The 144179-nt window shown below is 37.3% G+C and overlaps 6 protein-coding genes and 1 long non-coding RNA gene across 10 annotated transcripts in view; 4 read left to right on the top strand and 3 right to left on the bottom strand.

Annotated features, from left to right (window-relative positions):
• The window catches only part of LOC106073079 (leucine-rich repeat-containing protein 40-like), a 10346-nt gene extending 9640 nt beyond the window's left edge, over positions 1 to 706 (bottom strand). Inside the window, exon 1 of one of the 3 annotated variants that reach the window (XM_056022063.1) lies at positions 646 to 706. In XM_056022063.1, coding sequence (XP_055878038.1) covers positions 646 to 691 — 46 coding nt within the window. In that variant the 5' untranslated portion in view covers positions 692 to 706. Of the gene's footprint in view, positions 1 to 316; positions 403 to 645 lie in introns of those variants that run through there. The other 2 variants (XM_056022061.1, XM_056022062.1) reach the window with 2 other exon arrangements.
• A 6403-nt stretch (positions 707 to 7109) lies between these two features.
• On the top strand, positions 7110 to 37718 carry LOC106050646 (guanine nucleotide-binding protein G(o) subunit alpha-like). Of its 2 annotated transcripts, none has more exons than XM_056022047.1 (10): positions 7110 to 7371; positions 8627 to 8927; positions 22726 to 22817; positions 23333 to 23425; positions 26187 to 26347; positions 29476 to 29604; positions 30308 to 30437; positions 33853 to 33924; positions 34550 to 34637; positions 35260 to 37718. In XM_056022047.1, exons 2-10 carry the CDS (start codon positions 8804 to 8806, stop codon positions 35448 to 35450), a joined length of 1080 nt encoding a protein of 359 aa, XP_055878022.1. In that variant the 5' UTR covers positions 7110 to 7371; positions 8627 to 8803; the 3' UTR covers positions 35451 to 37718. The 2 variants fall into 2 exon arrangements, with proteins under 2 accessions (XP_055878022.1, XP_055878023.1); XM_056022048.1 differs by lacking the exon at positions 7110 to 7371 and adding an exon at positions 7487 to 7728.
• A 9287-nt stretch (positions 37719 to 47005) lies between these two features.
• LOC129924653 (uncharacterized) lies at positions 47006 to 48867 on the top strand. Its single transcript, XM_056021122.1, has 2 exons — positions 47006 to 48379; positions 48589 to 48867. The coding sequence occupies exons 1-2, from the start codon at positions 47006 to 47008 to the stop codon at positions 48865 to 48867; spliced, it is 1653 nt and encodes a 550-aa protein (XP_055877097.1).
• A 23147-nt stretch (positions 48868 to 72014) lies between these two features.
• On the top strand, positions 72015 to 73934 carry LOC106051088 (uncharacterized). The gene is made up of 3 exons (XR_001214802.2): positions 72015 to 72101; positions 72968 to 73081; positions 73731 to 73934. It is a non-coding gene; the product is annotated as an uncharacterized LOC106051088 (long non-coding RNA).
• Positions 73935 to 82949: 9015 nt separating this feature from the next.
• Positions 82950 to 92333, bottom strand: LOC129924652 (uncharacterized; the record flags this gene model as incomplete). The annotated part of the gene is given in 6 exon segments (XM_056021121.1): positions 82950 to 83001; positions 88396 to 88530; positions 89468 to 89603; positions 89997 to 90080; positions 91842 to 92091; positions 92232 to 92333. Coding segments are annotated over 6 exon segments (759 nt in total), but the record flags the coding sequence as incomplete, so codon positions are not given.
• LOC106058896 (mucin-2-like) lies at positions 85955 to 136676 on the top strand. Its single transcript, XM_056022022.1, has 8 exons — positions 85955 to 86124; positions 92490 to 92605; positions 96229 to 96308; positions 99998 to 100139; positions 100633 to 101772; positions 102802 to 103020; positions 132981 to 133193; positions 136510 to 136676. The coding sequence occupies exons 2-8, from the start codon at positions 92542 to 92544 to the stop codon at positions 136557 to 136559; spliced, it is 1908 nt and encodes a 635-aa protein (XP_055877997.1). The 5' UTR covers positions 85955 to 86124; positions 92490 to 92541; the 3' UTR covers positions 136560 to 136676.
• LOC129924809 (uncharacterized) lies at positions 114661 to 126788 on the bottom strand. Its single transcript, XM_056022024.1, has 2 exons — positions 125661 to 126788; positions 114661 to 125375 (listed from the first exon to the last, which is right to left on the bottom strand). The coding sequence occupies exons 1-2, from the start codon at positions 126229 to 126231 to the stop codon at positions 124108 to 124110; spliced, it is 1839 nt and encodes a 612-aa protein (XP_055877999.1). The 5' UTR covers positions 126232 to 126788; the 3' UTR covers positions 114661 to 124107.
• Positions 136677 to 144179: the final 7503 nt, after the last annotated feature.

Genomic DNA, 144179 nt, shown 5'->3' with positions numbered 1-144179 from the left:
ACTAGATAGATCTAGATTATTCTAGATTAAATTCTAGACTCTAGATGTCTAGATCTAATAATATGAAAAATAAATTTAAATAAATATAGATTCTAGATCTAGATCAGATGTAGATCTAGATCTTAGAGACTTAGATTCTAACTAGATGACTAGATGTATTCTTGAAGTAGAAGGCTTAGGCGCCTTAGACTTAGTCTTAGTTAGAAGCTTTTTTAGTAAGTTGTTAGAGGCCTAGCCCTTAGCCTTAGTCACTTAAAAATAAAGTTTAATTAAAAGTTTAGTTAAGTTACTAGTCTAGTTAGTCTATGGACCTGACCTAGTCAAGTTAAATAGAAAGTCTACTATCTAGAATTCTAGATGATAGTAGATCTAGGACCTAGGATCTAGAATCTAGATATCTAAAGTAGTCTATATAAAACTAAAGCTAATGCCAAATATCACAGACCTATATATATATATATATATATATATATATATATATATATATATATTAGTTTATTTAATTCGGACATTACATGAATTCGGACACCTATAGGCCCAAATTTGAAAGTTTGACTTTAACAGCGCATTATTTTACAATGGTGTCCGAATAGCATAAACTACTCTATATAAATCTGTACGTTATTTTTTGATTTCGAAAACAACCGTTCGCCGCTAGGCTCTGACATAGGTCATAATAGGTAGCATGCATTAACAGCTTGCATTACAATTAGGCTACTAAATAGGAATAACTTTATGATGTATTGTTTCTTTTCTACAAATATATTCTAGCACTTTAATGAGTGAACAATTCCAATTTTCACTTAAGTTTCTTTGCTCTTAATTCTTCGTGCAACAGTTCCGTTCCCTTTATATCTGATTCAACTGATTCAAGTGATTGGTTTTCTAATTAGTTTCGTCTGTGAATTGGAACGATGTTTCTTCAAATCTTCACATCTCTTATTTTTACGTCATTTATTTTGTACACTATTTCCAAAATGCCTGTAAGTCTATGTTACTGCAACATCTCAAACCTGTCATTTATTGTTGAATCAAGAAGCATATATAAGCATATAAGGTTACTATAGATATGTACAAAGTAGAACAGATAGGAGGAAAATCTTTACGAAGATAGACAAGACAACTTCTCCAACATTTGAATGTGATTAACCTATTCGCAGCTGCTAAATGCACTTTTGCCTATAACACAATTTTTCATAATAACAGTTTTAATCAATGGATTACAATTTGAAACTATTTAAGAATGAATGACCCAAAATACACATGAGCAAGAATCAAATGTGAAGCAAGCGTTATTAAAGGTTTGGCACCTATATAATGAACAAATAAAAAAAGCAGGTTAGTGATGCTCAGTTTTTGAAAGTGTTCACGGATGCTTCGAGCCAACAATAAAGTGAAATTGCTTCCCCTGACGATACAATTCTTAGGGCCATCCTTCGCGGAGAATCTTAAAAGGAGAGGCTACTTAGATTATATACTGCTTTGAAATCACATTCTTTACACAAGAGAAGTGTGCTATAATAATCAAAAGCTTCTTTGAAAACCCGTGTGCTGAATTGTGGCTGCATTTTGTACAAAAAAATTGCGTCAATATTCCATGCAGAAGTTCTGTTTATTTAGGGACAGAATGTCAGTGCTCTTGAAGTAGTTTCTGCCATTGACGAATAGGTTCAGAAATGCACGAAAAGAAGCATGAAAACTCAAAATGGTTCCTCCTCAAAGAAGTACGCAAGCTAGTTGGTTGGATGACGCTAGTTAATTAGAAATGGTTCCTCCTCAAAGAAGTACGCAAGCTAGTTGGTTGATGACGCTAGTTAATTAGAAATGGTTCCTCCTCAAAGAAGTAGGCTACCAAAGCTAGTTGGTTAGATAACGCTAGTTAATTAGGAAAAGTGATGGAGCATCGACAGTTGTTAACATTTACGAAAATTGTGTCGAGTACGGGGTATTTCAGAAAGAGAAGCGGCATATTCGACAGGCTAGCGCTTTCAGATGGATCGCACAGAAAGATGATCTATCTTGGAAAACGTTTCAGAAAGCTTGCAATTATTAAGACATCATTGTGTGTGTAGCCGTATTTGATGTGCGTGTACATTCTAATGTATTAGAGCAGCGGTTCTCAACCTTTTAAGCTCGGCGACCCCTTTTTACAATCTCCCACTCTGCGTGACCCCTCCCCCAACACACACATACAGCAATAGAAGAGTAGACGATAAGAATCCATATTTTCGATAGTCTTAGGCGACCCCTGGCAAATCGTCAAACCAGGGGCGGACTGGCTATATGGGCATTTGGGCAAATGCCCGGTGGGCCGGTACCCAAATGGGCCGGTAGGGCCACCGAAATGGCCTGATCGAAGTCACTATGGCACATATCAAGATGTTAAAGGTTTTATAATATTCTTATTATGTTATTATTTTTATAAAAGGCCCTCTGAGCGTCGTGTTAAAAAAAAATCTTTCAGACATTGCAGTGTAATACTATTTTAATGTAACACATTTTCCGAAAATAAAATGTAGAATGTAGACAGTGCTACTAGTAGGCTTTAACTTTTTAGGGCCTACATAATTGCTGATTTAAAAAGACGCTATATTGCTTATTAAGATATAAAGTTCACTGTATGCATGCATATCGATACATTATCAAACTTAACAATGATTTTTAAAAACCGATACACCTAGAAATGGATACCCATCACATGATAGAGAACTTGTGGGCCGAATTTTATAGAAATGCCCGGGCCGATTTTGACACCCAGTCCGCCCCTGCGTCAAACCACACCCAAGGGGGTCGCGACCCACAGGTTGAGAACCCCTGTATTAGAGTAACGTCTACACTGTTAAAAGCAATATAGCTCGAACAAATCTGAGCCTGTTCCTTTTAGGTCCCATGATCGACATGTATCCCACTTTCGCTCCCCAGATATCTGGTCACCTTATTTATAACTGAGTTGGTGTGTTTAAACAAGAATATATAAAGGACTGAACTTCACTGCTCCATAATATGCCATTAGTGTAAACAACAGAGTAAACGGGCGGATATTGTGACATTTTATGTTAATAATACCTGGAGGACGGAGGACACGACCTCAAAAAGGAGGACAAAAAAAATATTGCTCTTAAGTAGCTTTGCAATTTGTTCCATACTGATTCACCAAGTAGGTTGTCAAAAAAAAAAAAAAAACAACAACAAAAAAAACTTATCTTTCTGTCAAATGACTTCAAGTTGCAATATGGCTTACCAATACTAAAACTGAACATCTTTCACGCCCTCCCTCTCTTCTACAACCAATTCTAAACGTAGGCCTGACAATACATCATATAAGAAGGAGCGTAAAAATAAGTAGATATTAAGAACTGAATTCAGTTGATGGTTAATAGTTACCCGGCCTAAGACATCATCCCCTTTTCTGTTCATATCCATCGTTCTCTTTACATTTCAAAGCCTATATCAACTCACTTTGTCTGTCTGTCTGGTAAAAAGTTTGTTCATGTTATTTTTCAAACACCAAATCTCAGATCAAGCTGAAAATTTGCACAATTATTTCTTTTATCTGACAACACAAGAATTAATTTTAAAAAAATCAATTAGTGAATTACACTATTTTAAACTAATTATTTTGTTTGGTAGGCCTATCTCGAACAAGGGAAATAATTTGTAATTGACTGAGTGGTTAGTATGTCGGGTTGAGAAGGCGTGAACCATGAGTTTGAAATAAGGTCTTTCCCCCTTTTTTTTTTTTTTTGTAAATGCTTTATAAACTGATTACTGTAAAATTCACCCAGCTATCCATTTCTTTCTCCCCGCCCCCATTTTCCCAACTGGTCCACATAAATAACAGGATCATAACGTATTGAGAAACCTAAAAGCATGTAACAGCGCTAAACAAAAACAATTTGTAAAAATATTTCTAATCGCACAGATTTATTGCTGTTGGTCTAAATCAGTGTTTCCCAAACTGTGGTCGTCGGAACCTTAGTGTTCCACGAGGCCTGACTAGGTGTTCCACGAACCACTGGAATAATCAACTACACGTGAATGCTCTAAGACTGTAAGTATATCTTTATTAGGCGTATTTATCCGAATTTATCGCAATATTATCTTCATGTTAATCGAGACCTCTTGTAGAAGGCCATTTGAATCAGCGTGAGACCTCAACAGAACGATGGTTAAACGTTCAAATATATCTAATTTTCAAGAACCTTTTAGGCCCCTAAATAATGTTTTACTTGAAAAATATTCTAATAGGAATTTATAGGCCCTTACTACATCTGCGGGCTTCTTCAGTCCACGGACCAAAGGTTTGGAACTCACTCCCCATTGATCTCAAACAGACAACATGCTACACTACATATAAGAACATTAAGACCTACCTGTTTAAAATTTTTTTTGATTGGTTTGTCAATTTAGCTCTTGTGTTTATGTTTGTACTGTTATCAAACCGCTTTGAGCCTACATTTTGTTTGTTAAAAGCGCTTTATAAATAAAATTATTATTATTATTATACAACCAATATGTTACCCCACACATTTAGATTAAGGCTTTGAGGATCGCCGCCAAAAAATAAATATATTTTAAAAATAATATTTTATAAAATCGTAAGTGATAAATTTGGTTCAAAAGGCTTTTTTTTTTGTTGTAACTTCGTTTTGTAACAGAACTTTAATTCAAAGCTCTAAAAACAAACACATTTTGGAAATTGTAGGGGAAATTAAGTGCACCAAATAGATTCTACGCTAATTTTTTTTTTGCATTTTTAGGATTCAAGCATAAATTGTGAGTTATAGTCCCAAAAATATCGAATTGATTAAAGGTTGGAAAAAGGCGACTAGGAAAAATTATTTGGGTTCAGAACTCATTTCAGTTGTTACTCTTATACTGAAAAATTTCTTATGAATTCTAAATTTTCCAAAACAAAGTCCTTCTTATAATAATTATGATAAATTCATGTGCAATTACATAAACTCTGTCGCCATATTTGACTATTCTGTTTTAAAACGTCATGTTTTCCTCTGAAAAGAGAAGGGGCGATAGAGTGAAAACGATTAATCCTCGATGCCCGATGGGTGGAGGGCAATTGCATGTTTCGCTCCTCCCACCTGGAACAACCCTTTTTTCATTTTATTTTTACTAATGATAAAATGTGAAATTAGAATGTGGTGCGACATAATATACAAATGGGTTCAAATATTAATAAGTACCTTGTATTATATAGATATTCAACTAGTTTTGTTCACAAACTATGATTTCTTTATCAAAATAGGACCGCCCCCCCCACTCAGATGGCTAAAGTGGAGAGAACAGTAGATGCAATCGCCCCCTCCCCACCGTATAGGCCAAGATACCAGAAGGGGAACGACATAATATAAAAATTATATGGTAATTCAACTAATTTTGTTCACAAACTATGATTTCTCAAAAAAAACAACAACAAACAAACAAAAAAACAACAACAAAAAAAAAAACAACCCGCCCCCACCACTCAAGGGCAATAGATGTATTTGCCCCCCCCCCAATCGGCCATCAGGAGAACTACATAATATTGTTACGTATTTCTGAATCTTCTGGCTGAATGTAGGCCTATTAGTAGGTATACAAATAAAAACACTGCAAAGAACTTGACGACTAAACTTTCAGTTTCATATAACTTTAATGACTATTAACTCTAACATTTCGTTACTGTAACATGTAGCGTAGAAGACTGTACAATATCTGTCAGTTTACAGTTAGCTATACTTCGTTGCAATTCATCTCTTCACTTCTTTGCAATTCATCTCTTCTCAACTTGCATCGAGCGGTATTCCACAGAACAGACCAACGACACACTTCCCAGTGTCGCTCCAGGTCTCCCAAAACTGAACCAAGTCGTACTCAAGTCTATCGAATCAGAGCCGCACACGTCTTACATCGACTGTATCGACTGTAACAGCTCAAGTCCACTGTAGTTCGCTGTATAGACTTTAACGACAGTAGTCCACTCCAGTTAACTCTACCCTAGTTAACTTGCATCGAGTCGTACACATTTCTCTTCCACTAGAACCGCACACGTCTTACATCGTCTGTATCGACTGTAGCGGCTCACTCACGACTGACTTTCACATTAACTCTCTGGCTTATATAGAGTCCCTAATCGATACTCCAAAGTTGCACAAACACTGCTAGTATCCTCTGGAATAACACGTGAGGAAACGTCACATCCTGTCTTTGTTTTTACATGTAGATTCCAGAGAACACATGCTGCAGTGTCATCAAGCCGTGGTCACACATACTGACCTCTATCTGTCACTGTTCATTAGTAACTGCCCCCTTCTTAGATCTGTTTGTCCCCTGGAACAACACGTGAGGACACGTCACATTCTGTCTTTGTTTATACGCGTAGATTCCAGAGAACACTGGCTGCTGTGTCATCTCGCTGGGGTCACACGCTGACCTCTACTTGTCACTGTTCATTTGTAACAATATAAAGATCGGTTAAAATATCAATAACAAGTTTTAATCATATAGATATTTAATTGATTCTGTTAACAAGCTGTGATTTCTACAAATAAATTGGACCGCCCCCCCCCATTCGATAGTTTAGATGGGTGCGTGATTGATGCCTATTTGCCCCCTCCTCATCCCACCAAATCGGCCAACATACTAGAAGGGGGGAGAAATAATCTAAAAATAGGTTCAAATATAAATAATTAGTATATATTATTTACAAAAGTTATAAATTCGTTTGCAAATTTTGTGATTTCTTTACTAAAATTCTTTGGGGGGAGGTCGCCCCTATGGCCCCTTTCCGGATCCGCCAGTGAAATGGAGTGTTATTGTGGTATGCTTTGATAACCTGTGAACCAAGGCAACCACGCCACTGCACAACAATATCCATGTAATAGTCCCAAATGGAGTGTTATTGTGGTATGCTTTGATAATGTTATCTAAACTAAAATGCATTTTCTTGTGTACCTAGCGCCCGGTTCATAAATTATAGCCCAAAGAATGAAAGATCTCTTTCATACGCGTAAAGCCATTTATTAGGCCTACTCCAAATATTACAGACAGAAGGGGGAAAATGTCACTCCATTGATTGTTGACTGTATAGGTTTAGAAAGTAGGGGGTTGACAGAAAACATCGCTTAACTTGACCCGGGAGTATTCGAGCGAAGAGAGGTGCGCGTGGACAGCAGACGACAGTAGTGCTGGTTGCTGATGTAAACAACACTCCAACGCAATCTTCGACAAGTCAGTCATGTTTCTCCCCCCATATTATTTATTGTCGAATTTTGATCTAGAACACACTAAGGAATACTTTTAATTGAAATATTCCTAGATCTAAGAGAAGGCCTGGATCTACCTGGTTAGGATACTTAGGCGACGTCATACAAGGTAAGGAAAGAAAGTTATCATGTGTGTTGTGATTACACATTAGTCAGAGAAAATTTCACAATGTGTTGTCTATAGTCTAGCCTACATTTACCGCTAGCACGGCCCACGCCTCATCAGTTTGGAATGTTACAAACGTTTGGCTTGGCGTCTTTCGGTATTTTTAGTGGTGATCAAACGTCCATATCTAACAGTCGATCTCCACTCAACGGTGTTACTGCGGGTCAACATGTCACCTGTAAGACCAGAGGCTCCTTGATCACACAGTGCAATTAAGTTGTAGGTTGTATCCACAGGTGGTCCATTATTTGGGGCCTTTACAGACTCCTAGCTAAGCATTATGGGATTTCTTTGTGTTAGGTAACAATGTTAGTGTGTTTGTTTAATTTGTTCAAAGATCTATCTATCTATCTATCTATCTATCTATCTATCTATCTATCTATCTATCTATCTATCTATCTATCTATCTATCTATCTATCTATCTATCTATCTATCTGTCTGTCTGTCTGTCTGTCTGCCCTATCTATCTATCTATCTATCTATCTATCTATCTATCTATCTATCTATCTATCTATCTATCTATCTATCTATCTATCTATCTATCTATCTATCTATCTATCTATATATATATATATCTATCTGTCTTTCTGTCTGTCTATCTGTCTGTCTGCCTGCCTGCCTGCCTGCCTGCCCTATCTATCTATCTATCTATCTATCTATCTATCTATCTATCTATCTATCTATCTATCTATCTATCTATCTATCTATCTATCTATCTGTCTGTCTGTCTGTCTGTCTGTCATCCGTCCGTCCATCTGTCTGTCTATCGGACCATTTCATTTATCTAATAGTCTGTTAGATATCTATCTATTTGTCTGTCTGTCTGCTTTTCTATCTAAATTAATATAGAAAATCTACAAAAGTGTATTTTATATGTCTAAGTCTACACCATTTATTAGCCCTGCTACTGAAATTGCAGAAAACTATTACTATTATTGAACTTTAGGGAAGTTTAGTGTCAATTCAAAAGATTTCTATAGTATATTTCTTATTATAGAAGTAGGGCCTATTTGATAAAAAACAATAGAGAAATTAATTAAATGTTTAATACTCACTACATTCATTGGTTGTTAAAATGTACTATTATAATTGTGTTTAGTAGGCCTACTACCTATATTGTACACACACAAAAATTACTCATGTAAGTTAGGAAGTTAAGATACAAATTTAACCCTCATTTACATATATTTTCATCAGAAGTGTTCCATAAAGGGAGAAAAGTCAAAGACTTTCAAGCCACTTTGCGTTCCCCGTTCAACGAAATCTTTTACTATGGGGTGAACACAGAGATGTAGACATACAACTTGAATACGGACACTTCTGTTTCTGGGAAAGCCATTTGGAAATAACTTTTGGAGTCTGTGTGTATGCGAGATGGGTTTATGTTTTAGCTTGGACCAAGAAGAAGAGAAAGCAAGAGCCAGAAGTGAAGCTATTGATCAGAAACTGAGAAAATGGGCGAAAGAGGAGGAGAATATCATGAACATACTTCTGCTTGGTAAGTACCAAGCTTGACTTTGTTTACCAAACATTGCCTAGTCGTAGTACTAACATAGCAGTCACTGAATGGTATAAGTTTGGAAATGTGTTTATAGCTCTAAAAATTCATAAGGAAAAAACTATTAAGTTTAATATTTGAGGAAAAGATTTAGGCTATGCATGTTACAATGTTCACACTTTTCATATAGGAACATTTTCATAGTCCCATTGTTTATTTATATTTTGGAAAGGGATATGGATTATCATATTGTTTATGTAGCCTTTCAGAAGTAGAGTTCTTGTAAATTTAATCTAGATTTCCTTTAAAAAAATAATTTGATTTGCATATTTAAGTTAAAAAATTTGTATATGTTTATGTGGACGGTAAAGCCCTTGGTAAACTCACTGTCGTAAGTAGGCCTATTTGCTGTATTCAGAGCATGCTACAGGCGTGCAAATCTTCACATTTTTGACTGCCGTAAAAAAAAGTAAATTATATTCTTTAAATTCTGATACATTTTTTTTAATCTCTTTTTATTGAGGCTCCTTTCTCGTGGATATCTGGGGTTGTAGCCCCGTCCGATGCCCTCCATTAAATCCTGCCCTGATAATATGATTTACTTTCCAACTTGACTTTTACCTAATCTAAGTCAGTAGGACCGTTGAGAGTTTGATGGAGTGTCGTGAGTTGGGGCACTACACATGATCGGTAGACCGTCTCTCTAAATCCTTTTTCGCCTTGACTTAGAACTCTTTCAATGACAGACCCGTCCATCAGACCCGTCCATCAGACCCGTCCATTCTTTGTCGCCTTTCTATCAATGACAGACCCGTCCATTCTTTGGACCCGTCCATTCTTTGGACCCGTCCATTCTTTGTCGCCTTTCTATCAATGACAGACCCGTCCATTCTTTGGACCCGTCCATTCTTTGGACCCGTCCATTCTTTGTCGCCTTTCTATCAATGACAGACCCGTCCATTCTTTGGACCCGTCCATTCTTTGTTGCCTTTCTATCAATGACAGACCCGTCCATTCTTTGTCGCCTTTCTATCAATGACAGACCCGTCCATTCTTTGTCGCCTTTCTATCAATGACAGACCCGTCCATTCTTTGTCGCCTTTCTATCAATGACAGACCCGTCCATTCTTTGTCGCCTTTCTATCAATGACAGACCCGTCCATTCTTTGTCGCCTTTCTTTCAATGACAGACCCGTCCATTCTTTGGACCCGTCCATTCTTTGTCGCCTTTCTTTCAATGACAGACCCGTCCATTCTTTGGACCCGTCCATTCTTTGTCGCCTTTCTATCAATGACAGACCCGTCCATTCTTTGTCGCCTTTCTATCAATGACAGACCCGTCCATTCTTTGTCGCCTTTCTTTCAATGACAGACCCGTCCATTCTTTGTCGCCTTTCTATCAATGACAGACCCGTCCATTCTTTGTCGCCTTTCTATCAATGACAGACCCGTCCATTCTTTGTCGCCTTTCTATCAATGACAGACCCGTCCATTCTTTGTCGCCTTTCTATCAATGACAGACCCGTCCATTCTTTGGACCCGTCCATTCTTTGTCGCCTTTCTTTCAATGACAGACCCGTCCATTCTTTGGACCCGTCCATTCTTTGTCGCCTTTCTTTCAATGACAGACCCGTCCATTCTTTGTCGCCTTTCTATCAATGACAGACCCGTCCATTCTTTGTCGCCTTTCTATCAATGACAGACCCGTCCATTCTTTGTCGCCTTTCTATCAATGACAGACCCGTCCATTCTTTGTCGCCTTTCTATCAATGACAGACCCGTCCATTCTTTGTCGCCTTTCTATCAATGACAGACCCGTCCATTCTTTGTCGCCTTTCTATCAATGACAGACCCGTCCATTCTTTGTCGCCTTTCTTTCAATGACAGACCCGTCCATTCTTTGTCGCCTTTCTATCAATGACAGACCCGTCCATTCTTTGTCGCCTTTCTATCAATGACAGACCCGTCCATTCTTTGTCGCCTTTCTATCAATGACAGACCCGTCCATTCTTTGGACCCGTCCATTCTTTGTCGCCTTTCTTTCAATGACAGACCCGTCCATTCTTTGGACCCGTCCATTCTTTGTCGCCTTTCTTTCAATGACAGACCCGTCCATTCTTTGTCGCCTTTCTATCAATGACAGACCCGTCCATTCTTTGTCGCCTTTCTATCAATGACAGACCCGTCCATTCTTTGTCGCCTTTCTATCAATGACAGACCCGTCCATTCTTTGTCGCCTTTCTATCAATGACAGACCCGTCCATTCTTTGTCGCCTTTCTATCAATGACAGACCCGTCCATTCTTTGTCGCCTTTCTATCAATGACAGACCCGTCCATTCTTTGTCGCCTTTCTATCAATGACAGACCCGTCCATTCTTTGTCGCCTTTCTATCAATGACAGACCCGTCCATTCTTTGTCGCCTTTCTATCAATGACAGACCCGTCCATTCTTTGTCGCCTTTCTATCAATGACAGACCCGTCCATTCTTTGTCGCCTTTCTATCAATGACAGACCCGTCCATTCTTTGTCGCCTTTCTATCAATGACAGACCCGTCCATTCTTTGTCGCCTTTCTATCAATGACAGACCCGTCCATTCTTTGTCGCCTTTCTATCAATGACAGACCCGTCCATTCTTTGTCGCCTTTCTATCAATGACAGACCCGTCCATTCTTTGTCACCTTTCTATCAATGACAGACCCGTCCATTCTTTGTCGCCTTTCTTTCAATGACAGACCCGTCCATTCTTTGTCGCCTTTCTATCAATGACAGACCCGTCCATTCTTTGTCGCCTTTCTATCAATGACAGACCCGTCCATTCTTTGTCGCCTTTCTTTCAATGACAGACCCGTCCATTCTTTGTCGCCTTTCTATCAATGACAGACCCGTCCATTCTTTGTCGCCTTTCTATCAATGACAGACCCGTCCATTCTTTGTCGCCTTTCTATCAATGACAGACCCGTCCATTCTTTGTCGCCTTTCTTTCAATGACAGACCCGTCCATTCTTTGTCGCCTTTCTATCAATGACAGACCCGTCCATTCTTTGTCGCCTTTCTTTCAATGACAGACCCGTCCATTCTTTGTCGCCTTTCTTTCAATGACAGACCCGTCCATTCTTTGTCGCCTTTCTATCAATGACAGACCCGTCCATTCTTTGTCGCCTTTCTATCAATGACAGACCCGTCCATTCTTTGTCGCCTTTCTTTCAATGACAGACCCGTCCATTCTTTGTCACCTTTCTATCAATGACAGACCCGTCCATTCTTTGTCACCTTTCTATCAATGACAGACCCGTCCATTCTTTGTCGCCTTTCTATCAATGACAGACCCGTCCATTCTTTGTCACCTTTCTATCAATGACAGACCCGTCCATTCTTTGTCGCCTTTCTTTCAATGACAGACCCGTCCATTCTTTGTCACCTTTCTATCAATGACAGACCCGTCCATTCTTTGTCACCTTTCTATCAATGACAGACCCGTCCATTCTTTGTCGCCTTTCTATCAATGACAGACCCGTCCATTCTTTGTCGCCTTTCTATCAATGACAGACCCGTCCATTCTTTGTCACCTTTCTATCAATGACAGACCCGTCCATTCTTTGTCATCTTTCTATCAATGACAGACCCGTCCATTCTTTGTCGCCTTTCTATCAATGACAGACCCGTCCATTCTTTGTCGCCTTTCTATCAATGACAGACCCGTCCATTCTTTGTCGCCTTTCTATCAATGACAGACCCGTCCATTCTTTGTCGCCTTTCTTTCAATGACAGACCCGTCCATTCTTTGTCGCCTTTCTATCAATGACAGACCCGTCCATTCTTTGTCGCCTTTCTTTCAATGACAGACCCGTCCATTCTTTGTCGCCTTTCTATCAATGACAGACCCGTCCATTCTTTGTCGCCTTTCTTTCAATGACAGACCCGTCCATTCTTTGTCGCCTTTCTATCAATGACAGACCCGTCCATTCTTTGTCGCCTTTCTATCAATGACAGACCCGTCCATTCTTTGTCGCCTTTCTATCAATGACAGACCCGTCCATTCTTTGTCGCCTTTCTATCAATGACAGACCCGTCCATTCTTTGGACCCGTCCATTCTTTGTTGCCTTTCTATCAATGACAGACCCGTCCATTCTTTGTCGCCTTTCTATCAATGACAGACCCGTCCATTCTTTGTCGCCTTTCTATCAATGACAGACCCGTCCATTCTTTGGACCCGTCCATTCTTTGTTGCCTTTCTATCAATGATAGACCCGTCCATTCTTTGTCGCCTTTCTATCAATGACAGACCCGTCCATTCTTTGTCGCCTTTCTATCAATGACAGACCCGTCCATTCTTTGTCACCTTTCTATCAATGACAGACCCGTCCATTCTTTGTCGCCTTTTTTTCAATGACAGACCCGTCCATTCTTTGTCGCCTTTCTATCAATGACAGACCCGTCCATTCTTTGTCGCCTTTCTATCAATGACAGACCCGTCCATTCTTTGTCACCTTTCTATCAATGACAGACCCGTCCATTCTTTGTCGCCTTTCTATCAATGACAGACCCGTCCATTCTTTGTCGCCTTTCTTTCAATGACAGACCCGTCCATTCTTTGTCGCCTTTCTATCAATGACAGACCCGTCCATTCTTTGTCACCTTTCTATCAATGACAGACCCGTCCATTCTTTGTCGCCTTTCTATCAATGACAGACCCGTCCATTCTTTGTCGCCTTTCTATCAATGACAGACCCGTCCATTCTTTGTCACCTTTCTATCAATGACAGACCCGTCCATTTTTTGTCGCCTTTCTATCAATGACAGACCCGTCCATTCTTTGTCGCCTTTCTATCAATGACAGACCCGTCCATTCTTTGTCGCCTTTCTATCAATGACAGACCCGTCCATTCTTTGTCGCCTTTCTTTCAATGACAGACCCGTCCATTCTTTGTCGCCTTTCTATCTATGACAGACCCGTCCATTCTTTGTCGCCTTTCTTTCAATGACAGACCCGTCCATTCTTTGTCGCCTTTCTATCAATGACAGACCCGTCCATTCTTTGTCGCCTTTCTTTCAATGACAGACCCGTCCATTCTTTGTCGCCTTTCTATCAATGACAGACCCGTCCATTCTTTGTCGCCTTTCTATCAATGACAGACCCGTCCATTCTTTGTCGCCTTTCTTTCAATGACAGACCCGTCCATTCTTTGTCGCCTTTCTATCAATGACAGACCCGTCCATTCTTTGTCGCCTTTCTATCAATGACAGACCCGTCCATTCTTTGTTGCCTTTCTATCAATGACAGACCCGTCCATTCTTTGTCGCCTTTCTATCAATGACAGACCCGTCCAGTCTTTGTCGCCTTTCTATCAATGACAGACCCGTCCATTCTTTGTCGCCTTTCTATCAATGACAGACCCGTCCATTCTTTGTCGCCTTTCTATCAATGACAGACCCGTCCATTCTTTGTCGCCTTTCTATCAATGACAGACCCGTCCATTCTTTGTCGCCTTTCTATCAATGACAGACCCGTCCATTCTTTGTCGCCTTTCTATCAATGACAGACCCGTCCATTCTTTGTCGCCTTTCTATCAATGACAGACCCGTCCATTCTTTGTCGCCTTTCTATCAATGACAGACCCGTCCATTCTTTGTCGCCTTTCTATCAATGACAGACCCGTCCATTCTTTGTCGCCTTTCTATCAATGACAGACCCGTCCATTCTTTGTCGCCTTTCTATCAATGACAGACCCGTCCATTCTTTGTCGCCTTTCTATCAATGACAGACCCGTCCATTCTTTGTCGCCTTTCTATCAATGACAGACCCGTCCATTCTTTGTCGCCTTTCTATCAATGACAGACCCGTCCATTCTTTGTCGCCTTTCTATCAATGACAGACCCGTCCATTCTTTGTCGCCTTTCTATCAATGACAGAAAGGACAGACCCGTCCATTCTTTGTCGCCTTTCTATCAATGACAGACCCGTCCATTCTTTGTCGCCTTTCTATCAATGTCTCTTTCTGTTTCTTCGTCTTTTTCTGTTAGCTTCTGTTCCCTACGGTGAACCAAGAAAGCCATGGATAGCGAGAAAACATGGGCCTCAGCTCTTGAAGAAAAGCTTGCCACACGGAAAATGGCCAGCTCCTATACCACCAAAGCAAAAGCCACCTTGACCTGCACACTGCAATATATGTGGCGGGAGTGTCTCTCCAAAATTGGGCTCCACAGCCATATGAAAAAGTGTTCGAGATGAACAATAGTCGTTCTACGACTGAAGGAGGCCAATATACTGTTCCCCAAAGTAAGGTATTTGCGAGTCACGAGGACCTCATATGGCAATATTGTTTTAGTTGCGTATTTTGACAGTGGTCATTGGGGCCCGAAGGCCATTGTGATCCTATGTCGGATTTCCTCATTGGTGGTGCTGTTTTTGTAGGTGATACCTAAGATCCTTCTATAGCACCCCGAATCCTTGGCTAATTTTAACTTGTTACAAAAGAAATGTGGAAGTCCTTGATTCTATGTTTAACTTGTTCCAAAAGATTAGTGGAAGTCCTTGATTCTACTTTTCATCAAAAACATGATAAACTAATAGTTTAACTACTTTATTTTAGTTGAAAACTAGTTTTAGTTTAACTTTTAAAAGTTAGTTTAGTTCCCATCACTACAAACAATCTTAACATCGTGTAGGGTTGAGAGTTGGACAGGGTTGAGAGTTGGACAGGGTTGAGAGTTGGACAGGGTTGAGAGTTGGACATAGGTGTCAGGTTAAAAGAAAAAAAAAAAGCTTATGTTCATGACTTTTAGTCTCGAGAAACTCAACAAACATACCAAAGTGAAACAACGAACTCAAAGTAGTTTGTGATCCGTTATTGTTGAGAAATGAAAGTATTGAATGAATTGATTTGTACATATCTGTTGGATAAAATACAACACTAATGTAATTAGATTGAGTTTTATGTTCCTTAAACCAATTATTGTAACCCAGCCTCTTTTTTTTTCAAAACTTACATCAGCTCTGTCTGTCTGTCTGGTAAAAAGTATTAACTCTGTCTGGTAAAAAGTATGTACACATCATTTCTCCCACACCCAATCTCGGATTGAAATTTTTCACAATTATTTCTTTTACCTGACAACACAATATTACCAATTATTTAATTAACTATTGATGATTAATTATTTTGTTAGGTATCGAACAAGAGCATGAAATTGTACTTGACTGATGTATTGGTATAAGCTGAATTAGTCCCCTTTATACACTGTAGGTCGCCGCTTTACAGTTTGAAACTAACAATAGATAACTATAAAACCTTCTATTTTCATATTTTCTATTTTTCGCGTGGTCAGTGTGTTGGCTTGTGAAGCTAGAGCCCTCTAGTTTGAATACAACTACGCTTAATATAAGCTTTGTTTTTTTTAAAGTATTTTTTTTTATTTTACTTTTTTTTTCACATTGTGAAGTTAAAAAATAAACAATAGCTGTCGTGTAGTCACAAAGGTTACGAACTTTTAGCTTTCAATCTTTCATATTTAAATCTTTTTGTTGAAAAGAAATGGGGGTGGGCGAGAAAGTGCTGAGATGGTTATATTTTTTTTAAAGGTTTCTTTTATATGTTTTCGGTATTTGTGGAATACTCCTGCAATGTACAATGAAAATGAAACTTAAATCAAGTATTCACTTGTAATTGCTCATTTCGCTAGCCTTTGTGGTTTCTTGGACGTGTTTTAAATCCTTATTCCATCTAGTGGTAGAGTAACTTTCATGTTTCGAACCATTTTTCTGCTTGATAATTGTTTCACTGTTCAATATAGGCCTATATATATATAGCTTTCGATGCTTTTTTACGTAACTACGGGTTTTTGCAGTGAACTTTGCTCAATTTAGATGCATCAATAGACATAAATAAATATAGACTGGCCGATTAAAGAGTTTTATGAAACGAAAATTTGTGACTTGCAATTTTATGTACTTTATTATACAGCATTTATGAGCAGTATAAACGTTGAGTATTCATATCTATTTCAGCCACACACCTATCTATATTGTAAATAAGGAGGCAGTGTAGTTTTGTTTAATCTCTAAGAATGAAGATATATATTTATAGCCTAGCTTTATGCCAATCTCACTTCTTTTTTATTTCCATATTCTCTCTCTCTCTCTCTTTCTCTCTCTAACTATGATGAACTATATCCTGTACTCTAAATGTAACATGAGAAAAATCCCATTTTAAAAATATGACATTAAAACCTTTATTTGATTTCTGACTTCCAATACATTAATTTTAAGCAATATCCTCCACCCTTTCCAATTATAGAGAAAGCCCTCTATTATTTTGTGATGTATGTCTGTCTTTTTATCTGTCAGATTTAAATTTTATAGAATACATGTGCTAAAGAGAATCCGATTTTAACGATTTTACCATCGCCTTATCGTGGTCTTCTATTTTTTTATTTATATCTTCCCTTCACGTCGAATATGTTCATGTGATCGATAAGAAAAGATGAGTGGTTTCCCTTCCGTTTCCCTTCGGGGACCAAATATATATTTTTGATCGTAGTATACCAAAAGCCTGCTCTTAATTTTTAAAATTAAATTTAAGTATGTTTATTTAATAATATACGTATAAACCATTTTTAAAACAAGAATTGAAAAGTTAGTTCTTGTTATATAACTTCTTATCTTTATATGACAATCATAATGCAAAAGTAACAATTACAATATTACGGCTACTCACACATATATTTTATAAGCTTGAGTATGCGGTGATATGCGAATACAACTGACCACTAGGGGCCGCCTCTAAGTTTATGCCTTCATTTGAAACCTTCTTTTTCTTCAAATATATTTTTGTTAGCGTAAGATGTTTTTAGTACAGCACACAGATGGTCATTATATAAGTGTGTACACGTTACGTTAAGTATGGTTGAACTATTCGAGAATGTAGTTAGTTTAGATTTATTCTAGAAGGCGACCAAAACAGAATACATAAAATTAAGGATAACACATATTTCTATGAAGTTTAGAAACTATGTATATAGTCCAATAAAACAAATGTTTATCAATGTAATAGTTGAATAACATTAATGTTTCGTTAATCCATATTGACACAGTTAAAACCGCTTTAAACCCACACCAAAGGATCAATTTCTAGATAGCGCCAGTTTTCTGTTGTTTATGCATCGATTGAGGATCAAGATAGACCAATGAAAACACGGCCTCTAAGTCTTCTGTATTGTTTGATTTCTGCTCAATTTCATCAGGGTCAGGGGTTTGCATTTAAAGAGGACTGTGAAAACTTTATGATGCGGACTCTCTTTTATCTCTCTCTCTCTCTCTCTCTCTCCCTCTCCGTTACTCTTAGCATGTACTCTGTGACCGTGTGTCTCTGTCTTATATTTAACACCCCCCCCCTTCACTTTCTGCTCTGCTTTTATTTCTCCTTCATACCGTTCTTGATTTAGGGGCATGGGGTGGAGTGGGGTGGGGGGGGGGCATTATCAGCATCAGCTTTCCAGTTGAGCTTTAGTAAATACTTCCTTATTCACTTTCATCCATATAGCTCGCTCTCTTTCTCTCTGTCTCCCTCTCTCTATCTCCCTCCGTCTCTCCTCCCCCCCCTCTCTCTCTTTCTATATATGGATATTTCTATGGTCATCTGTAATAGTGCCAATTAGATAGTCTACACAACTATTTCACATGGAATTTCATTTGTTAAAAAAATACTGAGAAGTTTGTATGAGGTCATTTTATTTCCATTATTATAACCGATTTTCGATCATGCTTATGTGTAAATATTCGTTTTATTTATCATAGTTAGGTCCATTATACTGACATAGGGGAATTGAAAGGGAAAAAATGTAACTGATAGAATTAGAACATAGAAATGTTGAAAATGAAAACAAAGAATTAGACCAAGCAATGTTGCTTCACTACTGTGAACCCCACAGACGAGCTTCCCTCCTGATATTAATACAGTTTGATTTATAATATCCACACATCTATGGGTTTTTTTTATTCACAACTCGTTAATTTTTCATATTCATTCCTCTCAATACATCGGCCCTATAACTTGACCATCTGAACATATTTAGATCTATATGTGCCAACTATAAAACTATCGAATGCGTCAAATCTACATGAGGTAATTGATCATTAAGACCCAGATGAAATGTTAAAAATCAGCTAATAAAATGTGGACACAATTTGGAATGAAAAAAAATAATGTCAATCTATATATATATCTATCATCATCATCTTTCCTTTGCGTTCCTCATGGAACATAGGGCCTCAGTAAAAACCTCCACCCTCCACGGTCTCTTGCTAGTTTTTTTAATAGCTTCCCAGCTCTTTCCTGTCCTCTCGGCTTTATCTAGTACACTGCGTCGCCACGTTCTTTTTGGTCTCCTCTGCGCCTTGCGCCATGGGGGTTCCTCTCTAAGGTCTGTCTAGCTCTGTTGTTGGTATCTTTTCTAAAGGTGTGACCAATCCTTCTCCACTTTCTCTCTGCACCTCTGTGCACCCATCTCCCATAATATGCTGTTTTCTATTTTGTAATACCACTGTAAATCTATAGGTATAGTTTCACAATTTTCCAACAGAAATAAATAAACTGTTGACTAAATTAATATATAAGTGTATCGGCCTGTCTCATTAAGCGTATAGATATGTTGGTAAACGCAGTAAACGAGTGGTGTAATAAGCACGTAATTACGTTCCATTCAAAAAAACGAATAAAATCTGGGTAATTACTGGGGCGCGTTTGTGAGCCAGAATGCTAATAAGAAATTTTCATTGGTGCCCCCCCCCCCCCTTTCCGGCTGTTAATGTCAATACTAGTGATTCAAATGCTGAAGAGATTGTTATTAGAGCAAATCAAGGACACCTTAGTAGGCTATTTAACCTCTTTCGAATACTTAAACAAGGTTACAAAAGACAGTTTGTGTGGAAACACAAACTCAAAATCGGCCCCCGAAGTAAAATGTTTTACATAATTCGGATAATCCTTCAGAGTTGAAGATAGTTTACTTCCTAGTCCAAACCTCCCGCAGGACGACGGGGGATGGGAGCAGGCAGGGTTTGAACCTTCGATCGTCGATAAATCCAAATGACAGTCCAGCGCGCAAACCGCACGACCAGTGGTCCACCCAGGTAGGCTTTAATATTTTCAGAAAGAAAATCCGAATGAAATTATATCAAAGACAAATGAGAGATAAGAATGGAGAAAGAAGGTTAACAGATCTTGTGTAGTGCCCCAACCGTCCCGCAGATCAAAGGATACGTGAAAGTGAATGTAAAGTTAGATGTGAACCTGGCCTAACTAGTTTGTGGTCTATAGGGCAGATGATTTAAAGTGCATCTGTTTTTGTGGCCTACGGTTAACGAGGGTGTCATGTAGCATGCACAACGACCAACCGCCTTTGCTTTTCCCCAACTAATGTCAGGTACCCATTAGAGCTGGGTAGACTCAGAAGTTGAAAATCCCAGTCTTCACCAGGATTCGAACCCGGGACACTCGGTTCGAACTAAATAAGTTAATTGTTTTGAAAAGGCTCAATCTCATATTCGAATCCTAAAAAAAAAAAATAAAAAAAAAAAAAAATTTCCTCTATATAGAAAAATTTTTCACGAAAATGATGTTTATAAGATTACTATTCGTCTTAAATTAGGTCTAACATATAATGCATACTAATTAGCTTTTTCTTATAAAAAACTGCTTGCATAATTAATTTTATAAATTAGAATTTTCGCTTTCAGGAAAAAAAAAAGTAGCCGTTGCATCAGAACTTTGAATGGTCTAAAATATTGTGAAGTCGGATTTTCAATATCTCTTCTAGTTTACGAGATCTAAACGGGACGGACTGACAGACGGACAGACATTTCGCACAAAACTATTAGCGTCTTTTCTAAAAATGAACTTTATTATACTAAGAATAGTTACATTTAACATTATTTTCATTTTTTCCCTTCATATGTTCATTGCACATTTGATTGATTTTAAATAACCCCCTCCCTTTTTTTTTGAGGGCGAGACCGTGGTAGGCTGCACTGTCGGCACTGCTGTAAATGTGGCCCTGTTTTAATCGCTTCTGTTGGTAGCACAAAAAAACTTTAATACGGAGGTAGCATTAGACTTTCACTCTATGACTTGAGACATTGAAAAACAATTGAGCTGTAACTGCTATGCATTGAGATACTTGCTGTAATGAGGATAAACTGATATGCATTGAGATACTTGCTGTAATGAAGATAAACTGATATGCATTGAGAGACTTGCTGTAATGAGGATAAACTGATATGCATTGAGATACTTGCTGTAATGAAGATAAACTGATATGCATTGAGATACTTGCTGTAATGAAGATAAACTGATATGCATTGAGATACTAAAAACTATAGCTCAGCTCCTTTTATTTATTTGTTATTAACAGTGACATTTATTGACATTGTTTAGTTTGTTGCGAAAATCTGAAATTAAAATGATTCATCTATTACGTTTGTTTTGGCTAAAACTCATCGGGGACTCAAACTCCACCCTACTAGCTCAACTAGGCTGTCATAGTGTCTTTTTTTCCCCTCTCACTATAAATTTAAAGTATCCGATTACGAAAAACAGAAAATGTTCTTTTCCGCTTGTTTTGAGATTTCAACCAATGAGAACACAGTGTTACATTTCCTGGGAAGTGAATTGATGATAATATTCCGGTAGCTGTGGTATGAAAATAAAGTGGAAACTCAATCAGGTTTCAATCAGTCCTCAAGTACATCACCTCTTGCTCTCCACCTCCCCTCCCCCAAGGGAAAAAAAAAGAAATTTTAAGTCAGAGACAAAATTTCAATCAACAGGTAAAAATGCGAAATGGGAATATGTAGATGTTTCAATATTACAGTTCTGAATGAAAATCTGTCTGGTGCAAAACAGGGAGTATAACAACGTTTATGATTGGTTGTAGCAAGATTGAGAAATCAGTTTAAGAATGTAGATCAGACTAATATCAATCTTGTCCCTACATCAGTTGCACAATACAACCAAATGAAACTGGTTTCAGCATGCTTATAGATAAGCTTGGTGGTCTATTAGGGTTTAAGGGCCCACTATTCCTTTGACCACCGTGAAGGATTTCTCTCAGCTGTGAGCCGTGAACCATGAGCTCTTTCCCCGTAGCCCTGTCTTTCACTGTAACATCGACTATTATCGTGTTGGGTCGCGTGTCATTTTGTGGGTGTTTTTATTCACTTAACTTGTAATGTTGCAGTGGATCCTTCTGGGATGGCGGCGGGCAGGATTTGAATCCGGAATCACCGTGGAGCGCATACCACACGACCAGGCAAACATCCATTTCAATATCTCTGTCTTATAGGCGGTATCTTCACTATTGTACCCGTTTAGATTGCGCTCTAAGAAAAGCACTAACACTGAACTTATGTTTATGTTGAAAGACATCAAGAAAATATATGTGTCAGTGGCACTCAGTGGCAGTCATTTCCTCTGTACTCTTGGCTTCTAATTTTCCTTGAGTTAAACCGTTAGCCCAGTAAACACTCCCCCCAGAGTCAACGTAGACACGGAGCTTGACTTGACCTCTTTCTGGATGCCTGGAACATTTCCCCTACACCTTGTGTCAATACTGCAATGTGTCGCCAGGCCTATAGGGTCCTCTACAATACCGTCTCACTGACATGTTTTCAGTTCAAATTTAACTTTCCCAAATTAACATACAAAAGGGGGATTAAAGAATCTTTAAAAAAAAATAATGCACACAATGAATGCCCGGAGTTTAGTCAGTAAATATTGAATGTTTTGTTTGATTATATTTTAGGTGCAGCAGAAGGCGGTAAAAGTACTCTAGTCAAACAGATGAAAATAATACACCATGACGGATTTTCACACGAAGAACTCATGTCATTTAGGGTAATAACAAAAAAAAAAAAAAAGATGTTATCAATTTTGTAAATACATTATTTCAGAAGTAGTAAACATAAGAAACAAAACTTACAAAAAACAGCAACATTAAACATTGTGAATGTTAAAGATCAACCTTGTGGTCGGAAGAATCAGGCTGACATATTTGACCAAATACTGCAATATTTTTTTGTGGCATCTTATATTGCTTCCTTTGTTGAACTTGAACCCCCCAGAAAATTTATATTACGTATAGTATAATATAGTTATAAAATACACCCTAGTAAAAGTTCTATAAGATTTCAATGTAAAATAATTGAAATGCACTACAAAAAAAAACACACCAAAAAACAATACGTACACTAGAAAGGTAAATTATTTAAAATAAATGTGAAAAGGAAACAATTTAAATACACTTTAAAAAAAAGTACACCAAAATAGGAACAACGAAATGAATGAAAATATTTCTAGCTTGTACATTTTGTTCTCATTGAACTGTATTTTCTGTGTGTTTGTGTGTGCAGCCTGCTGTGTTGGAGAACCTAGTCAACTCTATGCAATTTGTCCTTGGTGGCATGGGATTGCTTCGAATTAACTTAGAAAAATCTAACAATAAGGTGAGTTTACAACACAGGTTCTTCATCGGAAGTTTTGTCACACTTTACTCCATACTGTTCATACTGCAATTCTTTGCAACCATTTTGTGCTACTACTCTGAACAACCATTCTATGCTACTACTCTGAATAACCATTTTGTGCTACTACTCTGAACAACCATTCTATGCTACTACTCTGAATAACCATTTTGTGCTACTATTCTGAACAACCATTATTTGCTACCATTTGCTGAGATAAACAAAAACTGCATAATATTAAAGTAATAATCTTTTATGTAAAAGAATGTGATTAATATTATTTGTGTTGTTATATTTGTGTAATGCTTAAAGCTAAATTGTAATTAAGTGTGACACTGAGATAAATATTGGGTTCAATGCCAGGGTTGGAAATTAGGTTAATCCCTCACTTTACCAGAAATGCTCTCAAGAGTTGTAACACTAGCCTTCACATGTGATTTTAAGTAAAAATGAGAGATCATGCTTTTGACAGGAAGAAAGTCATTCCTCTGGCACCCTAAAACTAATTTGGCTCATGCTTTTGGTGTACAGGATTTACCATATACAACTGATTAGAGAGTGGATCCATTCCCTATTATGGCTATATTCTTTCATATATGTATCAGAGGTCTTGGCAGTGGTGTAGTGGACCCCCCGCCCCCATTATGGCTATATTCTTACATATAGGTATCACAGGTCTTGGCAGTGGTGAAGTGGACCCCCCGCCTCCATTATGGCTATATTCTTTCATATAGGTATCACAGGTCTTGGCAGTGGTGTAGTGGACCCCCCGCCTCCATTATGGCTATATTCTTTCATATAGGTATCACAGGTCTTGGCAGTGGTTTAGTGGACCCCCCGCCTCCATTATGGCTATATTCTTACATATAGGTATCACAGGTCTTGGCAGTGGTGAAGTGGACCCCCCACCCCCATTATGGCTATATTCTTACATATAGGTATCACATGTCTTGGCAGTAGTGTAGTGGACCCCCCGCCTCCATTATGGCTGTATTCTTACATATAGGTATCACATGTCTTGGCAGTGGTGTAGTGGACCCCCCGCCTCCATTATGGCTATATTCATACATATAGGTATCAGAAGTCTTGGCAGTGGTTTAGTGGACCCCCCGCCTCCATTATGGCTATATTCTTACATATAGGTATCAGAGGTCTTGGCAGTGGTGTAGTGGACCCCCGCCCCCATTATGGCTATATTCTTACATATAGGTATCACAGGTCTTGGCAGTGGTGTAGTGGACCCCCCGCCCCCATTATGGCTATATTCTTACATATAGGTATCACAGGTCTTGGCAGTGGTGTAGTGGACCCCCCGCCTTCATTATGGCTATATTCTTACATATAGGTATCACAGGTCTTGGCAGTGTTGTAGTTGACCCCCCGCCCCCATTATGGCTGTATTCTTACATATAGGTATCACAGGTCTTGGCAGTGGTGTAGTGGACCCCCCGCCCCCATTATGGCTATATTCTTACATATAGGTATCACAGGTCTTGGCAGTAGTGTAGTGGACCCCCCCCCCATTATGGCTATATTCTTACATATAGGTATCAGAGGTCTTGGCAGTGGTGTAGTTGACCCCCCGCACCCATTATGGCTGTATTCTTACATATAGGTATCACAGGTCTTGGCAGTGTTGTAGTTGACCCCCCGCCCCCATTATGGCTGTATTCTTACATATAGGTATCACAGGTCTTGGCAGTGGTGTAGTGGACTCCCCGCCCCCATTATGGCTATATTCTTACATATAGGTATCACAGGTCTTGGCAGTAGTGTAGTGGACCCCCCCCCCCATTATGGCTATATTCTTACATATAGGTATCAGAGGTCTTGGCAGTGGTGTAGTTGACCCCCCGCCCCCATTATGGCTGTATTCTTACATATAGGTATCACAGGTCTTGGCAGTGGTGTAGTGGACCCCCCGCCCCCATTATAGCTATATTCTTACATATAGGTATCACAGGTCTTGGCAGTGGTGTAGTGGACCCCCCGCCTCCATTATGGCTATATTCTTACATATAGGTATCACAGGTCTTGGCAGTGTTGTAGTTGACCCCCCGCCCCCATTATGGCTGTATTCTTACATATAGGTATCACAGGTCTTGGCAGTGGTGTAGTGGACCCCCCGCCCCCATTATGGCTATATTCTTACATATAGGTATCACAGGTCTTGGCAGTGGTGAAGGTAAAAAGATTGCTAACTTCCACTTGCATTTGGTAAAAGTGAATTGCAAGTTATTACTTTAGTCGCATTCTTGACTATCCTAGACTGAGGTTTTTGCCACTAGTCTTCTACCCTAAGAAAAGAAACTTATCTTCAACTTCTAACATTTAGACTAAAACTCCTTAAAAATGTTAGGATCAATTAAAGCCTCTAGAAAACTTCACTTTATACAAAATGCCATTTAAATGAAAGGGCATTATGTAATTTCCCTCTGCAAAGAAGCCTACTGCTTAGCAGAAAAATGTTCGTTAGAAAAAAAAATAGAATACTAATCAGCTAATTATTACATTACATTAAGCATTGAAAAAAACTTAGAAAAAGGTCAATAATTTTCTAATATGCTAGACATGGAACAAATTTTGGCTTATCTACGATGGAAACCATTGCATGATCTAATTGAACAACTAGTCTAACTGACCCATGTGTGTCTAATGAATATGTCTCTTTTGTTTGAGTGAAATGTAAGACTTTATAAGTTATAATGAAATGATCACCTCTTCTTTCTCCTACCACTTCCAGGCGTATGTCCATACAATCTTGAGTTGCCGCTGCTGTTATGATGAAGAGAATCAAATGTATGCAAATATTTATGAAGCTTTGAGAAATCTCTGGAGGGATAGAGGTGTAAGGGCAGCAGTAGCCAGAGGCTATGAATATGAATTGAATGATTCGGCAATATAGTGAGTGACCACAATTTCAAACTTACCTCAAACTTATTCTTTAAAGAGAAATATATAACATGTAGCAACGTACAAAGTAGTGTGAGAGCATTTATTTCTATAGGTCAGTGAGGCTCAAACTAAATAAGCTTGCGAGTCAATTTAATTTCCGACAATTTAATTTCCGACACATTATTTGCGGGCCACATCATCGAAAAGGTAAAAAAAAATATTAAAAGAACTGAAATTGACCAGAAACGTTTTTTTGTTAGTAACCCGTAAATGTAGTACTTAATTAATGCGCTGTTTGAAGTTTATCCGAAACGAAATTCTGAATATTCGGCTGCTTAAATGAGACAGCAAGTTGGAGCACTGAATCTAGATGTTCATTTGTCAGGCGAATAAGCATCATGGGATTGACAGACAGAAAACGTGGACAAAAAATGTTGATCTCTAATGCTTGTTTTGGGAGTTTTCGAAGCTTTGCTAGCAGTTTGGATCATGGGGAAGACGTATTTAGCTGCTGATCATGTTGCCCAGTGGAAACAGGTTGAGGTATAAGGTGCATCCCTTCAGCCTGCTGAATAAATAGTTGCAATTTCTTTTGGGAAGCATTTTTTTCGGCCTACACATGCAAACTCAACGTGTGTCTTCCCGTGTTGTTTCTGTGTTGAGCTCATTGAGATGTGATTTCGCATAAAATCCCTGAAACCATGAGGGATCGTTGAATTGAGACACTTGCAATGAGGTTTGGTTCCGTTTAACTCGTTGATCTTTCTAAATACTCTAGCTGTCTGTCCGCTGTGATACCCAACCAACTTCTGGCGCTATCACTAGTCACTGGCACTATTTTTTTTTACCTAAATAAAAAGAACGATCCTTTATGATGATTGGAATTTCTTTGAATAAGTCTCTTCCAGTGGTGGTCGTATGCGTGCTTCTCATAGCCGCTAACTTTTCTGCGATTTCAGAATTACTGTTTGTAGCCTACTGCGAATAAATGAGTTTGAGTGGTATTACATATCTCGTCAGCAGCCATAGAAAATAATTCGAAATCTGCAGCTTTTTCTCTTAGTTTTGAATGGACATTTTTGCCTATTGTTTCCGCTCATTAGAGAATGACTGACGGCTTCAACTGCATTCTTCTTTTAAGGATACTGTACCGAGACGCCTGGAGGAGGCTGGTTGGTGGCCTATGCCCCAGACGGGACCACAGGCATGGATGAGATTTAGACTTCAATTATGAATCTTTGCGTCTTGATTTACGGGCTTTGTTTCATAATACCGTTTAATGTTATGTAAAAGCAGTCGCAGTTTATAAGTTAAATATGTAGGCTTACCAACAAACAAAGCTAACATGTGTCCACTTTTTTCTGTCTACGTCTCTACATACACTTTTCGCTACTTCGGCACACACATTTCATTGAAATACAAATACACATTTCATTGAAATACAAATACACATTTCATTTAAATACAAATATTTAATGGCACGGTGCCACTCACGTTGATACCAACAGAACACGATACAAAATGCAGAAACAATGCCATGGGTTTAAAGTTTCAAGTTTCTAAAAACATGAAACGCCGAAAAAACATAACGTTTTTTTTTCTTACAAAGAAACCATCAAAGAAAGGTATTGAATCCTAATGTAGGCAAAGACAATTTTTCACCTTTTTTTTTTTTTATTTTCCACACTTTGTGCCGACGTTTTGGTTGGCCGGATAGCACCGGATGTGGCCCACGAGCCATAGTTTGGGCATCCCTTCATGATAACCTATTGATTACATACATTTATCACTCATACTATTAGTCTTTATTTCGCGGTCTTTTAAAAAGTATTTAAACTAAATGGAAGATGTAAAAAGAAAACTTTCAAGGGCAGTAATTAACTTTTAAAAAATCTATAATAGCATGTACCAGTGGTCTACCTTTGTAACTATTTTCAATTTTCTTTTAGTTTTTAAATTCTTTTACTATGAATACTGTGCGAAATCGTTTCTGACTGACGTATTTAATCATAATTTCACACTGAGATTCTATCATATAAGATTTTTTACCTCTTCCATGCCATATCGTTAAGATTACTAAGCACTTATACAAGTTCTTTGATGCACTGGAACTTCCCTTACCATATATTTTTGCAAACAGATCTTTTTGTTGTTTCAATCAGTCTGATTTTTTAAATGTTGAATTATTTTTTTTTAAGGTTAGGGTTAGGGTTAAACATGAACAAAATTCAACAACAAACTAACCAGTAACACTTTATGAAAGAAACAACTTCCATTTTTGAAAGCACTTGTGCCAGATTGTTTGTGGACTGCATTGTGAAAGTGTCTATTCCATTGGAGAAGGCTGAAAATATTTTGTATCATCAAAGGCAAAGAATTGCCATATTGTGTATATGTGTTTGTTGACATGGGAAGACTCTTGCCTTTGTGTACAAGAAAAAGGGGGGGGGGGTAGGAAATAAAAAAAAAGTATTTTATCATTTTGGGCTACAACAGATTGGAAAAGAAGTTTGAGTGTGTATGAGAAGCTGGTACAGATTGAAGAAGAAGTTTGAGTGTGTATGAGAAGCTGGTACAGATTGAAGAAGAAGTTTGAGTGTGTAGAAGAGGCTGGTACAGAAGGATTCCAGCTCCCATAGCCTCAACATGTGGCTTGGTGTAAACATTTGTTAGTGGAAACTGGTTAGGCAAATAACAGGCAGTGAAACACAGGCTCAGTGGGGTTATCCTGGGTGAGTTTTTTTTAAATCTGACTCGGGGTACGGATGGAACAGACTCTATAATCTAATTTAACAAGTTTGCCTCACCATACCACTAAGGTTTTTTACCTTGATGTTCTACACCTGATGGGCCAAAAAGAAGAATAAGTGTCAGCTGTCAATTGCGGAAGAAGGATTTCATATGAGACAGTTGTTAAGAAGAGTGTATGTCTATGGGAGAGGACTATGAAAGGGGCATTGGACTATTCCATAGTAGGAGCAAAGTGAAAGTATTTATTCTTAAGGGCACCAGAATTCCAGGGGTAAAACAATGTGTAGCAGAGTGGTTTCACTCAATCAATCCTCATTTTCATCACCTTTTTATTAATCTTACCATTGCTATGTTCTAATCTATTGTTTTGTGTTTCTCTTCTACAGCTACTTTGAAAACATGGAGAGAATTTGTTCTCTTAAGTACATTCCTTCATCTACTGATGTGTTGCGAGCTCGAGTCAGAACTACAGGAGTGATAGAAACTTGGTTTAAAGTGGGTGACATAATGATAAGGCAAGGAAAGCATGTAGAAAGCAGTTTTAAACTCTATATGTCTGTTGCTTTTTGATCATATTATTCTTGTATTCTGAACATACACTTAAACATTATCATTATGAAGTAGAATCTTGCTACTCTGGAAATATATTTTTTTAATTATATATAAAATTTTTATAATTATAAATGAGTTATTGTCTCTTGGTCTAGATTTTTTCCACAAGTCTATTTCTATTAATGAATCAACAAGGTTTTGCCTTATTTTGTGAACCTGCATTCCTCTTTCTCTTAAATGTCAAGATAGCATGTAAAAGATAAGACAAATAAAGAGTGTACATTTTCAAATATCATTTTACCATTTTATCTTACCACTTCATCACTAAATGTTTGGTTGTTAAAAGTAGTGGTCTCTTGGTAGATTGCTTTTGATGGCTGTATGGCTTATACTTTAGACTGACATCATAATAGTCCAGAGTTTGTAGCTGACCTGCCGCCATTCCTTGCTGTCCAGTAGGAGGTTTGGACTAGAACATAATAATCCTGAAGGAATGTTGGAGTCTAAAAGTCAGTCTTGGTTTCTTTAAAAAGCAAGAAATAAGTTTCCTTTTCTCAAACTCTCTCTCACTACATCTTCATTGTAGTTATTCTGTTGACGTGTCAACTACTGTCTGTTTTGTGTGCTTTAGAAAAAATTGAAATAACTGTTGTTGTTTTTTTTCAGGATGTACGATGTTGGTGGTCAGAGGTCAGAAAGGAGAAAATGGACACAGTGTTTTGATAATGTTCGATGTGTTTTGTTTGTAGTAGCCATTAGCGCCTATGACATGTGTCTTATTGATGAGCCGAGCTTGGTTAGTCTCATTTTGTTGTACATGTCATTGGTATATGTTAACTTTAATTTTATTGTTTAATAAAGTGTATTTAAGAAAAGATTATTTTATTGGTCCAAACCAATGGAAATTCAGTTTGACTACAATTGTCCACCTCAGCATTATAGCTATAACAATAACAATATAGATGCAAACACAAACAAAACATACACACACACACACATCTAATGCTTTATGATTTAGGCTTCTATATACTTCGCAGTGACAATAAATGAGAATGAAACATCCAGACTGAAAATGGAACAAAGTGACATTGATTTCATTAGTTTAGGGTGTCAGTAAAAAAAAAAATTAACACGACCCATATATTTAGCTTTTCTATTTTGTTGAACATTTTGTGAATATTTCATAGATATGGTTGTCTATTAAGTTCTGTATTTTGTAAAGGTGGCTATAGATTTAGTATATATAATGCACTGTAAATAACAGTTGTATTCAGAAAATATTTTGTGATGGGAAGGACAATAGGATAATTTTTACCTTTCTAGGTTTCTTATATTTTAAAAGTACTTTCATTATCTTTTTCTACATTTCTTAAAATATTGTCATTTTATCTTATCTTATAAAATACAGACATTACTTCAAAAAAGAAGATGCTACACATCATGCATCTAGTCATGCATGTTAACCAATGACTTAAATTCTGCAACACATTCCATACTCTAATAGCACTAGGGAAGAAGGAGCATTTGTACAAGCTAATCACCATCTCTCACTAAGTAGCACTAGACAATATCATACACTTTTGGACTCACAGGACTCACTCATTTCTTAAGTCTTTTTGAAAAACAAAAAATAAATTTGGCACTGAATCTCTCTCTCTCTGACATAAGCAAGTAGGCACAATGTCCTGACCTAAGTTGGAACCTTTTCTATTACATAAAACTGCAAAGAGCATGCCTAGTGCATTTTTTAGTGTGCTGAGAAAGAAAAATAAATTAGCTTGTTACATCACAGCATTATTGTAGCGGCTCTGATGTGAACTTGACATTAGTTTGATAAAGTAAAAGTGGTTAGTTGTTATCATGGGCGTAGCCAGGGGGGGAAATTTGGGGTTCAACCCCCCCCCCCCCCGGAAATGACCCCCCCCCCCTTGGGGGGGGCGGGGGAGACGGACTTTAGTGACTGATTTTTTGCTTTGATTTTCTTTATTTTAGGTAAGATTTTAATACTAAACCATCACTTGCCCCAGCACAGCCAAAGGGGTTTTGAGTTTAAAACCCCTACTATGGGGTTTTGAGTTTGAAACCCTCTACCACCGGGGGGGGGGGGGGGGGGGGGGGGGGAAGACTGACTTTAGTGACATGTTTTTTTGCTTTGATTTTGTTAATTTTAGGTGAGATTTTAATACTAAACCATCACTTGCCCCAGCACAGCTAAAGGGGTTTTGAGTTTAAAACCACTACCAGGGGTTTAGAGTTTAAAACCCCTACCAGGGGGTTTTGAGTTTAAAACCCCTAGCAGGGGGTTTTGAGTTTAAAACCCCCTACCAGGGGGTTTTGAGTTTGAAACCCCCCTACCAGGGGTTTTTGCAGTTAAATCCCCCTCTTCTATAAAACAAAACACACAAAAAATGCAAACGATAATCCCCAAATTCCAAGTGCACAGTTAAGGAAGATTTTGATTTTAAAACCCCTCCAAAATTTACCATAGACCCCCTCTTCAATATGGAAAAAAAAGCAAATTATGCACTCAAAATGTTATGAGCGTAGCTAAATGGATTTTGACTCAGTTTTAAGTTTAAACTCCCCTCCAGTGGAGTTTGAAGCTAAAAATACATCTTCAATAAAAAAAAAAAAGCAAATTACACACTCTAAAATCTAAGAGCGTAGCCATATGGGTTTTGAGTTTAAAACCCCCGCCAGCGGGGTTTGAAGTTAAAATTACATCATCAATGTAAAAAAAAAAAGAAAATTACGCACTCAAAATGCTATGAGCGTTGCCAAAAGGGGTTTTGAGTTCATATCCCCCTTCACAAGGGTTTGATGCTAAAAAATACCTCTTCAATATAAAAAAAAGCAAATTACACACTAAAATTATTTGAGCGTAGCCAAGCGAATTGGGGGTTTTGAGTTTAAACTCCTTTCCTCCAGATGGTTTTGAGTTTAAAATCCCCCTACAGAGCGTTTTGAGGTGGAAAACCTCTATCTTCAATATTACTCTAAAGCAAACTACAGTTACCAAATTCTATAATCGTAGCTAAATTGGGGTTTTGAATTTAAAAAACTACAACGAAGTCCTGAGATTTTTAGTTTAAAACCTCTAACAGATAATTTTGACGATAAGACTTCGCTTTTCGATATAAAATCTAATGCAAACCACATTCACCCAATTCCAAGAGCGTATCCAAGAGAGGTTACATTTCTACCAGTTGCGGGGCTCCATTAATAAAGTGCAGTGAATAGTCATCTGCCGAAATTGAAAAACACTAAATGTGGCTCAACAAAGATGGCTAAGACAGATTTTAGGAGTTAGTTATTGAGATCTGGTCTAAATCAAGGAAATCCTATGCCGAACTGGGAGTCGACCCCTTAGTAAAATTGTGACAGAGCGTTGCATAAGGTTTGCGGGACATGTTCTCCGACAAAATAAGAGTTGCGATGACATCCTAGTACAACTTGGCGCCACACATTCATGGAGGTCCTGAGAGCAGGTGGGAAGAGGCTTCAGAAATTACCAGTGACAGATTTTTGTGGAAACAGCTTGACGGCAAATGCGCCGAACGGCGCGGCAGGGTCTTAGTCAGTAAAAATAGCACATAAAGTTTTGAAATAAGACTTTTTAATAGCAGGAAAATGCACTGTAGATACCTCAGAATATGCATTTTGTTGACAATCTATGCCAGAAATAGTGCTTGGCGGCGGGGCACCCTGAAAAAAAATCCTGGCTACGCCCATGGATGTTATGCTTTGCACTTGACAGTCGGCCATAGAAACAAATAATCTTGACATCATATGTCTTATAGGTCACAAGGTCTGAAAAGGTTCCTTACTTCTTTTTTTGTTTACTTACATCACAGCAGTACTTGTATAGATTGATGCTTCCTACTATGTTATAATGTACCCTGGGATGTATCTAGTTCTCATAGAAATAGTATTAAGGAAAGCAAGCAGTCTGACAAAGTTTATTGGTTTAATTGATTCAGTTGGTACATTCAATTCATATTACTACATTGACTTGAAAAATCTATTTTATGTGATTTCAATATTGTGTCTCAAACTCAAATTATGTTATAATAAACAAAAACTCCAATAGAATATATCATTGCAATAGAAAATACACTCATTTAGCTAAGCATATCTTGATGTTCTCAAAGAACATACAAAATAGATATTGATATCATTTGGAATTTTTTTTTTTTTTTAAATATTTCTAGAATCGCTTAGAAGAAAGTTTAAAAATGTTTAGCCAGATTAGCAACAACAGATTTTTTATCAAGAGTACTATGGTCAGTATAAATTTTTTTTTGCTATTATATTTTATCTAAATGAAAATTATAGATACTCATTGCTGCTAAATATCTGATTTTTCTTTAATGTAAATATGTACATATTTCTGTTGCTAAAATAGAAAAATAGACAATAATCTACATGCATTAAAGAGTCTTATTTCTACTTTTCTGAACCACTAATCACTAACCACTACATCTAATACAGATGTTACTTCAAAAAAGAAGATGATTATGCCCTACGGGTCATGCATCTAATGCATGTTAACCAATGACTTAAATTCTGCAAATTCATTGGTTTTCCTGACTGGCTCAGGCAACCCATTCCATGCTCCTAATAGCACTGGGGAAGTAGGAAAGAAGGAGCATTTGTTCAAATTTGTCCTAGCATATGAAAAGAACCTTTGGTAATTAGCTTAGCAAGAAGTGAAAACCATCTTCAATGTGTGTCTAGTAGAAAGTTATTGGAGTAGTACTTTCCAAAAAAGGAGGTAGATTTTATTGAGATGCATATTAGTGTGGATAGCTTTGAAAGTCAATCATTTCAAATAGATTCTTAATTATGTTTGTCTTATTTTTGCAGATTTTTAATATATTTTTTAATATATTAATCTTTTTTTTACAGATTTTATTTCTTAATAAGTTAGATTTGTTTCAAGACAAAATAAAATATTCAAAGAGACACTTGCGCTACTTCTTTCCAGATTTTACAGGTGACTAAGTGTTGTTTGTTTTGTATCATTAATATCATAAAATGAAGTTCTTTTGAACTGAGAGTTCATTTATTTTTTGTTAATCTTTAATATGAGCATTATTCTTTTCATTTCATATTTCTGGAATTTATTGTAAAACTAATTATCTAAATTATTTTTTGTTTTTTTAATAAAGATTTTTATTATAAAATTTTATATTTTTCCAAATTATAAAATTTTGGTTAATTACATTTGATATGTAAATTTTTTAAAAAGGTATAAGTCTTTGTATTTTACCATATTACAAATATTTAAAAAATCTCATCTAAAATGTTTGAAATGTCATACTGTGATTGCAAGCTAAAAATATTAGTGTCTTACTTTATAAAAATGTTTTTCACATAAAAGAACTGGAATGAAATTATATTTTCTCCTTTCTTTAATAATCAGATTAAAAAATATTTTAACCTCAAATATTTTAAACTCAAATGTTGAGATGTTAAAAAAAATATTTTGTTACTAATTGCATCTATTAAGCACAATATTTAAATTTGCTAAATATAACTTCCATTAAAACTCATTCCTTTGCACTACATTTAATTTCGTTTGTCTTACAATGTTCTCGTGGTTTCCTTTCATGCAGGTCCTGATAAAGATGTTGATTCTGCTGCCAGATATATCCAGCACTTGTTCCTAATGCAAGTTACCAATCCCTCCAAGGTTGTGTATCCTCACTTCACAACAGCCACAGATACCACTAATGTTCAGGTTGTTTTTCAAGTTCTCATGGACTCGATACTCAGAGACAATTTAAAGTCAGCATCACTTTTATAGCTATGCAGCAGATTGCAGCAATAACTTGTCACTCATTGTCATATAGCAACATTGACTGAACATTTGAGAATCATTTACCTGTGAGACAATAGCAAATACAAGATTTCTGGTCACAGACAATATGCCAGTCAAACAATCATCAACCACTAAGAAATCAATGTCTCGAAAATGATCCCTCTGTTAGTCTTTAACCTAGGTTTTATCAACCTCTGAATGCCATGCTACTGATATGTTAGATATTATGCAGCACTCTTACTGCAAGTGGTTATATTTCATATTTAACTTGCCATGCAAAGCCAGTAGACAAAATGCAGCATTGTTTTTTGTTTCTTGTAGTTGACATTTTACAGCATTGAATGGACACTGCTGATGTTGAAAATGAGATGTTGAAGCTAATATCAAGAGATATTATGAGAAACTGCTGATAATATTTACAAAGCAAGCACATCTTTTTTTGACCACTGAAAATAAGAACAAAATGTACAGGCTGTGTGGCTGCTGTAGACATTCTTTTCTTTTAATTAAATTAAAACTTTGTATAATTTAGAAGCTGATATTTGTCAACATGAGTTAATTAAATACTATTGAAAATTATGTTGGATTTTTACAATTTATTATGAAGATGAAAAAGAAAAAAAAAAGACTAAATTCATTTAAAGATGATAATTAACTTTATGTGTTTTGAAAATAGATGTTGCCAGGGATTGTTACATTTAGATGATATGGTTTCAGAGAAAAGTAATTTGTAAAACGTTTGTTGTAATACTTATGTTTTCTTTGAAATTCTCTTTCTGATTTTGTTAGCTTGAAATTCACAGAAATTGGCTTTTGGTGTTAATACTTGATAATGCTTAGTACATTACTGAAATGTCATGTTTATTGTTCATTCTTTCTTGTTCCAAATGCTAGTACTTCCCAAACTTAAAATACTTTGATTCATCAGCACTGTCAAATGTCAGGTGTTTGGAAATATCTAAATTAAAAAAAACATGTAACCCCCACCATCCATTAATGACAGTAAACATTTTTATAATATTGTACTACCTATGGAGAAAACATACATACTTTACTATATATGTTTGAATATTACTTTTATTTATAATGTAGATGGAGGTAGGACACTTTCAAATAAAATCAGAATCTCAAACCTTTATAATATTCCACTGTCTTAAATCTTGTTACAACCCATATGTTGCTATATTCTCTTTGCAATTGTTTTATAGTACAAACATAGTTGTATCTTAAAACAAAGTTCCTTCCAGAAAGAGGAATTTTGTTGTTAAAATGTTTATTTATTAACTAGTTTTGAACATGTAGATCTGGAAACACTAATATTTGAAAAAAAAAATGTCTGTATTGTACAAAATAAAGTAATTTTTGATGGGTTATGTGGAGTGCAAGACAAAATAAAGTAATTTGTGATGGGTTATGTGGAGTGCAAGACAAAATAAAGTAATTTGTGATGGGTTATGTGGAGTGCAAGACAAAATAAAATAATTTTTGATGGGTTATGTGAAGTGCAAGACCAAATAAAGTAACATTTGATGGGTTATGTGGCGTGCAAGACCAAATAAAGTAATATTTGATGGGTTATGTGGAGTGCAAGACCAAATAACGTAATTTTTGATGGGTTATGTGGAGTGCAAGACCAAACAAAGTAATATTTGATGGGTTATGTGAAGTGCTTGTCCTTACTTCTCCATACAGATACATTATTGCCATATTGTTCAATATTAAATGTTTATTATATTTATTTATTATTGTCAAATAATGCCTTGTAGAAGTGGCATTATGGACATTTTTAGTTTTCGAATTGTGGTACTTTTGAAAATAAAATGTATTTTTAATTCAAGTTGTGTACATTTAATACCAGAGAATTATGTCTCTAAAAGTAAAAAAAAAAATAAAATGAATATTTAATGTTTACTATTTAGTATAAAGAACAATTTACTCTTGGTAATAGAACTATACAAGTCAGTAATATGACTATACAAGTCAGTAACAGGACTATACAAGTAAGATACATTTGTTTATAATGAAGTATGTTATATTATTTTTATTGTTATTGAATGTTAAGGCTGTTACTTATCAAGGTCTCATTATATCATCCAAACATCAATCATGTTCTCAATCATTTATTGATAACAGCAGCACTTTAATGCATGCATAAATCGAAAATGACAATAATTTATTAACTCTCAGATACAAGAACTTCTAGGTAGATTGATTTTATATTTGCAAAAAAAGAATATTTTTTTTTTTGTGATGCTCAAGATACATAAAACATTTGTCTCAATAAATTTTTGTTTTAATTTTTGTTTTATTATCAGCCACTAGTAAGCTAGTTCCACTGTTCCGGAACATTATGCATGTTAAATATTTTACACCAAGTAGACTTTTGCACATTAGTTGTGGATCTAGTGACTCCAGCCTCGTTCAGTTGAATGACTGAAGAAGTAAAGTTGATATTGACCGGAACTTATTTTTAATGAAGAAAGTGAGCGATGGGGAAACCACTTCCAATCCAATAAATAGCTAATGTGTTCTGTTAGTTTTAAATGTCACTGGACTTGGCAATTTTAATTTTTAAGTCTCCTAGTGCCCCTACTGTTTTGAAAAGCCGGTTGCTCGCGTCCAGTCGTTATAAATCGCAGTTTTAGCATAAAAAATGACCTTTTATTGGATTTGAAGAGAAAAGTCTTTGCAGTGTTACTTCTAAAATGGTTATTTTCAGACATTTAATATATTGCAGTTAGTGCAAGAAATCTAAGAATATTTAAGCAAAACTTTTGGTATCTTGAACAAAGGAAAGAAATCCTATTTGATAGATGTGGTGGTATAAGTTGAGGACTCGAGCCCTAAGTAGGATTTTGTTTTTATGTATTAAAAAAAAAACGACCATGTAAACCAGTGATTCCCAAAGTAGTCTATATAGACCCCGAGGGGTCTACGAAAGTGAAAAAAATAAATTGGTGGTCTATGATAATGGATTTCATTTCATTTCATTTGAGACTTTAATTTTCACTCCCATTAATGTTATTATTTCCTACACTAATATATAATTTGTACCTTAGTTAATCCTTTAAATATTTATACTGCTATTGAAACGAAAAATGTTGGTATTTAATGTCAATACTTATTTAAATATCTTAATTTTGTCTACATGTAAGTTATGTTTAACAAAAAGAAATGTAGAGCGTTGATTATTTAAAATTGGGATTCATTTCTTCCTTGTCAAACAAGCGATTGCCTAAGTGCCTTTTTATGACGATATGAAACTAATTACGCTGGAGAATAATTTGAGACTATGCCACCCTGATAAAAAGATAAAAGTTTGAACAATTAAGTTCACAATGGACCCACAACATATCTCTTCGATATCATATAAAGAAGATGATGGTTTGTGAACGTCTTGCAATATCTCTTTACTTATAGCCGAATACGGAAAACACTCTAGTGTTACGATCTTCTCAATCAGGCCTTCTGCAAACACTACTTGACAACACAACACAGCACATCTAACACAAGAGCTTGACAACAAGAGCTTCGAGTAACAATGTGGCGATTTAATTACAAATACATCGACGGCCAATTCAACACAATTGGCTACATCAAATGCTTTCTTGAACTTAACAGAACTGCCTAACTAAACGTTACTAGTCTCTCTAGCTCGTACAGCTACATTTTCGAGGACCTAAAGGTACCAAAAGTCCTTACTGCTTTGCTGTCCTGGACTCAACTGTCCTTTTAAACACACTTTCTCTCGACCGTGAAGGCTCTTGATCACATGACCACAACACAGGTCATACTTGCGGTTATTAGCAGTACTGTCCCTTGTCTATCGACAGCCGTTGACCCGTGTTATTGGCCTGAGTCGTGTGTATCAGTAGGCCGCACACACATTAACCCTTTCAGTCCGCAACTGGAGTTACAACAATAGGTAAAACATTGATTTTACCTGCCGTTGAAGTAGTTTTAAAAACTGTTTTACACAAACCTACTTCTGATATTATTAAACGAATTTCTTGAAGCAACAATACAATTGAAGGGAACATTGGTGGTATAACATTTAAAGCTTCTTATGTAATTCTTTTCAAACGACATATACAGTTTGGGATCAGCGGTCTATCCGGCCCTGACAGGATGTAACGCTGTTTGCTGCAAACTGCATAAGGGTTGCTGGCTCCTTATTTTTTCTCAGGGTTGACTCACAAAACCTTTCCCATGTTTAGGCCTAGCTGCAAGGCAGCAGAGGTTTGAATTCAGTTATCCTTCTGCTAGGTGGGCAGCAAGCCAAGGCTAATGAGTCCCTCCTGTCCAAAGCTTACTGGTTTTGACGCCAGTTACTCGCCTTCGATGCTTCTCCTGTTAGTGAAAACAGTTCTGCGGACCCAATATTTGAGCCACACATGAAAGATCAAGAAATACACGAGAAACTGGTCTTTGTGTAAACGTGCTCAATAATACCTAAAGCAAATTAATTAATTATTATTATTTTAACAATTACTGAACACTCAAATAAGATCTTTATGCCGAAGATTTAAATGCAAACTATTAATTGAAACAATGAAGATCCTTCAAAAATAAATACAAAGCTTTAATCTTGAAACTAGGAATCACTTGAATAAAATACACTCTTCATTCAAGCTCATAACTACAACTAGATCTAAAAATAGTTCTGGTTCTACAACTCAAACTACAACTGACTTTTCTTTTTTCTTTACAAAACTTTGTATTCCTTAATCTCTCTCTGCATTTGCAAACAAACCACGCATTTCATTCCGCTAAATCTTCGCTGCTTCTTTTATGGTGATTAAATCACTTATTTTCAAAGAAAGCTTGCTTGCCGCAAGAGTCCGTCCACAATCAACCTTGACCTCGCTATGGAGGTGATTACAGACAATTAAAACTAAACTGAGCTTCTATATGCTACATCATAAAACCATCTTGAATAGTCATTCCAATGATTAAACAACAGCGAGCACGCAACGTTGATTGGTTGATGATATGTTTTATTGGTCACTATTAAGTACATATAATAGGCCAGGGGCGGACTGGGTATCAAAATCGGCCCGGGCATTACCATATAAACCGGCCCACAAATGGCATGTCATATATTTTCGGTGTGTGTGTGTGGGGGGGGGGGGTTAAACCCCCTCCGCAATATATAAATATAAATATATAAATATATAAACATATATATATATATATATATATATATATATATATATATATATATATATATATATATATATATATATCATGGGCGTAGCCAGGGGGGGGGGGGGTTGGGGTTCAACCCCCCCCCCCGAAATGAAATCCCCCCCCCCCGAGGGACTTTAGTGACTGATTTTTTGCTTTGATTTTCTTTATTTTAGGTAAGATTTTAATACTAAACCATCACTTGCCCCAGCGCAGCCAAAGGGGTTTTGAGTTTAAAACCCCTACTATGGGGTTTTGAGTTTGAAACCCTCTACCACAGACAATGAGATCTGAGGCCAGTGATGGTTTGAATTCCTCCCCTCTTGGCTACGCCCATGTGTTTTATCATAGGTGTAAGCCTAATTCTATTCAATATATATAAAGTTTGATAACGCATCGAAAACTGGATGTATTCTATTTATAGAACTACACGTATGTAGTCTGAAAACTATAAGCAGACGTTTCTTAAAAAAAAAAAAATTAGGTCCTACGCATTTCACGTGTCAATCTAGTCATGCTTGTTGATCTGTGACTTAAAATATGCTAAATCATTGGTTTTCCTGCCTGACAACCCATTCCTTTAAAGTGGTATCACCACAAATACAAAACTAGGGGCGATCGAGCCGTCATCCTCCTCTACATTGCTCTAGGCCTCAGAAACATGGATAGTGTACAGTTAACATGCTGTGACAAGTCAAAAACTCGCTGTCAGAGTCACTCAAATTTATCACAGCATTAATTATTATTTTTCATTATTTATTTATTTTATTTTAGTCATTTCCCCGTCCTATCCCCAATTTCTCCACCCGCACCACCTTTTCCTCTCCAGGCTAGACTTAGTTGACCACATTGGAGATAGCTAGGCCACGTCTTTTGATTTATCTTCCCTTGACCGGGGCAAAGATACACACAGACTCTTTGATCTTATCGGCAGGATATCTGACAGCCGCAGTGGACACCACCTTGTGTAGAAAGCAAGTTAATCCCCCCCCCCTTCCCCACGTCTCTCTTTGATCTAGGAGACCACGAGGACGAACACGCCCATTGACCTTCCCAATGTGCGACTCTCATCTCAAGTCTAATTCACCCACGTGTAAGATAATTCTAAGCCTAGGACATTTCCTGTTTCCGCTCACATTCTCCAGGCCTGTATATAAGGTAAACTAAATCAGGCCAGACTCTCTTTCATTTCTCATTCGAACTGAGCTATCGAGTCTGGACTGCTTCATTTATTCTTTTTCCTAGAGGAATACCTGGTGGTAAGACGAACTTAATCACAAGTTCCATCTTAATTACTTTTGTGCTATTTCCACTAGATATTATCATGTGTATTTTGCTTATTTCGTTTGTATTTAATTAGTGCATTGTGTATTTTTCACTGGCGTAAGTAGAGAACATAAACATGTCCTATGTATGTATTTATGAATTGCATTAATCTATTAATGCTACGTTGCTCAGTTGATCGTTGATGCAACCATGTATATATTTCTACATCTTATTTTATTTCCTTTATATCGGCTGATCGCCTTGATGATTTACTATCGCACTAATACTGCCCATTAGAAAGGAGATATGAGTTATCTCCCCTGTATTGAATTATCTCCCCTGTAGTCATTTCACTCTAACGAGAGTTGCGCCGCTTGAACGGACACCCTCTCCATTCAAGCGCGCTCCATTGTTCTCGACCGACGGTCATATGTAAACATACCGTCAGGGTCGCTGACCACCGCCCAATTCAACCCCCCCCCCCCCCCTTTCTTTCTCTATCCACCTGTGTTGTTAATTTGAGATTATTATTTCCCCTTCTATGTACATTTTATATTATTACTTTCCCCTTTTATGTACATTTTATATTGCTACTATCTGCTATCTATTTTCCAAATCCCATTTGTCATCATCTCCCTATTATGCTCTAAAGCAATTTTACCAATCTGACGAATGCACCTCAGTCGAGGGCATCGATAAGATGCATGAGAGACATGTCCTAACTTGTCTTTACTTATCCGCAGCCTCCCTCAGGTGTCTGCCTTTTTATTTCCTATTTGCTGTTTAGTGTCTACTCGACACGACTCCACTATTTGCTATCGAGAATCACCTATTGCCTATTTAGGTGCTTAGTGCTATTCAGCACTGTATTTGCTATCGAGAACCACATACTTACCTGCCTATTTATGTGCTTAGTGCTATTCAGCACTGCACTTGCCTACTGAGATCTACTCAACTCTACTACTTGGCGCTATCGGCATTGTCCGCCTTTTCGACAGCCCACCTGTCAAGCTATTAGGTACGACGTCCCTATAAACTTAGGCCTGTGCGAGACGTCATAGCTACGCCAACCTTCTGCAACTCACTGGACATATCCTGTCAACTACGCTGCCCACGGCAGATCAGCTCTGCCCGCAGTAACCTTGTGCCCACGGTAGCCGGCCACCCGCCCTACTGTGCCCACTACAGATATTAGATTTTGGGATTGAAACTCCACAAGAACTATATCACCGGCGTCCCTCTATCCGCTAGAGCGCCACCTCCAGCTGCAGAACCTCAAGCCAGGACACTGCCAGCTGCGACATCAACAGGAAAACCAGCTAAGTCAGAGGACAAAGTGACATACTCTCTTATTAGGTGCAAGAGTGATGATTAAATCTAGTATTATTTAGAGATAGATGCAAACCCTCCCCTTTTTATTCTTATATGTATATTTATGTAAATAAATATTCTTTTATTTTAACTTTTGTATCTATCTTTCATTGCTTGTCTCGTTGCGTGCCTGCTCCCGATTCATATGCTGATAGGTTGGTGTGTGATAGCTTTAAAAATAATCATCCTCTAGACATAAAACGCGCCAAACACACGTCACATTTCCCCACCTGTCACACATGCAAAGAAACTGAATCACTACCACGACATGTCTGTGAAAAATACTGAATGTCAAATGGCAAGACAATACCAGATACTGAACTCCTTCAAAGAGCGGGTCTACAAAGCATCCACACACCCTGATGCAGTCCCAGCTGCGATCGGCAGGACACGTATGCAGAATGGAAGACCATCTCATCCCTAAATGACTCTTGTACGGCCAACTAAGCGAAGGAAAGCGCTCGCAAGGTGGGCAAAGAAAGCGCTTCAGGGACACCCTCAAAGCTTCTCTGAAGGCGTTCAGCATAGACCCATCCACCTGGGAGACAGAGGCACACGACAGAGCATCATGACGTCGCGCTGTGAAAACCGGCGCACAGGTTGCTGAGGAAAAGAGAACAAAGCTGAAAGCTGGCAGAAGAAAAAACGCCAGAGAAGAAAAGCAAGGCCAATGACACTAGCTCCAGCTGGAATAACCTGCCTAGTGTGCGGCCGAACATTCCGGGCTCACATAGGTCTCACCAGCCACACGAGGAGACATAAAACCCCAGTGCAAAGCCCTCAGCCCCCTGGATGACAAAGTGGTCATAATCGAACTACGATGGACGTAGCCTTAAGTGTAGTATTTTTATATCTATGTTATTACAAATAAACAACAAGAAACTTACTTTTTCTTTTCAAATCGCAGAAAGTAGAACTTTATACCCATATTGAGCTATGAATAAGTTGGGTGGTTTGCAATTTCGCGGCTGTGTGTATGTGTTTTGTTAAAGAGCTAATTGTCTTCCCTTTTGCCGCATTATATCACTGTTTTCTAACTTATCCTCTCCCATCCCTCTTTTTCGTTAACTTTCATTGGAAACATCAAAAGACGGGTGAGGGAAGGAGCAAAATAAAAATAGGAGTGCCATCAAAGGCCCATGCCGACCAGCAAAATGATCAGGCCAAACACAGTCTCGAAGACATCAAAGTAGTGTTGAAGGCCATGCCACTCATGCATAGCAGAATGTACGTTCTAACGTTTTACAAATGATAATACGTACAGTGTATAGTGTAATTCTTAAAATTATATTCTTGTTGAATTTCAAACAAAATTAATTGTAATAATAATTTAAAAAAAAACAACAACAACAAGAAAACATGTTCGGCCTTTGTGTCTTGCTGCTGTCACTTTTTTTTAAAGTTGTCTGCATTGAATTTTTTTCTTTGGTCGCTACCAGACCGGCCCATTTGGTACCGGCCCACCGGGCATTTGCCCGTTTGCCCATATAGCCAGTCCGCCCCTGTAATAGGCCTACTAATCAACACAGTAAATATGCGTTTTTTTCAGTGAAGCTTTACTTCTCTTTTGATTTAGTATTGTTAAGAGAGTTTTTATATTGAAACATAAAGATATGGAGAATTAATTTCAATCAATAGAACAACGGTGAAATCCCTGGACATTTTCACATTTTAGGCTAATGCGGCCGGCCGGAAAACACGACCCCAAAAGGAGGACATGGCCTACTTTAGCCGGACGCCTGTTAACTCTAGCTTTTAGTCCTTGCATTTGCTTCCAATACTTTTAGATCAGTGATGATCAAGCTACCCCCCCCCCCTTTTTTTTCATATTCGGCCCATACAAACTTATGACCACTGAAGCTGCAGAACTAAGTTCTTCTAGACCATTGGTGACCCCTCCAAATATATGACCACCGAAATTGCTGAACTTAGTTCTTCTAGATCAGGAGTGACCCCTCCAAATTTATGACCACTGAAGCTGCGAACTGCAGCTGTTATGCTCCAATCAAGACATGCGAGTTCGCACAACTGCTCGGCTTTTCAGACACTTTTTAAAGAAGTAGATAAAGCCTTTAGTAAACCTTTAAAACGTTAATTTACAGGGGAAAATGGTTTGTCGAGTTGTTGTTTTTTACTCCAAGCGTCTCTATTGTCACTCCATCTAGCGGTCGTATTTCCTGTCTAATTCTATCTACTCTTTTGGTCCTGAGATGACTACACGAATAACTATTAAATATGTATCCTAACATATAACAAATTTAATTACGTTACATCACTGAGCCAAAGTACTTGATTCAATTACACCTACTACAGGTTTTTCTTTTCAATGCATTTCTAATGTTTTTCGTTTTTTAACAAAGCCGAAAAAAAAAAGATCAAAATCACAGCAAAGTATCAGGTCATTGACCCCTTGAAGACATCTAGTACCGGCACGCACATAATTCCGACCAATTCAGGGGAGAAAACCAAATTGTATAATCTCACCCATAACCTGACTTTCTTGAATTTTTTCTGTTGACATACAAAATATAAATGAAGTAAACACTTTTGTGGATGGTGACAAATATTATAATTTAAAGAAAGAGCCTCACGTTTACAGTTATCTGCAGTCTTGAAAGAAAATCCCAGATAAGTTTTCTTAGAGACACCGAGATGCCTAAAATTCTCATCTGGATAACATCCTGAGCAGGATTTAAAACACATTTAATTTTGACCACGGCATTGGGTCCTGTTATAGACCAATAGCAAAGAGGAAACTATGATTGATGAAAAAGATTCTTCAGTCACATACAAGTCATGAACAGATCTAAAACTAAACTTTATTAGATTTTTTTTTAACAAAAAGAAATGTAAGCCCCATTTTTTTTTCATTCACTTTGCAGTGTTTTGTTGTGGAGCGACTAGGTAGGATACTGAGAGGAAAAAAAAACATATTTCTGCCCCCCACCCTGAGTTTTGTGTTCAATTTTGTTCTTGATCTATGCAGTGATTGGAGCTCGATCACATTCTGACAAGAACATCATGTCGTTGTTTCTAGCCCCCCGAGGCAACCCCCCCCCCTTCAGTCCCCCTAATAAGAGAAAAAAACAAAAAAAAATGTTTATGTTTAAAAGGGTCAGTTCAGAAATCAGTGTTCACTTGTTGGGATGACATCAGTTTGTTTCTAAAGAAAAAATAATTTCCACATCTATAAAAAAAGCAGCTGTCATTGTAAGTAGATTTTAAGTTTTGTAATGAAAAGTTGACAACAAAAAGTCTCTAGGGCTTTACTATGACATAACGGGGAATGCTATCATATGAAATACTAAGTGCAAGGTCAGACCAAAGTAGTACTGATATTCATAGTATGTTACAGAGGTTTTTGAAGATACATGTTACATAAGTAAATTTAATACCAAATAGGTATAGATGAAATAGACTCCCTTGCAGACAACGACTTTGTCTGCATCGAATGTGGAAAACTATGCAGGCCGCAAGTGGGTTTGTGCAGCCATGTGAAACACTGCACTCATCATTAATCTACGAATCAAAGACATAATTATTATTGTTGTTTTAAAAAATAGATTCAGTACATTTCGTTCAACATTTTTTTATTATTTAAAAAATCATTTATATTTTAAAACATATTTGATTTTGTTTTTACTAAAAGTTATTTTTTTTTTTTCAAGTAAAATTTACAGAAGGCAAATATCCAATCATTGTCAACACCCTCAACCATGACTTTACCTATCTCGGAGTCTTCAGATGCGTCATCTGAGACATCTAGATTTGAGAATTATTCATCGGGACCTTCTATTGAAGACACGTTAGCGATCTTAGACATTCCTACATTAAGGATCTTGCAGACATCAGAGGTTTCAACAACTCAAACTTTACCAATTTCAGAGATTCCCGACATTGCGAGATTACACATTGAAGAACCTTCACCAATTTTAATGGAACCTTCAGCAAATGATATTTTAACACTTACAGAAATTCCATCCAACGATACTTTGCACATTTTAAACCTCTCAAGCCCACAGATATTAAACATTTCAGAAATAGAGACTTTACCAATTCTAGAATCATTGACCAGTGGGACATTAGCAAACATGAGCTTTCTGACCACAGGCAATACTCCAGTCCTAGAACCACCAACCACTAAGAAATTTACGATCTCGAATACGAGCCCGCTCTCAAAGTCTTTGGTAACCCAGGTCTTATCAACCTTGGAATGCCATGTTACTGATAGGTTACCAATGTTAGAATCTTCGACCGCTGAACCAGTTCAAGCACACTACCCAACGAGACAATTACACAATATGTCAACACAAAATTTAAAGCTGTCACCATCATGGTGCATTAGCACACGTTCTTCAGTCACACCATCCATTAGAACACGTTCTTCAGTCACACCATCCATTAGAACACGTTCTTCAGTCACACCATCCATTAGAACACGTTCTTCCGTCACACCATCCATTAGAACACTTTCTTCAGTCACACCATCCATTAGAACACGTTCTTCAGTCACACCATCCATTAGAACACGTTCTTCAGTCACACCATCCATTAGAACACCAGAACAAAACTCAACTTCGTATACACCAACAGAGTATTCACGTGTTCAACTTCAATCATTACCATCTAGTCTTGCCTCATCATTATCCTATTTCAATAGATCGAATCAATGTAGACCTAATAACTCATTCACGTCAATTACTGCACGAGATTATAGCTCGCTATCTCAGTATACAGCAAGAATTTACAATCCACCAACACATCATGCAACACGAGCCTATAACACTTCAGATCAGGACACAACAAGAGCCTATAACACTTTAGTTCAGCACACAAGAGCCTATAACATTTCAGATCAGCACACAACAAGAGCATATAACACTTCAAATCAGCACACAACAAGAGCATGTAACACTTCAAATCAGCACACAACAAGAGCATATAACACTTCAAATCAGCAAATAGCTAGACCCTATATCACTTCAGATCAGCACACAACAGGATTCTTTAACAGTTCAGACCAGCACACAGCAAGACCCTATAACACAACAGCTCAACACACAATAGGACTTTATAACTCTTCAGCATCAGTATCAAGACAGTATGCAAGACCGAACAATTCGTTAACGAATTTCGCAAGGCCTTTTAACTCAGTAACACATTTTACAAGTCTGTGTGGCTCATCAGCACCAATTACAAGACCAAATTACTCCCTAGCATCGTAGACAAGATGACGTGAATCAACAGCGCCAATCACATGCTCGAATACTTCATCATCAGCTGTTGCAAGACCTTATAGTACGTTCAGCAGCAGGAACCAGAACTCTTTATCTTAGTTGACACCGAGCAGCAGGAACCAGAACTCTTCATCTTAGTTGACACCGAGCAGCAGGAACCAGAACTCTCCACCTTAGTTGACACCGAGCAGCAGGAACCAGAACTCTTCATCTTAGTTGACACCGAGCAGCAGGAACCAGAACTCTTCACCTTAGTTGACACCGAGCAGCAGGAACCAGAACTCTTTATCTTAGTTGACACCGAAACTGTTAAAACTACTTGGGGATTGTTTACATTTTAGGAGCTGAAACACACCAGTGGACTTCACTAGACTAACGAACTAGACAATATAGAGTTATTAATGTTTACATTACACTGCACATTGCGTGTATCTACATGATTCCACCTCTCCAAGGTGACGGACACAATGGTTGATTGTCTAAATAACTTGGCGCCAGCGTTCCTGGCCCCCACATAGTATGTGTAATTGGCCTTTTAGTTTTTTAATCTCATAGAGCTGGACATTTTTCTTATACCTTCAAACTAAAACATATTATTGTGAGTTCTCAATAAAAGAAAATTTGAGTAAAGTAGCATAAGCAGTCTTAAACACAGCTGATCAGGAGAGAAAACTAGCTACATCTTTGTGACTAGAAAGTTCGTCTGGAGAGCTCAAAGTGCACAATTGTCTTATGTCTTCGTTTTAATGTTAGATTTTTTAGCTCATTTGTTTATTCTTATGTAAATAAATATCTTTTTCTTACAGAGAGCATTATCTTTTTTCTTAATTAATTGACACAAGAGAGAGAGAGAGAGAGAGAGAGAGAGAGAGACAATACAATAAAAGAGATCACGCCTACGGGTGTCACACTTGGTTCTGTTAGCCAAAGTTTTACAAAACTGGGACAGGGATGTGTTTGATGTCATTTTATCAACTCGGAGATCAGAGACTAAGACGACAGAGAAAATCACGTGTCTGTGAATCAGAGTTGTAAGCACAATCACTCAATGTGGGTCATGTCCTGTTTAGTTTTTGTTGTTGTCCTACTTGAGAGTAGCCACTAATTCTATCTACAATGTATCACTAATTACAAAACTAGAGCACATTAAATCATTATTCGTACTACGTACAACGTAGATTAAAGAATCTTTCACTTGCTTACAATTTTCAGACAGTTGGGTTGTGCTTTAAGAAAAAGAGTAATGTCAACGTAGCCCACTGCTAAATTATTACTACATATACGGTGTATGGTGTCGACTTCATTTTACCACTATTTATATATCTTTCCGTAAGCATCTCAACTCTGCTTTCGCATTTTTGAATGCGCATCAGATAATATCTAAATAGCGTTTGTGGCAACCTGCCCCTGAGACTACAATCTCCACCCCCCCCCATACTGCGTTAAAGCAAGTCATCTATTTACCTGAAAATAAAGTGCAATACATTTTCAGGGGCAGACTTCAAGTACAAGTGTGGCAACGGAGAGGACTCAGCATATCTACAAAACTGAAAGTCTACAGTGCTGTTGTTCTCCCGTCACTCCTACATGCAGTTCTAGACCCTATATTTCCCGCCACACCAAAAAGTTAAATCTCCTTCCACCTACGCTGTGTAAGGAGTATCCATAAAGTGCGTTGGTCTGACCACATACCAGACACAGAAATCTTAAAACTGTCCAACATGTACAGTATCAATGCGACAGTAAAAAGTTCCCAACTTCGAGGTCAATACAAGCGCTATAAAGACAGTCTCAAGAGCTCCTTCAAGAAGTGCGATATTGACATTCACGGCTGTGAAGCACTAGCTCTCGATCGCTCCTCATGGCGTGAAGCTGTGAGTCTCATATTCTCGAGATTTGAAGCAAGAAGAGTGGTCAGAGTGAAAGAGCGCCGAACCAACAAAAAACTAAGAAAACAAGCAGGCCTATCTGTATTTGACCAAACATACCCATGCCACATATGCGGCCGGCTTTTTAAAGCGAGGATTGTCTTTACAGTCATCTTGGAGTCCATATGATGATATGAGAAATATTCTCATCTTCGATAACGAAGGAGGAGTTATATATATATATATATCTAGAAATCTATTTTTTAACACTATAGGAGATCAGATGTCTGAGAAAGTTATCGTATTATCTCGAAGCTAATTTGTTGTTAACATCGTATTTATCCGCTCCAAACCTTGAGACATTGGTGCGTAACTCAGAGGTCCTCAACACTTCCCTAATTCAAGGCACCAGAAATATCAATAGATCCAGCTATTTCTAGCTTTCCTTCTTTGGCTCAAATCTGCAATGAAAATCAATGACAATGTTATTATCTTGAATTTGTTTGAAGGGAAAAAAATATGTTGCAGTAATTGATCCTTTGTGTTGTTGTAAATACTAAATACATATTATATAATGACAGTCTAGATGTTGTCTATTTTTATCAATACTGCCTCCTTAGGAATAAGCAAATGAGGCACCCCTTTAGTCCTTCGCACAGGACTCTTAAATATTTTTTTTTAGAGAAGAAATATCGAAACTTGTCCTCAATGTTATTGTACGAGTGCATTAGGTTTATTTTTAGAAATTGCTTAATTTTTTTTCCCTTTTTTTTTAAAGCGGCCCCCCGTAGCCTCAGGGAAAAAGCCGCTATTAGGTTTGAGTAAAATGTCCGTGTGTTCACTTGTCACACTCAAATCTCAACAACTAGAAATGAATGAATATTAAGCTTTGCGTTGTGGCTTGGAAAGTTTAGGTTCAACGGCTACTTTGTTTTCTTAAAGCAAATCGTTTTGTTATAAATTGTGTAGACCATTCTAATGTATAAGAAATGTTAACAACAAATATTATGTGAGCAGGTCAGGAGGCGCGAGAGAGGACTTTTCTCTGCTCAACATTAAATTATTTAACAGAAGGCAGATGGTAGCTCTACTGGGTGGGTTTCATCTGTGACACCTCAGTCTACGACCAAGGGGCTAGAGTCACCTAAGTAACCAGACTTACTAGACTATACTAAATGAAAGCACCAACGAAACTTTACTTGAAATTAAATAAGACAAAATGAAACTTTATTTACATAGAAATCAAAAATAAAATATAATATATACACTACATGGGCGTAGCCAGGATTTTTTTTCGGGGAGGGTTTTGGGGGGGGGGGATTCCCCCCCCCCCCCCGCGAAAAAAAATTATATATATATATATATATGTGTGTGTACCTAATTAATCTTTATTACATTCTGACCCTTTCGGAAGACGTTTATTGTTTATTGTAGACTCCCCGCCCTTGCTAGCAAGGGGGTCTGGGGGAGTTCGCAACGCTCCCCCAGCGCGGGGCGAAGCCCCGCCGCCGAGCACTATTTCTGGTATTGAAAGCCAACAAAATGCATATTCTGAGGTATCTACAGTGCATTATCTTGCTATTAAAAAGTTTTATTTCAAAAACCTAATGTGCTATTCTTACTGACTTAGACCCTCTCGCGCCGTTCGGCGCATTTTCCGGCAAGCTGTTTCCGCAACTCTTATTTTGCGTAATTCATTTTGTCGGAAAACATGTCTCGCAAAACCTCATGCGACGCTCTGTCACAACCTTACTAAGGATTCCACTCCCAGTTCGGCATAATTTTTCTTTGATTAAGACCCGATCTCTATGACTGACTCCTAAAATCTGTCTTTGCCATCTTTGTTGAGCCACATTTAGTGTTTTTCAATTTTGGCAGAAGACTATTCACACTTAATTAATGGAGCCCAAGCCACTGGTAGAAATGTGTAACCTTTCTTGACTACGCTCTTGGAATTACATGCCTGTATTTCGCTTTAGATTTTATATCGAAAAGGAAAGTTTTTTCGTCAAATCATCTGTTGAGGGGTTTTAAACTAAAAAATCTCTGGGTTTTTTTTTTTTTTGTTTTTAATTCAAAACCCCATTTAGCTACGATCATAGAATTTGGTGACTGTAGTTTGATTTAAAATAATATTGAAGAGAGAGGTTTTCAACTCTAAACGCTCTGTAGGGGAATTTTAAACTCAAAACCATCTGGAGGGGTTTTAAACTTTAAAGAAAAAGCCATCTGGAGGAGGGGGATTTAAACTCAAAACCCCTTAGGCTACGCTCATAGATTTTATAGTGTGTAATTTGCTTTTTTTTTTATATTGAAGAGGTACTTTTTACCTTCAAACCCCAACTGGAAGGGGGAGGGGGGTTAAACTCAAAACCCTTTTGGCTACGCTCATAGAATTTTGAGTGTGTAATTTGCTATTTTTATATTGAAGATGGGGTTATCGTAAATTTTGGATGGGGTTTTAAAATCAAAATCTTCCTCAACTGTGCTGTTGGAATTTGGGGATTGTTGTTTGCATTTTTTTTTGTTTTGTTTTATAGAAGAGGGGGATTTAACTGCAAAAACCTCTGGTAGGGGGTTTAAAATTCAAAACCCCCTTTAGGGGGTTTTAAACTCAAAGCCCCCTGGTAGAGGGATTTGTATCTCAAAACCCCCTGATAGGGGTTTTTAAAATCTCAAAACCCCCTGGTAGGGGGATTTAAACTCAAAACCCCCTGGTAGAGAGTGTTCAACTCAAAACTGCATCAGCTCTGCTGTGGTAAGTGATGATTTAGTATTAAAATCTCACCTAAAATAAACAAAATGAAAGCAAAAATCAGTCACTTAATTCCGCCCCCTCCCCCTGCGGGGGGGGGGGATTTCATTTCGGGGGGGGGGGGGGTTTGAACCCCAAGAACCCCCCCCCCTGGCTACGCCCATGATACACTAACTACTTCAACTGAACCCAGCAACTAACTAAAACCCTCTAAATCTACGCAACTACCAAACACCAACAAACTAACCAAACCAACTATTTAACACAAACTGATCAAACCAACTATCTAACTAAATCACTACAACTACTACACTAGTTGACACACTATCTACACTAACACTAAAACAAGAACACCTTAGTTACTAGTACCTTATATTACTTAGTATTCACTAAGAATAGACTAAGCCAACTAAGTACTAAGGAAACACTACAGAAACAAAATAACACTAGAATCTAGATCTACAGCAGCATGTATTTCAGCAGGGTATTAGCAGTTATAATCAGCAGTAATAATAGCAGGCCGTCCTTGGTACAGAAACATAGAAATGATTAAATAAGTATACGACAGATCACTAAGATCATCAACTGTCACACAGACAGTGATATACTTTACTGACCGCTGGTCAACTGTCCAGGATGTAGCATGGGTTTAACTACTTATACTACCCGCCCTAACCCATATAAAAATATGCGGGAGTACAACTATAAAGTCTGACACTAACCTATAAAAATAAAATATTGTTACGTCTCCCCTACTATCCAGGCTCTCTTCCTACTGCACCACACGACACAACGAACTTAAAGAACCTCACAACTCAGGACTCCAAAGTATTAGTCAGTTTAATTTCAAATACATCACAATTGGCAACAACATTAACACAGTCTTTACAAAAACTAGTCTTGCTCCGCCTGACTTCACACACCGTGCTGGTTCTCGCCTCGTACTGGTCACATTGCGAGGTAACGTGAAGTCCTGTCTTTCTGACACACTCGCTCTTATATAGAGTCTCTACTGGCCTTCTAGAATGGGATGGAACGTTCTTGGCCACTCGAAATGATCACAATCGTCATGACTTGAGTGCGTAATATTTACACACAGGCGTGTACTGTCACTGGTCACGGTTGACCGCTCGTCTAGCGCCGGACTGGGGCGATTTGCGTAGGCCAAACACACACACAGCCTACGACCATCTGTGTCACCACCGAGTTTGTAACAATATATATAAAAATAGCTCTAACCTATACAACAAAAATACATATAAAAATAGCTCTGGGAGCACAAGATCACAATATCTTTGTTTCTTTTTTATGGCATACTAGCTATTAAATTAGAGAAACGTTTATGTTTGATTATGAGGGAAAGAATGCACTTTAAATGTAAATATGACGCACATTTTTAAATAGGCTTTTGATGCAACAACTTTCGTGCAGTAGCAGGATATACAATTTGTACCCCCCTCCCCCAAATAATAATAATACATTTTTTTGTGTGCCCCCGTCAGGATATAAGCGTTTACTTTTGTGCATTTTGTTTGTCAGTCTGTCTGTCCGTTACGTTTGAATCGCAATAAATAAAAAAAAAGTTTTTGAAAATCTGATTTCATCATAATTTTCCCTCCAAAAAGTAGTTTGAGCATTACTACTTTAGATATTCTATATTTCTTTAACCCAAACTTAAAATTATGGTCGTGTAAATTGCTTGTCTCATGGGCTTAGCCTGGACTTTTTTTCAGACAGCGTTTTTTTGCTAGGGGGGGTGATTTTTTCTCCTCCCCATACATATATATATATATATATATATATATATATATATATATATATATATATATATATATATATATATATATATATATATATATATATATATATATATATATATATATATATATATATATGTATATAGCCCTATGCGTGTGTGTGTGTATACCTATGTAATCATTATTACATTCCGACCCTTCATTCTTTCGGACATTTTTTGTTCCATTAAAAGTTTTCTTCCTGGAGTTGGTTGAAAGACAGTAGAGACCTCGCCCTTGTCAAACATAATTTCCGGTATTTCAAAGCCAAACAATGCCTATTCTAACGTATCTGCAGTGCATTTTCCTGCAACACCTCTATTAAAAAAAACAACAAATCTCTTATTCACAGCACTTTATTAATGGAGACAGCGACTGGTGAAATTGGTAACTATTGTTATGCTTTTTATTGGAGGGTGAGGGTAACCACAAAACCCATTTGGGCTACGCTTATTTTTTGGCTGTAGTTTGTTTTAGCTTTTTTATCGTCAAAACCATCTGTTGGGAGGGGGGGGAGTTAAACTCAAAACCGCCTTAACTAAGCTCATAGAATTTGGTGACTGTAGTTAATTGCTTTAGTTTGATATTGAAGATGGTGGTTGTTTTTTTACCTTAGAAATCTCTGAATGGGGGTTTTAAACTCAAAACTCTTCTTGGCTACACTTATAAAATATGGTGACTGTTGTTTGCTTTAGTCTTATATTGAAGAGGGGTTTTTAACATCTACAAAAATACAAGAAAAAACAACAACAACAACTCTGAAGCAGCTTTTTAAACTCAAAACCCCCTTTGGCTACGCTCATGGAATTTGATGACTGTCGTTTTCTTTATTTTTTGTTTTATAGAAGAGGATGGTTTTTTAAACTCAAAACCCCATTGGCTGCGCTGGGGCAAGTGATGGTTTTACATTTCGGGGGGTGAACCCGACCCTCCCCCCGGCTACCCCCTTGGTTTGTTTTTTTGATACATAAAAAAAGCCATCGATTTTCTTTCGACATCAGCATATCGATGCAATTAAAGTTGATAGTGATCAATTGTAACATTGAAAATGCATGTTTTTAAAAGGGCTGCTTTCTGTTTTAAGGGTCTCATTTCTTATACACATTTGTAAACAGTCCAATGTTAACAAAATGTAAATTATATTAACTTTTTGTCTCCACTTTCTTTCGTTTGTCCGTGATTTTGGAATGTCTCTCCTGCTTTTCCTTTTGGGCAGACTACATCATATTAGGCCTACCCATCGCTTGGAATGACGCTGCCTAGATTGTATAGCTTTTATATTTGTTCCAATCGTGTCTGACCAAGCCGTTGAAAAAGGCATTGACATAAATCCGACTCGCACAATTGTGTTTCAGTGTTTTCTTTACACGGGTTTATCGGGAGGATGATTTTGAATGTGTCTCTTCATTTATTGTTGTAGGCTAAGTGCAAGTAGTGCAACAGTGTTATGTAGTGTTATATAGTGTTATGTAGTGCATGTAGTGTTATGTAGTGTTATGTAGTGCTATGTAGTGTTATGTAGTGCATGTAGTGTTATGTAGTGCTATATAGTGTTATCTAGTGTTATGTAGTGCATGTAGTGCTATGTAGTGTTATGTAGTGCATGTAGTGTTATGTAGTGTTATGTAGTGCTATGTAGTGTTATCTAGTGTTATGTAGTGTATGTAGTGCTATGTAGTGTTATGTAGTGCATGTAGTGTTATGTAGTGCTATGTAGTGTTATCTAGTGTTATGTAGTGCATGTAGTGTTATCTAGTGTTATGTAGTGTTATCTAGTGTTATGTAGTGCATGTAGTGTTATCTAGTGTTATGTAGTGTTATCTAGTGTTATGTAGTGCATGTAGTGCTATGTAGTGTTATGTAGTGCATGTAGTGCTATGTAGTGCATGTAGTGTTATGTAGTGCATGTAGTGCTATGTAGTGTTATGTAGTGCATGTAGTGTTATATAGTGCTATGTAGTGTTATCTAGTGCATGTAGTGCTATGTAGTGTTATCTAGTGTTATGTAGTGTTATGTAGTGCATGTAGTGTTATCTAGTGTTATGTAGTGCATGTAGTGCTATATAGTGTTATGTAGTGCTATGTAGTGTTATTTAGTGTTATGTAGTGCATGTAGTGTTATGTAGTGCTATGTAGTGTTATGTAGTGCATGTAGTGTTATGTAGTGCTATGTAGTTTTATGTAGTGCTATGTAGTGTTATGTAGTGCTATGTAGTGTTATCTAGTGTTATGTAGTGCATGTAGTGTTATGTAGTGCTATGTAGTGTTATGTAGTGCATGTAGTGTTATGTAGTGCATGTAGTGTTATATAGTGCTATGTAGTGTTATCTAGTGTTATGTAGTGCATGTAGTGCTATGTAGTGTTATGTAGTGCATGTAGTGTTATGTAGTGTTTTCTAGTGTTATGTAGTGCATGTACTGCTATGTAGTGCATGTAGTGCTATGTAGTGTTATGTAGTGCATGTAGTGCTATGTAGTGTTATGTAGTGCATGTAGTGTTATATAGTGTTATGTAGTGCATGTAGTGTTATCTAGTGTTATGTAGTGTTATCTAGTGTTATGTAGTGCATGTAGTGCTATGTAGTGTTATCTAGTGTTATGTAGTGCATGTAGTGTTATGTAGTGCTATGTAGTGTTATGTAGTGCATGTAGTGTTATGTAGTGCTATGTAGTGTTATGTAGTCTTATGTAGTGCTATGTAGTTTTATGTAGTGCTATGTAGTGTTATCTAGTGTTATGTAGTGCTATGTAGTGTTATGTAGTGCATGTAGTGTTATGTAGTGTTATGTAGTGTTATGTAGTGCTATGTAGTGTTATGTAGTGTTATGTAGTGCTATGTAGTGTTATGTAGTGCTATGTAGTGTTATCTAGTGTTATGTAGTGCATGTAGTGTTATGTAGTGCTATGTAGTGTTATGTAGTGCATGTAGTGTTATAATAATAATAATAATAATAATAATAATAATCTTTATTATCCGTAAGGAAATTTGTCTTACAATTTGTGCATTACACCAAACAAAAAACATTATAACTATAAGAAACCAAAGTGTACATTCACACCAGACTCACTCATAATTTACATGTGACAAAGTTTATACCAGATTGTTCTTATTTAATGATTTGATTGCCAGGGGAACAAAAGAGTGTTTGTGTCTGTTTGTCTTTGCTATTGGTGTCTTGTATCTCTTTTGTGATGGTAAAATCACAAAATCCTGACACAAAGGGTGATTCTTTATTTCGAGGATCTTGTTAGCTTTTTTATAGATGTTTGTCTCAAACAACTGCCCAAATGGGGTTTGTTTTTTGCCAATGATTTTGCCAGCAGCATTTAGGATTCTATTAAGTTTATTTTTATTTTTAATGCTCAGATTGCCATACCAGGCAGTGATATTGAAACTTAAAATATTGCAGATGTGAGCGTGCTATGTAGTGTTATCTAATGTTATGTAGTGTTATCTAGTGTTATGTAGTGCATGTAGTGCTATGTAGTGCTATGTAGTGTTATCTAGTGTTATGTAGTGCATGTAGTGTTATGTAGTGCTATGTAGTGTTATGTAGTGCTATGTAGTGCTATGTAGTGTTATGTAGTCAGAGAAGTCAAAGGGTCCATCCTCCATTTATATCAGGAAAACGAAAGCAGTTTGATTCATTGTTCTTAAGAAGATCAATTTGAACCTCTGCATTATCACAGCTCGACTTCAAACATACCAAAAAAAAAAAAGATCCCCATCATCCAAGAAATGCTGCAGATGCCATCAAGGTTGATCTTTAGGAGCAATTGATGAAAGTCTCTTACACGTCCTCGTTGGAAACTTGAATGCTCATATCAGCTGCAACCGAACTGGCTTTGAACATGTGCTTCATGGCTTCTTTCTTTCTGTTCAACAAACAGTCTGTCAGTTGACAACATGTACTTCATGGCTTCTTTCTTTCTGTTCAACAAACAGTCTGTCAGTTGACAACATGTACTTCATGGCTCCTTTCTTTCTGTGCAACAAACAGTCTGTCAGTTGACAACATGTACTTCATGGCTCCTTTCTTTCTGTACAACAAACAGTCTGACAGTTGACAACATGTACTTCAACCATAAACAAATCTACAAGAAGAGGTGGCAAATCTCCAAACTGAGAATCTTTCAATAAGATCCTCAAGAGATGGAGATATCACTGATTCAGTGTTGGACCCTCAGAGGAGCGGATATTGACTCAGACCACTTCCTTTCTCAAAGGCTAATATAAACCGCGGTTGAAGTGCCAACAGAAACCAAGTTCAACGCCCCCTATCTTTAAGTGAACAAGTTTAAAGACCGCAATATCGTTAAGCGGCTCCGATCAAAACTGAAGAACCGCTTTGAAGCTCTACCAACAAAATGGCTCTTAAAGAAAAGTAACTCTGCTTTAGAGATGCAACTATTGGCTGTGCAGAAGAAATCATTGGAGGGACTAGACTAGAAACTGATGGATGAGAGGAGCAATGTCAAACGTAAGGGAGACCAGAAAATACAAGGAGTGGTGGACACAAGACAGGACATAGAAACTGATGGATGAGAGGAGCGATGTCAAACGTAGGGGAGACCAGAAAATACAAGGAGTGGTGGGCACAAGACAGAACATAGAAACTGATGGATGAGAGGAGCAATGTCAAACGTAGGGGAGACCAGAAAATACAAGGAGTGTTGGACACAAGAAAGGACATAGAAACTGATGGATGAGAGGAGCGATGTCAAACGTAGGGGAGACCAGAAAATACAAGGAGTGGTGGACACAAGACAGGACATAGAAACTGATGGATGAGAGGAGCGATGTCAAACGTAGTGGAGACCAGAAAATACAAGGAGTGGTGGACACAAGACAGGACATAGAAACTGATGGATGAGAGGAGCGATGTCAAACGTAGGGGAGACGAGAAAATACAAGAAGTGGTGGACACAAGACAGGACATAGAAACTGATGGATGAGAGGAGCGATGTCAAACGTAGGGGAGACCAGAAAATACAAGGAGTGTTGGACACAAGACAGAACATAGAAACTGATGGATGAGAGGAGCGATGTCAAACGTAGGGGAGACCAGAAAATACAAGGAGTGGTGGACACAAGACAGGACATAGAAACTGATGGATGAGAGGAGCGATGTCAAACGTATGGGAGACCAGAAAATACAAGGAGTGGTGGACACAAGACAGAACATAGAAACTGATGGATGAGAGGAGCGATGTCAAACGTAGGGGAGACCAGAAAATACAAGGAGTGGTGGACACAAGACAGGACATAGAAACTGATGGATGAGAGGAGCGATGTCAAACGTATGGGAGACCAGAAAATACAAGGAGTGGTGGACATAAGACAGGACAGAAACTGATGGATGAGAGGAGCGATGTCAAACGTAGGGGAGACCAGAAAATACAAGGAGTGGTGGACACAAGACAGAACATAGAAACTGATGGATGAGAGGAGCGATGTCAAACGTAATGGAGACCAGAAAATACAAGGAGTGGTGGACACAAGACAGGACATAGAAACTGATGGATGAGAGGAGCGATGTCAAACGTAGGGGAGACCAGAAAATACAAGGAGTGTTGGACTTAAGACAGAACATAGAAACTGATGGATGAGAGGAGCGATGTCAAACGTAGGGGAGACCAGAAAATACAAGGAGTGGTGGACACAAGACAGGACATAGAAACTGATGGATGAGAGGAGCGATGTCAAACGTAGGGGAGACAAGAAAATACAAGAACGCAAAACATGGCAAATCATTACTAAACAAATAAAAAATATGTATATACTTTAAAAAAAAAACAACTTAAAAGTGTAACCGTATCGATTAGTATGGATCAGTCATGTAATTAAATTTGTAAAAAATCTAGACCAGCAACAATACATCTGTGCGATTAGAAATATTTTTACTAATTGTTTTTGTTTAACGCGATTTCATGCTTTTAGCTTTCTCAATACACTATGATCCTATCTCTTGTCTGGACCAGTTGGGAAAATGGTGTTGGGGGGGGGGAGAGAAAGAAAGTGATATCTGGGTCAATTTTTTACATTTTTAACGTATTTGCTATTTTAAAGGATTTATTTTTAAAAAAAAAAGGGGGGGGGGGAGGAACGACCTGAATTCGAACTCATGGTCAAACTAACCAAAGTGCTAGATCTAAATCTAGAATTCAAAAGCTAAAAAAAGTGTGTGGTGAAGGAGGCTAAACAAAAACTAGGAGTTGTCATTGTAATAAAACAACGGGCCGAAAAGTTTGAAAGCGTTTATGATTGTACGTGTGTGTTGGGGCAGAGGCGTAGCTAGCTATTTGTAGGTGGTGCGGACCTAACGGGGCATCAAGTGATGAAGGGCATCAAACATTCTCCGTAAAAAACAAGTACAAACATGAACCAACACAAAAGTACTGTATTTGAAATTGAAACTAAAAAATGTATTTCTTTTATTTATTTGTTAATCTCCTATGTTCTTTTAAAAATTCAATAAAAGCTGTTGACGAGCTTGAATCAAATTAGGTTTGTTTATATCTCTCAAGGCAACGGATTTTACATGCATACTTTCTTCTTAGGTACATGGTACATCTAGTTACACAACTGTTTAATGCACTGGCTGAGGGACAAAGAATTGATGGTACATTTTTTTTACTTCAGTGTTAAGTATGGTGGTTTCATTGATAAAGCTGTTATCAATTTACATCTAGACTCTAGATAATTGTTGAAGTTTATTCTCAGTTTCAATGTGATTCTTTTTGGGTTTCAGTCATTTTAAAAGAATGTACTGCTTCTTGTCAATTTTAATGTCAATATTTTTGGGGTTTAATTACCTTTTTTTTGGTGAATTTTTTTTCATTAATAGTATTAAAAAAATTCCCCTTTCAGACCTTGCGATCTATAGGGCAGATGATGCAAAGGTCATATTTTTTTTGTTTCCCACGGTTAACGGGGGTGTCATGTGGCCAGCACAACGACCAATCGCCTTTACCTTACCCCAACTAATGTCAGGTACCTATTAGAGCTGGGTAGACTCATAGGCATCCAAAGATCCTGAAATTAAAAATCCCAGTCTTCACCATCATCTCAAAGTTGGATCAAACTTCTCAAATTGTAAGGTACTTTGTCCTAGATAATGACGGGTTACATATTCTTCATTATCTTCGTCGCAATTCAATGTCTGCTCAAACTGTTCTTTGAGTTTGGGCCATTCATTAACATGTTTAGGTACACTGGACACACAATGTTCACAAGCTCAACACACTGCAAGAACGTCCTCATCAAAATAATCAGAACTAGCCTTTAAGTAATTGATTGAAAGAGGCTTCGACGGTTTTATGCAGATTCTTCAGAAGCTTTCCAACTTCCGAAACAATTATCTGTTTTAGCTTTTGGGTAGTCCTGAAAATTGTCATCGAAGTAGTCAAATTTTTTTTACAATATTGGTAGTGGTAAGTGTGACGGACCTCGTGTATGACGTGTGTGATTGGCTTGTTTGGTGTCTAGTGGATGATTATTTTTGAATTGCTACACACTGGTCCATCAGAGACAAATCGGGAGCAGACACGCAACGAGACAAACAATGGAGAAAGATACAAATAATCTAAGATTAAAGAATATTTATTTACATAAATGTACGAGGTAGAATAAAATGGAGGAGGGGATTTGCATCTATCTCGTTAGCAATATTGTATCATCATACTAAGCACTTAATTAGAGAGTATGTCACTTTCGTCTTTAGCACTTAGCTGGTTGTCCTACTGATGTCACAGCTGGCTGTGATCCTGGCTTAAGGTTTTGCAGCTGCAGGTGGCGCTCTAGTGGGTAGAGGGTCGCCGGTGAATCAGTTCTTGTGGAGTCTCAATCCAAAGTTCTGATATCTATAGTGGGCACAGTAGGGCGGGTGGCCGGCTACCGTGGGCACAAGGGTACTGCAGGCAGATCTGATCTGCCGAAGGCAGCGTCGTTAGCAGGATATGTCCTGTGAGTTGCGGAGGGTTTAGCGAAGCTATGACGTCTTGCACAGACACATGGTCTATAGGGACGTCGTGCCTAATAGGTTGACAAGTGGACTGTCAAGCAAGTAGAGCCGATAGCGCCAAGTAGTAGATTGCAGTGCTGACTAGCACCAAGTAAATAGGTGACACTAGGAAGCAGTAGACAAGTGATCCGATAAATAGGCAATAGATGATACTCAATAGGCAGGTGACTCTGAACGGCAAATAGGCGGACACCTGAGGGAGGCTGCGGATAAATAAAGACAAGTTAGGACATGTTTCTCATGCATCTTGTCGATGCCCTCGACTGAGGTGCATTCGTCAGATTGTTAAAATGGCTTATGAGTACAATGGGGAGATGATGACAAATGGGATTGGAAAATTAGATGGCTGATAATAGCTAGAAATATAAAATGTACATAGTAAGGGAGATAATAATCTCAATTGAACATCAGAAGTTGGAAGAGAAAAAGGGGAGGTGAAATGGACGGTGTTCAGCAACCATGACGGTTTGTTTCTTCACATATAGCCGTCGGTCATGAACAATGGAGTGCGCTTGAATGGAGAGAGTGTCCGTTCAAGGGCGCAACTAATTACATATTGTTATGACTTTGCCATGCGCACCGCCATCCAAGATAGTGCAGAAAGAAGGTGCGCACTATCAGTGACCAGACAAGTCGGATGTTGACATAAGAGACTAACGTTTTCCGCCCAAGTAGAGAGCCAATATGGAGATGCTGTGCTCAAGGCAGATGCCCCTTTGTGTTTGTCTTGTCTCCGTGTAAATAAACGTCTTTGTCTCGTTGAGTTGCCTCCCTTCAGTTTTTACAATATAAATGAAATAATAAAATACACATGATAATATCCATTGAGAAATATACACAAAGTAATTAAGATGGAACAGTGATTAAGTTCGGCTTACCACCAGGTATTCCTCTAGAAGTAAGAGGGAATTAAATTGTCCACACTCGACTGGTCAGCGAAAATGAGAAGTGAAAGAGTGTATCTATCCCGCCTTATTCTAGCTTATAAAGGTCCGGAAGAGGTGGGCGGAAACAGGAAATGCGATAGGCTAAAGATTATTTCTCACGTGGGTAAAGCCCGACGAAAGTTGCACATTGGAATGGTCAAGAGGCGTTGTGACACGAATAATCTCCTCGATCAAAGAGAGACGTTGGTGGGGCCAGAAGAAATAATGAAGCTTGTTCCATCCCAGGTGGTTTCGACGTGAAAGTAGGACATCCGGCGCCTAAGACCAAAGTAAGTGTCTGTTTGTTTGATCTTTCCCCCGGAGATAAACTAGAAAGTCGTGGCCTAGTTGTCGCTAAGGTGGTGGACTAAATTTAGGGAGAAGAGGAAAAAAAGGGAGGGGGGTTGGTAGGGAAAACGGGACTAAAATAAGAAATAATTAGAATAAAATAAATAAATAATAAATAATAATAATTAATGGTGTGATAAAATTGAGTGACTCTGACAGCAAGCTTTTGACTTGTCACAGTAAGTATGGCTAATGAATAGCGAATTTTTTGTTCAGACTAAAGTGAATCAAGAATTTGTTGCGATCAACGATGACAAAAAAATTGCCTTTCACTAATTTTCTAATCTTGTCCATGAAACAATAGCTAATGGAAAAAAATTGCCAGCAAGAAAAAGCAAGTAATTTTTTTTTTGTATCATCTTTTTGTTAAATTGTTTTTTGTTTTTTTTTTCGAATTAGCAATGAATTGAACGCTGGACTCACATTAACGATGGACTCACATTAACGAAGGACTCACATTAACGCTGGACTCACATTAACGAAGGACTCACATTAACGAAGGACTCACATTAACGAAGGACTCACATTAACGATGGACTCACATTAACGAAGGACTCACATTAACGATGGACTCACATTAACGAAGGACTCACATTAACGAAGGACTCACATTAACGAAGGACTCACATTAACGAAGGACTCACATTAACGATGGACTCACATTAACGAAGGACTCACATTAACGATGGACTCACATTAACGAAGGACTCACATTAACGAAGGACTCACATTAACGAAGGACTCACATTAACGAAGGACTCACATTAACGAAGGACTCACATTAACGATGGACTCACATTAACGAAGGACTCACATTAACGATGGACTCACATTAACGAAGGACTCACATTAACGATGGACTCACATTAACGAAGGACTCACATTAACGAAGGACTCACATTAACGAAGGACTCACATTAACGATGGACTCACATTAACGAAGGACTCACATTAACGAAGGACTCACATTCAATTGGTACAAAACCTTTCTGTGTTTTATTTCGTTTTTTTTTTTTGGGGGGGGGGTGTGAGGGGGAGGGGATAGGGACATCGTGAGGATCTTCCGCACTGGGCATCATAGGAAATATAAAATAGTCAAAGATTGGTGATTAGAAGTAACTTTTTTTGTTGTGGGCAAAATGGTGGTGGTGGTGGTTTGGGGGGGGGACTTCGGGAAGCATATAAGAGATAGTAGAACTCATAGTCCAAAAGCATGTGTGTGTTTCAGGGGGGGGGGCTTTATAAAGCTGGTCGTTGCAAATAAAATTAAAAGTCTATCAGAGAAATTACGATGCGCAGGTTGAAAAAAAAACAGCAACAAAAATGGGGGTTCTAGAGAGAGAGAGAGAGAGAGAGAGAGAGAGAGAGAGAGAGAGAGTCAGAGAGAGAGAGAGAGTGAGAGAGAGAGAAGAAGAAGAAGAAGAAAATAGAATAAAAGCGGCCCCATTTCTGTGTAGTGAATACAGTCACCGGATCAAAAGTAGGCATGGGGGATTGTTAACTGCATCATTTCTATTGTTTATTTTTAAATCTAACATTCATTAGTTATTAAGAGAAAAATAATACCAAGACGGTATTGTGGTTTGCTAAAAGGTATTTTTAATGATTTTCTTGTTAGGATTCTTGATTCAATAAAACAAAGTAAAAGTACAGAAAACTATCTATAGATTTGTGAGGGTGACAGCAGGCAATCAAAAGAAAAATGTAAGTAATGAAAAAAAAGATGAAAGATTGAAAATCAAATCAGTAGACCAAACAATGTCAAAGACTCCTTATTGACAAATCACTGTGCCAACTAAAAAAATGTGTTTGTGCTACAAGCAAAAGAGCTGAGAATTATAGTGCTAAAAGTGAGCAAAATCTATTGCATACTTTTACAAATAGATAGCTAATCAACCGGAATACTATTTAGTCATCCGTCATAAAGCGAAATCTCCAATACGAGAGGAATGTATCAAACATCACTGATATTTGGGAAAAGAATAAAGAAGAAACAAGCGAAAAAACAACAAAGCTTATCTAAGGGAAAGAACAGCCAATTGCTACCATTATTTCAAGACTGCAGGGTTTAGCTCCCTTTCTGTTACATAACACAAAATTAATTAATTACTAAAAGTAAAGTTTCTCTTTCAGACCTTGCGATATATAGTACAGATGATGTAAAGGTGATCTGTTTCTGTGGCCCACGGTTAATGAGGGTGTCATGTAGTCTACCAACAGCCTTTACTTTTCACCAATTAATGTCAGGTACCCTTTAGAGCTGGGTGGACTCAGATGTTGTACCACCATATTATAAGGTCTTCGGGGCTTGCAAAGACCTTCTTTCAGGGAACAGTACCAGGAAAAATAAAAAGAGACAGACAGAGAACGCGATGGGAGGACAACATAAAAGAATGGACGGGCTTGCCATTTAAAGAGGTTCTAACTAAGGCGAAAGACAGAGAGGAATGGATAAAGATTGTCCACAAATCTTGCATGGTGCCCCTACGGTCCAACAGACTAAGGGTTAGGTAAAGCTAGGTAAAAGGGTTAGTCTCAGTTTTCACCAGGATTCGAACCCAGGACCCCGATTCAGAAGCTAAGCGCTTTATCGCTCGGCCACAGCAGCTCAAATTAATTACTGCTGATTGATTAGTAGTTGGTGTTTTTTTGTTGATTCGTATATTGTTTTCGACTATGAATAAATCATGTAAAAATTCAACTTGATCCGAAAATGGGAAGCACGAGAAATACACAACAATACATAAAGAAGGGAATAAATCTGTATATATGTGAGCAGGTTAGGAGGCGCTACTGAGTGAGACCTTTTATTATCTGCTCAACATTTATTCATTATACAGTAGGCAGGTGGTAGCTCTAATGGATGGGCCCAATCTGTGCACCTCAGTCTGCGACCAAGGGGCTAGAGTCGCCTAAGCAACCAGACAGCACAATAAAACTAAAGTAACTAACTAAAGCAAGAGACAAACTTTGTTTGAAAATGAATACTAAAAATGAAACTTTATTTACATAAAAATAAATCAATAATCAATCATATATATAAATACACTAAAGTTGAATAAAAAAAACTATACCTATGCAACTACCAAAAATCAAAACTAATAAACCAACCAACTATAATACTAATCAACCACTACCCAAAACCCTCTAATCTAGAATCTACAATATTCTACCACTAGTACAAGCAACACTAACAAACTAACCATCAACTAAATTACCCCAACACCAAACTCACTAAACCCAATAACATTTACAACAAAAGCATCAATCTAGAGTCTAGACGGAGGCTACTAAGCATTAACTAGTGCAGAGCAGGCAGGCAGTAAGCAGCAAGTGAAGCAGGCAGTAAAGCAGGCAGGAATTATAGCCTGCAGTTACAAATATAAACAAACATAAGACATTAAAAAAATAGAATAATCATTATAATGGATTAGATCTAGACTAACACATACTCAAAACAATATACGCAGGTAATAACAATCACCTTCATTTAGCTAATAAAAGCCATACATTAATGATACCCAATTAAAAGCCTACGCGTTGGGCTAGACAACAATAAACATAAATCTAGATTTAGGCTCAACAAAGCCGCCGTCATGGAGCGTTGAGTAGGGCGCAGTCATCTTTTACATTAAAAAATTAAAATCAGAAACATGCCAACTTGTTAGAGTCGTTATCCTAACAATATTATAATATTAATAAAAATACTTTTAGAAACAAAAGACAACAAAACATCTACAAATAGACATAGTATAGAAAAAAAAATAAGGGGATCATTAGGGATGGCTCAGGAGGGGGGGGAGGGTGACGCTATCCAGATTAATGGAGCTTCCGGTTCCATCATAGACAATGGCTAAGTAATTAAGCCGGTGATGCACGGCACTATTCCGTTTACATCAAAACAAATAAAACAAATCTAAAAACAATCAATCCTAATTAAAAATAACTAAAGTAAAAATAAAAGAATTCCTCAACTAACAGGCGGTCCCAGCTGAAATTACACTAGCGGATACAGAACTTTGGAGTGGGGGGGGCGATTTTTTTCCAAACCCTAACCCTAACGCCCAGTAAACACACATACACATACACATACACACACACACACACACACACACACACACACACACACACATATATATATATATATATATATATATATATATATATATATATATATATATATATATCATGGGCGTAGCCGGGGGGGGGGGTTCTTGGGGTTCAACCCCCCCCCCCCCCGAAATTCAAGTGACTGATTTTTGCTTTCATTTTGTTTATTTTAGGTGAGATTTTAATACTAAATCATCACTTACCACAGCACAGCCGAGGGGTTTTGAGATATAAACCCTCTACCAGGGGGTTTTGAGTTTTAAACGCCCTACGGGAGGTTTTTGCAGTTAAATCCCCCTCTTCTATAAAACAAAAAAAAAATGCAAACAACAATCCCCAAATTCCAACAGCACAGTTAAGGAAGATTTTGATTTTAAAACCCCCTCCAAAATTTACGATAAACCCCCTCTTCAATATAAAAAAAAAAACAAATCACCCATTCAAATTCTATGAGCGTAGCCAAAGGGATTTTGAGTTGATGGCTTTTTCTTTAAAGTTTAAAAACCCTCCAGATGGTTTTGAGTTTAAAATTCCCCTAAAGAGCGTTTAGAGTTGAAAACCTCTCTCTTCAATATTATTTCAAAGCAAACTATAGTCACCAAATTCTATGATCGCAGCTAAATTGGGTTTTGAATTTAAAAAAACAACAAAAAAACTCCAGAGATTTTTTAATTTAAAACCCCTCAACAGATGATTTGACGAAAAAACTTTCCTTTTCGATATAAAATCTAAAGCGAAATACAGGCATGTAATTCAAGGAGCGTAGTCAAGAAAGGTTACACATTTCTACCAGTTGCTTGGGCCCCATTATTAGGCCTCAAGTGTGAGTAGTCTTCTGCCGAAATTGAAAAACATTAAATGTGGCTCAACAAAGATGGCTAAGACAGATTTTAGGAGTCAGTCATAGAGATCGGTTCTAAATCAAAGAAATCATATGCCGAACTGTGAGTCGAATCCTTAGTAAGGTTGTGACAGAGCGTCGCATGAGGTTTTGCGGGACATGTTCTCCGACAAAATGAATTACGCAAAATAAGAATTGCGGAAACAGCTTGCCGGAAAATGCGCCGAATGGCGCGATAGGGTCTAAGTCAGTAAGAATAGCACATTAGGTTTTTGAAATAAAACTTTGTAATAGCAAGATAATGCACTGTAGATACCTCAGAATATGCATTTTGTAGGCTTTCAATACCAGAAATAGTGCTCGGCGGCGGGGCTTCGCCCCGCGCTGGGGGAGCGCTGCGAGCTCCCCCAGACCCCCTTGCTGGCAAGGGCGGGGAGTCTACAATAAACAATAAACGTCTTCCGAAAGGGTCAAAATGTAATAAAGATTAATTATGTACACACACACACATATATACTTTTTTTCCGCGGTGGGGGGGGGCGGGGGAAAATCCCCCCCCCCCAACCCCCCCCCCCCGAAAAAAATCCTGGCTACGCCCAATATATATATATATATATATATGAGAATTTTTAAAAGCAGCATTTCTCAACCTTCATTTTGTAATTTCTAAACTATAATACTAAAAGAAAAAGTATTGGTTTTTCCGATGGGGGAAATGCAATTGCATTTATCGCCCTTCCCACCTGGTGCAACCCTTTTTCATTTAAATTTACTAATGATACAATTTGAGATTAGAGTATGGTACGACATAATATACAATGGGTTCACATATCAATACTTAGTTTATATTATATAGATATTCAACTAATTTTGTTCACAAACTATGATTCTCCATAAAAATAGGACCGCCCCCCCCACTCAAAGTGCTAGAGTGGGAAGGGCAGTATATGCAATCACCCTCCCCCCAACCCCACCGAATCGACCAAGATACCAGAAAGGGAGCGACATAATATAAAATTTATAGATTAATTCAACTAATTTTGTTTACAAACTATGATTTCTCCATAAAAGTAGAACCGCCCCCCCCACTCAAATGGTTTAGGTGGGAAGGGCAGTAAAAGGTATTCGCCCCCCCCCCCCACCCCCAAACGGTAAACAGGGAACGACATAATATAAAGATCGGTTAAAAAATCAATAACAAGTTTTAATCATATAGATATTTAATTGATTCTGTTAGCAAGCTGTGATTTCTACAAATAAATTGGACCGCCCCCCACTCGAAAGTATATGGGGGGGGGGGGCTGGATTGATACCATTGCCCCCTCCCGACCCCACCAAATCGGTCTACATACTAGAGGAGGGGGCGAAATAATAAAAAAATAGGTTGAAATATAAATAATTAGTATATATTTTTTACATAAGTTATAAATTTGTATACAAATTGTGTGAATTCTATACTAAAATTGTCCGGGGGGGGGGTCGGCCGATCGCCCCTACCGCCCCCCCCCCGTGGATCCGCCAGTGTTACTAACACACACTACATGGTCACACAGAACAGCTACCTACAGACCAGTGGCCCAAACAGGAAAAAGGGACAAGACACGGTACCATCCGTTCTATTTATAGAGCCAGGTCATGACTCACCTAAACTAACTCTAACGTTAAAGAGCTGGCGGGAGACACGCATGCACACAGCACTAGCCTAGATAGTTTACATTAATTAAAATACAGATATAAATAGATAACAAATTAGATCTAGGAGCGCCAGCTCACATATACATCCACATATCTTATTAAGTAGCATTTATTCCCCTTATTTCAATACCAAACAAAATTGATTATTACCAATAATAAATTAAGAAACTGGTTAATTTTTTGATTGATTCTTGATTTGTCTGGTACAATGAATAATTGTGCAAAGTTTAAAATTGATCCGAGAATGGGAAGTGGACGAAAAAACATGTTCAAATTCTGTGCAAGACAGACAGACAGATGAGCAGAATGAGTTGATTTAAGCTTTGTAAAAATGAGGTTTAGTATGAGGTAAGTTGGACTGAAAGAAATACTGCTACTAGAAACAAGAGAGAAACCTTGACAACCACAAGAAGAATTCCACCATCAACAACTTCAAGCGCCGAAAACCAAATAAAACAAAACCTACAGTATTGCGAGACAATATTATGTATGTCTAGCTCTTGGGTCATTTCCAAACAACTCGAAGTTGGCATTACATGTGTTTCTTTCATGTTAGAGCAAATTAATATTTTATTCTATTTTCTTATATTTTATTCTAAATATTTTGTATTCATTTACGTACATTTATGTAAAAAAGGATATTTAGTGAGTGAGGTTAAGTCTATGTGTGTTTATGAGAGAGAGAGGGAGAGAAAGAAAGAGAGTGAGATTGAGAGAGAGAGAGAGAGAAAGAGAGAGAGAGAGCGATAGACACAGTGGGTGATTAAGAAGCAGGATGGGTGATGGGGGTGAAGGGGTGGAAACTGGAACAAACATCAATACGGGATCCTACAAATATATTGATTCTTATTTTTCGTACAGTAATCGTAATTAGTATTTTGGTTATACATTAAGTGAGCATCAATATATAAAAAAAACTTCATGTAAAATCCAAAGATAAATAGAAACTGTCATATTAAAATTAAAATTGTAATTAAGCCTAATAAAAAAATGATATTAACCAAATGTTTGTTTTCCCCTCAGAAATAAAAAATAATAAAAAAAACTCTTGTCTTGATAGCGAGGGATAAAAACCCTGGGGCAATATTAAATCCTAAACTTGGGCCTAATATACATTTTTAATTTTTAAAAATCTCAGTTAGAACTTGTATATAAGAAAGGATTATTCAGTTAAAAAACCTGATCAGCTTGAACTTCTACAGATACATTACAGTAAGTACAGTAGGCACGTTCTAGTAATATAAGTTTATTTTTCACATTTTTCACACGTAATTAAAACCTATTTTAATATCAATGCCACTTCATTTTGAAATCTCATTCAAAGTCGACAACCATGTAGAGAGTGGTCTTTTGATCGCCACCTTTATTTTGTTATATTGATTTTGTAATATATGGTCGTGTGGTATGCACTTCAGACTTCCATTACTGTGGTTCAAACCCTGCATGCCTTCATTTCCGTGCCGTCCAGCGAAGAGATTTAAACTTGGACATACTAATCTTCATGTCTGAAGTTTCCTTATCAACTTTACGAAACTAACCAACAGCCACGTCAATCGATGGCTCTTATCTAGATGCAATGGTCTTCTTTCTGGCTTTACAAGCTGTTGCCTTAAAGTATTAAACAATAATTGGACATTTACAAGTATCATAAGTGAATTAATCTTCTTTGGGCAGACACTATTCAGAAATGTCTGTTTGATACGATCCTTTCAGCATCTTGTTTTGGTCAACACAAAATAAAAACATTTGACATTCTTTGTTCTTGTTTATTTATTTTTTATTTGTGACATTTTGAAGTCAAGAATATTTCTCTATAAGTCTCTCTGTTGCATAAGTTTACTATTTTGTTGAAAAAAGTCAAAGATTAAAAATGACACCATTCGAGTTCATTTCTTTAACTTTTTAAAATACTTGCTATTTATATGAATACAATCTCAAGCACACACACCCTTTCCCACACTTTAACAAACATTCACACAACTCAGTCTCATTCAGAAAATTCTCCGCTGATCCTAGCCCCCTTCTCCCAAATACACTTCATGAATGAATTCAATGAGAGATTATTTATTTCGTTTCAGGAACTTTTCCATCACTCTTGAATTGCTAACGATCAGCCATGGTCCTGAAAGTTGTCGTCTTCTTGCTCGCTTCTTGCCTTCTCTTTGAAAGCTTAACAACTGTTAGTGGTTACGGTAAGTGTAGTTACAAACAGACCTGGCTTTAGGGATCACCGAGCGTTGGACACTATCCATTGCCATGCAAAAGAGGATTAACTATATGAGTTCTACAATATATTTGGTTTATAAAGTAATCTTAGCTTAGCCTAATGGCAGTGTTACGTCCAGCAGTCTTCAAAGCTTAGCCGGTCTTACAAATTGCGGGGGCCCAATTTGGAGCAACCGGTCAAATCGTCGAAAGCGGGCCGTGCATCAAAGTTTTGATCGGATAATCAGGGGTTCAAGTCCAAAATAGCGCAAACATGTTTTATATTATATATATATATATATATATTAAATAGCGTCTTTCTTTGCACAATATAATTTTAAATAATTAGATGTACATAAAAATTAACACGGAATTTATAACTTTATTAAGATAATTTTCAAAAGTTGATAAAAAAAGTTGATCTTGTTTGAAAGACTATTTTCTATCGCGTTATGTGTGTGTGTTTGTATGTAGGGGGAATAATTGTTACTGCTAATCGAATTCTCAGAAAAAAAATAAAGCCTATTTGCTAGCGAGGAGAGTTGTGTGGAGAATGGGGAGGGGGGGGGAGAGAGAAATGATACTTGAATATACGGAGTGGTCCAATTTTAATCTTTATTATTTTTTCCTTCCTAGAACAAGATGGAGGCTATGGCCCAGCTGTCCCTGAGAACGGGGATGAAGCTCAGACAACATTCAGTCCAGTTAATAGTGTAGACCCAGCCCCCTTTGTGCAAGTGACTGCATCTGGTCGTAACAATTGATTGAATTAGATATAAACAACTGTAATAAAACTTAATTGGCTGTCTATGGTAGTTAATAAAGTTTAATAAAAATAAACTTAAATGTCTTTGAGCCTTCTGATTGAGGAAGACACAGACACCTCTGTTATGCAAATATTTTATTACAACTGATGTACACCAAATGTTTAAAAATGTTTTTTTTTTAAATAATTAAATGACCAACAACTGAATTTTAGAGACTTATGATTAAAAATCTGTTTGACGGCCTTAAAAAGTAGTTGAATCATAATGGTATTTTAACAAATACTAATTGAATTTTGATGATATTAAATAAAAAGTTAAAAAAACAATTAACGACATTGAATACATAATAAATAATTATGATAACCTTGGATGAGGATTATTTCCCTTTCAATCACTGCAGATTTATGTATTTTTTACATGAACATTAGGTGACGCAGGTTTTTTTTTACAGGGGGGTGCAAGTTGCCACCTATGGGTCAAGGTTGTAGCTTCAACTTTCTTGTTACGGAGAATATTAAAGAAAAGAACATGTGCAACCGCGGGCCTCCATCCTTATGCGATATTAAGTGCACTGTAAATACTTTCATGAAATAAATAAACATAAATATTTGAACAAACTATTTATTGCACAGGTTCTTAAGTTGATCCGTGCGGTCTGTGGCTCCTTGAGGTCGATCAAACAAACACAGCAAATGATTATCTGTGGCTGCGAAAAATGTTAATAACTTTACTAATGAATTGATTCTTGTCGTTATGGACAAGTTGGAGACGAACGCTTATCATGCACATTAGTGATATTCTTCTTCACGTTCCAGCTCTTGCAACGGTTTAGGATGAAGACAAAACATGTTGAGCTGAGAATTATTATTTCTCAATAAACGAGATATCAATTAAAAAACTAACGAATAAAAAAAAACAGAATGTAAAGCCGTGTTCTGTAATCTAAAAATCCAAACAGTTGGTTTTAGCTCCGTGTCTCTGTCGATTGCTAATACTCGGAAGCACCAACTCAATACCAAGATTGTCTGCCTACAGTCTCGCCTTACTCGGGATGCCATCCCTGAAGTGTTCCTCGACATGGTCAAGTTGGTTTTTGATTAAGTCAATGAGACTTCTGCGGTGCTATTTAGCCACGGAAATGTTAAGAGAGGTAAATTTAGCACCAATGTTCCCGCTTAGGACTGTTACGGAAGAAATAGGAAGTCTTCTTGACACCAACAGCATGACCTATATCTAAAACATTATTCAGGTCAGCGATAACAAGGATAAGTCTGTGAGACGCGAGAGGGACAAAGGCTGCTTCTGGATATTTTTCACGAACTCTTGCCTGAACATAATTCTGAATGCTAGCCATTACGGGCTGCCATTGTATCCTTGGCCGAGTAGTTTGTCTATGTCTAGATTGTACAAAATGTATTCTCTGACAATGACGTTAGACACAGACAGTGCGTCTCTGGGAACAACAAGGACAAAACCAAGTGTTCTCGAATACAATAGCCATCAACAAAGACATCTGTAGTTTCATCACCAACAGATCCAGCAAATACAGTTAATTCATAATGCTGCCAATCGTATTTCGATTTCTTGCTGCTGTCAGTGATCCGCTGATCCAAATCAACATTTTGAATCAGACGAGTGCACGTGAAAACTTTAAAAAAAAATAACCTTTGCCTTCGTAAACTGGTACGTGTTTTGACAAGACCATCTATATATATAATTCTCTTCATGGCTCAACAGTCTGGACACCTCCAAGAAGTTATGGAAGGATCACTCATGTAACTTCAGTGGCGAAAAAAAAAAGGGGGGGGGGCCAGAACAAGTAGTATGCACCCGGGGGGTGGGGCCCAGAACAAGTAGTATGCACCCGGGGGGGGGGGGCCCAGAACAAGTAGTATGCACCCGTCACTAAATAGCAGGGCCGGATATAATCATTGTGACCAAGAAGTCATGGAAAGATCACTCTTTTATTTCCGCAAGTCGGACTAGAGTTACCCCACGTAACTTTAGTGGCACAAATTACAGAATTACTTTACTAGCCTTGGGTGTAGCGAAGTCGTACAGTATATCATAAATTTTTTTTTCCTACATAGATCACGATCAATAGCAAGAATTACCAAATGTTTCAATCTATCTACTAAAATTGTTGACTTCAAGTAATTCTTCATTAGTACGAGGCGCGAAAAGCTTCTTTCACCACATTCCACAATTACGGATGATGCATAATGCCGTTTTTTGTTATCGCGCGTAGGATTAGCTTTTTCCACATTGAATGACACCCCAAAATGACAAAGTTTTGTTTATATATTTCAGAAGATTTGTATGAGTTTTCAAAACATTTTAATTATTTCTGGAAATTTCCAGGACTTTTTCGTAAATTTTGCAATTTCAGGATATTTCCTGGAGCTTCTGGTGAATCAGGAGGCCGCGGGAAATCTGTTATAAGTTATAAAATGGTTTAATTTAATAATTTACACCTACAATTAGCGCGGGTTATATGAAAGTGCGTGTCCCACTGCGGTCGCATAGGTTTCAGTGGCCTAAAGCTGGCCCTGCAAATAGCGGCGTATGCTACGCCATGGGTCGACTAGTTCATTATCAAAGGACTGAACACTGACCTAAAATGTCGCAACCTTATTGGCAGTGGAGACCAATAGCCACTTAGTACAGACCTGTGACGTGGCAACGAACTGTTGTTCTGAATGCAAGGCTTTCTCCTCCAAGGCATGAAACAGACAAACATTTATTCTATTCTAGACCTTAACTAAATATAATAATCACTATAATTTTCTACAAAATAAAACAAATCGTTACGACTAACATGCCATAGAATATTTCACACCCTTTACAGTGCAAAGAATTGCAAGCCTATAATAAGGTTCACATGGTCGGCAATCAACTCGTGAATAGCCTATTCTAGTTTATTACAATAATGGATTATCCTTACAACTGTGCTTCAGTGGAAAAACTACTTGTGCAATCGCTACTTAGAGAAGTTCATTGATTTGAAGATGTACAAAATGGACTAAAATTTGGCTTCTCGGAATTTAGAGGTAAAACGTACATGGTCGGCCATTAATTTCTAATAAGTCTAATACATTATTATCTTATCCTTACAACTGCACTTTAGTGGAAGCACTACTTGTTCCGTTGCTACTTAGAAGCTAATTGATTTGATGGTGCAAAAAATTGGCTAGAATTTGGCTACGCAGAATCCAGGGTAGTGCATGTGCACCAGCCTTAAACGGGAGACGGGAGCGGGCAGGGTGTGAACCCGGGACCATCGATAAATCCAAACGACAGTCAAGCGCACAAATCGAACGACCAGGCAGCTGGAGAACTTTACGAAGACAGCGTCAAATACATTTGAAACCGGATGCTGTATAGAAGAAAAAAAATCACAACGAAAACAAAATCAGCCTCACAAAGTCAAGCGTACAAGGGCTTTAACTGAGTCATTCTCTATACAGTTAATTTGTTGTAAGTTGGTCTCCCTTGCCATGTAAAATATCTGCAAGCCTTCTGTAATCTTTTCATTAGAAAATAGAACTGGAAAAACGTTCTCTCTCTCTCTCTCACTCACACTCACTCACACTCACTCACACACATACGTACAGTGACATGCACACATACATATCTCTCTCTCTCTCTCTATATATATATATATATATAAATAATATATAGTGATGGGCAAAAGTTAACTAAAAAGTTACTAACTTTTAGTTTAATTAAAAAAAAAAAATAGTTAAGGCCAAAGTTTAATTTAAAAAAGAAGTATGGATAAAATCGCAGTTTAATTATTTTTTTTTAGTTGCAAACTAAAAAGTTTAATTACAAATTTTACAAACTTTTTAAACATACATACCAATAAATATATAGATCTATGTAATTTCTAGAATACATATATGATAAATAATAGAGAGGAGAATAAACTAGAGGGTGCACAGGTCACTAGGAAGCCTTTTGACCTTTACCCTATAATGGCCGCTATTCCCACTAATTCAAGGTATTTGAAAGGCGAGAAAAATAAATGTGTTCATTAAATTTCTAGCAAGTTTCGCTGCTTCATAAATCCTGAAAATTCCTTGCTTCTATAGATCTACATTTTGCTGCTTTTTATTAAACACCAGTAGGCAGGCAAAAGAATTTGGCTTTACTTTAGATCTAAAAGAAATGTCGACTCTTTTTATTTTAAAACTTTTTTCTAGAGTTAGTGACGTCTAGTCTATTAGTATTAGTCTATTAGGCCTACTAGTATTAGATCTATAGTCATAATAGTCTATATTTAATTATTTTAGTCTCTTAGTCTTAAGTAGAGTCTAACTCTTAGTAGTCTTAGTCCTAGATCTAGATGTAAATTTAAAATTATAAGTCAACAATATAGATCTATTAATGAAATCTATATTACTTTACTTAATTAGACTAGATCTATTAGTTTAGAGATTCTACTATTCTAGAATTAGAGTCTAGATTAGATCTAGATATATCTAGATTACTTATTATACTAAGACCTAAGATGCATAAATGATAGATCTATAATGACTATAATACTAATAATAGTCGTCACCATGGGCGTAGCCAGGATTTTTTTCAGAACCCCCCCCCCCGGCGGAAAAAAAATTAAGTGTATTTATGGAGCTCCCCCAGCGCGCGGCGATGCCCCGCCGCCAAGCACTATTTCTGATATTGAAAGCCAACAAAATGCATATTCTGAGGTATCTACAGTGCATTTTCCTGCTATTAAAAAGTTTTATTTCAAAAACCTAATGTGCTATTCTTACTGCTTTAGATCCTCCCGCGCCGTTCGGAGCATTTGACGTCAAGCTGTTTCCATAAAAATCTGTCGCTGGTAATGTCTGAAGCCTCATCCCACTCGCCATGAGGACCTCCATGAATGAGTGGCGTCTGACCCTTCATTCTTTCTACTCTAAAATAGGTACTTTCTGTAGTTAGTGAAAAAAATTGTAAACTTCCCGTGCTTGCTAGCAAGGGGGTCTGGGGAGCGCCGGCAGCTCCCCGAGCGCGGGGCATAGCCCCGCCGCCAAGCACTATTTCCTGTATTGAAAGCTAACAAAATGCATATTCTGAGGTATCTACAGTGTATTATCCAGCTATTTCAAAAACCTAATCTGCTATTCTTACTGACTCAGACCCTTCCGCGCCGTTCGGCGTATTTGGCGGCAAGAAATTTCCATAAAAATCTGTCACTGGCAATGTCTGAAGCTTCTTCCCACCTGCTCTGAAGACCTCCATGAAAGTGTGGCGCTAAATTGTACTAGGATATCATTGCAAATCTTCTTATGCGTAATTCATTTTGTCGGAGAACATGTCCCGCAAACTTCATGCATCGCTCTCGCACAATCTTACTAAGGGCTCGACTCCCAATTCGGCATAGGATTTCCTTGATTGAGACCCGATCTCTATAACTGACTAATAAAATCTGTCTTAGCCATCTTTGTTGAGCCACATTTAGTGTTTTTCAATTTCGGCAGATGACTATTCACTGCAGTTTATTAATGGAGCCCAGCAACTGGTAAAAATGTGTAACCTCTCTTGAATACGCTCTTGGAATTAAGTGACTGTAGTTTGCTTTAGATTTTATATCGAAAAGAGAAGTTTTATCGTCAAAATCATCTGTTGTGGGTTTTCCAACTCAAAATGCTCTTTAGGGGGATCTTAAACTCAAAACCATCTGGAGGGGTTTTAAACTTTAAAAAAAAAGCCATCTGTAGACGAACGGCTTAAACTCAAAACCCCCGATTGGATTGGCTACGCTCAAATAATTTTAGTGTGTAATTTGCTTTTTTTTTTTTATATTGAAGAGGTATTTTTAGCATTAAATCCCTCTGAATTGGGGTTTAAACTCAAAACCCCTTTTGGCAACACTCATAACATTTTGAGTGCGTAATTTGCTTTTTTTTTCTTACACTGAAGATGTATTTTTTATCCTCAAACTCGAACCCCTCTGGTAGGGGTTTTAAACTCGACCCCCCCCCCCGGTAGGGGTTTTTAAACTCGAACCCTCCTCGTAGGGGTTTTTAAACTCAAAACCCCTTTGGTTGTGCTGGGGCAAGTGATGGTTTAGTGTTAAAATCTCAACTAAAATAAACAAAATCAAAGCAAAAAATCAGTCACTAAATTCCGACTCCCCCCGGGGGGGGGGGATTTCATTTGGGGGGGGGGGGTTTGAACCCCAACCCCCCTCCCCCCTGGCTACGCCCATGGTCGTCACTATACTAGATCTAATACTAAATTAACTAAATCTAGACTAGATCTACATCTACTTCTATTATAATTATACTTATATCTACTATCTAGATCTATTAGATCTAGATCTAGTATTATCTACTACTACTAGAGTATATAGATCCAAATACCCATATCTATCTAGTTATAATCATAATTATAATAATCTAAAATCTCTAGATCTAGAGTTACTAAGATATCTACTAGACTAGACTCTATCTAGATTTTAGATCTAGAAGTAGTAGTAACCAGTATTTCTTAGATTATTTTTAGATTAAAATATTAATTATTTGATCTAGGTCTAGTAGCTAGCTAGATCTAATTCTAGATCCAGATTATATTTCTGATCATTTCGTTTGTAGAAGATATTAGATCCAGAATATTCTAGAATCTAGAGTTAGTTAGAGAGTCAACATGCAGTTTTATCATTACTTCTAAAGGTAACTTATATTAGAACTTGGACAATTACTTCTTTTTTTTTTTCTATAATAGTATCATTCTAGTGATTCTATTAAGATCTGCAAATCTACATCTATCCCATAAAGACATTTAAATCTTTTTTCATGTGCACAAATAAATGTTTATTACATTTTGCTAAAGAGATTTGTTGTGCTTTATACTTTATATTTTTTATGTTTGGCTGTTTCAAAATAGTTAGTAAAAGTTTAAGTAAAGTTTCTTAATTTTTTTTAGTTCAAACTTAGTTTTAGTTTAACTAAATTTTTTTAGTTTAGTTCCCATCACTATATATATATATATATATATATATATATATATATAAGGGACTGCGCTGCCACGGAAAATACTGCATTCCTCACTAATCTTTGGACTCGAAGACTAGCCTACTAGACGTATATGGCCCGCGGGTGTTTTGTTTTCGTATAACTGTCGATGAGCCACTGAGGGTGGTTTGCACAAAATTAAATGAAATAGGCCTAATAATGTTTTAAGTAAAGCGAATGCGTAAATGTAAAAATAGTATGAATTGTGCTGTCAAAATAGCTAGTCGACTTAAATCCAGTTTTTCAAACAAAGCCATTTGCTTGTAGGCCTACATATATACGTGTTGCGCGAATCCTCCTCACTTTAATCCAAATTCCAGCGCAAGTCACTTGTCATCCCCCCCCCCAACACAACCAAACCAAAGTCCTGTGGCGACAGGCAAGCAGTGAAGCGGTAGGTGTGGGCACACTGGAGGCCGTAGCTGCAACCCTGCACACAGGCGGCTCAGGCCATATGGTCGTTCACCACTGACACAGAGCAGCAGTGGAGACCGGCAGCCCCCTGAGTGGCTGAGCAGCCCTATTTAGGAGTGCACTGCTCACCTCCATTGCCTGCTCAAAACTACCCTAGCCAGCCTACCGCAGTTGGCGGGAACCCTACTCAAGCGGTCGAAATTCAAAGAAAAAGACGAGGATAGTTCCTCTTACCATAGGCGCATGGAATGTGCGCACACTACTTGACAATGACACATTTGATAGACCACAAAGACAAACTGCACTAGTAGCCAGGGAGCTCCACAGATACAACATAGACATAGCAGCACTAAGTGAGACTCGGCTTGCAGATGAAGGTGAACTCTGCGAAAGAGGAGCTGGATATACTTTCTTCTGGAGCGGTAGAAGCACTGAAGTACGACGTGAATCTGAGTCGGCTTTGCCATAAAAACATCAATAGTATCCAAACTAGTAGGGCGTCCGAAAGGAATTAGTGATAGGCTCATGACCCTAAAGCTGCCTTTACAAAACGGAAAGAGACATATTTCCATTGTTAGCTGTTACGTACCCACCATGACCAACCCAGATGATGTCATAGCAAAGTTTTACGAAGAACTAAACTCCACCTTACTTGATATTTCAAAAACAGAAAAGCTACTCATTCTCGGTGACTTCAACGCAAGAGTCGGCTCTGACCATCACATCTGGAAAGGAGTTTAAGGCAAATTTGGGATAGGTCAATGCAACAGCAACGGATTATTACTACTCCAGACCTGTGCTGAACACAAGCTGCTCATATCGAACACAATATTCAGTCTTCCAATGAGAAAGCGAACTTCCTGGATGCATCCCCGCTCAAGACACTGGCACCTCATAGATTACGTAGTGCATGCGAATTTTTGAAGAGAAATAACACACTTGCATAAATCCCGCCACCCTGAGCCTAACACATTAGATCTATTCCTAAGTAACAGACCTGGATTAGTGGTGAATTATAGCGGTCATACTAGAGTTATTCCCCAGTGTTGCCAACGAGTTAGTACATCTTTTCTCAACGAAAAGTGTCAGTGTCAAATTTCTATGAAAATCTTAAGATAAAATCGAGCTGCTTAGGTCTCTCATGCTTATATCAGGCTTGCATTACAATTCTTGTAAAATAAAAAGCCTTACATTTTTTAACATTATTAAACGAAAAAAATCTAGTAAGTTTCTAAGTAACTTCTAACCCTTATAAGATGTCATCATTTTGGCTAAGTAAAGATACAACATATATTTTCGAGAATTATGTCCACCCACCGTTTGCCCACCCAGAAGGTTTTGCTGACTTCGAAATTGTGAATGTCCGTCAGTCCCGTTTAGGTCTTGTAAACTAAAAAAGATAGTGAAAATCCGATATCATAATATGTTAGACCATTCAAATTTTTGATGCAACGGCTACTTTTTTCTTTTCTGAAAGCGAAAAATCTAATTTTTAAAATCACTTATGCAAGCAGTTTTTTTTCATAAAAATATACCACTTTTACAACTATTCACTATTAATAGTAACAGACACTTGAGGCTCTTTATTAGGGTAGACAGCCATTTACCATATTTTTAACACATTTATGCAAACGGTTGTAGATTTTTTGTAAAATTTTTTTTTATTTGTATTAAGTTTTGTAAGTTTTTGTTATACTAAGTCTATATTCACACACAAAAATGTATATATTTTTTTTAAATAGAATAAATCTATTTAGTATACATATAAGTCAGACCTAATTTAAAACAACAATTAATAAGTATTTTTTCAAATTAGTAGAAAGTATTGTTAAACAAAACACACACACACTCTAAAATGTTAACTATTTTAAAGAGAAAAAATCTATTTACTTTGCTTATTTAAACATTATTTAAAACAACAATTAATAAGTAGTTTTTTTTTTTATATTATCGCGTGAACTGCAGCGCGACGTTGTAACACAGGAAACTAAAGGAATTTTTTTTCCTTGAGGCTTTGAATAAGAGTGACCTTTTACAAAACAGTTCGACCAATTAGATAATCATTATATGACATCAGTTAGGCCAGGTTCGCATCTTACTTCATTTTCACTTTCACCTATCCCTTGGTCTGCTGGACTATTGGGGCTTCACACAGGATCTGTCAACCTTCGGGCCGATTTTGAGTTTGTGTTTCCACACAAACTCTCTTTTTAAACTTGTTTCTCTGACACTTTTCCTCTGCCAGCGATGTTCTCGTGTTCTCTGCAATATGTGCACCAGTTTTCACAGCGCAACGCCATGATGCTTCCGTCTCCAAGATGGCAGGGCCAATGCTGAAGGATTTCAGAGAAACTTTGAGGGTGTCCCTAAAGCGTTTTCTTTGTCCATTTTGTGAGCGCTTTCCTTCCCTTAATTGGCCATACAGGAGTTGTTTACGGTTGCGGCGGTCTTCCAATCTACGGATGTGTCCTGCCCATTGCAGCTGGGACTACATCAGGATTGTGTGGATGCTTTGCAGACCCGCTTTTCGTACGACTTCAGTATCTGCTCAACAAAACAACCAACTCAAGAACTTGACAACAAGAGTTCCAAACTAATGTGGTCGTTTAATAATTAGCAAACATAATTGGCAAGACGATACACTGACTACAAATGGTACATCACCGTATTGCCGTATTAAACTCTACTAGTCTGTCTCATCCTGGACTCGTACTCGAGGACTGACTTCACTGAGGACTAACAGTACCGGACTGACTTCACTGAGGACTAACAGTACCGGACTGACTTCACTGAGGACTAACAGTACCGGACTGGCTTCACTGAGGACTAACAGTACCGGACTGGCGTCACTGAGGACTAACAGTACCGGACTGACTTCACTGAGGACTAACAGTACCGGAATGACTCACTGAGGACTAACAGTACCGGACTGACTTCACTGAGGACTAACAGTACCGGACTGACTTCACTGAGTACTAACAGTACCGGACTGGCTTCACTGAGGACTAACAGTACCGGACTGGCTTCACTGAGGACTAACAGTTCCGGACTGACTTCACTGAGTACTAACAGTACCGGACTGGCTTCACTGAGGACTAACAGTACCGGATTGGCTTCACTGAGGACTAACAGTACCGGATTGGCCCGCTGTGCTGAACTGAACTGCCTCTCCTACACACTGTCGTTATCTCTGGGCCCCGATCGCATGTCCATATCACCGTTACACTGAGACAGTTCAGAGCTCATACCAGTACTGTCCCTTGTCCTTTGACAATGTTGACCAATAATCGGCAGGCAGACCTGTGTTACACGTAATAGCTGACCGCACACACTATTCACCATTTTGCGTCGACACCACAGTTATAACAGTTGCATAGCACTATGGTTTCTTAAACGTTACCAAGTTTAGAATAATAAGTTGTATTACACATTTTTTAGAAAATACATCACAGCATAAAAACTTGTGAAAACGTCTGTTCATAAGCACTATATTTATGTAATAGCTCATGGCGTCTATTTATCTTATAAGGGAAGTTGTGAAGGAAGTAAGCTTGTTCATAAAACAAATGGCCAAAGTATGTCAAAATAACTCCTTGTTATCAAATCAAGAAAGCGATATAGATCTAGACATCATTTAATTCTTCGAACCCATCGTTCTATGGAGCACAGATAAATATTCGCTCTTGTTTTTGGAGCTGATGGTGAAAGTTTAGAGTTTAGGAGCAACTCCTTATGCCAATATACATGCAGAGACTCCAACAGGTTCAAGCTTTATTTCTTGTGACATTGTGGCCCCAAGCATATATTTACCCACTGGATTAATCGGCAAGCCTCCATGTCCCCTCGAAAGCTATTAATATAGCGATAAAAAGGTCATTAAATTTTTAGATATAGCAACTTAAAAGAAGAAGGAGTGTGACTTGCTACAATTGTGTCTATCGGTAACTTAATCGGAAAACAGTTCGCTAAAATGTTTTCCGCGTCTTTTGAAAAAACAAAACATGTTGTTGTTGTGCAATGGTTCTATAACAGGTCAACGCAATGTTTCTCAAACGTTCACCAAGCTAGCCTACTCCCCCTCCTCACGCCCCCATAGCCACTTCATTGTTGTCTGCTCTCTGGAGCCCCGGAGACATTTACCTAAGTTCTGAACTGCAGAAATATTTTCTCCTTGCTCCACAGCGCATTATTCAACATGATTTTTTAAAAAAGCGCATGTCAATAAAGGGGCATTCGCGGTACATATAGAGCATCTTTATAATAAGTAAGACATCGAAAAGCGTGAGAAATGAGACCTTTCTGTTTTATAATTGTATAGCTTGCCACTCTAGCTGAGACGTAGGGAAAAGCCTTTTACGGAAACGGTAACTGGTGTTTGAAAAGTTCTTATCTAGAAGATGAAACGATGTCAGTTGATGAAATTCTTAAAAATTTTTGAAACTTTAGTGAGAGTTCCATTTTCACTTCGTTATTTTTATTTATGAATATTGTCCATTAAAAATAAATTAAACGCCTCCCCCTCTTGAAGGAAAGTAGTACCCCCGCCCCACAGTTTGAGAAACGCTGGGATAACTTGTCAGGTTTAGCAACAACTTGAGACATTTTTAAAGTACAAGCAAACCAGATCTCTAACCACCTCACAACAAAGTATTCACAGAGGTGAGGTGAGTTTTGTAACATTGACTATTTACTTGAGTTGAGTGTGCCTACATATTTCAAGTGGAGTTGCTAATGTTCTTATCATTTCGAATAATATCGGCCCAGTTCATACAAGTCTGAATGTCCAGTTTTGTTCCAATGAATTGTTGTTTTTTTTAATCAACGGTATCAATTTCTGATATATTTTATAATTAGTATCTTTAAATTTAATTATATAAATTATATAATTAACTAGCAGTACGCACCGGCTACGCCCGTTGATTTGTCCCGAGGCTTTCTATTGTTTATTTTGACCGAAACACCCCCTTCTTTTCTTTTTTAAAATTTTAATTAAATGGGCCACATTTTAGGGTTGTAGCCCGTAAATGAGTGTATCTGTTACAATGAAATTTTACGGTCCGTCCTCTTTCCTTCTCTCTCTCTCTCTCTCTCTCTCTGGAACCCTACTTTTTTTTTCTTCTTTACCTGCGCATTGTAATGTCCCAAACATAGACTTGATTTTGAAAGATTAACTTCATAATGTGCCCTCGACACATAAAAGCTCTCATATTTTGGGCCCGTTAATTTTAGTAACACTTTTGCCTATCCCCCCCCCCCTTCCACGGCTATAACAAAAAGTTAGTCCTTCGAACACATTCCCCTTTCTACATTTGTCTTGGTATTTTGTTCTCTAAATAAATAGTAATTGAAGTTTGGTTTTAATTATTGTAATAGTTTATCTCACCCATTTTAAAAAGAAAGTGGTAATGGAGTGAAGCATTCACTGTCATGGAATTCCCATATTGATGAAACTATAAAAAATCAAACAAAGCATTAGGGTTTATTAAAAGACATTTCTATAAATTAAATAAGAACATAAAACTAAATGTTTTTTTAACCTTGGTTAGGCAGGCCAATAATAGAATATGCATCTCTGTTTGGGACCCCTCAACTCAAGAAAATATTAAGAAACTGGAACAGACACAAAATAGAGCAGTGAGATTCATAACAAACGAATATTCACATTTGACTAGAGTAACACCTTTAGTAAAATCACTAAATTTAGAAAGCCTTCAGGACAGAAGACTTATAAGTAAAGTTGCAATTATACATACCCCCCCCCCCCCCATAAACTTCAATTACAAAAACAAAATTTAATAAAATACTCTGAAAGACACAAAGATAAAGGCACATTCCTCGTCCCATATGCTAGGACAAATTTGTACAAATACTCCTTCTTCCCTAGTGCTATTAGAGCATGGAATGGGTTGCCTGAGCAAGCCAGGAAAAAAATTGACTTGGCAGAATATAGGTCATTGGTTAATATGCATGACTAAATGCATGATGCGTAGGACGTAATCATCTTCTTTTCTGAAGTAACGTCTGTATTATATAAGATAAAATAAGATATTAAAAATAAGTAGTCTTAGGGAAAATAAAAAAAAACAAACAAGGTTACAAAGACAGTTTGTGTGGAAGCACAAACTAAAAATCGGCCTCCGAAGTGGTCCCAGGCAGGTAAAAAGGCAGGTTTCAATATTTTCAGAAAGAACATCAGGACGAAATTCTATCAAAGGCAAATTACAGAGAAGAATGAAGAAAGACAGTTGACAGATCCAGTGTGGTGCCCCAACGTTCCAGCAGACCAACGGATAGGGAAAGCAAAATGCGAACCTGGCCTAACTGATGTTTTTTTAAAAATAAATATCTAATTGATTTAATTGTATATAATGATTATCTAATTGATCTAATACTTTTGCAAAGTTCAATCTAAAAAAAAACAACATTTCAGTAAAAAAATAAAAATTCTTTTAGATAATTAAATGTCCTGTTATGATGCTGCGACGCGGCAATTTACGCGTTATACTAAATATTACATTTACAAAATAATGTTTCCTTTTTTTTTAAGGAGAAAAAATCTATTTAATATGCATTTAAGTGGAACGTAATTTAAAACAACAATTAAAAGTATTTTTTCCTATTATAATCTTACGCCATCTTGTTTGAAAACAGTTACAAGGGATGTTACTCCCAAACACCGAGTGGTACAACCTATATAAAACACACATCAACATCCTTCATTTTCTATAGCCAACAAAACATATATCAGAAATATTTGCAATTAAAATAACAAAATTAATAACACATTTTATAAATATTGTAACAATTAAAAATAAAAATAAATTTCAATAGATACTGTGACACATATAGAATAAATATATCAACATACATATTAATATTGTCATAAAAGTTCTTGGTACATATCATAATTCCTATGCCACAATGGTCTATTTGTTTCTCGAATGCTAGTTCCAGCTGGCTTATTACTATCACAATTATTGTCTGGTACATTCTGTTTCTTCTCAGTTACATGTTCAATTAAACACTTTGAAGTGTTGGGAATCAATGTCCAAGGACTTCTTTTGAGGCACATTTCAGCTGGGCTAAATCCATTACATTGCCGAGGTGTGTTTCTGAGTTCCAGTTCCATATTGATCATCACCATTATGTTTAGTTTTCAGTATTAAATTCTTCATTATCTTTACAGCAGCTTCAGCCTTCTCATTTGTTCTCGGATAATTAGGATCTGATCTGATGTGAGTGATTCCATCTCTTTGTGAATCTCAAAAACTCATTTGAAGTAAATTGCGGACCGCCATCTGTTACTAAAATTTTTGGAACACCAAAACGAGCAAATTGTCCTTTAAATTTTCTAATCACATCTTGTGATGTTGATAGATAATCATAGTCAATAAAATTAGTGTAATAATCAACAGTTATTAGATACTGTCTTCCATCCACTTCCATCAGGTCAGCTCCAACTTTTTCCCAATGGAACATTTCCTTCATCATGTTGTATAAGTGTTTCTCTCTAGTTTATAGTTTTTTTTTCTTGACACGCGGTGCATGTCTCTGCCATCTGCTTTATTTCATCAGCCATGCCTGGCCAGAACATCGTCTGTCGGGCCCTCCTCATCATTCCATCATATGCAATGTGTGCTGTGTGCAGGTTTTTCTTCATTTCTTGACGCATACTGAAAGGTATGACTACCCTTTCTCCTTTTAAAATTACTCCATTACTAAATCCCAAAGTATCAGCAAAATCAAAATATGGTTTTACCCTGTTGTCTAAATCTTGTTTTCTTTGAGGCCATCCATTCATAATTTGCTTTGATAATTTATTTAACGTGTCATCTAAGCCTGTTTCTTGTTTTATTCTTTCTAATAATGGATCCGGTATGTCCACAACTTGTGTCTGGCATATGTTAAAAACTTCATCTTGCTTCTCCTCTTGATTGCACAGTAGTGATAATGTGTCAGCAATGTATAAAATGTTTCCTTCTACCCACTGAAATAAGAAATCATAACGATTGCTCCTTAACATCAAGTGTTGTAATCTTCTTGGAGCCTGGTTTAGAGGCTTCCTTAAGATGTTTGTAAGTGGCTTATTATTCATGATTATGACATGTCTTCCAAATGTATATTGATTAATCTTTCTAGTCCAAAAACTAAGGCAATCTGAGCCCACCGATTTTCAGTTGGTGTTAATGCTCTAGAGGCAAATTCTATTAGTTGTCCTTCTTGTATTTGTGCAGCTCCAAGTCCATGTTGACTACTGTCCACTTGTATTTCGAGTTTCTTGTCGGAGTTGTAGAATATAGGGACTGTTGTAGTATTGGTAATCATTGTCTTTATCTTGTTGAATGCACTTTCACATTTTTCAGTCCATCTAAAATTGCAATCTTTCTTTGTTAGTTCTCTTAATGGTTGAGACACTTTGGCGAGATTGTTTAAAAATGTTGACAAATACTGCACCATTCCACATAATTTTCTTGCTTCCTGGCTATTTTCTGGTTTCTTCATTTCCAGAATAGCTTTGATCTTCTTTGTGTCAGGCTTTATGCCTTGCACACTAATGCAGTGTCCCATGAAACTTATCTGCTCTTGTTTCTCTACTGTTTTCGTTTAATTTAATTTAATGCGTTTCTCTTTGCATCTCTCTCTTAATCTCTTCAGTTTGTCAGAGTGTCCTTTTTCTGCTTCTTCTTTGGACTGACCACATCCCAAAGCAGTGTTTAGATGTCTTGGGTCAGTGCAATCCCCATTTGGCTTTTGAACCACGGCCATCTGGCTGACCCAATCTGTTGGTTCATTTACAGGAATTAATTATTTTTTTTTTTACTAATGTCTCTATTTCTGCTTCCACTTTCTTTTGAAATGCAAATGGTATATTACGACAAGGTGATACCACTGGAGCTATGTTCTCATTGACAGTTAATGATGTTTCACCTAAATCTGAATCTATCTTCATTTATTGTGATCAGACTTAAACTTTGGCATGTTTTACGGCCTAATAAACATTGATAATGGTTCTCTACAACTGTGAGTATTACCAAATAGTTCTTTTTTGTTTTTATATTCGTTATTATTAAGTTAGCAGTGCCCTCTGTTTTTAATTTGGAATAGTTCCACATTGTTAGCGTTTGAACAGTCTTCTTAATTTGTGTCTTTTTAACATATTTCTTACATATAATGTTACCATCTGCTCCAGTGTCCAGTTGAAATTTTATTTGTTGACCATTTAGCATGAATAGTGCTGTAATTCTGTCTCTATTGATGTTCAACACATTTATTGAGTTTAAGTGTTCTTCTTGGTCAAATTCATCCATGGCATTATGAATATGTATTTTATTCTAAGTTTTGAACTTAACTGCAAAATAATTTGCATTTGTTGCAATTGTTTTCCCCAAGCTGGGCATGATTCACCTCATTCTGCCTCCACAAAACCAACAATGGATTAGCTGGTCTCTGTTGTCATTTTTCTTTTGTTCTACTTTATCTATACTTACAACTGTTTGTTTATTCATCTCTGCTAATCCTTTTGCAGTTTGTTCATAAGTTTGGCATATCTCTAAACACTTCTTTAATGTGAAATCATCGTGATTCAATAATCTTTCCTGCAGTCTTTTCTCTACGGAAAATACAATTTTGTCTCTAATCATTCTATCCTTTTCCTTAAAATTGCATTTTTCAGCCTGAGCTCTATGCTGCGTAATCAACATATCACATGAAGACACATTTTCTATGTTTCAAAATCTGAAAGTTTCCAGAACTTCATTTTTTCTAGGGTTGCAATAGCTGTGTAATTTCTTTAGTAATATTTGCAGGTCATTCACGTCTTCATCCTCATCATACTGCAACTGCTCACAAATCTCTTGGGCCTGAGGTCCAGCACAATGTAGTAATATTGCTTTTTGTCTGATTTTAGGTTTTTCTTCCGCTCCTATTTCTTATAGAAATAGTTCGACTTGTCTTCTCCAATGACGAAAATTTTCACTGACATTACTATCTATAACGTTTAATTATGTTGCGTATGTAGAATCCCACCGCTGAAACCATGTTAATTAACATGAACGAATAATAACAAAACTCTAGGTATCAACTATAGACACCAAATCAGCTGTTTAATCTTACGCCATCTTGGTTGACAACAGTTACAAGAGATGTTACTCCCAAACACCGAGTGGTGCAACCTATATAAAACACATATCAACAACCATGGCTTGAATATTCATTTTCCATAGGGAAGACAATGGACTGACTTGTGATTGACTGACTTGTGATTGACTGACTTGTGATTGACTGACTTGTGATTGACTGAGTTGTTATTGACTGACGTGTACTTGACTGACTTGTACTTGACTGACGTGTACTTGACTGACGTGTACTTGACTGACTTGTACTTGACTGACTTGTACTTGACTGACGTGTACTTGACTGACTTGTACTTGACTGACTTGTACTTGACTGACTTGTACTTGACTGAATTTTACTTGACTGACTTGTACTTGACTGACGTGTACTTGACTGACGTGTACTTGACTGACTTGTACTTGACTCACTTGTACTTGACTCACTTGTACTTGACTGACTTGTACTTGACTGACTTGTACTTGACTGACGTGTACTTGACTCACTTGTACTTGACTGACATGTACTTGACTGACGTGTACTTGACTGACGTGTACTTGACTGACTTGTACTTGACTGACTTGTACTTGACTGACTTGTACTTGACTGACTTGTACTTGACTCACTTGTACTTGACTGACGTGTACTTGACTGACGTGACCTTGACTGACGTGTACTTGACTGACGTGTACTTGACTGACTTGTACTTGACTGACTTGTACTTGACTGACTTGTACTTTACTGACTTGTACTTGACTGACTTGTACTTGACTCACTTGTACTTGACTGACTTGTACTTAACTGACTTGTACTTGACTGACTTGTACTTCCAAGTTTTGATCACCTTTCTTCCACTTTTTGACTATGAAAAAAGAGAATGAGGCAACAGCAGAAATGGAAAAACTTTTGACATTTTTCACCATTTCTTCAACTAAGTGAAAAAGAGGTTGAAATAAATGTAACCACTTAACACTAATAAGTTCTATTGATTCTCTTCTTTATCTCCACAACATGTTATAAATGTTTAATATGTACAGTTTTGTTGTAGGTCTATGCTAATATATTTTCCTTTATTGCAGCAAGAGGAAAGAAGAGAATAAGGTTAGAAGGAATAATATTTTTACCAGAGACATGAACATAGAAATTGTTACGGTCTGGACATTCCTCATGTTAAGGTTAATGCAATATACTCAAGGTAAATGTTGATCAATTCTGAAATTTTGTGTACCTCAGCGCTAACAAACAAGCGAAATAATAAAAAAACATTTTTAACAAAAAAGCTTATATTATTTGTATCAATTAGCTTGGATCAGTCGTGTAATTAAATTTGTAATAGATCTTAACAATAATAACTCTTTGCGATTAGAAATATTTTCACCAATTGTTTTTGATTAGCGCAATTTCATGCTCTTAACTTTCTCAATACGCTATGATTCTATCATTTCTCTGAACCAGGGGAGAAAGGATCCAGTATTTGGGGATCGTTTTTTAAAAATTATTTATAAAAAAGGTGAACGAACTGAATTCAGGCTTCTCAAGCCAACACGGTAAACACTCCGCCAGCGAAGAAGATGTAATATTGTAGAGTTATCTATTGTTACTATTTCATGTTTGTGTTCACTACGCCTCAGACGACGACCTTTAAAGAAGACTCACTTATACCACCACTTCAGTCAAGTACAATTTCTTCCCCTTGTTCGAGATATCAAATTAAATAGTTTATTAACAATAGTTAATTAACTAATTGGTAATTTTTTTTAAAATTGATTCTTGTGTTGTCAGGTAAAAGAAATTCTATGGCCTCCTTCAGTCGCGAAGCGACTATCGATCATCTCGGTGAGATGAATGCCTGGGCATTAGCTGTGGTCGGAACGATGTCGCCCACACATCAGTTCCCACCTCTCCACGCAGCTGATGTATCCAAAGGAACGGCAGTGCCGATACAGTTTGGGGTCAGCGGCGTCGCAGGTTCTGCCAGAGTGTAGCACTGGGTGCTGCAAACTGCCTTAGGGTCGCCAGCTCCTGATTTTTCCTCAGGGTTGACTCCCGAAGCCTTTCTCATGATTGGGTATAGCTGCAAGGTAACAGAGGTTTGAATTCAGAGTTTTCTTTCTCTTAGGTGGGTAGCCAGTCATGGCTAACGAGCCCCTCCTGCCCGAAGCTTACTGGTTAAGGCGCCAGTTACTCGCCTTTGCCCCTTCTCCTGTTAGTGAGAACAGTTCCGCCGAACTCAATATCTGAGCCACACGTGAAGGCCAGGAGTTGGACTGGTTGTCAGAGGCTATTCGAGACGCATGCCATTTGGAAGCATTTTATAGGTAGTGGAGTGATTACATCCATTACCACTTCCGGCAATGACAACCTTGCGGAACCGGTAAAAGAAATAATTGTGCAAAATTTCAGCTTGATCCGAGATTGGATGTGGGAGAATGTGTACGCAATTTTTACCAGACAGACAGAATGAGGTGTTATAAGTTTGTAAAAAAAAAACAACTAGAATAAGTAAGAAAAGTAGAAAATACATGATGTTTGGGCCTCAAAGCAGCTAGACTGATCACATGCAGTAGTTTTTTTTCTCAAAATGAGATAATCCTTTACAGTTGTCAGTTTTATTGTTGTCAAGTGGTTTAAATAGTAGCAGTACATTGTAGTAATAAAAAAGAACTCCCTCGTGGGGCACACTCTTCGGCCTCACCAAGGTAGGTATTACTGGGCTCAATGAGCCATAACCTCGTCAGTCGAGAGAAAGTTGATTTAAAGTTAGTTGATAGAAGTAAATTGAGTTTAGTCAGAAGTTTGTCAACTCCATTAGTTGTGGTCATATAGTATGTAGTAACAAGTTGTCGTAAGTGGTTCTAAACAGATGAATTTAAGAAGTTGAAGCTAATAGTTGTTTTGTCAAGTGATGGACTTAGTAAGTGAAGCTGGAAAATTATACTCATCAAATATTACCCTGAAAATTGGATTGATGTCCTGTAAATAAACGTTATATTTTATCTACTTTTATTTACGTTTCGCAAGTAGTTCCTGTAGTTAATGTCAGTTTAGTCTCAGTAACTGTAACACTGTGTATGAACAATATGATTACATCCTGCATCATCGTGAAAATTGTCATTTACAGAGACCTAAGCTTGAGCGAAGGACGATGTACAATCAGGCCACAGCCAGGCTATCCCCATTTAGAGGAAGTTGAGCATAATAGAGGAAAAGTATTGATTACGTTTGTTAGTACTGTTAAATCAAAAAATATTGACGTTTGATGGTACTGTTAAACTTCATAGCTACTTACCACTCATGGTCAAACCTTTCCAAACTTTCACTGATCTTAAAGGCACGGCTTTTGTCTCTTCAGACGTGAACCTTGTCTACGTAATACCTCGATTGTTCGTTAGGACCTATGTATAACAAATCTTAAGGGCACGGCTTTTGTCTCTTCAGACGTGAACCTTGTCTACGTAATACATCGATTGTTCGTTAGGACCTATGTATAACAAATCTTAAGGCACGGCTTTTGTCTCTTCAGACGTGAACCTTGTCTACGTAATACCTCGATTGTTCGTTAGGACCTATGTATAACAAATCTTAAAGGCACGGCTTTTGTCTCTTCAGACGTGAACCTTGTCTACGTAATACATCGATTGTTCGTTAGGACCTATGTATAACAAATCTTAAGGCCGAGTCTGTCTCGACAACTTTGAGCTTGGAACCGCACATACAACTTCTTCCTGTTCTGCAAAAATCAAACACTGAGGCCAAATCTTTATGGAGGATTTCCCAGTGTGAACTTCTGAAGTTGATGACATCTTAAGTTATCTTCTATAATACAGACGTTACTTCCTACGCGTCATGCATTTAGTCATGCATTTTAACCAATGACCTAAATTCTGCTAAGTCACAGGTTTTCCTGGCTAGCTCAGGTAACCCATTCCATGCTCTAATAGTACTAGAGAAGAAGGAGCATTTGTCCTAGCATATGGAATGAGGAATGTGCCTTTATCTTTGTGTCTATCTGAGTATTTTATTAGATTTTGTTTTTGCATTTGAAGATTATGGTTCAGTGTTTTATGTAAAATTGCTACTTTACTTTTGAATCTTCTAACCTGAAGACTTTCTAAATTTAGTTATTTTAATAAAGGTGTTACTCTAGTAAAATGTAAATATTCGTTTGTTACGAATCTCACTGCTATATTTTGTGTCTGCTCCAGTTTCTTAATGTTTTCTTGAGTTGAGGGGTCCCAAACGGAGGATGCATATTCTATTATTGGCCTAACCAAGGTTAAATAACATTTTAGTTTTTTGTTCTAATTTGATTTATAGAAATGTCTTTTAATAAATCCTAAGGCTTTGTTTGATTTTTTGATAGTTTCATCAATATGGGGATTCCATTAGAGTTTTTCATTTATTATAACACCAAAGTATTTTGCGATTTTAGTCTGTATTACAGGCTTACCATGAATAAAATAAGTGGAGTCAATTTGGTTTAGTTTTTTTGTTACTCTTAATAACTGACATTTTTCTGGGTGGAAAGACATGCTAGAATTTGATTCCCATTTCTCTAATTCATCTGATTCTCTTTGTAAATTTGCTGTATCTTGTGTTGTTTTTATTGTTCTATATATTATGCAATCATCTGCAAATAATCTGACTTTTGTTCCTGAAGTAATGCAATGTGGTAAATCATTTATGTAAATTACAAATAGTAGTGGACCTAAGACTGTTCTTTGACATGGTTTTAAAGGCCATACAATAACATTTATTGATAAACCTTCCTTGGACTTTTTCTATGATATAACTATTAAAATGACAAAATATTTTCAGGTGAATGTGAAATGACATTAAGTTTAGGGCAGAATATAAGAGACGTCGATAGGACCCCTCACACTGCAGGCACTTTACAAGTAAGTTTTGGAAAGTCTTCGTTTCATTCAAGAAAACAAAATGCATATAATGCAAAATATTTTCCCTTTTTTATTGCATGCAAATTGAAGTGATCCCTCTGTCTGGGCGCGGATTAGTTGAAACCAACTTGAATACTTTAATAATATGTCATGGGGTGACTCCTTCAAAGCAATGCTAGAGTTGATTCAACTCTAAACATTTGTGAAGAGAACATTTGATGGCCAGTGTCTCAAACAACACGTAGCTTTCAATATTCACACATAAAAAAAGTTAAGAACTAAAGAAATCCTTTTGGTTCCAGAAATGTAGCTAGGTATCTTCTATTATAGATCACAGACGTTCAGGCTAATCAGAAAATAATTACGTCCTACGAGTATTAATGTTGTGACAGGTGGGGAAATGTGACGTGTGTTTGGCGCGTTTAATGTCTAGGGGATGATTATTTTTAAGGCTATCACACACCAACCTATTAGCATATGAATCGGGAGCAGACACGCAACGAGACAAGCAATGAAAGATAGATAGTTAAAAATAAAGAATATTTATTTACATAAATATGCATATAAGAATAAAGAGGGGGATGGTTTGCATCTATCTCTAAATAATACTAGATTTAATCATCACTCTTGCACCTAATAAGAGAGTATGTCACTTTGTCCTCTGACTTAGCTGGTTTTCCTGTTGATGTCGCAGCTGGCTGTGTCCTGGCTTGAGGTTCTGCAGCTGGAGGTGGCGCTCTAGCGGATAGAGGGACGCCGGTGATATAGTTCTTGTGGAGTCTCAATTCCAAGCTCTAGTATCTGTAGTGGGCAGAGTAGGGCGGGTGGCCGGCTACCGTGGGCACAAGGTTACTGCGGGCAGAGCTGATCTGCCGTGGGCAGCGTAGTTGACAGGATATGTCCAGTGAGTTGCAGAGGGTTGGCGTAGCTATGACGTCTCACACAGATCTGAATCTATAGGGACGTCGCACCTAATAGCTTGACAGGTGGGCTGTCGAATAGGTGGGCAATGCCGATAGCGCCAAGTGGTAGAGTTGAGTAGATCTCAGTAGGCAAGTGCAGTGCTGAATAGCATTAAGCACATACATAGGCAGGTAAATATATCGTTGATCCAATAAATAAATAGGCAGACACCTGAGGGAGGCTGCAGATAAATAAAGACAAGTTAGGACATGTCTCTCATGCATCTTATCGATGCCCTCGACTGAGGTGCATTCGTCAGATTGGTAAAATTGCTTTAGAGCACAATGGGGAGATGATGACAAATGGGATTGGGAAAATAGATGGCTGATAGTAGCAATATAAAAGGTACATAGAAGGGAAAGTAATAATATAAAAATGTACATAAAAGGGGAAATAATAATCTCAAATAAATAACACAGGTGGATAGAGAAAGAGAGGGGGGGGGAAATGGGCGGTGGTCAGCGACCCAGATGATTGTTTACATATGACCGTGGGTCGAGAACAATGGAGCGCGCTTGAATGGAGAGGGTGTCCGTTCAAGCGGCGCAACTCTCGTTAGAGTGAAACTCATATCTCCTTTCTAAGCGCAGTATAAGTGCGATAGTAAAATTATCAAGGCTGTCAACCGAGATAAAGGAAATAAAATAAGGTGTACAAATATATACATGGTTGCATCAATGATCAATTGAGCAAAATAGCATTAATAGATTAATGCAATACATAAAATATACATTAGCCATGTTCATGTTTTCTACTTACGACAGTGAGAAATACACAATGCACTAATTAAATATAAATGAAATAATAAACTACACATGATAAAATCCAATGGAAATATACACAGAGTAATTAAGATGGAACTTGTGATTAAGTTCGGCTTACCACCAGGTATTCCTCTAGGAGTAAGAATAAATGAAGCAGTCCAGACTCGATAGCTCAGCTCGAATGAGAAATGAAAGAGAGTCTGGCCTGATTTAATTCACCTTATATACAGGCCTGGAGAATGGGGACGGAAACAGGAAATGTCCTAGGCTAAGAATTATCTTACACGTAGGTGAATTAGACTTGAGATGGGAGTCACACATTGGTATGTCGAGAGGCACTTTGACTCGAGTAATCTCCTAGATCAAAGAGAGACGTAGGAGAAAGGGGGGGGGAGGAGTGACTTGCATTCCACACAAGGTGGTGTCCACTGCGGCTGTCAGACATCCTGCCGATAAGATCAAAGAGTCTGTGTGTGTCTTTGCCCCGGTCAAGGGAAGGTAAATCGAAAGACGTGGCCTAGCTATCTCCAATGTGGTCAACTAAGTCTAGCCTGGAGGGTAAAGGGTGGTGCGGGTGGAGAATTTAGGGGTAGGATGGGGAAATAATTAAAATAAAATAAATAAATAATGAAAAATAATAATTAGTGCTGTGATAAATTTGAGTGACTCTGACAGCGAGTTTTTGACTTGTCACAAATGTGTCAATCTAGTCGTGCATGTTAATTAAAGACATCAACTCTGTTAAGCCATTAGTTGTCCAGGCTGATTCAGGCAATCCATACCATGCTTTGATGGCACTATGGAAAAAGGAGTCCTTGTAAGAACTTATCCTATAACAGGCATGTCAAACTCCTTAAGGTGTATGGGCCACATAAAAAACCTAAATATGATCCGAAGGGCCGCAGCCAATAATCAGTTGGAGAACATTGCCTATTACATAGCTTAGCTACACGAATAAAATTTGCAATAAGAAATTATAGGCCAGAAAATTGTGATTTTTTTTCATTATAAAAAGTGTAACAAGTGCAGTATGTGTGTGTGATGGTGTTGGCTAGTCTGATGTTTAACAAGTGCAGTGTGTGTGTGATGATGTTGGCGAGTGTGATGTTTAACAAGTGCAGTGTGTGTGTGTGATGATGTTGGCGAGTGTGATGTTTAACAAGCGCAGTATGTGTGTGTGATGGTGTTGGCGAGTCTGATGTTTAACAAGTGCAGTATGTGTGTGTGATGATGTTGGCGAGTATGATGTTTAACAAGTGCAGTATGTGTGTGTGATGATGTTGGCGAGTGTGATGTTTAACAAGCGCAGTATGTGTGTGTGATGATGTTGGCGAGTGTGATGTTTAACAAGCGCAGTATGTGTGTGTGATGATGTTGGCGAGTGCGATGTTTAACAAGTGCAGTATGTGTGTGTGATGATGTTGGCGAGTGCGATGTTTAACAAGCGCAGTATGTGTGTGTGATGATGTTGGCGAGTGTGATGTTTAACAAGCGCAGTATGTGTGTGTGATGATGTTGGCGAGTATGATGTTTAACAAGTGCAGTATGTGTGTGATGATGTTGGCGAGTGTGATGTTTAACAAGCGCAGTATGTGTGTGTGATGATGTTTGCGAGTGTGATTTTTAACAAGTGAGGTGTGTGTGTGATGATGTTGGCGAGTATGATGTCTAAGGTATTGTTTTAAAAAGACTTCACCCTCACAAAATTAAGTACAGCCTAGAGTTAACAACATATAGAAAGCAAAAAAAAAGTGAATTGTAATTCAATTCACAATTAAAGAAAATTGACTAACAAAAAGTATTTATAAGAAGAAAGGACCGTGCTGTAAGGAATTAATTCTAGTACGGAGCCTTAGTGCATGTAGCTTTACATATGGCACGAGTAGAGTGCGCCAGGTAGATTCACAAAATTTCAATGTCTTCATAGACGAAATTAAGATTAAAAATGTATTTTTTTCTCAGACATGTTTACAAGATTGTAGGATTGACACGTCATGCCTTGTAGCAGTGTTTAGAGAAAGCTGCTATTTCGGCGATCAAGTTGCATTAGCTAACTTATTTGCAGACGACGAAAGTCAAGATGTTTACATTAAACAGTGTGTCGGTAGGTATATCAGAGATTAACTTGTATACTATTATTACCAATGTTTTATTTTTCATGATTTCTCTAGTCTGTAAGGAGGAGGCAACCCAATCTGTGATTATCACGCGTATCGAGAGTTCTCTCTCCAAGGGGGAAAACGACCGAGAAATATTGTGTTTGGGAGGGAGGCTGATGGTTTCATAAGACTATTAGTGCGGGAGAATACAAAACACTTCACTACCCATGCAATGATTTTGATGGCAGGCTTCTAATATTGCCTTTAATCCAATGTATTGCCTTTACGTGAGGCTCCAATATTGGGTCCCACCTGAAGGCTATGTTAACAATGTTCTGAAAATAGTTAAAACAGAAACGACTTAAGGTAACTCATGCAACAGTTTTAGGAATAAGCTGATATTTTTTTTATGCACGTTTTTTTAGACAGGTTAAAGCTAACAAATAAATTTTGATAGACTTTTGAATACAAGGCTGTACTATTTATATTTAATTTCAGATACTACTATAGGCCCAGATCTGTCAACACTAGAAACAGCAGAAGTCACTACTTTGATATCAACAGATACTACTACATCCCCACAACCGTCATCCCCAGAAACAGCAGAAGTCACTACTTTGATATCAACAGATATTACTACATCCCCACAACCGTCATCCCCAGAAACAGCAGAAGTCACTACTTTGATATCAACAGATATTACTACATCCCCACAACCGTCATCCCCAGAAACAGCAGAAGTCACTACTTTGATATCAACAGATATTACTACATCCCCACAACCGTCATCCTCAGAAACAGCAGAAGTTACTACTTTGATATCAACAGATATTACTACATCCCCACAACCGTCATCCCCAGAAACAGCAGAAGTCACTACTTTGATATCAACAGATATTACTACATCCCCACAACCGTCATCCCCAGAAACAGCAGAAGTCACTACTTTGATATCAACAGATATTACTACATCCCCACAACCGTCATCCCCAGAAACAGCAGAAGTCACTACTTTGATATCAACAGATATTACTACACCGCCACCACCGTCATCCCCAGAAACAGCAGAAGTCACTACTTTGATATCAACAGATATTACTACATCCCCACAACCGTCATCCTCAGAAACAGCAGAAGTTACTACTTTGATATCAACAGATATTACTACATCCCCACAACCGTCATCCTCAGAAACAGCAGAAGTTACTACTTTGATATCAACAGATATTACTACATCCCCACAACCGTCATCCCCAGAAACAGCAGAAGTCACTACTTTGATATCAACAGATATTACTACATCCCCACAACCGTCATCCCCAGAAACTGCAGAAGTTACTACTTTGATATCAACAGATATTACTACATCCCCACAACCGTCATCCCCAGAAACAGCAGAAGTTACTACTTTGATATCAACAGATATTACTACATCCCCACAACCGTCATCCCCAGAAACAGCAGAAGTTACTACTTTGATATCAACAGATATTACTACACCGCCACCACCGTCATCCCCAGAAACAACAGAAACCACTACTTTACAATCAACGACTACTACTAGATCCCCACAAAAAACACCAGAAGTCACTACTTTACCATCAACAAATACTACGACAGCAAAAAGGTCACAGGAAGGTATATATTGCTTTTTTAAAAAAAAATGTTATTACCTTAACAATTAGCCAACACTTGACTTATTGTAAATCTACCTGCCCTAAAGCCACACAGGAACTCAGGATAATCTTATTTTAAGATGTATTGTAGCCGTTTTAAGAGTTAACGTGTATAAACCTTTTTAACAATGCTTATCAGTTAGGTGCCTCAGTAATTGTTATCATCTCAACGGTCTGTTTGCATAATCTCAATGTTTGCATAGTTTGAATTGTGGAAAACTGCTCTTCATACAGACCAAAAGTGTAGAGGTTCATGGACTGACTACAACAAATACCTTCTCCTCAATAATGGGGTGTCTCAATATAGAGCATATTAATGCCAACGTTCAGTATATTTTCTAGAACAGTTAAAAAAATTTTGAGCGGCAGCAAACAGGAAAATAAATAAAATAAAAGACTTTCAATTTTAATTCCTTTTTATTAAGTAATTTATTAAGTAATTTTGGGAATTTGTATTGAAACATATACAAACGTGTATATTTAAATGTTTTTTCAATACAAATGACATTTTTAGGCAAAATTTTTGGTGCCCTAGTATAGAACATATACAAACTGTTTAATCAATTTTTTTAAGAAATTGACATTTTCACCCAAAATCAACAATTTCTCACTCCACAAATGAAAAAGTAAACTTCTCTAATAGCACGAGCTTTGGCAACGTTTGCAACTTCCTAATTTAGTCACAGCAGATTCTTTCCGATTTACTATTGACAACATTGATTTATCTGAACGCATCCTTCGAGACAGAAGACATATCTGGAAGTATTACGTTTATCAATCAATATATATACACTAATGGTTTCCTAAGTGGATAAGAGTGTTGGAGATAACGAGGGTTTGTAACAAATATATTTTCATTGAATTTGAAGTTATGTGCCTGCTGACAACGCTAGATCTCGTGTAAAATTGTTAGCTCCTAAAAACAGGAAAGACCTCAACAGGCGTCGTATTGTATTGACCTGTAACGTGTTTTTTTTTTCTCTTGCATTAGCTATAACAGCATTAGTCCATTACAATGTCGACATCGGCGTAGCCGCGGAATGGGTACTTGTTTATAGGAGCCTGTACTTCTGTGAGACAGCGTGTAGTCTAGTGTCACAATGTGAGCATTATGTGCAAGACAGCAACGTCTGTAAACTGTACACCTCCCATCCTAGTCTGACGTCAAAGTGGGGAAGCATTCTGGGAAGAAAAGTCAAATGTCTAAATGGTAAGTGTTTACATTGGCGAACCCATGGGAGGTAAGAGAGGCAACAAGACGTTTCTTTTTTTTACCTTCTAACCAATCTATCTACCTTTTCATCTCTATACCTCTGCATCTCTTTTAGTCTCTACCTCTACCATCGCATCTACCTCTCTATCCTTCTACCTCTTCATCTCTTTACCCTTATCTCTATCTCTTTTCGCTATATAGTGTAGAGTGCTATAGCAGAGGTAACAACTCATTCAATTACAAGGGGAACACAAGGCAAAGGCCAACAATGAAATGACGTAATTAAAAGTGTTGATAATTCAGAATATAGGAATCTATATCTACGAAGTCACTGTGGCAATACGAAGTATATAATGTCATTGTTTCTCAATTACTTGACAGAGTTCATTTAAAAAAAAGAAATGGGCTATGTTGCGCTTATGCGTTTCGTTTCTTTGCTTTAAAACTAGAATTAGAAATTGGGCCGGAAGTACTTTTTTCCTTATTTATCTTTTGCATTTTTCAGTTCTCATTTTAAATTAAACTGACATTATTAAGCTGTAAATTTAAGTGTACCTGATAGAGAAAAAATTCTGCACAAAAATACGGGTTGTTCGGATCAAACCCGATAGAGGCTATAAAAAAGAAAAGACCTGAAACATACTCGTGAAACTACACATTTACAGTACTTTATTTGATGAGTCTTTACCCAAGATCTGTGTTTTTCTTTTTGGACTAGCTTACTTCAAGTACCCATCATTTTCCAATACACAATTTCACACACAAAAATAATGGTAGGAATAAAAATTGTGATTTTAAAACTTTTAATGATTTTTTAAAAGGTGTTTTTAAAAGGTGTTACTGTAATCAATTGTGAAAATTCGTGTTTTATGAATCTCACTGTCTATTTTGTGTCTGTTTTAATTTCTTAATGTTTTCTTGAATTAAGGGGTCGGATTTTCTCTTGATATTTATACCTGATTTCTCTTATCAAGCTTATAAATATAAAAAAAAATTCGCATGTGAATATATGAATGAACTTGTTTAAGATGAAGTCCATTAATTATAGTTCTTTGAATAATTGATCTCACACATGCCATCGGCCTTGTCAAAATAGTCATAGATCTATGCAATCAAGTTATAACCTGTAATCTATATAATCATAAATATTCGAATTGTAACTATAGAATTAGTATAGATCTACTTCTAGAATATATTGTTACGAATCTCACTATCCAGGCTCTCTTCAAACTGCACCATACACCACCAACTTAAAGAACTTGACAACTCAGGGCTCCAAAATAACCTAACACTTTAATAGTTGAATAAGTCTGAGCCAATACTGTACAATTGGCAACACGTACACTGTACAAATATCTCTCCGATAACACCGTACCGCCGTAAAAACTCTTGCACTGGCCTCTCCGTCTCATTCCGGGCTTGCTCTGGGTTCAACAGTTCAGGACTGACTTCTAACACTAGGCTCGTTGTGTCGGACTCGATCGCAGACCAAGATCAAGACGCCAGTCTTCTCAACTGTACTTGACAGTACTCCGCACTGAACCGTCGTAATGCTCCGTACAGAACCACACCGCTGAACTGTGCTGTAGTCGACCGTGTTCTGAGCCCCTGTCGTGAACCTTCTGTCGTGAACCGTCTTGACTGTGTCACCTCCACTCTTTATATAGGGTCCCTTCTTGCCTTCTAGAACCGGGCAGAACGTCGCTGGACCATTCTGGGTGGTCAGATGACTACAACCCTCGTGACGCTCCTGAGCTCTGTTCACGACGTCGATCCTTCCCGAACCATCATGTTGACACTCGTCTCGGCCGACCGTCGTAACTTGTCAAGGTTGACCACTCGTCTAGCGCTTGCCTGGGGCGATTTGCGTCGGCTGACTACACTCACACCACTACCATCTGTGCCACCACCAGGTTTATAACAATATATATCTAGGTTATAAATATAGTAGAAACAGAATCTAAGATAATCAGAATTTATTGTATCTCTAGGCAGTCTAGATCTAGATTCTTAGACTTAGTCTTGATTTTAGACTAGATTTAAGTCTAGCATACTATATAAGCCTATGAATACGCTGCCTTCGTGGATCTCACCAAGGCTTTCGATACGGTCAATGGTTCATGGAGGATTCTGGCCAGGCTCGGAAGCCCAACTACGCTCCTATCCATTCTCAAAAAGTTTCTTGTTGGACAAAAAATCCAGATTAGACACAATGGTGACCTGTCAATCATTTCCCAATAAAAAATGACGTGAAGCAGGGCTTTGTACTTTCTCCTACAGTACTCGCTATCTTTTTTGGCGTAATGCTGGGACAAATGAGGCCGCAATAGCTCGAAGGCATGAACATCACGTTTCGTTCGGACGGCAATCTTGACGTCTACTATCCCATACAAAAAAACTAAAGAAATGGTCATAACGGAGCTTCTCTATGCCGATGATTGTGCCCTGCTAGCCCACAATGAACATGATCTCCAGATCGCGGTCAGCGAATTCGCATACTCTGCTGCCTCTTTCTTTTAATCTATAAGCCTTGGGAAAACAGAAGTCATATTCCAGAAGTGACTCAATAAAACCTACTCATTTCCAAAGACAGTGGCGTAGCTACCAATGTGCGGGTGGTGCGGGCCGCACAGGGCACCAAGTGGAGGGGGCCACAAAATTCCCCCAGTGTATATTAATTTCCTATTTCCCTGAGCGTTTCAGTAAAAACAACTAATTGTATGGACACGAACAAACATAAACAACTGTATTTTAAACATGAACTAACGATTAATAAACTAGTCATGTCGCTATTTTGTTTCATCTCCTTGACTATTTCTTCAATACAATGTAAGCTATAGAACAGTTTTTATCTAATTTACTAGATTTATTTCGGACACACGATACATGTTGTTACTACACTGATCGATGCTTTGTAATATAAAGAAGAAGAAGATAGGCCAACCTTTTTTTACTTCATTGTTTAGTCCAGGGGTGGGCAAATTACGGCCCGCGGGCCACATGCGGCCCGCCGAGGTGTTTTATGCGGCCCACCGACACCTACAGAAATCAGGTGTGCCCACAGTATATAGATATAAAAATGCAAATATTAAAAAAAAAATATCTATATAAATCATTAAAACTGTCTCATTATAAATTCAGTAAACGAAGATTTTGCTTATTGGCTATACATCAATACACTCAATTCAAGACACAATGTCTGAGTGTTGTGTAGACTTACAACAAGATGGAAAATGTGACAACTGACGGTGCTCGATCTTTGAAAACCATAAATTTGAAACAGGAAAGTTTGCACAAAGCTGCATACAATGTTCATTTTTACTATCTGTGACAAGTCAAAAACTCGCTGTCAGAGTCACTCAAATTTATCACAGCATTAATTATTATTTTTCATTATTTATTTATTTTATTTTAATTATTAATCCATCCTACCCCTAAATTATTCCCCCGCCACACCTTTTTCTCTCTACCAGGCTAGACTTAGTCCACCACCTTGGAGAAAATTAGGCCAGTCCTTTCATTTATCTTCCCTTGACCGGGGCAAAGATACGCTCAGACTCCTTGATCTCATCGGCAGGATGTCTGACGCCGTAATTGACCCCCCCTTCTTGGGTGGAAGGTAGGTCACTCCCCCCCCCCCACGTCTCTCTTTGATCTAAGAGATTACACGGGTCAACACACCGCGTGATACTCCAAGGTGCGGCTCAAGTCTACTTCACCCACGTGTAAGATAATTCTTAGCCTAGGACATTTCCGGTGTCCGCCCACACTTTTCAGGCATATATATATAGTAAACCAACTCAAATCACCCTCTCTTTCTCATTCGAGCTGAGCTATCGAGTCTGGACTATATCACTCATTCTTTCTCCTAGAGGAATACCTGGTGGTAAGCCGAACTTAATCACAAGTTCCATCTCAATTACTCTGTGTATATTTCCATTGGATTTTATCATGTGTATTTTGCTTAGTTCATTTATATTTAATTAGTGCATTGTGTATTTCTCACTGGCGTAAGTAGAAAACATAAACATGTTCTATGTATTTATTTGTATACTGCATTACCCTGATAATGCTACGTTGCTCAATTGATAGTTGATGCAACCATGTATATATTTGTACATCTTATTTTATTTCCTTTATCTCGGTTGGCCGCCTTGATAATCTTACTAGCGCACTGATACTGCGTCTAGAAGAGAGATACGAGTTATCTCCCCTGTAACGAATTATCTCCCCTTTACTCATTTTACTCTAATGAGAGTTGCGACGCTTGAAGGGACATTCAAGCACGCTCCATTGTTCTCGACCCACGGTCATATGTAAACAAACCATCTGGATCGCTGACCACCGCCCAACTCACCCCCCCCCCCTTTTTCTTTCTCTATCCACCTGTGTTGTTTATTTGAGATTATTACTTCCCCTTCTGTGTACATTCTTATATTATTATTTCCCCTTTTATGTACATTTTTATATTGCTACTATCTGCCATCTATTTTCCAAATCCCATTTGTCATCATCTCCCCTTTATGCTCTAAAGCCATTTTACCAATCTGACGAATGCACCTCAGTCGAGGGCATCGATAAGATGTATGAGAGACATGTCCTAACTTGTCTTTATTTATCCGCAGCCTCCCTCAGGTGTCTGCCTATTTATCGGATTACTTACCTGCCTATTGCCTATTTGCCTATCACCTATTGCCTAGTTATTGGATCAACGATCTATTTACCGGCAGTTGTGCTTAGTGCTAATCAGCGCTGCACTTGCCTAGTTGCTATCAAGAATCACCTATTGCCTAGTTACTGGATCAACGATCCATTTACCCGCAGTTGTGCTTGGTGCTATTCAGCGCCGCATTTGCCTACTGAGATCTACTCAACTCTACTACTTGGCGCTATCGGCATTGCCCGCCTATTCGACAGCCCACCTGTCAAGCTATTAGGTGCGACGTCCCTATAGACCAGATCTGTGTGAGACGTCATAGCTACGCCAACCCTCTGCAACTCACTGGACATATCCTGTCAACTACGCTGCCCACGGCAGATCAGCTCTGCCCGCAGTAACATTGTGCCCACGGTATCCGGCCACCCGCCATACTGTGCCCACTACAGATACTAGAACTTGGGACTGAGACTCCACAAGAACTATATCGCCGGCGTCCCTCTATCCGCTAGAGCGCCACCTCCAGCTGCAGAACCTCAAGCCAGGACACAGCCAGCTGCGCCATCAACAGGACAACCAGCTAAGTCAGAGGACAAAGTGACATACTCTCTTATTATGTGCAAGAGTGATGATTAAACATAGAATATACTAGAGATAGATGCAAACCCTCCCCCTTTTATCCTTATATGTATATTTATGTAAATAAATATTCTTTATTTTAACTTTTGTATCTATCTTTCATTGCTTTGTCTCGTTGCGTGTCTGCTCCGGATTCATATGCTGATAAGTGGGGGTGTGATAGCATTAAAAATAATCATCCCCTAGACATAAAACGTGCCAAACACACGTCACATTTCCCCACCTGTCACACTATCACATAACTATAAAAGTAATAAAAATAAGTACACCTAGGTCCTGCTAGGGGAGCCAACCACGGGTAATTCTGATAAATAATCCAATGCTTCCGCTAGATCAGCATGAGCAAGGCAAAGGAGAAGAATATAAAATCCCAAGGATGAAATTGTTATGTTACTTGAAGGACATTGACTGTGACTTTGTTACCAATATTTCTAATGAAGAGTGGAAGACTAAATTTCATGTTTTTTTATCACTACCATTGCAATTGATTGTTTACATTTGAAATGTAAATGCATGTTAAATCTTTTCAAACAATGCTTTCCCATTTCTACAGGCAAGCAAAAAAAAAATAGCTTTGTCATTTTCTTTTGCTGAAAGGTGAAACTATCTTTAGTGAAATGATTAAAATTACAACACTTATTAAGAGTAGCCGATTCAGCTCCAGAGAAAAGAGAAGTTCCAGTCAGCACTACCACGGGAGTATTATGGGTGCCAGAAGCTGTATTTCCACAAACCTTGCTGCTGTTCACACTATTTGAGTACACATACATCAGTTCTTCTTCTTCGTTCTCATTTTACATGTTGAAGGGTTCAAATCAGTCTTTGGAGAGTCTTGTTTGGGTCCCTTGATTTAGTATGCACCATTGAAGGACATGGTCAGCATTCTCTGGTGATGCTCCAAAAGGGCAGGCTTCGCTCGTCCCGACATTTAACTTCCGAAACATAAATTGTCTCATTCAGTGAGGAAGTATATTATGTGGAAACTAAACATTGACTAAACTGGTCAATGTTGACTGACTGTAATTTGACAGCAGTCACACACAGGGGTAACAACTAGTAAGATAGTTTCGCAGTTCCGGGACATTATGCACGTGTGTAAGTGTGACAAGTCAAAAACTCGCTGTCAGAGTCACTCAAATTTATCACAGCATTAATTATTATTTTTCATTGTTTATTTATTTTATTTTAATTATTTCCCCATCCTACCCCTGATTTCTTCACCCGCGCCACCTTTTCCGCTCCAGGCTAGTCTTAGTTGACCACATTGGAGATAGCTAAAGCGCGTCCTTTCATTTATCTGCCCTTGATCGGGGAAAGGTAAACACACAATCTCTTTTGTCTTGCCCGCCGGATGTCTGAAGGACGGTCGCGGTTGACACCACCTTGGTTTGAATGCAAGCTAATCCTTCTCCCCCCCCCCTTCTCTCACGTCTCTCTTTGATCTAAGAGATTACCCTGGTCAACACACCGCGTGATATTCCAAGGTGCGGCTCCCACCTCGAGTCAAATCCACCCACGCCTAAGATAATTCTTAGCCTAGGACATTTCCTGTGTCCGCCCGCATTTTCCAGGCCTGTATATAAAGTAGACCCAAGTGAAATCAGGCTCTCTTTCATTCTCATTCGAGCTGAGCTATCGAGTCTGGACTATATCATTTATTCTCCCTCCTAGAGGAATACTTGGTGGTAAGCCGAACTTAATCACAAGTTCCATCTTAATTACTCTGTGTATATTTCCATTGGATTTTACCATGTGTATTTTGCCTAGTTCATTTATATTTAATTAGTGCATTGTGTATGTCTCACTGGCGTAAGTAGAAAACATAAACATGCCCTATGTATTTATTTATGTATTGCATTAATCTATTAATGCTACGTTGCTCAATTGATCGTTGATGCAACCATGTATATATTTGTATATCTTGTTTTATCTCCTTTATCTCGGTTGGCCGCCTTGACAATTTTACTAGCGCACTGATACTGCGTCTAGAGAAGAGATATGAATTATCTTCCCTGTATTGAATTATCTCCCATGTAGTCATTTTACTCTAACGAGAGTTGCGCCCCTTGAACGGACACACTCTCCATTGTTCTCAGCCTACGGTCATATGTAAACAAACTGTCTGGGTCGCTGACCCCTTCCCAATTCACCCCCCCCCCCTTTTCCTTCTCCATCCACCTGTGGTGTTGATTTGAGATTATTATTTCCCCTTCTATGTACATTTTTATATTATTATTTCCCCGTTTATGTACATTTTATATTGCTACTATCAGCCATCGATTTTTCCCCCATACCATTTGTCATCATCTCCTCATTGTGCTCTAAAGCCATTTTACCAATCTGACGAATGCACCTCAGTCGAGGGCATCGATAAGATGCATAAAAGACATGTCCTAACTTGTCTTTATTTATCCACAGCCTCCCTCAGGTGTCTGCCTTTTATCTATTGGATTAATCACCTATTTGCTATCAAGAGTTACCTGCCTATTTATTTGCTATTTGCTGTTCAGTGTCTACTCGACGCCACTCAACTATTGCCTTTCACCTGCCTATTTATTGGATCAACGATCTATTTACCTGCCTATTTGTTTGATATCAAGAATCACCTACTGTTAATGTGCTTAATGCTATTCAGCACTGCACTTGCCTACAGAGATCTACTCAACTCTACCACTTGGCGCTATCGGCATTGCCCGCCTATTCGACAGCCCACCTGTCAAGCTATTAGGTGCGACGTCCCTATAGATTCAGATCTGTGTGAGACGTCATAGCTACGCCAATCCTCTGCAACTCACTGGACATATCCTGTCAACTACGCTGCCCACGGCAGATCAGCTCTGCCCGCAGTAACCTTGTGCCCACGGTAGCCGGCCACCCGCCCTACTGTGCCCACTACAGATATTAGATTTTGGGGATTGAGACTCCACAAGAACTATATCACCGGCGTCCCTCTATCCGCTAGAGCGCCACCTCCAGCTGCAGAACCTCAAGCCAGGACACAGCCAGCTACGACATCAACAGGAATACCAGCTAAGTCAGAGGACAAAGTGACATACTCTCTTAATAGGTGCAAGAGTGATGATTAAACATATTATTCACTAGAGATAGATGCAAACCCTCCCCCTTTTTATTCTTATATGTATATTTATGTAAATAAATATTCTTTTATTTTAACTTTTGTATCTGTCTTTCATTGCTTGTCTCGTTGCGTGCCTGCTCCCGATTCATATGCTGATAAGTGAGGGTGTGATAGCTTTAAAAATAATCATCCCCTAGACATTAAACGCGCCAAACACACATCACATTTCCCCACCTGTCACAGTAAGAAGTAAAATACTGCACATTAGGTACAACTGTATATTTGTGGGGATATTGTGATATAAAAAGACAACAGCAATTAAAAAAAATCGTAATACAGTGTATATATGAATTAAAAGAGATTCTACACAGCAAGCTTATCTATTATATATATGCGGCCCGCCATTCCCAAACTTTTTTTTAATGCGGCCCTCAATATAAAAATGTTGCCCACCCCTGGTTTAGTCCATTGGTTTAATCTAGATATTGAGTTCACAAATATATTTCTAAACTCTAGCTCTAAACAATTGTCTTAGTTTATTCATTTCTTTATGATTCTTAATAATTTAATATTTTGGAAATAATTCTATTGTAATGTCAATTTTTTAAAATAAGCTAACCTTTGTTTTCTATGAGTTTTTTTCAACTAACTAGTTAATTGTAATACTGTAACGTAAACATAATGATGAACAGTGCTCAAGACTGACTAGTCTTGCTGGCGCCTCAAAACCCTTTTAAGCTCTGACGGAGAAATCGGCATCTCTGGTTCTGTCCGGTCTGTGTAGTCTATAAGGGCCCCATACCCAGATCTATCGGTGTCCCTCATTACCGACCCATTGGTATAGCAGAAAATGGCATCTGATGGGTAGGACTTTAGTGTAGCTGATGCCAAGTTTTGGAGTATGGCAGGTGTTAATCGCCTCTTGGTGGCTCCCTCTTGCCCTATAAGGGACATGTTTATTTGTGGGGCCGGCTTTCTCCTCCACTGAGGGCTATTACTAATTCTTCTAATAGGAATTCAATCAGTGGAGAGCCCAGGTGATTTTGACAAATTGGCTGCAATGTAGAGGAACGATCGCATTTTCATGCGGTTCCTCTTTCTCCACTGTTGCACTAAGATTGTGGTGGGTAGCCTAGAGTCGCCCCTTTTGTAGCGCTCGTAGGCCGTAAGTACCGCCCTCTCCCTCCTTAAATGTAAAGGGGCCACGTTTGTTAAGATTTCATCGTCTTCATTTAAATCCAAAGATGGATTCAATGAGTGGTGGAGGTTATCCCCGAAAATAGAAAAACATGAGACCAGCAGAGCTCACATTCAGTCATCTCTTGCTTGGAGGGAACTTGAAGTTTGCCTGAGAGTAGGGAACAGTATTGACAACAAGGCCCAAGATTTGATTATACAAGAGACGAAAACCTGGAGAGTTAGTAAAATTACTATTAACGTACGATCCACTCTTGAGGGAGCATGTGCTTCGAACTAAGCTTTGTTCCAGACCGAATACATACATGTCTCCACAAATACAAAATGAATTTATTACAAAATTGGGAGATCACGCATACAGCAAGTAAAACAAGCCAAATATTTCTCTATTATTTTTGACAGTACACCTGGCATCTTAAAGCTGGATCAAACTTCCCAAATTTTACGGTACGTTGTCATGGATAATGACGGGGTGCAGGTTCGTGAGTCTTTTATTGACTTCATCGACACAAAGGGCAAGCATGCTGCTGAAATCGCTAAGATGATTCTAGAGTGCGTTCGGATGGCTTAGACATAATGAACTGCAGGCCTCAAGGCTATGAAAATGCTACGGTCATGAAAGGTCAAAACTACGGTGTCTAAAAACGTATTCTAGAAGTCACTATTCATTGCCTGCTCAAACTCTGGAGACATTAACTAGCAGAGATGAAAATTCATCGACTAGATCTGAAGCAGGTGGATTATTGTTTGCTGTTCAGTCTTTTAATTTTCTCACCTATCTTGGATTTTAGGCTCCTGTATTAACTGAAATTAATGATGCGCAATTCTACCTTCAAAAACAAGGATTGTCTTTTCGAGACTGCTCACTCAAACTAAAACACTAGAGACATTTTTAAGTAGTAATCGAGAGGACGCCAGCATTACCTTTGCCGAAAGCGTGTGCTCAGATCTGAGAATCAGTACAGAACCTCAAAAACGTATGGGCCATAAGAAAAAGATGCCTGGTGAGAAAAGTGACTACTCTGTACTTACACACAAAGAAGAGCTACGAAGGGAAATTTATTCTACCTTGGACAGGATTGTTCAAGAAATAATCACCCGATTCGAGCAACTTCATGATGTAGCAGATAGATATGAATTTTTGTCGCCTTCCCAGCAATTAAATCCTCAAGTCGAAATCAATCTCGATAGTACTCCTAGCGACATTGATAAAAACGAATTTCTGCTGGAGTGAAATAGGCATCAACGGTTTGTCTCAGTTTCATCAGAAGCCTCCGAATTTCCAAAACAAATACCTGTTGAGCTCTTGAATTTTATAAAAAAATATCACCTAGATGATTCAGTCCCGAATATCGTCATCATGATTCGCATATTTTTTACTATTGCGGTAAGCGTCGCTACATGCGAGAGAAGTTTTTCCAAACTTAATCTGATCAAGAATTACTTGCGATCAACGATGACAAATTTACGACTCACTAATTTGGCCATTTTGTCCATTGAACAAGAGCTGGTGGAAAAAAATGGATTTCGATAAAATTATTGATACTTTTGCCAGCAAGAAAGCGCATAAAATTCATTTGTAATATGTTTATGTAAAAGTGATTTTTTTTCAATTAACAATATTTGATTAATGAATACATATTATTTTGAACAGGTTTTGCAATGTTATTAATTAATTAGTTGTTGTTGTTTTTTTTTTTTTTTTTTGGGGGGGGGGGGCATCAAGATGAGGTACCGCACCAGGCATCATATATTCTAGCTACGCCACTGCCCAAAGATCACTGTAAATGGACGTCCCCTTAAGGGGACATACGAGTCGGAAAGAAGGAAAAAAAAAAGTTCTCCATTTAGACTAAATATTTTATATTATCTTAATAGTACTTAATTAAACAATTGAAAAAATATAGTTTTTGACTTTATAACTTTACTGGTTGTCATGGAAACAATCCAAGATGGCCGCCAAACAAACTATAATTAAAAGCTTATAACTCAAAAAATACTTAAGATAAATTAATAATTTTTACACACAAATATCATACATGACAAGTATTAAAAACGCATGAAGGGAAATATTGTTATCTTTTATTGTCTTTTTTTAATGATTTTTTTAGTGTTGCAACCATGAAAAATACATAAATATTTCATAATTCTAAACTTTGAAACGCTAAAACAAAAAAACTACTTCAAATATCAAAAAGTTTCTGCATGCGTTTGTAGATATCTATGTACAGAATAAGTATGCCAAGTATGAAGTATGTAGCTCAAGTAGTTTCAGAGCCTTAGCGTTTGGCAGATAGAGATATAATACAAAAACAAAAAAAGGAGAAAATGCAAAAAAACAAAATAAAATTTCAATTACAAAAATTTTGTCAGGAAAATACCAGATAACAGGTATGTAATTTATAGGTTGGTATAATAACTATCTGAAAACATTAAAAAAATATCAATATTTAGTAAAGGGCATATTCTAAATTTCATATAAATATAGCAACCAATTGGTAAAATAAAACGCAAATTGTACACAATCGTATTACAGAGTAATATTTCAAACAAAAAATCTACTTATTGAGATATCAAAAAGTTTTTGCATGCATTTGTAGATATCTATGTACAGAAAAAGTATGCCAAATATGAAGTATGTAGCTCAAGTAGTTTCAGAGCCTTAGCGTTTGGCAGATAGAGGTATAATACAAAAACAAAAAAAGAAGAAAATGAAAAAAAAAAAAAAAAAAAATTTCAATTACAAAAATTTTGTCAGGAAAATACTAGATAACATGCATGTAATTTATAGGTTAGTATAATAAGTATCTGAAAACATAATAAAAATAGCTATATTTAGTAAAGAGCATATTCTAAATTTCATATAAGTATAGCAACTAATTTTGATAATAAAACGTAAATTGTACGCAATTGTATTACAGAGTAGTATTTCAAACAAAAATCCAACTTACGCAAATATCAAAAAGTTTTTGCATGCATATGTAGATATATATGTACAGAATAATTATGCCAAATATCAAATAAGTTCCAAAAGTAGTTTCAGAGCCTTAGCGTTTGGCAGATAGAGATATATACAAAAATACAAAAAAAGAAAGAAAAAAAATTCAATTACAAAAATTTATTCAGAAAATCACTGAATAGCAAATATATGTTATTTACACTTTAGTATAGCAGCTTTTAAAAATAGCTATTTAGTATATTCCATCCAGATTACATTATAAAATAATATATTATGTACCGGGTATAACATTTAGCAACCATAAAGAAAAAAAAACTTGATAAGAATGTAGGATGTACCGGTGTGCAATCTAAAAACCCAAACAATTTGCAACAATAAATATTAAATACTAAAGAAAAGAGCTTGCTTGAAGTTCACAGAAGATTAAAATGAAAAAATGTCATTGTCACCACCTCAAAGTTGGTGCCATAGAGTAGAAACCCTAATTCTGTATTGTGTATGTTAATTCCATATTGTGAATCTTATTCACAACCCATGTGGCACTAAGGTGAACACTTTTGACCTTAGGTGAACCAGAGAGTTAAAGGCACTCAGTCCACGTAGAGATCTGGTAGCAAGCACTTGTATTGAGTCACTTAATATATAAGCAGTAGAGTTAGATGTTTAAAGTAGTTGGTTATAGAATAAGTACTAAGTTGTGATATTCGTATATTACTGTTGGATTAATACTGACCATTCCTGGGTCGAATTGTATGGTGTATTCACTATGTGGTGTTATATTAAACTTATTGTATCTGCTACACCCAGCGTCATTTCATTATTCAGTGATTTGTAACAAGAACCCAATGTCACCACCACGCCTACATTGATAACTACAGCCACATTCATAACATATAAAATAATACAGTGACATTTTGGTGTCAGAAGTGTCAGCAAACAGCATTTATAGTGTCAGAAGTGTCAGCAAACAGCATTTATAGTGTCAGAAGTGTCAGCAAACAGCATTTATAGTGTCAGAAGTGTCAGCAAACAGCATTTATAGTGTCAGAAGTGTCAGCAAACGATATTTTATGATGTCAGAAGTCAGAACTGCTAACTTAAAGGATTTATGAGCACCAGAGGAACAAGTCAAGAATTTTTTTCTATTGCTGTCAGAAGTATTTTAATACTACAGTGACTTACAGTAACATTTATACGGATATTTTTGAAGTTGGCAAGTGAACTATTTAGTTAACACATGAAAAAGTAACTCTAAAAAATATTTGTTTACACAAATCATGACGCCACTCAACGAGCAAGAAAGCTAAAACCTGATTATTATAGACTCTACTATTTTTCTCATTTGGTCGTTCAGCGACACATTCAACATTATAGAGATGACCTAGATCTACATTTATTGAGACCAGCACACAATTTTTCAAGTGAGATTCACGTGATCCAAGAGTGACATTATTATTATCTTCAGCTAGTCTAACACTACTAACAGAAAACAGAGCTGAAATTGAAAGTTAACTGTGCCTACTATTTTAACTTGTACTTCAAGATTGAACTCTACATGAATTACAACGAATCCAGAATTTATTAAATTTTTTTGACTACACACTTGGTATCTAGATCTACTACTACATGTCATGTTGACCTGCCACGACACAGTTACCGTTAGCGAGCTATTTTTTCATCTGTGATGAAATGAACAATTTGAACTGTTCCTGTGTGAGCTGTATTTTCAACTTTTCCAGTTGACTACTGTCCTAAGTGTCATTTATCTGGAAGCCTGATTTATGTGGTTGTACTTTTACACCAGTTGAGATAGCTTTAGGAGCACAGCATTGTTCAAAGTTACTTTTTAACATCCTAAGCTAAAGAGATCAAACATGATACGCTGAGACAACCTGGATACTACAGCCTTTGTGGGTGAAACTAGACAACCGTGATATTACAACCGGTGTGGGTGAAAATCTAGTACTACAAGTCATTCAAGTCATCGTTTGAAGACAGCTGATATATGGTCAGTCGAAGTAGCTGACATATTCAAGAATCATCTACATCGAGTGCTCGTCATAATTCTAATGACACACTCCTATTGTCGCTGTCTAACAGCACATTTAATAAGAGAGCGCTCTTACTCTTAGACCTCTCTTGTCGTCACTACTTAAGGTCATTTTTAGTTATTTATATTTGTTTCAGCAACTGTACGAAACAGTGGATTACCTATCAAGCACATGAATTATTTATTGGATTACTTGTCAACTATATGAATTGTTTAATGGATTATCTGTCAAACATATGAAGTATTTATTGGATTACTTATGAACTGTAACATTGTACTGTGGATTTAACAAGTGGATTACTTATGAAATGTAACATTGTACTGTGGATTTAACAAGTGGATTACTTATGAACTGTAACATTGTACTGTGGATTTAACAAGTGGATTACTTATGAACTGTACTATTGTGCTGTGGATTTAACAAGTGGATTACTTATGAACTGTACCGTTGTGCTGCGGATTTAGAAAGTGGATTACATATGAACTGTACCGTGGACATATTTTATGTGGAGCATCACCGGAACTTTATGTACAAGTCAAGCATCAAGTGAATATTTAAGGGAAGTAACTTTAATTACCCTTTAGTATTAATGAGTATTGATTAGTTCTCTTGAACTACACCACAATTTTTTTTCATTGTTTACATTTGTATTTATATATACATTTGACTTTAGGGACTAAATTTAATTATCTATAGAGTCTGAGCATTTATATTTTTTTTCAAGTAAGCATCCAGGTATTGGTAGGGACTCTTTTAGATAAAGTAAATACTTGATCGTATAGCTGTATTAGTTAAGTTTGTATTTCGTCAAGTATCTATCATATTGTTAAACTCTTGTATTGATATTGTCTTGTTTACATCTGTTGAATTTTCTTTTGCGTCATAGTTATTTCTCATTGTAATTCTTTTGTCTACTATTTCTACTATCTTGTAATGTCTCTTTAAAGCAGACTGTTTAGTATCTATAGTGTTTTTATGTTTGTCTAATTACTTATTAATATATATATTTATTTTACTTCTTATTTCAACCTATTTTTTATTATCAACACTACACTACACACTTGATACACTATGGGATATATTTTGATTTGAGATTGACAAGATTTATATTGTATATACTCTTCAAACACATTCAACTATTTTGATACTATTGATACATTGATCACTATTTACCAGACTAATAAGGCTCATATAATTGTGAATTATTTGTTGCAATCAATTTTTACATTGCAAGTGGAGATACTAAAAATACATAATCACATAATTGATCAGTAAAGTATTACATTATGAACTAGACAAAGTACCAAGAATAACTTAAGATACCTCATAACCTCAATTGTTTCACACAAAATATATATCTACTATTACCTGTAATTACTATTTGAGCAATAATAAGTATTTATTGTACAATACTTCATTTACAAATATCTAGTACACATATCTATTAATTAACTATATTACTAATTTGAATCTTTGAAAATGGCTGAGTATGAAAAACTAATAGAGATAGTGGATAAACTAAAGTTAAAAGAAGATGATAGAGCGGCATTCATCAAAATTGAAATAGATAGAATTAGATTAGAAAAAGACAAGCAACGGGAAGAGAGGCTACATGAAAGAAGACTGAGAGAGAAAGAACAAGAAAACGTAGAGAAAGAAAAAGAACGCCAGCATGAAATAAAATTAAAAGAACATGAAGAAAAAATGGCCAAGCTAGCAAAAGAAAATAAAGACAATTCAGCAAGTCAAACTTCATCTCATCATCAGTATCATAGCAAATTTAGGAACTTCGACCCAAAAGAAGACACATTGGAAAATTTCATTATTCAATTTGAATACATCTGTCAAACAGCAAATATGAATAGTGCACAAATGGCTCAACAACTTCTAGCTAACCTAAGAGGTGAACCACTAAACATCATCGACACACTAACTATGGAGCAAAGAAAAGACTACAACACAGTAAAACAAAGACTAATTGAGCATTTTGGCAAAACGGAGGAGCACTATCGAAAACTTTTTAGGGAAATAAAACTAGCAAAGAATACAGATTTAAAAAGAACAATACATGACATGCGCCAGAACATGACAAAGTGGCTACAACTCGCAAACTGCAACTTAGATGACCCCAAACAGATATTAGATTTCTTTCTCATTGAGAATGTGCTAATTAATGTTACAGATGCAGCATTCTCATTCCTGAAGGAGAGAAAAATAAAAAATGAAGCTGAATTGATATCAAACTTAACAACATACAAGGACTCCCACCCAAACATCACCATTGACAAAAGGGAATTGTACAATGTAGCTGCAACAGTGACAGAAAACCATCCAAGAACTACAAATAAATTTAAATATGCCAAGAGCATACAATGTTTTTTCTGTGGCATATTGGGTCACACCAAAGCAGAGTGCAGAAAGAGAATGGCATCAGAAAAACAGCAATATGTAAATAGAAACCATAAATATGGAAGAGATAACAGAACTTTCCAGAGCTTCAGTCCTAACTACAATAGATCCTATCAACAACAATATAACAGAAGAACATGGCAAAGCTACAGTCCAACTAACAGTAGATCACATCAAACAAACAGAAGATGGCAAAACAACAGAATGTCTAGAAGAGATCAATTTCAAGATAGACAACATACTTACCACAATAACAATCATACCAGACAAAACATAGCAGCTGTAGCAACTGAAACACCAATAGAATATGAAACAGTAGCATATATACAGACAAAGGTAGCCAAATTAAAAGTGTATCCTGCCTATGTGGATGGCATTAAGGTATATGCATTACGTGACAGCGGCTGCACCTCAATCATTATAAAGAAATCACTAGTAAAACCTGAACAGATCCTAAAAGACAAGGTCACACTGACTTATGCAAATAAAGACTTATGGGAAGTATGTGAAACAGCATTAGTTTTCATTGAATCACCATGGTTCACTGGTCAATACAAAGCCATAGTAATGAACAACCCAGCTGAAGAACTAATTATAGGGAACATAGAGAATATAGTTGAACTGTCAGAAGAAGCCTTAGTAAAATGGGCTAATAGTGTGAATCAAGAAAACATTGAGTTAGCATCAACTACTAATTCACATGATTACAACAATGTCAGTATACATGAAGCAACTAAACAGTCAATTACAAATACAAATAAAATAGATGTAGAATGTCAAACTCATTTGCTAACAGAAGCATCTAAACTAAATAAAGATTGCCAAACAATTAACACACAAACAAATGATAGTAAAATACAAACAGATGAAATACAAATAGATGATAAAGATAAAGCTGAAAAACAAGAAATACAAAATGACATTAACACTAGCTCACCTAAAGTAATAATAACAGAAGAAATATTAGCCTTGACATTTAAAAACAGCAAACAGATAGAAGTATATGATCTAGAAGTCAATTATCAGGATGTTGTATGCATAGTTGATGAAGAATCCACAATCACTTTTGTAGAGCCCAATTTAGTAGAAAAAGAAGATTATTTAAATGATATAGCCATTGTAACCTTACCAAACTCTAGAAAGATAGAATGTAAAACTGCCATTGCTGAAATCAAATCACCATTTATAAAAGGGAAAATAAAAGTTGTAGTACTTGAAAATACTATCAGTCCAGTAATTATTGGATCTTATCCAAAAGTTAAAGTGCATCAAAAGTCAGTAATACATAAAACAATATGGTTTTATGACCTGTCTGATTCTGATTTTCAGAAAGAAATTTTTCAAATAGTACAAGATATAACTTGTGATTTTGGATATAAAAAAGTTTGGAAACATCCAGAACTTGGAGAGTCAATGTGGGTACAAATAAAAAACTTTGGCCATTACAAAGAGTTATTACATAAAATATATGGAACACCAATTAAGGGACTCACAATTAATATCAGTGTTGTTGACTTAATACATCGCATCTGGTAAACATTGAGCATTATGTTGTAAACATTGAGCATTATTTTGTAAACACTGAGTACTATTTTTAAACATTAAACTAGAACTAAGACTTCATTTTTTTAAAAACTCTATTTGTAAACAAACTTTGGAATTTGATTACTTCATTGTAACCTACATTTTTTTCACATTCTTTTGTCAACAAGAATAACATTTTTGTACTCAACAATGTAAACAAATATTGAATTTTTTCCAAACTTATTCAGTACCTAGCTTAATTTTTTCCATACAATGTAAACATTATTTTTTCTCATTGTATTGAGAACAACTGTGACAATATTTTTTTTTCTACAGCTATTGTAAACAAGATTGGAATTTTTTTACTATGTCATTTATCACAATTATATAACTTAGTCATATTTTTCAATACTATTGAAAAAGGAGATTGATTCATAATGTAACTTATTTATTCAATGTCAATTAGTGTAATGAAATATTGACATACACTTGTATTTTTTTGAAAACATTTTTGTCAAACTATTCTTATGGACTATATTTTTGTAACAATCATTGATGTAAACAAGAAGATTGTTGTACAAACTTTTTGATATTTCAAGTGCTGAAAGAGACACTTGATATTATTCTTTTAAATTGGACTTACACATTTTTTCACAACAGATTAAAATGAATACAACTAAACTAGTAGGATGTTATGCTTGTATATATATGCTTGAACAAATTAATGTAAACTCAAAGATTGTATCACAACTGACACATTTTCTCAGTTGAAGTTTTTCGACAAAGATTTTTTTGAACTTTGTACTCAATAATTATTTGATAAACAATGTAACATTAAACTTTTGCCATTACTAGCTACAAATTATTTGAACTGTCATATGGAGAAATACTTAATTGAAACATAAGGTGCATGTAACAAGCACTATGAGGGATACTTATTACTTTGATTTGATGTTCATACTTTTGAGCAAATATTTTGATACTTGAATTATACATATTTACTTGTGTAATATTAATGCACAACAATTTTTTATGGAGATGTCAAACCTCATATTGAAGTAAACAGATACATTGAATTTGTAACAATGATCATTAATCAATTTGATCTTGAATTTTGACACATATTTTGAATTTTTCTATACTTATCACTTACATATTGAGACTTACTTGTAACATTTTCTACATGATTTGTACATATTGTACTATTGGTGTTAAAAAAAAAACCAGACTTCTAACATTTCTATAGTGTCAAAGATTTTTTTATAAATAGATATTGTGATTAAAAACTTGTATTAATTTTTCACATTGTGACATAGGAGATTGTCATTGAAATTTTCGTCACACTTTGCACATATTATTATGAAAAAGACTTGTAAATATTGAACACATTTGAATATTGATGTATATATTAGAACTACATGTAAAGAATTACTTGGGATGTTAAGTATTTGACTCAGAGAATTATTTGAATTGCCTTACAAGAATATGATGAATTAGAGAATTTTGCCCTTGTATGAATTTTTTTTTGATTCAGCAAATATTTTGTGTAACACTGTCATATTATATATTTTATTGCAAGTTTGTAGTTCTATTTGAACTCTGCAATTGTACATTTCATAGACCCCAAGAATTCCAATTGATCCTACTTATGATAATTATGTCGTCAAGCTAAAAAAAATTTCTTCAAAATTTTTTTCAAAAGGGGGGTGATAGGTAATGTCACCACCTCAAAGTTGGTGCCATAGAGTAGAAACCCTAATTCTGTATTGTGTATGTTAATTCCATATTGTGAATCTTATTCACAACCCATGTGGCACTAAGGTGAACACTTTTGACCTTAGGTGAACCAGAGAGTTAAAGGCACTCAGTCCACGTAGAGATCTGGTAGCAAGCACTTGTATTGAGTCACTTAATATATAAGCAGTAGAGTTAGATGTTTAAAGTAGTTGGTTATAGAATAAGTACTAAGTTGTGATATTCGTATATTACTGTTGGATTAATACTGACCATTCCTGGGTCGAATTGTATGGTGTATTCACTATGTGGTGTTATATTAAACTTATTGTATCTGCTACACCCAGCGTCATTTCATTATTCAGTGATTTGTAACAAGAACCCAATGTCACCACCACGCCTACATTGATAACTACAGCCACATGCATACTATATAAAATCACTCAGTGACAGTCATATATATAACAATGTCAAATAAGAAAAAAGCGCTAACTCAAAATCTGAAACTCATGATAACTGTTCAGTAGTTCTGTTATATCTCTACTATTCATCTAGGGAGTTCTTTAGATAGCATATATATAATTGTCAGTTTAGATAAAACTTGCTAACATTTTCTCTTGAATTAAGGTATCATAATATATTTGAAAAAGTTTGTTGATCTATATTATTTACATAAACATAATCAGATGGTGTTGTTTAAATTTTGCTACAAATTAGTTATTACATTTTTGTTTCAAATAATTAAAACAGCAACTAAACTGTCAATATGCTCTAACAATAATGAATAAAAACAAAAAAAATTATATAATACAAAAAAATATTGACAGTAGTATTGCTAATGAGCACCAGCACCATATACATTCCCATCTTTGGCCAATTCCTCTCTGACTTTTTCAAACCGTGTTAAAGAAACAGTCTTTCTTCTTTTTCTATAATCCTCTTGGCTAGTAGTGTCAGACTGAATAATTCTTTTATCATTGACCTTTTTTAAATTATTTAATGTTACATAAGAAACATCAATATGCATCTTATTCATCACGTTAATTAATTCATTGGCGCCAGCATTAAATATTGACACAGCTCTAGCAACACTGCCTTTCACTCTGCCAAGTCCCATGAAACTTGTTTTAGGACATCTCGTCCAAATCATAGCATTAAGGCTTTCGTTGTTGTTTTGAGTACCACCATGAGCCATTCGTTGAAGCAAGGACTCATCTGACATTCTTCGATAAATTGGAATTAGCTTGTGAGCCACCTCTAGAGACAAAAATGTTGATGCCTTATGATTAGAGTGGCTGTCAGGGTCTTGTCCCAACGAAATCGCTTGTTGGTACCAGCACCAACTATTTTCTCCTAATGGACATTGTCGATGATGGTGTTCAGTATCTGTAGACATGGAGTGGTATAATCCTGCCCAAACAGCATTCCTCATTTTGGACACATCTGGAATATTGTCTATTATAGCACCACGATAAAAATTTTGCAAACTGTCACATTTTTTTTCTGTTAACCTGCCAACTCCTCTGCCACCAAGATGGCTTTCTTTGGCAAGTTTTCGAAGCGCTGTCCCCATACGTTTATGGGCATGATTGATACAGTCAAGTTTAGTAACAGCTTTATCAGCATATGGCTTAGACTCAAGCACAGCTTTAAAAGCACAAGAATCTCCATCACTCAGCATCTCCACATATCTAAAATTATATTTTGCCACAGAACGATTCCACAGAATTACAGCACTGTCCTGTTCCATAGACTTGCTGGATTTGTGGTGATTAGTACAGCAATCATGCTGTTCTTTCCAAACTGCGAGGTCAGTTGCGTTCATGCTCTCAGCTTTCTGTATGTGGCATGCATGGCAGTACTTAGATCTAATATCGAAGTCGACAACAAGACCTGTTAGTAAATCGATGCAGACACCTACACCATAAAGCGATGTAAAGCCTCGCTTTTGCCAGGTCCCATCATAACTGACTGAAATGTCAATCAAAGGGTTTTCTCCTCGTTCAATGGCTTCCCTAATGTCATCATCCGTCTCTGCATAAGCTTGACGTATGGCGTTGGCTGTGCGGTAGAGCATGTCTTCCCCAGATTCCACTTCACAGTCTGAAGAAAAAAACAAAAAACATTAATTAAATTGATTTATAAATATATATATAATATATAGAAAATTTAAAAAAAAAAAAAGATTTAGATCTCTAGAGAGCCTACATTGGCTACATCATAGTGATCATACTACATGTATTTTTTATCAAAAGTTAGAACTTTGTAAAGATTGACTAGATTCTAGATCTATAGTTACTAGGTCTAGATCTATAATTTTTATATGGTAAAGATTAAAATTTTTAAAGAAATAATTCTAATAGTAGATTATTGTGTAATTTAACATACCTGTGATTTTATTATCATGGTCTTTAAAGGCTCTCTGGCTGATTCCAGAAATTCCTAGGACGCTGCTAAATGTCTGCAGCGAAGTGAAACCCTTTCCTATCTCATGGCTGTATAAAACCATCTTGGTGTTTATTTCAAATGCAACATTTGAACAGTTACTTTTTTGTATTCTTGGAGATGAAAACTTTGATTTAGTATATCCACAACTACTAGATCTACAACATAACTTCAACTTTGATGCGAACCCCATGTTTTCATCTTTTATAACTCTAATAGTCAAACTTGACTGAAAACAATTAGGGCATAATGCATCCGACATCAAATCAGTAAGCTGATTAGTATTAGCAATAGTCCATAATTGCTCTGTTTCTTGTAGATCTAGATCACTTGGAACATCAGTATTTATTGAAAGACGGTCTAATTTCGATCTGGATGCACCACGTTGTCCTTCTGATGCTGGATCTAAACTAGACCTAGACCTAGAGGAATTTCCACGCAGCTTGTCAGATAGCATAACATTTCTGGCTTTATTGAGCTTCTCTAGCATTCTTCGTCCCTTTGGTCGAGGCATTTTAATGTAAAAGATATTTTCTTTGATGTTTACAAATACCAAACAACTGAAACTGTCTTGTGCAAGGCTTTCATTGACTTTCACTACAAGAATGTGTTTACGCTGTCGGCCATTTTGAAACGCCTTTTCCGGATGAAACGGCACATTCTGATTAGTCGATTTTTTCCGAGTTTTGCCGATGTGCCATATAAGGAAGTTTCCGTAGATTATATAGCTCGGAAAAATACGAATTACAAAAAAACATATAAATCCATTAGTTTGAACCCCAGATAAACATATAAATCGGATCGTGACCTTTCTTTTGATGTATCATGGTCCTAGCTTTGTTAGATTGGTAATATCGTATCCAAGGTGTAAACATTGATAAATTTCGATAATTTGTAAATAATCACCAAAAGGTGTACATGTTCAAAGTCAAAATACACATATTTACAAACATTTTTATGCTAAAATATAATATGATTCATATAAAAAAAAGGTTAAATTTTCAAAATCTGAAAGAAAAAAAAATCGAAAAAAAAATTAAAAATTCGTCATTTTCCGACTCGTATGTCCCCTTAACGTGGTAGACCACTTCACATATCTAGGAAGCATAGTATCGAATGATACCTCACTTTCAAGGAAGTTGATAATGTCTGGCCATGGTCAGTAGTGCTTTTGGACACATTCAGGAGTGAGTTGGCGGAATAGATCGCTCGACTGCCTACAAAACCCTTCTATTTGGCTCCGAGACATGGGTATTATATAAGACCGCACTAGAAACAGCGATGCATTTGCGAACGCCGGTATGGACAGCATAGAGGGACTTCTTATGGTCCGACAGTTACGCTGGGCAGGGCACGTATCCCGTATGGGGAGCGAACGTATGCCAAAAGCAGTTTTTTTTGTGTGAGCTAAAAGGTGGTCGACGTAACAGAGGTTCTCCACGGAAACGCTTTAAAGACCAGATTAGGCGCCAACTTGCCATAGCAGTCATAGAAGAGAAAACCTGGTTGCATGTGGTCTCGAGACAGACAGCTGAAGGTCATTCACAAAGGCCGCGGAATGCACATTTGAGACCAAAAGGAAATCCGCTGCCGAGGAAAGACGCAGACGGCGAAAAGAAAATCGTAATCGACCATGGGCGGACAATGGTTATGCTCGCCCTGGTTGTGGGAAAATATGTAGTACACAGCTGGGGCTGCGTACCGACGGGAAATATTGCATTCCTCAGGAATCTTCGGACTCAATGACAAGCCTTATTATTATTATATTGGTATATTAGGTCTTATTATTATTATATTGGTATATTAGGTCTTGGAGTTGAAAAATAGATCTTTAAGTAGAAGCATATTCAAAATTGTATAGATAGATCTAATGAGTCTGATCTAGACTAGCTAAAGAATTTTTCGAGATCTAGATATAGACTCTAATTAGAATAATCTAGACAGTAGATGTAGGCCTGTCCTAATTAATAAACTTTAGTCAGGTAGAGCTAGATCAAGAGAAGTGACAATCTAGTCTTAAGATAGAATCTAGATTTCTAAACTAGATTCGATCTGAAATGTAGATCTAGATAAAGAGTCTACTTAATGACAATTTTCAGTGATTTTGAAGATTACTGATGAGTGCAGTGTTTACTATTTATTTGAATGTCTCACAAATCACATGTGGCCATGTGGTGATAGGACTACGCCTACGGTATACGCCAAACCGTAAATTGCGTGAACTGTATACGCAGAACCTATTGCGACTTGATGGCTTTTGTAAGTTTGTCTTTTGCGCTGTACGAGATGCCAAAAAAAAAATTAGTAGATTCTAAAATTCTAGAACAATAGATCTATTCCCCTTAATTTATTAACATAAATCTACTAATTTCATTTATAATATGTAGCTCTAGATTTACTATTTTACCAACGTATTCATACAGATTTTAATATATAGATTTAACTATACTACTAAATAGATGTAATTTAGATCTATACGGTGTTAGCGAATAGCGTTACACAAAAAAATGAACCTGGGTTTTTCTAAAATCTGATACTTGGTGTGTAATAGCACCTACCTAAATAAATCGTAAATTGTAAATATAGAGCAAATAACTATAGAAATTTTCAATAGTAATTATGAACTTTGTAGAAATGATAGGGCTGATAATCATGGAGGAGTTCTTTTAGCAATTAAAAAAAAAAACACTCTTGTAGCAGAAGAAATTACTTACCTAACTCAAAAAATATAGAATCAACATTTTGTAAAATTAATACCACCTCAACATCCCTAATAATAGACAGTATTTACAGCATGGGCGTAGCCAGGATTTTTTTTCGGGGGGGGGGTTTAGGGGGGGGGATTTTTTTCTCCCCCCCCCAAAAAAAAATGTATATGTATTTATGTGTGTATGTATATATAATCTTTATTACATTCTGACCCTTCATTTTTTCGGAAGACGTTTATTGTGCCCTAGAATAGGTTCTTCCATGAGTTAGTGGAAAAATTGTAGATTCCCTGCCATAATTAGCAATGGGGTCTAGGGGAGCGCTAGGAGCTCCCACAGCGCGGGGCGAAGCCCCGCCGCCAAGCACTATTTCTGATATTGAAAGCCAACAAAATGCATATTCTGAGGTAACTACAGTACATTTTCCTGCTATTAAAAAGTTCTATTTCAAAAACCTAAAGTGCTATTCCTACTGACTTAGATCCTCTCGCGCCGTTCGGCTCATTTGCCGTCAAGCTGTTTCCATAAAATTGTAGACTCCCCGACATTACTAGCAAGGGGCTCTTGTAGAGCACTAGGAGATCCAACAGCGCGGGGCGAAGCCCCGCCGCCAAGCACTATTTCTGGTATTGAAAGCCAACAAAATGCATATTCTGAGGTATCTACACTGCATTTTCCTGCTATTAAAAAGTTTATTTCAAAAACCAAATGTGCTATTCTTACTGACGTTCGGGGCATTTGCCGTCAAGCTGTTTCCATAACAATCTGTCACTGGTATCGTCTGAAGCCTCTTCCCACTTGCCATGAGGACCTCCATGAATGAGTGGCGTCAAGTTGTACTAGGATATCATTGCAACTCTTCTTATGCGTAATTCATTTTGTCGGAGAACATGTCCCGCAAACCTCATGCGTCGCTCTCTCACAATCTTACTAAGGGGTCGACTCCCAGTTCGGCATAGGATTTCCTTGATTTAGACCCGATCTCTATAAATGACTCCTTAAATCTGTCTTAGCCATCTTTGTTGAGACATATTTAGTGTTTTTCAATTTCGGCAGATGACTATTCAATGCAGTTTTTTAATGGAGCCCTGCCACTGGTAAAAATGTGTAACCTCTCTTGAATACGCTCTTGGAATTAAATGAATGTAGTTTGCTTTAGATTTTATATCGAAAAGAGAAGTTTTATCGTCAAATTCATCTGTTGGGGGTTTTCCACCACAAAATTCTCTGTAGGGGGATTTAAACTCAAAACCATCTGGAGGGGTTTTAAAACTTTAAAAAAAAAGCCATCTGTAGAAGAGGGGTTTAAACTCAAAACTCCCGATTGGATTGGCTACGCTCAAATAATTTTAGTGTGTAATTTGCTTTTTTTATATTGAAGAGGTATTTTTAGCATCAAACCCCTCTGAATGGGGGTTTAAACTCAAAACCCCTATTGGCAACGCTCATAGCATTCTGAGTGCGTAATTTGCTTTTATTTATATTAAAGAGGTACTGGAGGGGAGTTTAAACTCAAAACCCCTTTGACTACACTCATAACATTTTGTGTGTATAATTTGCTTTGTTTTTTATTATTAAAGAGGTATTTTTTACCTTTAAACCCCGCTGAAGTTGGATTTAAACTCAAAACTGAGTGAAAACCCATTTAGCTACGCTCATAACATTTTTAGTGCGTAATTAGCTTTTTCTTTATGTTGAAGAGAGGGTTTATCGTAAATTTTAGAGAGGGTTTTAAAATCAAAATCTTCCTTAACTGTGCTCTTGGAATTAGGGGATTTTCGTTTGCATTTTTTTTTGTTTTGTTTTATAGAAGAGGGGGAGTTAACTGCAAAAACCCCTGGTAGGGGGTTTTAAACTCAAAACCCCAGGTAGGGGTTTTAAAACTCGATCCCCTCTGGTAGGGGTTTTAAACTAGAACCCCCTGGTAGGGGTTTTTAAACTCGAACCCCCCTGGTAGAAGGTTTTAACCTCAAAACCCCCTGGTAGGGGGTTTTAAACTTAAAACCCCTTTGGTTGTGCTGGGGCAAGTGATGGTTTAGTATTAAAATCTCACCTAAAATAAACAAAATCAGTCACTAAATTCCGTTCCCCCCCCCTTGGGGGGATTTCATTTCGGGGGGGGGGGGGTTGAACCCCAACCCCCCCCCCCCCTGGCTACGCCCATGATTTACAGACCACCAAATTCTAGTTTAGAATACATGCAAGAACTGCGTAATCAGTTTACTACACTTAAAGAGACAAATAAAAATGCAGTTTTTTAGATTATGGGTGATATCAACATATATGATATAAATTGGAAAACACTAATCATAGATAAACACCAAATCCTTAAGGACATGAGCTTTTCATAGAAACTTTACATAACCTAAGTTTAGATGAAATCATTAAAAAGCCAACTAGATTAAACAACACATTAGATCTCTTCTTAACCAACAGACCAGGATTAGAAGTAGATTATGATATTATCCCTGGTCTGGATCATGAGATCATAAAAATACACAGTCAGATAAAAGCAGTAGCCAAAATAAAACACAAAAGAAAAATCATACTCTGGAACAAATGCAACCTAACACAACTACACCAAGCTGCATTAAACTTCAACAAACATACTTATTAGAAAAAGACATTAACCAACCAGTCAATGACCTCTGGAATTTCATAAAAACCTATCTTAAAAACATTATAGAAAATCATATACCAACTAAATACACATCAAACAAAATAAATAAATGCTGGTTCAATAATAAATTAAAGAAGCTTTGTAGACAGAAGGAAAACCTATATTGAAAATTTTAAGAAACTAAGGCAGAAAGAGTTTATAAAAAGTATATAAAAATTAAACACTTAACCCAAAAAGTAAGCAGACAGCTGCAGAGTGAATACATAAACAATGTAATATCTAAAGTTAACAGCAAAAACCTATGGTCATACATTAAGTCTAAGAAAATGGAAACAACAGGCATAGGGCCATTAAAAGGAGAAAATGAAACTAAAGCTAACATACTAAACCAATACTTTGCATCAGCATTCTCAGCCCCAGGAGAAAAAGACGTATTCCTTAATTTGAACCAAGTAGACAGCATAGAAGATATAGAAGTACAAGAAAATGGAATCCAAAAACTATTAGCCAACTTCAATTCTATTAAAGTGTCTGGACCTGATGGTATTCCAGCTAGATTACTCAAAGAACTAAGCAATGAGCTAGCACCAGTGTTCAAAATACTTTTTCAGGCATCTCTTAACCAGAACAAAGTACCAAGGGACTGGAAAGAAGCTAATGTCACCCCCCTATTTAAAAAAGGAGAAAAATCAGACCCAGGAAACTACAGACCAGTATCACTTACCAGCATCACGTGTAAAATCCTAGAACACATAATATGTAACTAACAACATAAACCACTTAGACAAACATAATGTCCTTACTCCATACCAACTTACTTTAGGAAATATAGATCATGTGAAACACAACTAATAGGACTAATTGAAGATTTTTCAAAATGTTTAGATAACAGTGAGCAAATAGATGCCATCTTACTGAGAAGAACTCTAATTGGTGGCAAGGCTGGAAGGATCAGTCCTCCCGTAGAGCTTTTAGAATTTAGATTAAGAACTCTTAAGATCTAGTCTAGATCTACTTTTAGATCAAAATCTAGATGTAAACTGTATTAAATTAACTTAAAAATGTATGCAACGCTTATAAACTTTAATAAAATTGAAGAAACTTTAAATGTACTCGGTTATGGCCCAATTACGGTAATACAGCTAACTACGCCAAGTTGGCTCTATACCCAGCTATAGTCTCCAGCCAAATTTATATTTATTTATTTTGTGTTTTGAAAAATTTTAACGGTCAAACTCAAGTTTTTCCTGTGTGACCAACGAGCCAAAAATTCTTTACTCAACGATTTACATCAACTGTTAAAATTAAAAAAATAGTTACAACCAATTTAGGTATTAGCTGTCCAGTTTCCAATTGGAGGGACTTAAAAGTTCGTGGTTAGGAATGTATGCTCTCTATTGGAGGATGGCAAAAATTATGGCGTTACTGTATGGCTGGTTGTTGCACTGAATATACAAGGTCCATAAAGTGTAATGGTGTATTGTTGTCGAGAGGCGTTTCATTAAAAAGTAGTGTGTGTATGTTTTGTTTGTATGTGGGGGAGCGAGCATTAAAATAGAAGCAGACGAGAACGCTACTACTGATAGTCCTAAGAAGTGTTAATGCATACTTTATATTAGCGGGTTTCAACGCAACACTGGTATCTGCTCGTAAAAGGGGAAGAACATACTTCAGAAGATCCCCATAGAGTCTCTGCCACTCTTATATCTAAATTATAAGTTCAAAGCTGCCTTTCTTAGGCGCCCTGTTGAAACGGTGTGGTGTGTATGCTTTTTTAAAAACGAACTTTGTAGCACTACAACTAAAATTATTGGTTCTAATATTTTTATTCTAATTTTGTAATCCATTGGTCGTGCACAGTTTGATGTAGTGCTAGTAATTCTTTCACCACCTAATACTTGTTATTCTCTAATTATGTATTTCCAATTTCCGAAGGTCTACCCTGTTGTTACCAGATAGGAGGCGACATCTTTGATCTAAGAAGTCCACAACTTTCACTGACAAGCACCGCCCCGTCCTGCCAAGAGCTATGCATGAGTTTGATCCAATGCCAGGCTGTTCTTTTCGACGGATATACCTGTCGGATGTACACTCGTGTAGATAGGAGTCTGTTTCAACCTGGACGCAATATATTTGTGAAACCAAACGGTAAATTTTTATTTTGATGCCTGTAGGTGTGGTATGAATTCAAGTTTAGCGAAAGGTTATATCAATTCACTCTGTCTGTCTGCTAAAAAGTTTGGACACGTTATTTATCCCACACCCAATTTCGAATCAAGCTGAAATTTTTCATAATTATTTCTTTTACCTGACAACACAAGAATCAGTATAAAAATGAGTTAATTAATTAAATGTTCCATCTTTTGCTAGGTACAATAAATAATTGCTTAAAGTTTCAGCTTGATTCGAGAAAAGGTTTGGGAGAAAAAAAAACATATTTATTTACTTAATGGGTTAGCCTTATATGTAAATACTGAAGGATTCATTTCCCTTGACGGAGGAAAACAAAATAATTTATAACCGGTAATGAATGAATTAACTAATTGGTTATTTTTTCTTTATTAATTCATATCTTGTCGATGCCAATGAATCATTGTGTAAAGTTTTAATTTCATTTGATTTTGAGATTGGGAGAAAAACTTGTATAAACTTTTTAAAAGACGGACAGAGTAACTTGATATAAGTTTTGTAAACAAGAAAAACATATTATATACTTTAAAAAAAAGCTTATATTATGTGTAAGACATTTCTTAGTCTAACTAGGCCGTGTGACGTATTGGGAGTTTTTTTCCTTTGACGTCATTCGGAATGAATTCTTTTAATAAAATGCTATAAGAACACGAGGACCAATCTCTAGAAACCATCGTCACCTCTCTCGTGTTGATAAAAAAATCAGTAGTTCCCATTTTTTGTTTTGTAGACCTCTTGCTATGTTTTCTGGTTTTCGTTAGACCGCTTGCTTAGCTTGCGTTGTATTTTTGCAATCCATCAACATTTTTAATACTAATTTCTAATTGTAGTTAAAGAAGAGTGAAAAAGTAATTTAAAGCTACATTTGAAGTTATAGAGATTTATTGATAAAATTCAAATTTAAACCAATTAAAATAACAATTAATATGTATTTCTGTGTATTGTTCTTTGAAATAGTCCTTCAAACATTAAATATTAATTAATTAATTAATTTGTCTTAAGTATTATTGCAAAAGTTTTAGAAAAGGTGAGATTCTTGTGTATTTCTTGATCTTTCACACGTGGCTCAAATATTAGGTCCGCAAACTGTTTTCACTAACAGGAGAAGGGCTCATTAGCCTTGGCTTGCTACCCACCTAGCAGAAGGAAAACTGAATTCAAATCTTTGCTGCCTTGCAGCTATACCCAAACAAGGGGAAGATTTTGTGGGTCAATCCTTAGGAAAAATAAGGAGTCGGTGACCCTTAGGCAGTTAACAGCACACAGCACACAGCGATAAACCCTGTCAGAGATTGATCCCAGACTGTTTATGTTGTTTGCTGAGAATTAAATAAGAAACTTTTAATGTTATAACTAATACCACCGATGTGTCCTTGAACTGTATTGTTGCTTATTCGTTTAATAATATCATATGTAAGTTTGTAAAAAAAAAATTAAAAAATTACTTCAACTGCTGGTAAAATCAATTTTTGACCTTTAGTGTTTTCCGTATTTGGCTATAAGTAAAAGAGATATTGTAAGACGCTCATAAACCACCATCATCCCAATTAAAAAAAAATCAACGCAGTACAATCTACATTTATTTGTGTTAAAAATTAATTACAAAAAGACAAAATTAAGCTATTTAAATAAGTGTTGAAATTAAATACAATTTTTTTTCGTTTGAATAGCAGGATAAATATTTAAAGGATTTCGTAAGGTACTAATCATATATTAGTGCATAAAATATTTGCATTAATGGGATGTGAAAAGTCACGAATGAAATAAAATCCATTAAATGGTAGACCTCGTGGACATCTCATAGACCCCCATTTTTTCCCTTTGTAGACCCCTGGTCGAAGCCGTGTGACATAGTCGAAAGCTTTGTTCCTTGTTAGGTCAATCGGTCAATCGGTATGAATAAATGAAATGCTATAAAAACTCGAATTGAGTGACCCTCTAGTGTCGAAAAGGCATTTTTTAGTCCATGCTAAGCCAATGGATGCTACAGTGGTACCGAATTTCGATATTTTGTTTCTAAATCTTCAAGTACTTATTGAAACTGCCCTTAGCCCTGATAAGTTTGATTTACGAGATAATTAGGTCATCATGTTTTATATTCAATGGAGCTTAGTGCAAACTTTTAGAATTTATTATAGGGATATTGTTCTTTAATTTATTTTTAAAAAATGTTTTTCTCAGTCAAAGCACGGGTTTCTTCTAATGTTACGATTGCCAACTTGTTCCAAGCCAACCCAACACTTTCAACACAGTTCTTCATAGCACTGAATACAAATTGTCCTGAGTTTGTGTCTTTGACTGTTTCGTAATATTGACAATAAGCATAATCATCGTTTTCTTGAAACATTTTAGAATGACGTGTAAAGACAATGGTTCTGTAGCCTCTTCATTATAAGTGATAAGAATAAGGAGTTTCAATAATTTATGTAAATGTTTAAAATTGGTTATTTTTAATATACTTGCATTTTTTTATATGTATAATCTGTAAGAGTCCGCGGGCCGAATAAAACACTCCGGCGGGCGGAATGTGGCACGCGGACTGTAATTTGCCAGCCCTAGTCTAGGAGTAAGAATCTCTGCAATGCTCAAACATTTCTCCGCAGCAACAAGTTATCTTTTGAAAAAAACAACTGAATAAGTCCAAAGTTCAAAATAAAAGCAATTAACCTTTAAAAAAAGTTTAGATAAGGAAAAAAAACTGCAAGTGTGTAGCCATAAATCTCAATATTGTAAGATTGTTCCCCTTTTCTGTATCAAATAAAAATTACCCTTTAATAAATAATTGAGTTCTTAATTGTTTGAATGATTTGTATTTTGTTAGGGATAGTGAATAATTTTGCAATATTTTAACTTGATCCGAGAATGGGAAGTGGGAGAAATGATGCGTACACATTTTTAACATTTAGACTAAATCGACTAAAACTCGACCTTATGGTACTGCTTTTTGGCGCCCGTCTTTTCAACAGTAGTTATTTGGCACAGTTGGCAACACTACCGTTAGACGTATGTTTGCAAGGAGCACTAGTTAATCCACTATCTATATAATATCTAATGTATTATTTTATATACATTAATATAATAATATATATTTAATCTATTTGTCTCAATTTGCATATTGAAAAAAAAAATGTCTGTCGCCTATGATTTAATTTTATCTGGTCGACGTTGTTGCTAATTAAGAAACATGTAAATGTACCCATATTAAACGATTGGCATTTAAACAAATGATAAAATATAAAATGAACATTCAGATGATATGTGTCTGTATTTCCAGGGGTGTCAAGCAAATACAGTATTGCAGGCGTCTGTATAATGAACCAGTGAAAGCGTCATTTTATTTTCTTCTATGGCAGTCCTTTATGGTCATTTTTTATCACAGGAAACGTGCAACTATTGAATTGACTTTACTTATAAATAAAGGACATCAATTTCTTACTACATTTTAAAATAAAAATAATAAAACAATATTGGTGTTATCGTTATAATTATTCTAGTGTGTTTATTCAACAGAATCTTGTCTTTTCTCAACTGATTTCAATGACGACATCTGTGAATTTCAGAGAAATAAAAAATAATATTCCAAATCAAGTGAAACGCCCATGTCGAAAATTACGATGTGCAGGGTGAAAAAACTAAAAAATATGGGTTCCAGAAAGAGAAAGAAAGAGAGAGAGAGAGAGAGAAAAGGAAAGAGAAAGAGAGAGGTCTGTTTAATCTCATTGTAACAGATACAATAATTTACGGGCTAAAACGTATGTTGTGGGGTGTCAGGACTTTAGTTCTGTATTATTAGATATTTGAAATGTCTAGTTAGATAAATATAATTTTAATTACAATATCTGTGTGTATTTGAGAATGATTGTTTCTTTTGCCTTATAATTAGACTAGTCCCTCGGTTCAGCCTAACAGACACATCATGCTCACACAGTCGTACATAGAGTAATAGACCAGGTGCAGGATGATTGAAATCAGTGTTTCTCAAACTGTTTTTCGCGGAACCCTAGAGTTGCAGTTTTGACGAGACAGACCAGCCGTACGTGCTGTAGCAGCATACAAAAATTTGATCATCCCTCGTCATCAGATCAGAAGCAGAGGTCCAGACTGGGTGTTCCACGAGGCCCTGACTGGGTGTTCCACGAGGCCCTGACTGGGTGTTCTACAAGACCCTGACTGGGTGTTCTACGAGACCCTGATTGGGTGTTCTACGAGACCCTGGCTATATGTTCAAAGAGACCCTGACTGGGTGTTCTACGAGACCCTGACTGGGTGTTCTACGAGACCCTGACTGGGTGTTCTACGAGACCCTGACTGGGTTCTACGAGACCCTGACTGGGTGTTCTACGAGACCCTGACTGGGTGTTCTACGAGACCCTGACTGGGTGTTCTACGAGACCCTGACTGGGTTCTACGAGACCCTGACTGGGTGTTCAAAGAGACCCTGACTGGGTGTTCTACGAGACCCTGACTGGGTGTTCAAAGAGACCCTGACTGGGTGTTCAAAGAGACCCTTCTTCTTCTTCTTCTTCATCGTTCTCATTGTTATGTTGGAGTGTTCATATGACTAGACCAATACATGAGATGAACTGCGCAGTGGTTTCCAAATCAGGGAGCTCTCCATATAGTTTTCTTTCTATTGGGGTGATTTGGGGCCAATGTCTTATACGGGCCTCTTGGTAGAGAGAGCAGTTTTGGAGGACGTGGTCGGCATTTTCTGGTGATACTCCACATAGGCAGATTTCACTGGTTCCAATTTTGAGCTTCCGGAACATGTGTTGTCGCATTCTGTTGTGTACGGTCCTGAGTCGAAAGATTAGACGTTGGTCTTGTCGGGATAGCTTATAGTAAGCATCATCTTTCTTGTGATTTGAATGGGAGCTCGTCCATTTCTCATTTATTTTATCTACAATTAATTTCTTCATTTCTTCTGGATAGAGTGCAGAGTTTACTTGTGAGTTTGTTCTCCCACTCTTGGCGAGTATGTCAGCTTTCTCATTTCCTGCTAATTGTATGTGAGCTGGTATCCATTGAATAACAGTTTTTTGCTGTTGTGGTTGAGCTTTGTGAGTGCTGTTCTGAGGTTTTTAATATAAGGGGAATCAGAGTTTTGAAGGCTTTGGAGGGTTGTTTTTGCGTCTGTTAGAAAGACAATCTGACTGTGAGGGGAACTTGGATGATTTGCTAGCATGGTAGCAGCTAGTGCTAGTGCTTCCCTTTCTGCTCTGTGACTGTCAGAGAGCTCTCCAGTTGCAAAGGATTTTTCTAGTTTTCCTCCATCTGGCCATTCGATAAGTATTCCAGCTCCTCCATTTGTGGTGGCTTTATGGGATGAGCCATCCGTGTAAACTCTGATCCACTGATTGCTAGGGTAATTGGTATGTAGAAAACAGTTCACTATTTCCTTGAGCTCTGTTGGTCTGTAATCCTTGGGGGAGCTACCACCTTCTACCAAGCGCGTCCCCAGGTGGCGGATAGGGGAAAGACCCTTGGATATAAGGGTTAGCTGTAAATAGCATGTAAACAGCCGCGGACCAACTGGTTTGCAGTCATGGAGGATGAGGTGAAGTATTCCAGTGGTTAGAATATTTACTAAAAACATCTCAGAAATCCAGGGAAATGATTGCAAAAAGCGAGTATAGGGCGCTCTAACTCTAAACCCGGGTAGATGAAACTCGTTAGCTAGGGATAGCAGTTCATCTAGGAGAGAAAACTCCGAAAATAAACACCTGCTGCCTTGCAGATGATCTTGGATGATCAAAGGCTATGGGAGCACACGCAGAAAGAAAAGCAGGCTGAAGTCGGAGTCAATGGGCCTCCTGGCGCATAACACATTGACACGCAACCTCATCCTCACCTAAAGAGACCCTGACTGGGTGTTCTACGAGACCCTGACTGGGTGTTCTACGAGACCCTGACTGGGTGTTCTACGAGACCCTGATTGGGTGTTCTACGAGACCCTGACTGGGTGTTTCACGAGACCCTGGCTGGATGTTCTACGAGACCCTGATTGGGTGTTCTACGAGACCCTGATTGGGTGTTCTACGAGACCCTGATTGGGTGTTCTACGAGACCCTGACTGGGTGTTCTACGAGACCCTGACTGGGTGTTCTACGAGACCCTGATTGGGTGTTTCACGAGACCCTGACTGGGTGTTCTACGAGACCCTGACTGGGTGTTCAAAGAGACCCTGACTGGGTGTTCAAAGAGACCCTTCTTCTTCTTCTTCTTCATCGTTCTCATTGTTATGTTGGAGTGTTCATATGACTAGACCAATACATGAGATGAACTGCGCAGTGGTTTCCAAATCAGGGAGCTCTCCATATAGTTTTCTTTCTATTGGGGTGATTTGGGGCCAATGTCTTATACGGGCCTCTTGGTAGAGAGAGCAGTTTTGGAGGACGTGGTCGGCATTTTCTGGTGATACTCCACATAGGCAGATTTCACTGGTTCCAATTTTGAGCTTCCGGAACATGTGTTGTCGCATTCTGTTGTGTCCGGTCCTGAGTCGAAAGATTAGACGTTGGTCTTGTCGGGATAGCTTATAGTAAGCATCATCTTTCTTGTGATTTGAATGGGAGCTCGTCCATTTCTCATTTATTTTATCTACAATTAATTTCTTCATTTCTTCTGGATAGAGTGCAGAGTTTACTTGTGAGTTTGTTCTCCCACTCTTGGCGAGTGTGTCAGCTTTCTCATTTCCTGCTAATTGTATGTGAGCTGGTATCCATTGAATAACAGTTTTTTGCTGTTGTGGTTGAGCTTTGTGAGTGCTGTTCTGAGGTTTTTAATATAAGGGGAATCAGAGTTTTGAAGGCTTTGGAGGGTTGTTTTTGCGTCTGTTAGAAAGACAATCTGACTGTGAGGGGAACTTGGATGATTTGCTAGCATGGTAGCAGCTAGTGCTAGTGCTTCCCTTTCTGCTCTGTGACTGTCAGAGAGCTCTCCAGTTGCAAAGGATTTTTCTAGTTTTCCTCCATCTGGCCATTCGATAAGTATTCCAGCTCCTCCATTTGTGGTGGCTTTATGGGATGAGCCATCCGTGTAAACTCTGATCCACTGATTGCTAGGGTAATTGGTATGTAGAAAACAGTTCACTATTTCCTTGAGCTCTGTTGGTCTGTAATCCTTGGGGGAGCTACCACCTTCTACCAAGCGCGTCCCCAGGTGGCGGATAGGGGAAAGACCCTTGGATATAAGGGTTAGCTGTAAATAGCATGTAAACAGCCGCGGACCAACTGGTTTGCAGTCATGGAGGATGAGATGAAGTATTCCAGTGGTTAGAATATTTACTAAAAACATCTCAGAAATCCAGGGAAATGATTGCAAAAAGCGAGTATAGGGCGCTCTAACTCTAAACCCGGGTAGATGAAACTCGTTAGCTAGGGATAGCAGTTCATCTAGGAGAGAAAACTCCGAAAATAAACACCTGCTGCCTTGCAGATGATCTTGGATGATCAAAGGCTATGGGAGCACACGCAGAAAGAAAAGCAGGCTGAAGTCGGAGTCAATGGGCCTCCTGGCGCATAACACATTGACACGCAACCTCATCCTCACCTAAAGAGACCCTGACTGGGTGTTCTACGAGACCCTGACTGGGTGTTCTACGAGACCCTGACTGGGTGTTCTACGAGACCCTGATTGGGTGTTCTACGAGACCCTGACTGGGTGTTTCACGAGACCCTGGCTGGATGTTCTACGAGACCCTGATTGGGTGTTCTACGAGACCCTGATTGGGTGTTCTACGAGACCCTGATTGGGTGTTCTACGAGACCCTGACTGGGTGTTTCACGAGACCCTGATTGGGTGTTCTACGAGACCCTGACTGGGTGTTCTACGAGACCCTGACTGGGTGTTCTACGAGACCCTGACTGGGTGTTCTACGAGACCCTGATTGGGTGTTTCACGAGACCCTGGCTGGGTGTTCTACGAGACCCTGATTGGGTGTTTCACAAGAACCTGATTGGGTGTTTCACGAGACCCTGATTGGGTGTTCTACGAGACCCTGATTGGGTGTTTCACGAGACCCTGGCTGGATGTTCAAAGAGGCCTTGACTGGGTGTTCCACGAACCACTGCAATAATGAACTAGTAGGCCACCGCCTGAAGCAAAGTGTTCAGCTAAATACTAAGAATGTGCGAAGTGTTCAGTCAAGGAAAAAGTAACACTAGACTAGAATGTAGTGTATCGAGTTATCCGTCTACCAAACTTGGTTTTGTTTTAACAGAACAAGATGGCTCGGGTGTCTTGAATTTAGTGCATTACATGTACATGTCAAGCGTTTAGTTCTACACACGCTACAGAGAAGGAGAGAGAAATAGAGGCAAAGAGAGAGTAATATATAGACAGACATTTGAATATTGACACAGAGAGAGAGAGAGAGAGAGAGAGAGAGAGAGAGAGATAGAGAGAGAAATAGAGACAATTAGAGAAATTGGTAATTAGTAAAAATAAAAGCATAAAATTTGATATTTTAAATTTCCATTGAGTGATCTTTATACATACATGTTTAAATCTGAGTTTTTTTTAATGGTGCCTCTAAGGCATGTTGCCAATAAAACTGTATTCATAGGACTATCCTCGCTATAGACATGAAGACTATACTATCCACCCTATTCATTGTATGATCTGAACTTGGATTCCTGATATTGACATAGACTCCATGATTGCCACAGAAATGAAAGGCTCATGACGACCTTTCTAGCGCGTGCCACAGTCACCTTTCTTTCACCGTGTTGTCCTCGTCTTTCGTGCACCTTTGGGCACCTCCCAGTAAAAATCCCCCCTCCCCAACGCCAGTGACCAGCTCTCTTCGAGTGTCGCTGTTACAATGTACGGTACAGAGAATGTGAACGAAGTAAAAGTTTCACCGTGAATAAAAAAAACACACCCCAGCAATACTGACATGCTTCTTCAACTCAAACACGCGGCTTACGTGTGTAGATGAATGGGGACATTCTTGTGTCTTTCTTACTTCTTAAATATATGAAAAGACCTAAAAGGATATAGATAAAGTGTTAAGGAGTATCGGAAGTCTCTGCTTTTCTTTTGTAAGCTATAAGTCATTATTTTATCATATGCACCCATGTAAGCTATAAGTCATTATTTTATCATATGCACCCATGTAAGATATAAGTCATTATTTTATCATATGCACCCATGTAAGATATAAGTCATTATTTTATCATATGCACCCATGTAAGATATAAGTCATTATTTTATCATTTGCACCCAATATAAGATATAAGTCATTATTTTATCATATGCACCCATGTAAGCTATAAGTCATTATTTTATCATGTGCACCCATGTAAGATAAACATGCATGTGGAGATGGATAAAGTGCTATTCTTTGCAAAAATTCGACTGGTTGACGATTTACACGTGATCAAGATTTCACCAATGATACAGTAGTAATCGGTGGAGTAGCTATGGCTTTGGGGACCCGGGGGGCTTGACCTCTTTAGGGGACCATGCATTATGACTTTCGGCATCATGGCATTAAATAAAGGCGTAATAGTTAATGTAAAAACAAATTTCGGATTTTCATTTGACTTTTAGTTTTACAATATGATCTACCTAAACATTGGAGTCCAAAGCTTTCAGTCAGCAAAGACAACTATCCGTGGATTGAAATGTGAAAATCACAGACGCACATGAAACAGCAACGGAATGTACATTTTAAATAAGTTTAAAATAAGTTTATGTCTATCAAACCCTAAGCACCGTCATTGCTTGGTTCTAATTGCCTACAGTGAGATTATGAGCTGAGGTTAGGCTGTTCGAGTAAGTGGCAAGCTCACATTGACAATAATCCAACGGAACCTGGCTGGTCACATTATAAATATGAATACAAATAAATTATTCTGGTAGTCGGCCTCCCAGAGGGGAGGAAAGTGAAATGGGGAGCTAGGGGAAAACTGCCTTGAATAAAGGCTTGATACAACACTAGAATTAGACTAACTTAGATCCTCCCGCGCTGTTCGGCGCATTGGGCAGCAAACTGTCTCCACAAAGACCTGCCACTGGCAATGTCTGAAACCTCTTCCCACGTGGTGTCCACTGTTTTGAGGTCTTCCATGAAAGTGTGGCGACAAGTTATACGAGGACGTCCCTGTTTGTCCTTTTCTCGTATTGGCCTCCATGTCATCGCAACTCTTGGTATGCGTAGTTTATTTTGTCGGAGAACATGTCCCGCAAACCTCATGCGACAATCTGTAACAAACTCACTAAGTGGTCGACTATCAGTTCGGCATAGGATTTCCTTGTTTGAGACCCGATCTATATAACTGACTTGAAATATCCGTTTTAGCCATTTTTTATTGAGCCACATTTAGACTTAGTCAAACATAGAATAGATTCAACAAACCTACAATAGACTCAGTCAAACCTAGAATAAGCTCAGTCAAACCTAGAATGGGCTCAACTAAATCCAGAGTAGATTAATAAAACCCAGAATAGACTCATATGTGGAGAAACCATCAGAAAGAAGCATGACTCAGGCCTTAGTTTGGATATTACTGATCTACTGGATTGTTACTCTTATACGTAAACAAGGTAGAGTGAAAACGATTCATCATGTAAGAGTCCCCACTCCATTTTAGAATTATTGCCCAAAAAAACAAGGTTACAAAGACAGTTTGTGTGGAAACACAAACTCAAAATCGGCCCCCGAAGTGGTCCATCCGGCAGGTCAAAAGGCAGGTTTCAATATTTTCAGAAAGAATATCAGAATGAAATTCTATCAAAGGCAAATGACAGAGAAGAATGTAGAATGAAGGTTGACAGATCTTGTATGGTGTTCCAGCGGTCCAGCAGACCAAATGGATAGGTGAAAGTGAATGTGAAGTTAGATGTGAACCTGGCCTAACTGATGTCTAATAATGAATATCTAATTAATATAATTGTTTTGTAAAGGGTCAATTTCTTATTCAAATCCTCAAGAAAAAA

Source organism: Biomphalaria glabrata, chromosome 2 (assembly GCF_947242115.1).
Source record: "Biomphalaria glabrata chromosome 2, xgBioGlab47.1, whole genome shotgun sequence".
In the NCBI taxonomy this organism is placed as follows: Eukaryota; Metazoa; Mollusca; class Gastropoda; family Planorbidae; genus Biomphalaria; species Biomphalaria glabrata.
Note: the sequence above shows the minus strand (reverse complement) of the source record. Positions and strands in the feature narration are given on the sequence as shown.

Excerpts from the sequence above, each read along its gene's own strand:
- LOC106050646 (XM_056022047.1), top strand. The coding sequence starts at position 8,804 with ATGGGTTTATGTTTTAGCTTGGACCAAGAAGAAGAGAAAGCAAGAGCC. Across the intron at positions 33,925-34,549 it reads TTTTTATCAAGAGTACTATG|ATTTTATTTCTTAATAAGTT; the intron begins GTCAGTATAAAT and ends TTTTTTTTACAG. Across the intron at positions 34,638-35,259 it reads CTTCTTTCCAGATTTTACAG|GTCCTGATAAAGATGTTGAT; the intron begins GTGACTAAGTGT and ends CCTTTCATGCAG.
- LOC129924653 (XM_056021122.1), top strand. The coding sequence starts at position 47,006 with ATGACTTTACCTATCTCGGAGTCTTCAGATGCGTCATCTGAGACATCT. Across the intron at positions 48,380-48,588 it reads TTTATAACTCTTCAGCATCA|TACGTTCAGCAGCAGGAACC; the intron begins GTATCAAGACAG and ends AAGACCTTATAG.
- LOC106058896 (XM_056022022.1), top strand. The coding sequence starts at position 92,542 with ATGAACATAGAAATTGTTACGGTCTGGACATTCCTCATGTTAAGGTTA. Across the intron at positions 96,309-99,997 it reads ACACTGCAGGCACTTTACAA|ACATGTTTACAAGATTGTAG; the intron begins GTAAGTTTTGGA and ends TTTTTTTCTCAG. Across the intron at positions 133,194-136,509 it reads TATATTTGTGAAACCAAACG|GGGTGTCAAGCAAATACAGT; the intron begins GTAAATTTTTAT and ends CTGTATTTCCAG.
- LOC129924809 (XM_056022024.1), bottom strand. The coding sequence starts at position 126,231 with ATGCCTCGACCAAAGGGACGAAGAATGCTAGAGAAGCTCAATAAAGCC. Across the intron at positions 125,376-125,660 it reads CCATGATAATAAAATCACAG|ACTGTGAAGTGGAATCTGGG; the intron begins GTATGTTAAATT and ends TTTTTTCTTCAG.